At 48.0% G+C, this 115,561-nt stretch overlaps 4 protein-coding genes across 10 annotated transcripts; 1 reads left to right on the forward strand and 3 right to left on the reverse strand.

Annotated features, from left to right (window-relative positions):
* Nucleotides 1–10,009: 10,009 nt before the first annotated feature.
* On the reverse strand, nt 10,010–18,996 carry DYRK1B (dual specificity tyrosine phosphorylation regulated kinase 1B). 6 transcript variants are annotated; one of them, XM_071220019.1, is made up of 12 exons: nt 18,820–18,964; nt 16,655–16,818; nt 15,529–15,648; nt 15,238–15,426; nt 14,716–14,863; nt 13,078–13,364; nt 12,172–12,318; nt 11,951–12,091; nt 11,611–11,646; nt 11,331–11,526; nt 10,839–10,945; nt 10,010–10,744 (listed from the first exon to the last, which is right to left on the reverse strand). In XM_071220019.1, exons 2-12 carry the CDS (start codon nt 16,715–16,717, stop codon nt 10,373–10,375), a joined length of 1,806 nt encoding a protein of 601 aa, XP_071076120.1. In that variant the 5' UTR covers nt 16,718–16,818; nt 18,820–18,964; the 3' UTR covers nt 10,010–10,372. The 6 variants fall into 6 exon arrangements, with proteins under 6 accessions (XP_071076120.1, XP_053771102.1, XP_053771104.1 ...); XM_053915127.2 differs by lacking the exon at nt 18,820–18,964 and adding an exon at nt 18,076–18,284; XM_053915129.2 differs by having other exon boundaries at nt 11,331–11,646; nt 18,820–18,996.
* A 270-nt stretch (nt 18,997–19,266) lies between these two features.
* On the reverse strand, nt 19,267–29,513 carry FBL (fibrillarin). 2 transcript variants are annotated; one of them, XM_024577704.3, is made up of 9 exons: nt 29,394–29,513; nt 24,270–24,440; nt 24,072–24,173; nt 23,877–23,971; nt 22,630–22,800; nt 21,586–21,718; nt 20,412–20,524; nt 19,478–19,623; nt 19,267–19,356 (listed from the first exon to the last, which is right to left on the reverse strand). In XM_024577704.3, the coding sequence occupies exons 1-9, from the start codon at nt 29,401–29,403 to the stop codon at nt 19,332–19,334; spliced, it is 966 nt and encodes a 321-aa protein (XP_024433472.1). In that variant the 5' UTR covers nt 29,404–29,513; the 3' UTR covers nt 19,267–19,331. The 2 variants fall into 2 exon arrangements, with proteins under 2 accessions (XP_024433472.1, XP_053771924.1); XM_053915949.1 differs by lacking the exon at nt 22,630–22,800 and having other exon boundaries at nt 29,394–29,495.
* Nucleotides 29,514–37,682: 8,169 nt separating this feature from the next.
* FCGBP (Fc gamma binding protein) lies at nt 37,683–76,941 on the reverse strand. Its single transcript, XM_024577452.4, has 20 exons — nt 76,853–76,941; nt 76,466–76,522; nt 71,994–72,343; nt 68,080–68,650; nt 65,398–66,002; nt 62,396–62,963; nt 59,801–60,393; nt 57,028–57,616; nt 56,701–56,900; nt 55,434–55,572; nt 53,176–53,513; nt 51,611–52,184; nt 50,644–51,260; nt 49,686–50,229; nt 48,268–48,839; nt 47,519–48,092; nt 46,338–46,537; nt 41,186–41,569; nt 37,953–38,224; nt 37,683–37,852 (listed from the first exon to the last, which is right to left on the reverse strand). Exons 2-20 carry the CDS (start codon nt 76,518–76,520, stop codon nt 37,843–37,845), a joined length of 7,755 nt encoding a protein of 2,584 aa, XP_024433220.2. The 5' UTR covers nt 76,521–76,522; nt 76,853–76,941; the 3' UTR covers nt 37,683–37,842.
* Nucleotides 76,942–104,919: 27,978 nt separating this feature from the next.
* PSMC4 (proteasome 26S subunit, ATPase 4) lies at nt 104,920–112,655 on the forward strand. Its single transcript, XM_024577677.3, has 11 exons — nt 104,920–105,064; nt 105,951–106,049; nt 106,174–106,360; nt 107,781–107,927; nt 108,010–108,119; nt 108,221–108,314; nt 111,373–111,540; nt 111,625–111,701; nt 111,835–112,003; nt 112,211–112,266; nt 112,419–112,655. Exons 1-11 carry the CDS (start codon nt 105,029–105,031, stop codon nt 112,530–112,532), a joined length of 1,257 nt encoding a protein of 418 aa, XP_024433445.1. The 5' UTR covers nt 104,920–105,028; the 3' UTR covers nt 112,533–112,655.
* The last annotated feature ends 2,906 nt before the right edge of the window (nt 112,656–115,561 follow it).

Genomic DNA, 115,561 nt, shown 5'->3' on the forward strand with positions numbered 1-115,561 from the left:
GGGCCTGCCAAGCAACACTGGCCTGTCCACAGTCAGTGAGAAGGATCATTTTCAGGCTTCAGAGCAATGGGGTAAGCGCCTGGAGGATAGGGTTCCCAGAAGCCAGCCAGGGACAGAGCCAGGTGATGGTATCACACACATCATGCACAGCTCTGTCTGCATTTGGAAAAGGAGCAGGCGGAGAGCAGAGGGCTAGGAAGGGAGTCAATTTGCCAGCAAAGGGAGGACTCGGGGCAAGCAACTGTAGGTTCCATTTTCTTTAAAGAAAATATCTTTTAATAAAACGTATGTGGAGTTGCATGAAAATATTTGAGCAGGGGAGAAAAATGTGCAGGACATGGATGGAACGAGCATGACCACATGCTGGTGACTGTTGGAACTAGGTGACGGGGACATGGGACTTCGTTAGACATTTCTCTCTGCTTTTGAAGTTTTCCCTTAAAAAAAAAAAAAGAAAAATTTTGAAGTTTTTCTTTACAAATAATTGGGGGTGCCGACAAAAGATTTGTAGTAGCTGGAAAAGTAGTCAGTCCTTCTTCCAAAAAGAAGAAACTGCCATGTCAGAAAGGTGAACATCTTAAAGAAAGGAATCCAGTCCCAGTCAGTGGAACCAACCGGTCCTCGCGCTGCTGCGCCCCAGCTGTGGAACCCGAAGCACTTGACTGAAACTCTAAATGCCCCTCACTGAAACAGTGGAAGAAGAGCAGTAGCTCTCTGAATTAGTGAATTAATCCATGGAAGGGACTTAGAACGGGCCTAGCGTGAGGAAGGTACCGGTAAATGCTGGCAGTTGTCACTGAAGCACATGCCAGCCAGGTTTAAAACCACAAAATGCCTCGAAGGAGCTGTACTCACCAACTCAATGTCCCCATAGTCACTGATACCACAGCAGTCTCCCCCTGCCGTAGAGTTTAGTAACCTTCCTCCACACACACCAAATCCTTTCATACATCTGGTTGTCCCAAATGCTAGTAAGACACCACTTAGACAAATTACATAAGTCACATTTACAATGATAATTGTGAAAATCCATGGTTGAAAATTCCCTCTGTTGATGTGACTCAAAAGGAAGCTTACAAGCGCTCCTTCAAAGTGCGTTCTGGCAGTTTTACCTCCCGGCACTTTGTCCCAGTGTGCAGAGAAATACACCTCTATGCTCTCCTTGCTGCTATAGAAATTTTTAAAGTAATAAAATGATTCCTACAAGTTTTTTTCTCTTAAACTCAAACACAATGTGATTTTTTTTCTTATTTAAATTTTTCTCTCTCAACAGCTATGGTGTTATGTTAGTATTCAATGAAAACATGTTTGTTGCAAAAACTGTTTTAAAGTAAAGCCCCACCCCCCTCCCACTTCCAACACTCGGCAATAACCACTGGTGACACTGTATTCAGCATCCTTACAGATGACAGATGATGACTGGGACTGTTTCAAAATAATATGAGCGGGAAGAAAGTGGAGGTGGGGCACGGATGGAGGGCTGGCTTGGGTGAAGATTGTTGGGGCTGGGTGAAGATCTAGGTACCGGCCCAGGTGAGCGCATTGGCCACATTCAAAGAAACAGAAGTTCGGTGTCTCTGGAGCTCAGGCAGTTGGGGAGATGGGCTGAGGTGATGGTCAGGGGCCAGGTCACGCCAACCAAGCCTTCAGTCCTAGGAGAAGGCTTTAGGACCTTATTCTAAGGACACTGGAGAAACATGGAAAGCCTGAAGGAAGAAAGCCTAAAGCAGGAGGACATGATCAGATTTGTGCTTCACAAATGTCCCTCTCCCTGCCAGGTGGGGTGGGTTAAAGGAAGAGATGGGAGGCCAGAGGCCCAGGAGGAGGCCAGGAAGAAACAAGGTGAGAGAGGACAGGGTTGGACCAAGGCAGGGCCATGAAGGTCAGTAGGGGGTAGATGGGAGACATCTAGGAGTCCCAGTGGACAAGCTGTGGAGGTTGACAGGGTGGGCTGGGGCTGGGGAAGGAGGCATCAAAGATGAATCCCAGTGCTATCTGAGAGCCTGGGGCAACCCCTGAGATAGAGATGGAGAGGAACAGGTTTGCAATTTGGGACACAGTGTGGGCTAGGGACCCAGGGATTACCCAAGGCTGGGGGAGGGGGTGGAGGGTGGTAGCCTTCATGAGGCTTCAGGACCCCAGTCGGGGGCCCAGGGCAGAGTAGGCTCATCAGCACAGAGACAGCAAACAAACCATAAAAGAGGATAAACGGCCCACGGTGGGGGGTGGGGGGAGCTAAGTCTCCCCACCCCCTCATTTAAAGGATCACTGGAAACAGGAACTTCTTGCAAAGAGGCAAGACAAGAGTTAAATTGGGGGCAGCAGCATCAGAGAAACCAAAGGGCAAGGGTTTTATTTTTAGAAGGGAATGGCCAACACTGGTAATTTTTGCCAAAATGATCAAGATGAGCCCTAAAAAGTGCCCACTGAGCCAGGTTTCTCACTTTGAGAGAAGGAACTTATAAAGAAAGCAAGGGGGGAAGGTGAGAAGGAACCTCCTGGGGCTGGGTTAGTTAGAAAAATCAGTACGGACACAAATTTCTGTATCTATATGCACACACACACACACACAAATGCAGGTATGTGTGCATACCTGGGTTTGTACACATACGTACATTTCCTAGCTCTGTCAGCCGAGAAGGACCAGAAACAGTGGACACCCCAGTAGCAATGAACACACTCAGTGCCCAGAGCTTGGTTTCTAATACCTTTCTCTAACAAAAGGAACCAGGGCTCTCTGGAGAAATGGCTGATTCCAGGGCTGGGTCAGGGAAAATGCCAGATAAGCCTGGAGCATCTTATAATGCCAGGGAGTGAGGAGATGCTCAAGAAAAACTAAAAAACAGAAGCAAACACCATATTTTGCCGTGTATAATGTATACCTTTTTGTCCAAATTTTTGAGGAAAAAGGATGCGCATTATACGTGGGTATAATGACTACATACCATGGATATAATAATCCCATGTATAATGCGTACAAAAATGTGGGTGTGTGTTACACGTGGGAACACATTATACGTGGCACAATATGGTAACACAAGAACCCAAATGGGAATAATTGGAGTGAAAAAATCACGATAATACTGGATTACACCCCTGAAATAAAATAGCCATGAGTTCATATTGACATAAACTAGTGATTATTCAAATAAAATAAATGGGTAGAAGAGACAAAAAATCTTACAGAAGAATACCAAATAATAAATACAGAATAAATGAGGGAAGTTGAAAATCAACTCTAGACCACCACAGGAAGAAACGTTGCAGGCGAGACACATGATGGATGTTAAAACTTGTGGGTGGCACTCTGAGGAGAAACAGGACATCTCACAGCCTCAAAGTACCTTTCCATATTTATTAACTACTGTGGTGATTTTCACATGTGAAGACAAATTCTTTGATATTTTTCCCTATAGGAACTGGAGCTTAATTCTCCTCCCTTTGTATGTGGGCTGGATTTTGTGACTTGCTTCTAACAGAGTGAGGGAAGGGAAAAACAACATTAGAGCTGAGAAACCTGGTAGACACCACCTTAATGTAGAGATCCAGGTTAGTATCACCTGAGTGGGATTCTTCCCCAAACCTACAATCCCAGCCTAACCATGAGAAAAATATTAGACAGACCCAGACTGAGCGGCATTCTACAAAATACCTGACCAGTACGCCTCAAAACTGTCAACGTCATGAAAAACAAGGAAAGACCAGAAACTGTCACAGACTGGAGACCAAGGAGACATGACGTTAAATGCAACATGGTGCCCTGGGCCGGACCCTGGAACAGAAAAAGAACATTAGTGGAAAGACGGGTAGAATGGGGATAAAGTCTGGAGGTTGGTTAGAATACGAATTAACATTAATTTCCTACTTTTGAAAAATGTACCATAAACATGTAAGATGTTAACTTTAGGGGAAGCTGGGTGTAGGCTATATAGGAAGTCTCTTGTACTGTCTTTGCAACTTTGTTGTAAATCTAAAATTATTAAATAAAATTTTTTTTAAGAATCTGCTGGCCTGGCTTCAAGTAGTCACCTGCCGAGTCCCTAACTCCCTACACCTGACACTTCAGGTCACACTTCACACGTTCCCCACTCCAGAAGTCCTTCCTGATACCTGCCCCCAATACACCAACTGTCAGGCACACTTGGTGACTGTGTGAGGTGCCCAGGCCACAGCCCTTCCCAGCAGACAGACGTCTCTGCAGGACCACCTGCAGGGCTCCAGCTACAGCCCGTGGAGCTGAGCTCAACACCCAGCCCAGCAACCCAGCTCCTGTCTGGGGAATCTGGAATGTGGACAGAGGAGCTGTGGGGCACTGTACTGGAAGGTTGCATGGAGTCGGGGCATGAGTGACCCAGGACCAGCCCGGCTGCTTGCAAACAGAGGAAGCAGCACATGTGGAGAGGCAAGACCACAATGTCCAGGGGGAGGAGGAAAGCAGAGCCGCTGTCCCCAGTTCTCACTCCTGTTCGCATGAGGCCCTGGTCCATTTCTTTCTGTCATCACCGACAACCCATTCTTTGCCGGTTCCACCTTCAGAATGTATCCAGACACCTGCTCACTACTGCCCCTGCCTGCGTCCATGCCACATTCATCTCTCACCTAGATTATGGTGCACCCTCCTCATGGGCCTCCCTGCCCATGCTCCCAGGCCTCCGTTTCCATCTGTACTTCTGGCCTCAGTGATCTCACCCTGGGCCTTCATCCCACCGAAATGCAAACGACTCCCCAATTTATATCTCCAGCCAGATCTCAGCCCTGAATGCCAGACTCCCATACCCCCCTGCTTGCTCAGCAAGTTCACTGGGATGCTTCACATGTCCACATGTACAGCTTCTCCTAGTCTTTCCCACATAGTTACTGGCCCTCCCTCCTTCTGCTCGGGCTAAAACCCTTAAGAGTTGTTGACTCCTTTTTCTTGCCCCACACGTATACCCCAAATCCTGCCCACTCTTCCTCCAATTATATCCGAAATCCGACCTCATCTCCCTGCTTCCACTTCTACTGCTGAGGCCAAGCCCCACTGTCTCTGGCTGGATTAGTGCAGTAGCCTCCTCACTGGAGTCCTGCTTCCGCCCTGGTGTCCACAGGGTGGCCAGAGGAATCCCATTGACCTGTTACATCACATCGCTCTTCACAGAAAATGCTCTGATACTTTTCCATTCACCGAGAACCAAATTCAGGTCCTCACCACAGCCCCTCCAGGCCTGCCTGCCCAACTAATCACAATTACCATCCCTGCCATACAGCAAGTATGGGTCACCCTTGAACAACATGGGGGTTAAGGGTGCCAACCGCCCTCAGTCGAAAACCTGCATGCTATCACACCTGGCCCCCTGCAGACGCGGAGCCCCAGCTGCGGAGGCGACCCTTGAACAGCTTGGATTTGAACTGTGTGGGTCAACTGGAAAAACTGCACATAAGCGCACCTGCACAGCTCAAACCCACACTGTACAAGGGCTGCCTGCACAGACACTGTGCTCCTCACAGCAACCCCGTCAGGGAGGGGTTGTCACAACCTCCATTTTGCTGTGAAGAAACTGGAACCTCGAAGAGGTGAAATGACTTATCTAAAATCATACCAGGAGTGAGAGAATGATGCTTTTACTCATCTTACACCACTTCTCTAACAATTATGGAAGTTTTAATGGTGAACTTGTTGCTAATTAAAACAGCTATCACATAGCGCTTACTATGTGCCAGCTATCTTGCTAATACTTCATTAACTCCTCTGTGCCCTTGTTTCCTCATCTGCATAATGGGATTAATAATATATTACCACACAGTATAACTGTGAGGATTAAATAAACTAATACACTAAAAATGTTAAGATCTCAAAAAATATTAGCTTGTTTCAGTAAGCTCTTGCTAGGTAACAAATCATCCCAAAACACAGTGGCTTAAAATAGCAACCATTTATTTGCTCACGATTCTGTAATTTCAGCAAGGCTGAGAGGGTGAGGTGAGTCAGGATGGCTCACCTCCACTCCACAGGGTGACAGCGGGGGGCTGGCCTAGATGGCATCACTCATGTCTGGCACATGAGCTGAAACAGTGAAACAGCTAGAGGACGGCTGGCCCTCTTTCCACACCTCTCTCCAGCAGGGGAGCTGGGTGTCTTTATACAGAAGCCCAGAGCTCCAAGAGAGTGAAAGCACAAGCTGCCAGGCCTCTTAAAGCCCAGCCCCCGCCCCCTTCCCTACAGCACAGCATCACTTCCACTGCATTCCATTGGTCAAAACAAGTCACAGGTCAGCCCACGTGAAAAGGGAGGAGACTTCACCTCCTGACTGGAGAAACAGTGAAGAATGTGTGGCCTTCATTAGCAGCAGCTATTTTAATCTCACAGTAACAGCCTTATCACGGATCTCTACTTCAGTCCTTCATCCCCCGCAGTCGATTCCCTACACAGCAGCATAACTGACCATGCCTCCTTCCACTGTTTAATCTTTTTTAATTGCTTTTAGAGAGAGGGAGGAAGGGGAGAGATAGAGGAGAAAAAACATCAATTTGTTGTTCCACTTAGTTATGCATTCACTGGTTGATTCTTTTATGTGCCCTGATCGGGGTCCAACCCGCAACCTTGGCACATGGGGTGATGCTCTAACCAACTGAGCTACCCAGCCAGGGCTCCTTCCACAGTTTAAAATTCTAGTTTCCCACCACACATGGGGCACGCACCCCTTAAGGATCTACAGGGTCTGACCTCTTGCTCTCTCTCGTCCTCTAGGTTCCATCAAACACACACACACACACACACACACACACACACACACACACACCATTTAGTGGAGGTAATGGCTACTCCTTCATTACCTCAAACCTCACTTCCAGATTAGATTTCCTGTCAAATGCTCTCACAGCACTTCCTACCTTTCTCTGTCATTTTTTATTTGTGTGATGAGTTGATGTCAGTGGAACTCCCGCCCCTGAGACTGTGAGCAATTCGGAGGCAGGAAAACTATTATGTTCTCTGCTGTGTTCCCAATGCTGAGCACAAAGCTGAGGTGAGATGAAAACACTTGCTGAATGTCTGAGACCTCAGACAACATTAAGGCAGGACCTTAAAGTTCTGGGGAAAGGGGACTGACAAGTGTCTAGGATGCTGGCGTCAGGATCTGTGCTCTGAAATCATCCGCCCGCCCATTCATCTAGTAAAGAATCGCTGAATCCCTACTGTCTGCTAAGAACTCTTCTAAGTGTTAGAGACAAAGCACGAAGTAGACAAAAACTCCTGCCCTCATGAGCGTGTGGTCTGATGGGGGTGGGGGCGCGGGGGAGAGCGGCCAACAAGATAGATAAATTACATAGTGTGTTAAATAGTGATGATTAACGCTAAGGAAAAGTTCAAGGGACGTTAACCTATGAATGTTCACGGTACAGTTCTAGAAGGGAGGTCAGGGAAGATCTCAGGGAGAAGGTGACTTCTAAATAAAGACCTAAAGGAGGTGAGAGTAGCCTTGACTATCCCGGGAGATGTCCCAGGTAAAGAGAACAGCACGTACAAGGGCTCTGAGGCCAGTGTGGCTGGAGCAGAGTGAGCAAGGAGAGATGAGTAGATGACGTCAGACCAGTAACATCAATAGGTCACGCAGGGCCTTGCAGATCATGGAGAAAACTTTGGCATTTACTCTGTGTGAGATGGAGGCACAGGGGCTACTGAGCAGGGGAAGGATGTGACCTGAGGTAGGTGGTCACGGCGTCCCTCTGGCTGTGTGTGAGAAGCAGACTGTGGGGAGCTGGGAGTCCATTGAGGAGGTTGCCATGACAATCTGGGCAGGCGACGAGACTGGACAGGACTAGCGTGACGGCAGAGGAGGAGGAAGAAATGGTCAGGTTCTGGATATACTTTGAAGAACTTACTGGTGGACCACACATGGATGTAAGACAAAAGGGAAACTCAAGAGAAACTCTGAAGCTTGTGGTCTGAGCAACTACAAGGGTGGACGTGGCATTTACTGAGAAGAACCTGGGAAGAACAAGTTTGGGGGGAAACAGGAGTTCAATCTGGCCAAGAGTACTTCTAAGATATCTGTAGATATCCAAGAGGAGAGAGCATGTAGACACTCAGTCACCGGGTCCCAGGAGACGGTCTGGGCTGGAAACAGACATTTCAGATACACAGTTCCATGCTTACCCACTCCGAATTCCTTACAGAACCCACACGATGTGGCTCCTGCTGATGACTCAAGGCGCACCCTTCACCTGGCTAAGTCAATGGTTCGTGTTCGTTCTCTCTCTCTCTCTCTCTCTCTCTCTCACACACACACACACACACACACACACACACACAGACCCGAGCCTCTACTTCCCAGTTGAGTGACCTTGGGCAAGTAATTTTCTCTGTCCTCAATAACCTCATTTGCAAAAGGGAGATCATGATAGTACTGGCCTCCTAGGACTATTTGTTCAAACAAGCAATTTTTTTTTTAAATGAAGCATCTGAAATATGCCAGCTGCTGTCCTTACATGCTGGCGATATTCTTTTCCCGTCCCTCTCTGCAGTCTGTAGGCCATACATAAAGCCTGTCGACTCAACCTGCTGGACTCTCTCCAACCCACACCCTTCCTCCCCTCCCAACCAATACCCTTTCCCTGGTTCATCCCCGGCATTTCATGCTTAGGACCCTGCCATAGAGGCCACCCTGGGCTCCCAGGCTCAAGTCTCTTTTTCATCTATTGCCAGATGGCAGAAAATCGGGTCTTTCCTCTGAGACATCCTCTTGTGGCTCCTCACTGCCCTCAGGACAAAGCCCCAAATCCCTAAATAGCCAACAAAATCTTCCACAACCTAATTCATACAGAACTTTCAGTAAGATCCCCACCAACACCATATCGCCTGGCTGTCTCTCATGGCTGCCTTTGAGCAAGCCATTCCACCGCACCTAGAACCTGCCGTCTCAGGCAGCTCCTCCTCCGCCCGCAGAAGCTTCCCAACCTGTGCCTCATCTGGGTTCCCTCGCATTCAACGTTGCCACCATTAGCGAACACATGCAGGTCCGTAAAGGAGCACCGGCCTCTCCCCCCTACCGACTGAGTCATTCCCGCCAGCTAGGCCAGGCACAGCCGGTAGCAACGCGGCTCCCTCCGGCCTCAGCACCTGCCTCCAGCTCAGTAAATGCAAACGCCTTACCTGCGCTCTGCGAAAAGCCGTCGCACCTCTAAAGAAATCAACTGCACAGCACGGCCCCAAACACCCAACCACAGCCTTCTCCTCTACAACCAGCCTCAAACATCCGGCCGACCGCCTGTTGATTGGCCGCCTGACATCCCGCCCCTAAACACGTGAGTGAAAAGAACTCTGGTCTTTGGAGTTCCCCAACGAAAAGAGGTAAAAGATTGCTAAGCAGAGCTCCATTTCCCAGGAGGCACAGCGCTCCAGTGGTGGAAGATGATAACCTTTGAACCGGGGGGATCTTGATTGGCCATTTGGGAGACAGAGGTTTCCAAATTGCCAGGGAAACAGGCCCACTTACCTGGAACCCTCGGGGATTTTTTTTTTTTTGCCTGAGAATCTCAAAACACCTTGCTCCACAATTGTTCCAAAGGGTGAGACCAGACGTGGGGGAAAAAGGGGTGTAAGTTTGTACCCTTTGCCTGCCTGCCATTCCCCAGGTGGCACCAGTAAGTCCTGTTACACATATTCAGCACCTACTGTTTGCTTGCGGGGCAAAAGGAACCCCTCCTGTGCACTCTGTGGAATCCCTGGCTTATTAGGGCAGAAACTGTTGTTTCCCAGAAACAGGCCAGAGGTGGGCTTCTACCCTTTCAGGGCCCAGTTTACCCTGGAAAAGGCAAATGTGGCCTAGGATACTATCCAGGGTCTCTGTCCAGGGTTCCTCAGGCCCAGACCCCCCTGCAGCCCTGTGTCTGTGCCAACAGCCTTGATTTCCCTCGGGCCATATCCCACAGGACAAAGCTCCTCCAGCACCGCCCCCCAAACACTGCTCTGCACCATGCCTCAGTGGGCCGGGTGAAGGGAGCCAGGGCCCTGCAAACGCTCAGGCGGGCATGTGAGAAAGCTCTTTACTGGGGGTACAACAAGGAGGAGCAAGGCCATCTCCCCCTACCTACCCCCACCCTTTCCTAGGGCCACAGGGTAAGGGGGGGTCTCCCCTTCACTGGGCCACCACTGTCTTTGGTACAATAAATAGAAAACAAGGGGGAGAGAAAGGGCCAAGGGTGCAGTCCTTTGTGAGGAGGGTACGCCCAAACCCCTCTCCTTGACCCCCTGCCCCAGGCCCCAATCAGTGCAGGCCTCACCCACCCCAGCTGGGTAGCAGCAATTCCAGTCAAGGGGAGAGATGAGGATGGGAGCCTAGGGCCCCCACATGGGGGGTATGGCTTCAGGAGGGGCCCCAGGGAAGGGGCAGGGTCATGAGCTGGCTGCTGTGCTCTGGGGTACACCACGGAGGCCCAAGCGAGGCCCCAGAGTGGTAGGGTCATCAGGGGGTGGGAGGGGTGGACGACCTCCTGTCATCCGAGTCCGGAGGGCTGAGGCAGCCGGATGCTGGGTGGCAGGCGCAGGGTGGAGTGGGGAGCAGTCCGGAGGGCCGCCCACCAGGCTCACATCCATCAGCTCCGGGGGTGGTGGTGAGGTTGGTGATGGAGGACGGCCAAGGCATCGGGGTGGCGGGGGTAACTGGGCCCCAGCCCCTGGCAGTGATGAGGCAGAGGCAGGGACCTGATGTGTCTTGTGGGGCACATCACCCCCTGCCCAGGGACGCATCGGCTGGGAGGGTGGGACCTAAAGGAGCAAAGAACAGTAGGTGATGGAGACCCAGGTCCTGGAGTCCCAGACACCCTGCCACCCACCTCTAAAGATCCCAAGGCCCCAGTACCTGGGGGCTGTTCATCTCACAGTCAGTGATGGGGGGCCCAGGGCCCCCACAATATCGGTTGCTATAGCGGTAGGTCCGGTTGTCACTGGAGGAGCCGCTGGAGCCTCCTGGAAGTGCCGGGGAGGAGAGAAAAGGCCTTAGGTGAGAAGAGGTGGTAGCTGGGTTTTCGAGTGGCTGAGTGTGGTTTATGGGCCAGGCCTGGGTTTGGGCTTTGGGTTCTGTATTCATTTGAAGAATCAGGCCCAATTTTGAGATTAGGGGTCAGAGTTCAGTTTTGGGTACTGGAGTCAGAACCAGTTAGAGGTCTGAGCACAGGCTCAGCCTCAGACATCAGGTCAGGGCCAGATGGAGCTCTCCTGTTCCAACCTTTGGAGTTTAGGACCATGCAGTTTCAAAGCTCTATGTGAGGGCCAATGGCAAGGTACCCCAGGGAAGGCCAAACCACAGCTGCCCCCCACCCCTGTGCTACCCTATTGGGCACTGGGCACCCACCGGAACTGGAGATGGAGCTGGCGGTGCTGGAGGAGGGGCAGGTGTCAAGAGGCGCGGGCGAGGTGGAGGCACTGCTGCCTGCCGGGCCCGTGTTGGTGGCCTCATCAGCCGTGCGGCGGAAGAAGCCATGCTGCAGAGCCCCCAGTGGGCTGATGCGGGCGGCGGGCTCATACTCCAGCATGCGCAGCACCAGGTCCTGGAAGCGGAGGTAGTCGGCGGGGCTGTGGCCCGGCTCCCCCGCCCGCCGGCCCCCGGGCCCGCCCGTCTGCACGCCCAGCACCTCCTGCAGCCGCCGTGTCCCGGGGCCCTGGTAATCCTGGCAGGGAGGGGGTGGGAGGGGGGGCAAGAGAGTGGCCGTCAGTGGGCAGGAGGGGCAGGGAGACACACACGGGGGAAACAGAGGCACGAGAAAGAAAGTGGAAAAAGAGAAGCTAAGAAGAGTTTTGGGGTGGGTAGGAGAGAGAGGGTGGATTGGGGAGGAAGGAAAAGACAGACCAGGGGGAGAGGAAGGAAGGGAAAGACACCAGGGAGAGGAAGCAGGGAGGGAGAGAGGGAGCCCCAAGTGTGAGAGAGTGAGGGGCCACCAGGATAGAAGGAGCGGCAAAGGGCAGGGGCCGCACCTTCCTGAGTTCCTTTGTCCTTCGTAGGGTCCAGCCACCCCCAGGCAGCCGTTCAAAGTACTTGCGAGCCTTGGGTGCCTGGTCTAGCATGGGGGCTGGTGGGATGCCCAGCACCTCCACAATCCGGTTCATCTGGTCCACCTGCAAGCACGTGGGCAGTCAGGGTCATCAGACCAGCCAGTCTCCACCCTGCCCAGCACACCCCCTCCCCAGGAGCACACCTCATTGGAGCCACTGAAGAGGGGCTCGCCGGTGTGCATCTCCACCAGGATGCAGCCCAGGGACCACATGTCGATGGCCAGGTCATAGGGTGTGCCCAGGAGCACTTCAGGTGACCGGTAGAAGCGGCTCTGGATGTACTGGTAAATCTGAGGGAGGAGAGAGCAATAGTCAGAGGTTTAAGCCTCCCCTACTGGTGCCACTGACACCCCCAAAGATAGGACAAGCTTCCTGCTCCCCAAACTGGCGATGGAGCCACGAACCCTGATGTTATCAGCACCAGCTGTACAGGAGCCACTACCTCCACTTTACTCATCAGCCTCAGGAGCCTACAGACCTAGTCTCACCCTGATCTCCAGCCACAGGCCTAACTCTGGGTCCCTCTTACTCACCAGTCACAGGTTGGCAGTCTGCAAACCCAGGCCCTGCCCACCATTCCAGTCCAGACCCTTTCATGCCACCACCATCTTAAGTGACTGCTTACAGGAAGCTGCAAAGCTGAACTCCCTCCCCGCGTCCATCCCCAGCGTTAAGAGCACAGGGTAAACGGAACTTAGCAAAGTGCCACCTAGACTCAAAGCCAACCCAGTTTCCCCGGCCCACATCTGGCAGCCTCGAAACTGGCCCTGCCCTCAGGCTTCACTCTTCCCTTTGCTACTGGGCAGTATAGATACCCTGTGGCCCTCTCCTTTAGCCCCTTCACCCACGGGCTCCACCCTATATACCCTCTGACACCCTATCCTAAGCACTATCCCTCAGGCATCACCCACTGCAGGATATACCCCGACAACCCCATCCCTGCCTACCCGGGCCCTTGCTCTCAGCTCTCAGGCCACCAGTTGGCCCCACCCTTGCCCTGGCCACACCCACACCACTAGTCCTCCCCCTGGGGTCAGACCAGGCCCTACCCGCTGGCCAAGCTGACAGGAGCTGCCAAAGTCCACAATCTTGATGGCACTGCGCTTGGGGTTGCAGAGCAGGATGTTCTCGGGCTTGAGGTCGCAGTGAATGATGCTAAGCTCCGGCGTGGCCAGGAAGAGCAGCGCCGTGCAGAGCTGCTGCGCCAGCTTCCGCGTCAAGTTCAGTGAGACACCACGGAAGTGTGTGTTGCGCAGGAGGTCATACAGGTTGTAGGAAAGCAGCTCAAACACCAGGCACAGGTGGTTCCGGAACATGAAGTGCCGCTTCAGGTGCACTGAAGGAAAGGGGACCGATGGGTGGATGGAGGAGAAGGTGAAGCTCAGACAGGGCCAGTGGTGGCCTGGGATGCACAGTAACCAAGGAGAGAGGCCAGAAGCCAATCTCTGCCTCTGCTTCTGAGCACTTGCCAAAGTGTCATGCAGTGTGCCCACGGGTACCAGCTGCCAGTCAGGACATTTTTATATGGTCTGTAACTTGAATCCCACCATGAAAAAGACTGATTTTCTTGATTAAGAAAAACAAATTATTTTCAAGTCTGTGTCAAACTGTCAACTAAACCAAAGAGAGCCCTAGCTGGTGTGGCTCAGTGGATTGAGTGCGGGCCTGTGAACCGAAAGGTCGCTGGTTCGATTCCCCGTCAGGGCATATGCCTGGGTTGTGGGCCAGGTCCCTGGTTGAGGGTGTGCCAGAGGCAACAGATGGATATTTCTCTCTCACACATTGATGTTCCTCTCCCTCTCTTTCTCTCTCCCTTCCCCTCTAAAAATAAATAAAATCTAAAAAAATGAATAAATAAACTAAAGAGGAAGTTCCCATTTGCTGCTGACAGGTCTTTAACACCATTCTACACTGCTTCATTTAACTTTCAAAAAAACTTTATTTATTTTTAGAGAGAGGAGAAGAGAGGGAGATAGAGGAACACAGATCAGTTCCCTCCTGCACGCCCCCAACCAGGGACCTGGCCAGGAATCTAACCAGTGACCTTTAGATCTGCAGGACACTGCCCAACCCATTAAGCCACACCCACCACAGCCTGCCTCATTTAATTTTACAACATTGTTTTAAGGTCTCAGCCCTGTTTTGGTTTTTTTTTTGTGGCAAAGGATGCTCATTTTCCATTTACTATAAGAATTTATATTTAAAAAAAAAGAATTTATATTTAAAGAAACATACTCTTTAAAACCTGCTGCTTTTTCTATGAGCAATCGGTATAGGGAAGAGGGAAAAGACTGGCATAGATGTTAAGAGTAAAGGCTCTGGAATCCACTGCCTCATCCAAATCAGTTTACTGAGTACGAGCTCTGTGATTTTATGCAAGTGCTAGCACCTGAATGCCTAGTTTCTTCGCCTCCAAGCTGTGGGCAATGATGCCCTTTCCATGGGGCTGTGGTGAGGCATACGTGAGCTAATTTATGTGAAGTGCTTACAACAGAGCCTGACCTCCAGCACCCAGTAAGCTCTGACCAGCATTATCTCGTGAACAGGACAAAAATCATGAAAGTGGAAGAAGCAGCACTGATGTTAGGGAATTACAGACCAAACCCTGCCCCGAGGACACCCAACCCCAGTCCTACAGTAGTAGGGGTGACCCACCCCTAAGTCGCTCACACTGCCTCAGGCCTCACCTATATAGTACTTCATCTCCGTGTCATGCTGGTTCATCAGCTCCAGCAGCCGCAGCTCAATCTGGGCCTGGTTCAGGAAGGCCTTTTTGTTCTTGATGATCTTGATGGCCACCAGCTCCTGGGTCTGGTGATCATAAGCTTTCACCACCTGTAGGGGCAGGTGTGTCACAAAGTGAGGGAACTGGCGGGGGAAGGGGGTGTATAGAGATGGAGCCACGCACTACTGTTGTCCCTCCAGCCAAGGGGGCTCACAACATCACCATCAATATTACTAACAGTAATTCAAAACCGAGTGCTCACCAACAGTCAGGTATAAACACTTGACATGAAATAACACAACCACCTCACACGGAGAGTGCTGTTAATTGCAGGTTTTTTACAGAAAAGAAAACTGAGGCACGGGGAACCCAAGTGACTGGGCTGGGATGAGTGGCCACTGAACCACTGACGGTGTGAATCGGTACCAGTGGATGCCCATGACCCCCGATCTCTGGATCAGGACGGGGTGGGGGCGTCCCATACCTGGCCAAAGGAACCTTTGCCAATGAGGGAGTCAATCTCGTAACGCTCCAGCCAGCGTTCGCCACTGCGCACTATGTAGTCATGGTTGTCATCGTCATAACCGTGGTTCAGGACCTTCTTCTCCTTCTTGGTGCTTGAGTCCTGAGGAGGTGCCTGCTGAGCTCGCCGCTTCTTCTTCGCATAGTAGACCTGCCCAGACGGCCAGCCAGGAGATGAGAGGACTGGTGAGTGACCTGTGCCAGCAGCCAGGACCCCTTAGCACTCAGCCCAGGTTCCCCAGCCCCTACCTACCTCATTGATGTGCTTGTAGGTCTTGATGAGGTCCACGGAGAGTTTACGCAGTGGGGCCGTGGTCGCGTCCCGGAAGGCCAGGGGAAGCCTCCGAGGCAAGAGCCGCACATCAGGCAATACCTGCTGGGCAGGGTGAGAGGTGGGCACCAAGGACAGGCCTTTGTCTCCAACCTCAAGAGGGAGAACTAAGGTGGCCGGCTTATCATTACCACATGCATATTTATTTGGTCACTGTCTGATAACCCCACTAGAAGAGGAAGTCCCAGGGGCAGAGGCTATGTCTTGTTCTTGCTGTATATCTCCAGTGCCCGGAGCGGGGCCTGGCATAGAGCGGGCGATCATGAGAGACTGGCTGAGTGAATGCATGGTGAACTATTTTCCCTGACCTTTCACCTCATAGCTTTACTCCTTTCTGAACCTCAGGGGGAGAGATCTTACATAAAACCTTGGCTCTGCCCCTTCTAACTCTTCCTGAGATGGATGCCTGAGACCATCCATCTGGGTATCCCATCTTGAGGGTCCCTGTCTTGCTTTACCCTCATTCCTTGGGGTGTTCACAATGCTCCACCCTGACTCTGAGCATCTTTGCCCAGTTATTTCACCCCAAGGGTCCTGGATCTGGATGCAGCACCGTGGACCTCTCATTTCAAGCTCTGTATTTCAGAACCTTAACAGTCTCTACCTTTGGAGATCTTTACCCTGTACTCCTAGGCCCTGCTGGCTGCAAGACCCCTGAGGCTCAACTTTCTTCCCCTTTCACCCCTTCACAATATTTCACCCTGGACTCTTTTTTCTTAGTGAACATTTGTTTACCACGTGCTAGCCGCTGCCCTCAACATTTTACATTCATGTCATTAACTGGTTTCATCCTGCTGTGAGATATGCATTATTAGCCCCATTTTACAGAATAGAAAACTGAAGCACGCAGAACCTAAGTTAATTTTACCTGGATTTGAACCCAGGCCCTCCAAACCCTGACTCTGCCAGCAACTCCTCTATGATCTTCAACTCCCTTCACGCCCCTGGGAGACTGCCCTAGGCAACCACACTATCTTTTGGCCCCAAGACTCTTCTATCCCCATCCTCTCCCTACCCCAGGCAGGTGAGAAGCCAGTTGAACACATACCTGTGTGTGCTCCTGGGGCCCTGGGAAGCCAGAGAAGGGACCATGGCCCGGTGGGACGGCCATGGTGGGCTCAGAGGGCCGCAGGGGAGTGAGGCCTGGAGCGGGAGCCCGGCCGGGGGGCGCCTTCTCGCATCCTGCACCTCGGCTGCCACCGCCGCTGAGACCTGAGAGCAGGTAGCCGGCAGGGGAACAACATAGAAGAAGAGGATGTGTGGGACAGTGCCAGGCAGGAAGAGGTGGGCATCGGAGAGAAGGCAGAGCACAGAGGGTGGATGAAAAGGGTGCAGAAGAGCAACAGGTGGGAATGAAGAGAGGGGACAGAGAAGTTTCGGGGTGGGGGTGGGGGGAAGGCACAGCAGAGTCCCTCAACGAATGATTACCAAATCAATGAGGTGGGCAGCACAAAGTGGGACATGTGTGATAGGGAGTGATTGGGAGTCAGACAGGAATATGGGCCAGGACGGGAAAGGACAGAAAGACAGCAGTAATTGGGGGGAGAGGAGAAAATAAAAACCACAAACAGCATAATAGGGAGTAGGGCTCACTCTTTTCTTCCCATTCCCCTCATGGCCCTCCCCAGGGCCCCTCGCACAGGGTCCTGCAGTCTTCTCTGAACCTCAGGATCTCATCTTATGGAAGAAAGGTGCCTCTGCTTCAAAATCTACCCTTCCCAGCAGATCCCCCAATCCACAGAAGTCTAGGATGCCCCTTCCAAACCACGTTAGAGTCCTCTGGGCTCCCACCAAACCACAGCAAAGTCCTCTAAAACCCCACCAGGCTCCTTGGGGACCTCTTGATCACACTGTTATCTGAGAACTCCCACATAACAGAGTCCTACCCCCATGGCATGCTGGTCTTACCAGGGCACACCCTTCCCGGCGGACTTTCCCCACACTATGCCAAGACCTCTCCCCTCTATCATTTCCTCCCAAGTCAGGGACCACTCCTCCAGCTAGTTCCTCCATACCAATTCCAGTTTCCCGTGCAAATCTGAGCTCTTCCCAATATTAGACCAAGGTGCCCCTCCCAATCAAGGCCCACTCCTCCTGAGGGGAGCAAAGGGGAGGTGTCTCTTCCCACGGTTTATAGTGATCAATCTTGTCTTCCTACACTGGCGTCTATCAGCCTCCTCCCAACCTCCCTTCTCCAGTCACTCCTCTGTCCACCGGGGTGGATCCACAACTGTGCCCATTCCTAGAAGGCTCCCACAGCCAAATCCCCCAAATATCGCGGAGTTCTTTCAGAGTATGTCACACCAAAACCCTCTCCGCACCGGGCCTTCCCTCATGTCAGTCCTTTTCTCCTATGCCAAGCCTTGCCACTCCACGACCTCTCCCCTCTTGTGGCTCCTAGTCTCCCCCAACCTCTCTCCCAGAGACCCTCCCACACCAGGACAGTCTCTCCCTGCCCCTACCCCCTACCCGGGTCAGGGCTGGCGCTGGGCCCACGGGGGGCTGGGGCGCGGTGGGGCCCCCAGTGGGGTGGGCGAGCAGCCAGCATGGCGGCGGTGAGGAGACGGCCGCCTGTCCCGGCCCGGCAAGCCCCGCGGCGGGGAGGGCAAGCGGGACAGGCGGCCTGGTGGGTGACCAGAACAGCCACCACAGGCGGGGAGGGGAGAGGAGGGTCAACCCAGGGCACCAGAGAAGGGAAAAGCAGGTGGAGGGGGGGAGGGGCGGGCTAACCCTCCTCCCGCCAGCCCCGCCCCACAAAGCCACCCGCCCCCAGGCCCTAAGGACACCGGCGTCCCGCCCCCCCCCCCCCCCCCGCCCGGGAGGACCCCCCCCTACAGCAGGGGCCGCCCTGAACTTGGCAGTCCACACCTGCCATGGCAACAACCATGCCATTGGTCGTTGGGGCCAAGAGCTCAACGAATCACAACCCAGGGCAGCTGTTGCTAGGCGACGACGATGCAGCCAGTAGAGCCGAGCCCAAACAAAGGGCGGGAGCGGGGTCCCAGTAACCCCTCCCAGGACAGCTTTCCTAGGGCTCATACCCTCCCAGCAATCCCACTACGAATAGCCAGGCTCGGTGGCCTGAACCTGCTCGCTGCCCCACTCCTCTCCTCCCTTGGCCTCCTAAGTATCCCCAGGATAGGGGCAGGGCGGGTCCGGTACCACCCCCGCTCATTCGAGTAGGAGCCGCCCAGTCCATAGCCGCTTCATTACCTGAGAGCGCAGGCAAGGGAACTCAAACTGCTCGGGAAGCCCGAGCTGGGACCTGCCCACTGGCTGAGGGTATCCTGCGGAGGCTGCGAGCCAGGGCCCTGATTACCCAGTAATGCAACCAGCAAAATGGCGACCACAACAAACCGCACCCCCACCCCACCCCAGGCTCCGCCCCCACACACCCCCTCAAGCTGCTCCCCCTCACGTGACCCAGGGTAACACTGCGCCTGCGCTCAGGGGAGCTTACCAACACACATGCGCAGTGAGCTACCAACCCCGCCCAAGCACCGATAGGCGGGTTGGGGCAGCACAAAAGGCAGCTAAGAAAGGAGCTTGCCCTGCGTGGGGGTGCTTGCACCCCCACCACCACGCAAGTTAACCAAGGACGCATACGCCCTGTTGTCAACAGAAGTCGCCAAGCAATCAGCAGCAGAAATAGACCAGAAGGAAGGATGAGTCCTTTAATAGAAAAACACACGTGTAACAGTAGCAACACAGTCTGGTGCTGGACTTCAGTTCTTCACCTTGGGGGGCGGCCTGTGAGAGGAAGGAGATCGTCACCACTTTAGGAGCACGCCTAACAAGTAATGACCCGTGTGGCTCTGGGGGCAGGGGGCAGAGATACCAGTCCTGATGGAGTACCGGGTCCCTGGCTCACCTGTACACACCCACGACTACAGCGTGGTCTCTTTCATACGGCTCTAAAGTCAACTGCTCCTGGGGCTTCATGTTCTCCTGTTGCATCTTTTTCACTTCAGAGGCGAACACCGCCTCCGCAGAGGCTGTGGAGTCAATGCAGTTGGCCTGCAGAGGGGAGAGGATTGGCAGTCTGCAGCAAGGCTTTGGGCTATTTAACTTTTTCTGTGCTCTTTAAATCAGTACTTATTTTTATTGGAAAGGGCAAAGCTCAGATTTTGGGAACTTTCAGTTTGGTCTAGGTTTGGAACAGGTACCCTTCAACAGAGTCCTATCTAAAAGCTAGTGCTAAATTTTACGCTTGGGTTTTTTTTTCTCTTCTGTTTCCTCAACAATAATGCAGCTGAGAATAGGAAAACAAATGTAGCAAAAGACTAACAAAATGGTGAATCTGGTTGAATGGCACACAGCAGAGATCTCAGTGTTTCAAAATAAAACATTTTTAAAAATGCACCTAGCATTTATCTAGTATTTATTCTCCACCAGGCTCTGTTCTAAACATGTCACGTATATCAATAAATTTAATCTTTACACAGATAATAAAAAAAAAACAGGACTAACATTTCTATTTTACAAGTGAAGAAAACAAGCACACAACTGCTCAAAGTCACACAGATGGAATTCAAACTCAAATTGTCAGACTCTGCGATCACGAACCTGACCACTACATTCTATTGCCTCTTTAAATCCAAAGCTGCTAGTTTTGCACATTTTTCATCACGTGCTATTTGACTTGGGCCAGGGGATGGCTTGTAGGAAGCCGAGTAGGGATAAAGGCTGAGAATAGATTGACTGGATTAGGGGGGATGAAGGCTCCCTTGTTTTGACTGGCTACTAAGCAGTTAATGATACAGAAGATACGAGCACCCCATCTTGGACTCCCCCAAGCCCCGTACCTTAATGGAAATCACAAAGTGCCCCCCATTCCGTAGGAAGGTGTGGGCATTCAGGGCTACAATCCGGGTCTGGTCTGGCTGGGCCACATCAGCAAAGATCACATCCACCATTGCTAAGGAGAAAGAAGTGCCAGTTAGAAGCTGGGTCCACTGGATCTTCCCATCTCCTCTTTCCCACGGGGCCTGCGAATTCCTGGCAAAGGAGTCTTCCCTGCCTCCAGTCTCACTCCGCCACCACTGATCCCTCACCCTCCACTGTGACCCCAAGAAATCCACAGTCACACCATTCACTCACACCTCTTGTAAACCACGGTTGCAACCTACTCTGTGGCCAGCCCCGGGCCAGGAGTGGAGGAATGAAGGACGAGTCAGACTTGGACCCTGCCCTCCAGACACTCCCAGGTCTGGGGAGGAGAGAGAAGGGGTGGCAAGGGTCAGGGGTGTCTGTAAGACTGTCAGATAAAAATAAGTGGCATGACAAAGGGTGTAAGTGTATGGGAAACACTCACAGAAAGAAAAACCAGCAGAATGCAAAGGAGTATTTTTAAGGCAGTGTGATTAAAAAAAATCATACTGCCTTAAAAAGGAAGTGAACGATACATAGTGAAGGAAACTTAAAAAGATAGAAAGATGGTGTAATGGAACTGACTTTTTTAAATCGGGAAAACCAGACATCAAATTGTTCATGTACGTTACTTCAGAGGGTGATTTATAAAGCATTCCATTTTTACATTTTGCTTCTGAATTTTTTAAAAAAATCAAAGTCATTGATATTCACAATGGACTCCCCTAGTCCAGGCCACACTCTTTGTGCTCTCTGGGTTACGATCTCACTGGATGATGGTGAGGACCTCGGAAGGAGGTTTTTTTTTTATACATAAGCCAGGACCCATGTAAAAGTTCCATATTTTACAGGGAGACAGGGAGTGGGGGCGGCCTAGGGAGAGGGGCCCGAGATCAGAGGAGAGGAGGCTGGCCCTCTGAAGGTGCCAGATATCCGAGATCCTGAAGCAGGACCACTATCTATACCTGGCTCACCCCACCGTTTTCATTCCTGCAGACTCAAGAGGCCTGCTCATCCATTCCAAGTCCACCTGAATCAGAGCTCTGGCCTCTTCTAAGAAACCTGGAGAGGTCTGTCCTACCCCACTGGGGTGACCCTTGAATCCCTCACCAATGAGCATGCGGTATTTGTGTGGGTGCCGGGCATCTTCAATGACAGGAATAATGTTGGTCCTCTTCTTGGCCAAATTAATGAGGTCACGGCCAGAGCGGTGGGAGAACTCAACTGCATAGACCAGACCGTCCTAAGAAAAAAAAAAAAAAAATCAAATTAACAATGACAATGATACTAGTTCTCACATATGGAGCACCTACTTGGGGCCCACACATTACAGGAAGCATTTCTGTAAACCCCCAAATCGAAACCCAACCTGTTAACACCTGCTGCTATTATGTCCATTTTACAGAGGAATAAACCGAGGCCCAGAGACATGACGCCACTGGCCGAGGGTTCTTAGCTCCCACTCTGCCTGATTTGAAAGCCCTGGCCCCCAATATAGGCTTAAAACCAGGAAGGTAGGGCAGAGAAATGAAATCTTAACAGCTAAGAGTATTTGCAGGGCTAGGCATTGGTCTAGGCACTTTACAGGAACTAAATCATTTACCTTCACAACAACTCTATCTTCCAGAGGAGTAAACTGAGAGATTAAATACCTTGCTGAGCGCCAAGTCACCGTTAAAGACCTTCACCACAGCCTGGGGTTTACAGTCTATAGTTATGTAGATGAGCTATAGGTCATAAAATCAGACCCACAGGTTCCCTCTATGCCGGGAGCCTGTAGAGCCACGCAGAAATGCAGGCCCAGAAACTGAGATCTCCTGTTCTTTCAAGAAAAACCAGAAGATCAGATTATGGGGGCATACATTTTTTAAAGAGGGCAACCACATCAGGTAGTCTGGTATCTATACACTCAATTCTGCACCTGGCTCACTGGTTACCCCGATGCCCAGGCCCCTTTCCCTATGGGCCAAGGACTCAGAAGTGAAGCTGAATGAGGTTTTGGATTCAAGCTGCTCCTTTTTCTCACAGGCACTCTGAGAGAAAGGGGCCTGGCTCCAGTCACGCAGTACAGGGCAGAGGAGGTGACCTTTCTCTTCCTCCCACCTCCCCACCAGTCTTTACTCATATCCAGCCCCCACACCTCCCTCCACTCACCGGGCCTACAATGTCAGAGACGTGGGAGACGGTGGTGCCTGAGGCAGCCCCCAGGTAGAGCACCTTGGCCCCTGGCTTGATGTGGATCTGGTCCACACCGCCCAGGATCGCTGCTGCCAGCTTAGAGCGGAAAGGGTTCCAGGCACGGTACTCAACTTTGTCATCTCCCTCCTGGGCCGGAGAGATGGGGATGGCAGTCAGTGCCAGACTCTTCTGCGAGTCCCCAGCACCCTCCACCCTAGGGCCCTCAAAGGGACTCAGTCATTGTACAAGGATCAGATGTGGGTACATATAAATGGCCACGACAGATGCAGTGTCTGCCCTCTCATGGAAGTTACTGACTCAAGGAAAAGGGGCAGCGACAGACAATAAACACAGAGAAGATCCTGCCAGATAATGGCAAGATCTATGCATTCATTCCAAAGCATCTGCGGTGCCAGCACATACTGTGTGCAGACCCTACAGTAGCTCTGGGGATATGCGGTGAACGAGACAAAGACCCCTCCCCTGAAAGAGTAAGGACACACTGAACTGACGGACACACACATAGACAGAGAGCGGTGACAGGTGCTAAGGAGAAAGGATCAAGCCAGGAAGGTAGCTGTGAAGTACAGGGAGCAGGGCAAGAGACAGGTGCAAACGAGAAAGGGCAGCCAGGGAAGAGCCAAGTGGAGACCTGAAGGAGGTGAGGGGCCATTCAAGTTATCTGGGGGGAAGCTCATTCCAGGCGGCAAGAAAGGCAGCAGAATGGCCCCGAGGCAGGAGTGTGCCTCGTCATAAAGAAAATGACTTGGGATAACAGGACAGGGGATCGGTGGTGAGGGCTGTTTTTGACAGATAGGGTGGTGTAAGGTAGCCTTTGAGAAAGGCAAGGTGACGCCTAACCAGAGAGGCTGGTGATACGAGGGAACCAGCCCCACACAGAGCTGGGAGAATAGCACAGCAGGCAAGAGAGAACGACAAGGGCTGGAAGACACTCGATCAGGACAATAGGAGGAGGTGAGGCCAAGGAGTGGGAAGGGGAAGCTAGAATGTGCAGGGTCTCCCGGGTCACACTTGGAACATTAAGTTCCTCCTGAAGGCGACAGGAGTCACAGAAGGCTTGGGGACAGGAGTGCAGATCTGACTTATGTATTACGATGCCCTGGCTGTCCTGCGTAGGGCACACGTTGGAGGCAGGGAGACCAGACTGCTGGTCACAACATCAGCTGGGGCCCTGGCGGCTTTGAGAGGGGCCCGGGTCTCACCGAAATCGAGACTCTCTTCTCTCCATACACTGATTCTCCAGGGACCAGATTCTTGGTGACCAGTGCATCTTCCTTTCCTCGACAAATGAAAACTCCTGGGTGAAGGGATCAGAGCAGCAGTGAGGACTCCGGGCCGGGCCCCACACCACCCCACTCCACCCCAACCCCAGCAGGTTCCCCGCTTTTCTCACTCACCCTCATGCCGATGAGGTTCCACCATCACATTTTTCCCTGACTGATTTCCTCTTTTTCCTCCCCGACCACGACCCCGGCTGCCACCAGATTGGAATCCGCCACCTACAAGGGAGAGATGCAGTGAGAGAGGGAGACCCCAGATCTCTTCCCTCTCTGCTCCTCAAGCCCAGGGAAAGCCTCCTCCCCAATCTCACTCACCTCTTCCTCCTCCTCCTCCTCCTCGTCCACGGCCTCTGAAGCCTCCGCCACGACCTCGGCCCCCACCAAAGCCCCCTCGGCCCCCACCAAAGCCCCCTCGGCCTCCACCTCGACCTCCACGGTCACCAAAGCCCCCTCGGCCACCGAAGCCACCCCCACGGGGGCTGAAACCTATGGTGGAAACAGAAACAGGAATCAGAGCAATGAAGCTTGAAAAGTTACTCCCACACCTCACAATTCTACTCAGGAGAGAAAACGGAGAAACACGCACCAGGAGGCACGCCCACGAATGTCCACAGCTGCAGAAAAATGGGGACTAACACAAATGTCCACTCTCACAATGTACAAAAAAGGGGTGGGGGGTGCGTGACAGTCACGACCAAAATGAAAAGGACCTATAGTTACCTGCCAAAGATAGATAAATCTTCGTGTCAAAGTGTTAAGTGACAAAGCAAGTCCAAGGAAACCACGTCCAACATAGTATCTTTTTTATGAAGTTAGATATGTAACAATGCCATGCTGCAGTGGCGCCTGTGGTAACCCACGTTCCACCCTCACCCCAAAAGAGGCAAGAGAATGATAAATGCCAAACTTACGATACTGGGTCATGGCAGGGAGAAATTATGGGGCTAGGATAGGGGAGGGGCCCACAGGTAGATGTAGGTCACTGTCAATATTCTGTTTGTCTTGGATGGTTGGCAGATTGATAAAATTCATTCTATTTTCAACAGTAACTAGTCCGCCAAACGCTGAATGTGCGTGTCCGCCGTGGCAGCAGGTTCCCGAGACCCTGGAAACATCTTCCTGTCTCCCTACGCCTGACCTTGTGCCTGGAACAGAAGTGCCAACACCCAAACAGAGAGGAACTCAGCGCGAGGTCTTTCCCACTAACTGATCTCCTGCTTCTGAAACTGCAGAAGTCTTTGCCAGCTCAGGGAAAAAAAAAGAAGGGAAAAATAAAGCAAATTGTGCTTTATGGATGGGCAACAGTTTGTGAGGAATTTAGGGCTTGTCAAAGATTGAAAGTTTAAGGGAAAAAAAAAGATTCAGAGACTTCATTTTTATCACTTCAGGACAGTGCGAACTTTCCTCACTGAGCGCCCAACAGTGTCTGAAGCGAAGGGAATTCTCCTGGTGCCAACAGATTCAGTATCTGACTTCTGACAGTTTCCAAAGCTCTTGAAACTGTCAAACGGTAACAGTGAGAGAAAACTGCCCGCTATAAAACGGCTGATTTAAAATGACCCGACCTGATCATTGTAAACTACTCAACAGCAAACGTGCTCAAGCTTTTGTACAGAAGTGTTATACTTACATCCGACCTATGAACGCTTCATGCATCTCAACAGTGTTAAAGATGAATGAATGTGTGCAACTTTTTAATGGCCATTCCTAATTTGATCCTTAACAATGAACAATTTCAAAACTCCTGTACATAACCGAGAGTTGCTTACCTTTTCTCCTCACCTCCCTCTACATACTACTGTGTGGCGGCCAGTGATGCCTTATTTATTTTACTTACTTAGTTTATTTATTTTGTTTATTTACATTGATTTTGAGAGAGAGAAGGGAGAGGGAAACATCGACTTATTGTTCCACTTATTTATGCATTCATTGGTTGATTCTTATATGTGCCCCAGCCGGGAACAAACCCACAACTTTGGTGTATCGGGAGGACACTCTACCCCGCTGAACCACCAGGCCAGGGCCCAGCGATGTCCTTTTTAAAACAGCGCACCAGATCCCCTCAGCCCCCTCCCCAAACCCCTTCAGTAATTCCCCATCATATTCAAATGAAACAAAAATCCCTTTTTCTGGCTCCCAAAGCCCTAAAGCAGTGGGTCTCACCTTTGGCTAATCTCTGGAACCCAGACATCCTTATGCAATTGTCTGGGGTGGGGGAGCCTTTTCCAAGTTGCCCAGGTTATCCCAATGCGCAGCCCAGACTGACTCCCGCCATCACAGGGCCCTGCCTTCTGCCAGTATTTCTGACCTCACTCTCTATGCTGTGCACTGTGCTCTTCCTCCCCAAGAACAAACTCGCTCTCCAGTTTCTTAACCTTTAACATCTTCTGTTCCCATGGCCTGGGCCCTGTGGATACCTGCTTGGCTCGCCCACTCCTTCACTGCGCTCGGGTCTCTCATAGATCTTCCTTCCTCAAAAGGGCCTTCTCTGGCTACCTGGCCTTTACCCCACTCTCTTTTCCTTCTTACCAATTACCAGCCATGGAGTTCTTAACATTAGTACTGCCTGCCTCTCCAAAAGGACATTAGAATCGAACTCTGAAAGGACAAGGATGTTTAGTTGTTTTAGTCACCATGGCATCCCCAGCACCCTGCACTACACCTGGCACAAGGTATTGAGAACACTGTCTGCTGATGACTCTCAAACCTCTGGGTTCCGCCTCATGGAGAAAGCAGCCACTCTATTCATTCAAGAAGCAGGTGATTAGATGGTGACCGGAGCCCTGGTTCCTCCCCTCACGCAGTCCATTTAGTCCGCACAGGGAAATGACCACACCATTTGCAACTCTAGAGAGAGGGAAGGTTCTTGGAAGTCTTGAAAACATCTCAAAGACAGAGATATGGAGACAACACAGTGCCCACCTCATAGACTTGAAAAGATTAAATGACTTAATACACACAAAGCACTTAATACATTGCCTAGTGCAGTTTGAATAGCAGTCTGAATAGGCAACGAGTGCTCCCTCCTACTGAGGGGACAAACCACTAGGCCTAAGACTCTTAGCGCTGGCCTGACAGAACAGAGACCTGGAAAGTAGGGGCGTAGCATGGGGTACAGTGGGCACAAGAGTAAACTTTCAGTCCCAGATACTCAAAACCTATCTTAATCCATTTCAAGTCCTGGGGCTCTTAGAAAGTACCCATTCCTCACAAAAACACAGGTTCGCATGCACTTCTAGAAGTTTTGGGTGGAGGGACCCACGGACCTGCTGGTTGAAAACTGCTCCCCTCCCACAGCCTTCCTCATCTCAAAAATGGCAACTCCATCCTTCCAGCCACACACACCAGAACCCTTAGTTGCACTTGACTCCTCTCTCTCACACCCACACACAAGCTGTTGGCTCTGCCTTGAAAATCTATTCCCAAATCGTAATTTGTCAGCCAGGTTGACTGCTACCACCCTGGCCCAAGCCACGTCATCTCCTGGTAGATTATAGCAACAGACCTCCTTCGGATGTGCCTGCTTCCGCTCTTGCTCCCCTAAAGTCTCTCACATACAGAAGAGGATCTATTTAAAAAGTGTCAATCAAGTCTGACCGACACCACGCCCCTGTTGAGTATCTCCCGAAGGCTTCCTCTCTCATTCAGACTAAAATCCCCGCTGAAGAGCTGACTCCTGACAACTTCTCAAACTTCTCATCCTAACACAGTTCGGGGAAGGGCTGGGAGGACCGTGCATGGGAGAATCAGACCACAGGACACCTGGAGGCTGCCAGGGCCTCAGTGGGAGACACAGTCTAGCACCTCCCACCCCCTCCATCCACAGATCCCCAGGTAAAGAGGAGAAAGAGAACTTGGGCAGGGCCTTGGATCCACAAATCCCCCTCACCTGATGGCCCCATCTCTCCACGGGCTGAAAGAAAAACAAAAACAAACAAAACGTGCACTAGACAACAGATGCTGCTCTGGCCAGGTGGCTCAGTTGCTTGGAGCATTGTGCCACACACCAAAAGGCTGCAGGTTCGATTCCCTGGCAGGGCACGTGTGGGAGGCAACCAATGGATGTTTCTCTCTCACACTGATGTTTCCTTCTCTCTCTCTCTCTCTCTTTCTCTCTCTCAAATCAATTTAAAAAACATTTCCTCAGGAGAGGAGTAAAAAAATTTTTAAAAGAAAAACCAGATGCTGTTGGTCACAGTGGGAGATTTCCCCAACTCCAGTGGAGCAAGTTGGAGGGAGGGAGGCAGCCTGGTTTAGGAAACGCCGAGACCCCGGGGGATAAGGATCCTAATCTGTCCCCCTTGAGAAGAAATATAAAAATAACACTTAGAGCCAATATTATTATTTTTCAAGCACTGTGTAATTTCTTCAACTTTATTGAGATATAATTGGCACATAACATTGTGTAAGTTTTAAAGTGTACCACCTGTTAATTTGATACACTTCTTTACTGCAAAATGATTACCACCCAGTGCTATTTTTTCTTAACATTATCTTACTAAATTGTAACTGGAGACCATTTTATTGAAAAGAAAACTGAGGCTCAGAGAGGTAAAACCACTTGCCCAAGGTCACGAAGTAAGTTAAGAGGCAGGGCCAGGATGAAAACTTTGAACTGAGGCCCGTCTGCTGCCAAAGCCAGGGCTCTCAGCATTCCACCATGAGGGAGATCGGATGGGTTCATCAAGCTCTGGAGGAAAATCGAGTAGAAGCACTCTTGCCCTGTGACTACCTCCCTCCTCCACCTCACGCGAATCCTGTCCTGGGCTTGTGAAGTTTCCCCTCACCCGGGATGTGAGAATAACTAGGCCTCAGACCTCCACTCCATCCTCAGGGACCCGCCCCCTTGGGAGAGTAGAGAGCGGGAAGGTGGACCAGAGGGCCACGTACAATCAAGGCAGGAGTCCTCATCCTCTCCAGCCCTCTAGAGAAGATACCTGGTTGGGGGAGGGGGAGCGTCAAGGGCCGCGGGAGCCGGGGAGGCAAACGGGGGACTTCCTAGACTCAGCTCCTGGAGATTCTACACCTCCAAACCAAAAGAGATTCCCCAAAACCCACGCCCAGACAGCCACGAACCCAAATGCCTGGGCCCAAACTCTGTGTCAGTAACGCCGACTGCAGCCCCGATCTAATCTCCAAGAGCCTAATGAAAACCTCAATGAGACGAATCCCAGTTCAGGACCCCCCAATCCCAGGACAAAGACTAGACACGTGACCGTGATCTCCGACGCCAGTTACAAACCTCTAGATCCAACCCTAGGCTCAGGATCCATCAAAGGGCGGAACCAAGACCCGCTCCCAAACGACACCGAACCAGGACCCCTTCCCCACACCCGACCCGGGTCTCGTCTCGGAAACCCTGCCTCCAGGCCAAGGCCCCGGACCCCAATTCCCGCCGAGCCCCAGTCCCTGACAACCGACCCCAGCCCCGTTCTGCACCTGGCTTCATGGCGAGCGCGGAGCTGCGCGGCTCGGGATTCAGCGGCGTCCCGGGTCCCCAGAGTCCAGAGCTTTCGCACGTGGAAAGAAACGCACGCGCGCGGCGACGTACAGCGTGAGACGCAATCACGTAGCCCCGCCTCTTGGAGCCCCAGCTCAGCCCTGGATCCTGGTCTCTCAGGGCTGCGGCTCGCAAGCTCCTATCGTTTTCGACTCGCTCGGCGCTACTTTTGCTTGTGCAGCGATCCCTACGCTGTGCTCCCTGCTTCCCCCTTCACCGATGTGGGTGCCCTGTAAAACCTCCCCCTCCTTTGTTACACCTAGCTGATGACCTTGCATCCTACTTGAATGAGGAGGTAGAACTTCACGATCCTCTATCTACCAGCCAACTGCACCTGTTACGTCATATGCTGTAAAAGAAAACTTTCTATAGTCACACATTTCACTGTGACACCAACAGTATGGTTTTTCCACATAAAGCAGATCTGCAAGTCTCTGAAGACTCCAAATGGTGTCCTACAATTCAGTTGAATTGGGACACTAACTCCCTGGAGTTAGCCTGAGACCTCACGGGTTAAGTGCTCTCAGTCCCTCAAGACTGCCGCGCTTCAGACGTTAATGGCAAGTCTAGCTCCGCCCCCATACTTTTGACCGACTGGCTGTAATTCAGTTTTCGCGAACTTCTCCTCTGTTCAGAAATGTGCTAGAGCAGCTCATAAGGAAAATGCATTAGGTACTTTTACTGGTATATTATAAAGGATGCAACTCAGGAACAGCTAAATGAAAGAGATGCACAGAGCAAGTTGTGCAGGAAGCAGCACGGAGCTTCCATGCCTTTCTAGGAGTGCGACCCTTCAAGCACCTCAGTGTGGTCACCAACCCAGAAGCTCTCCGAACCTTGTTGTTTAGAGTTTTTATAGAGGTTTCATGACGTAGGAACAATTCATTAAGTCATTGACCATTAGTGATAAAATCGACCTTCGTCCCCCTCCCTTTCCCAGAAGTGGGAGGCAAAGGAAGTTCTAGCCCTCTTAATCACATGGTTGGTCTTTCTGGAGAAAATTTCAGCCAAACCCAAGACATCTCAAATTGAACACATAGTAGACGCTCAGACATATTTGTTGAATAAAGAATGGGCACAGCAAAGTCCTAAGGGTTAGTGTCGTATACATGTTTCAGTGAAAAATTAAATTAGGACCAAGTATTCAGAACTCTTCGGAAGCTGTTATGACTGGGACATTCACAACTTGATTAATTAAAAATGTATTTTTAAAGATTTTATTTATTTATTTTTAGACAGAGAGGAAGGGAGGGAGAAAGAGAGGGAGAGAAACATCAGTGTGTGGTTGCCTCTCATGTGTCCCCTACTAGGGACCTGGCCCGCAACCCAGGCATGTGCCCTGACTTGGAATGGAACCAGTGACCTTTTGGTTCACAGGCTGGCACTCAATCCACTGAGCCACACCAGCCAGGGCTAATTAAAAATATTTTAAACAAAATTTTAAATCCTACATTAAAGTAGAGAATATCAGAAACCTCCATTTATTATCACACAACCCCAGCAATTATCAACAATCTGTCAGCCTTGCATATTGCACCACCTGTTTTTTGCTGTAGTATTCTAAAGCAAATCCCAATATGATGCCTGTTTACCCCATATGCGTAAGTATGCATCTCTTAAAAAAGGAAAAAAAACATTTTCATACATTATCACACTTAATAAAATTAACAAGAAATCCTTTTGATAATCTAGTAACATATCTGTATTCATATTTCCACAATGGTCTAAAAATGTAATTTAAAAAAACTGCTGCTTGTTGAAATCAGGGTCCTAACACATTCCCATCATTTGGTTGTTTTCTCATTCCGTGTGTCTCTCTCTCTCTCTCTCTCTCTCTCTCACACACACACACACACACACACACACACACACACACACATCCATTTCTTTGGCCAAAAATCTTCAGAGATTAAAATTAAGATAAAAATTTATCGATTTTAAAACTGTGTTTTTTTTTTTTGAAGTACAACATGCTTACAGAAAAGTGCATGTAACTCTGCAGCTTTATAAATTATCACAAAGGAAACAACTCACATAACCACCACGCAGGTCAATAAATAGGACATCACCAGTACTCCAAGAGGCCCCTTTCCCTTCTCTTAGGTCTCTTCTATTAAGTTCTAACCTTGCTTATTTACCTCACAGCATATCCTACGGATGACTCCAGAATAGTGTGTCTAGAGATCCTTTATATTTTTCATTCATCTGTGTAGTTGTCCATCATGTAGATGAAGTGTAGTTTATCCAACCAGTCCTCCACTGATGGACATATGAATTGTTTCAGTCTTTTTCCATTGGAAAGAGCAATGCAAAGAACAGCCCTGGGCGTGTACATCCTTTTATTGCCATTCTATCTTTGGGTTAGAGTCTTAGTGATAAGAATGCTGGGTCAAGAGAAAAATGCACCTGTCATTTTGTCAGATTCTGCCAAATTTCCCTGCACTGGACTTAGACACTTTGCATTCTCACTGGCAACATGAAAGTATTCTTTTCCCCATACCCTTCTCAATAAAAATAATGTTGAGTTTTTGTGTTTTTGCCTATCTGATAGGTAGAAGTGGTGTCTTGGGATAATTTTTTAAAATTATTTTTAGCACAATCAATAAATATATTTTTAAAAATATTATAATGCTAAAAGAATAAGATAAAATAAGAAAAATAGAAAAGTTTTAATATTACAATGATGCACATTTCTTTCAAATGGGTAATTTAACCTTAGGAAAAAATCACTCAGTGGCCCTTATTTTTCTCCATTTCAATAGACTAATGACTAGTTGTCATGGGCTGTGAGGCTTTAAAGTTTATTGTTGTGTTTTCTCCTGAAGTTTGTGCTACTTGCTGTGTACAGAAGCTAGGAGAAAGCCCAACAGGCCCTTCTCGTGAGTATTTCAAGGCCACGTTGATTCCATCCTCTGAAAACTAAACAATTCACCCACTGCTCCATGGGTATGGCCACACTTTGGGAAGCACCGTAATTCTGGCTGCACTTGAAACAGGTCACAGGATGTCAGCAAGGAGGAAACCTGGAAGTCATGTACCATGTATGGCCAGAGCATGACCCTGCCATGGAATCCAAGGTCAGTCGGTCTCTGCTCACATAGTCCCTGGATAGAGACTTGGAAAAGCAGATTTTAATGCATAAGTGCTCTGCCACCTGTCACCTGAATGTCCCATCCTTGTTCTGTCTTCCAGGTTACATAGAAATCTTCATACTCATCCATAATAGCTACTTAAATATTTTTAAAAGTTGTTATGCTGCTCGCTAATTTTTCATCTTCTAAAGACACGTGCAGTGAAGAAGAGATGATCCTGAGTCAGGACATTCCATTCGTACATGCCCACCTCAGCTTCTCAGAAGGTTTTGGTATTTGGAGGGATATTTTGTCTCTCTCTGTAAAGCCTAGATTTTTATTTACTTATTTATTTTTGATATATTTATTGATTATGCTATTACAGTTGTCCCATTTCCCCCCCTGCACTCAACTCCACCCTGCCCACCCCCTCCCTCCCACACTCCCCCCCTATATTTCATGTCCATGGGTCATACTTATAAGTTCTTTGGCTTCTACATTTCCTACACTATTCTTACCCTCCCCCTGTCTATTTTCCACCTATCATTTATGCCACTTATTCTCTGCACCTTTCCCCCCTCTCTCCCCCTCCCACTCCCTATTGATAACCTTCCATGTGATCTCCATTTCTGTGGTTCTGTTTCTGTTCTAGTTGTTTGCTTAGTTTGCTTTTTTGTTTTAGGTTAGGTTGTTAATAACTGTGAGTTTGCTGTCACTTCTACTGTTCATATTTTTTATCTTCTTTTTCTTAGGTAACTCCCTTTAACATTTCATATAATAATGGCTTGGTGATGATGAACTCCTTGAACTTGACCTTATCTGAGAAGCACTTTATCTTCCCTTCCATTCTAAATGATAGCTTTGCTGGATACAGTAATCTTGGATGTAGGCTCTTGCCTTTCATGACTTGGAATACTTCTTGCCAGTCCCTTCTTGCCTGTAAGGTCTCTTTGGGGAAATCAGCTGACAGTCTTATGGGAAATCCTTTGTAGGTAACTGTTGCCTTTTCTCTTGCTGGTTCTTAGATTCTCTCCTTCTGTGTAATCTTGGGGAATGTAATTATGATGTGCCTTGGTGTGTTCCTCCTTGGGTCCAGCTTCTTTGGGACTCTCTGAGCTTCCTGGACTTCCTGGAAGTCTATTTCCTTTGCCAGACTGGGAAGTTCTCCTTCATTATTTGTTCAAATAAGTTTTCAATTTTTTGTTCTTCCTCTTCTCCTTCTGGCACCCCTATAATTTGAATGTTGGAACGTTTCAAGATGTCCTGGAGGTTCCCAAGCCTCTCCTCATTTTTCCGAATTCTTGTTTCTTCATTCTTTTCTGGTTGGATGTTTCTTTCTTCCTTCTGGTCCACACCATTGATTTGAGTCCCAGCTTCCTTTGCATCACTATTGGTTCCCTGTACATTTTCCTTTGTCTCTCTTAGCATAGGCTTCATTTTTTCATCTAGTTGTCGACCCAATTCAACCAATTCTGTGAGCGTCTTAACAACCAGTGTTTTGAACTGTGCATCCGATAGGTTGGCTATCTCTTCTTTGCTTAGTTGTATTTTTTCTGGAGCTTTGAAGTGTTCTGTCATTTGGGCCTTTTTTTTTTTTTTTTTTGTCTTGGCGTGTCTGTTACTTTAAGGGGTGGAGCCTTAGGTGTTCACTGGGGCGGGGTAATGCTGGTTGCTGCGCTGTGACGCTACACTGTGACGCTATACGTGGGGGAGGGGCCGAGAGGGAGCAATGGCGCCTGCTCCACTCTCCACCAGATTTTAGTCACTCCCTCTGCTACCCACAATCAAATTGGGCCCCTCTGGTGCTGGTTCCCGAGTGAGTGGGCTTGTGCACACTCTAGGCCCCTGTGGGTCTCTCCAACGACCTCTCCTGTGAGGCTGGGAGTCTCTCCTGCTGCCGCCCCAACCCCCACAAGCGTTTTCAATCAGAGGTTTGAGGCTTTATTTCCCTGCGCTGGAGCCCTGGGTTATGTGGTCTGCTTCACTCCCCGCTGTTCATCCTGGTTTATCTGTGCGTGAATGTGGGGCCGCAGGGTCTGCTAGTGGTCAGAATGCCTGCCCCATTCATCCCACACTCCACCAGTCTCGGTCCCACCACGGCCACGCCAGTCCTCTCCGCCCCGGTGCCCATCTCCGCCCCTCCTACCGGTCTGGATGTATGTTTCTTTTTTATCTCCTTGGTGTCGGACTTCCTTGCTGTTCCATTTTCTGTCAGTTCTGGTTGTGTGAGGAGGCGCAGTGTGTCTGCCTACGCCACCATCTTGGTTCTCTGGGATAATTTAAATTGCATTTCTCTTAACATGAGCAAGATTGAACATTTCTTATTTTTAAGGACCCTTTGAATTTTTTTTAATGAACTGTTTAGATCCTTTGTCCACTTTTCTATTGTATTGTTGCTTATTCTTCTCTATATTTTAGGACTTCTCAATTATTTTTCTTGAAAGGAAATTGAGTCTGGGTGAGACTCAACAGCAAGAGTCACTGGCAAGGACTATCTTCAGTGAAATACGTGGGTTCAAATCCAGGCTCCATCATTATCAGGTGTTTGCCCTCTGGCAAGTTATTTAACCTCACTATGCCTATGTATTCATATTTATACTCATTTTGCAGGGTTGTTGTGAAGCTCAGCATAACCTGGCATATTAAATGCATTCAACATCTTTTTCTGTTACTTGCTTGTTCATAAACTGAACCATTTTTTTTTCTAATTGGGCTGTTGTGTTTTTCTTTTTGACTTGAAGGAGCTCTTTTAAAAAAAAATTATTTATTTATTTTTAGAGAGGAGAAGGGACGGATAATGGTAGAGAAACAGCAGTGTGTGTTTGCCTGTAGAGCGCCCCCTACTGGGCACCTCGCCTGAAACCCAGGCACACTCAGGAATCAAACCGGCGACCCTTTGGCTGGCAGGCTGGTGCTCAATCCATTGAGCCACAGTAGCCAAGGCTGAAGGAGCTCTTTGCATATTGTAGATAATAATCCTTTAGTAGGTGTGTTGAAAATCTTTCCTCCATGTTTGTTATTGGTCACTTATTCATTCAATAAATATGTCCTGGGCACCTACTATATGCTAGGTTCTGGGGATAAAGTGGTGAATGAGAGAGTTTCTGCCCTTGAGTTACTTCTAATTAGGCAGAAAGTCAAATAAAGTAAATTTTAAGTAAAGAAAGGAAGCAAGCAAGCATCTGGGACTGAGGGTAATGGAGGGAATCTACTGCAAGTGAGGTGGTCATGGAAGGCCTCTCTACGCAGCAAGAAGCTGACATCTGAAGGAGGAGAAGCAGTTAGTCCTGTGATGACTGAAAGGAACAGCATATTGCAAAGGGAAGTTGGGAAATTATTGAAGTGAGAAAATTAGGCATGTTCAATACTTTAAAAGATCAGTGTCCCAAATCATAATTGACAAGGAGGACAGTGATAGGAGGTGAGTCACAAGAGATTGACAGGGGTATTTTAGGACAAAGTAAAGGAACTTGCTTTTATTGTAAGAATTTATAGTAAATGGTTCTATTTATGTGTTAAGAAGAGTCCTCCAGTGGCTGTGAGAATGGAATGCAGGCAGGGAAGAGCAGATGGTAGGCTCCGGGTGCTATCCCCATGAGTCAGGATGGTGGCTGCACCCAGTGGTGATGGTGATGACGGTGGTGACAGTGGGCATGATCAGAAAGACAGGCAGGTTTCAGGTATGTGTTGATATAATCCAGCAGGACTTGTTGATGAACTGAGTGGAGGGCAAGGGGAAAGGAGAAATAAAAAATAATTGCCCATTTTCTAGCTGCTAGACTGAGTAGTGCTATTCACTGAGGTGGGAAGGCCATCACAGGAAGGGTGGGAATGGGTCTGGGAGGGAAGGGAAACCTCAATTGTTGCCTAGTGGATTGTATGAATATAAATCCTCACTCCAACTCTGTGTGACAGGTACTAGTTTCAATATGATGCTATTGACTGTTTGTGTCCCCTCAAGAATTTTTTTGAAATTCTAGTTACATTTTTAATAAGAAACTAAAATAAACTATGAAAAAAACCAAAAATCTTGAACGAAGTAAAGTAGCTCTGTGTTTATAAATTCCTGAGTTATATTTCAAATGAATAACAAACCACACTGAAGGGAAAAAAGGAACTAACTCAAGTAACTTGTGAACACAGAACTTTGAAGTACTGTATACGCGTAGTCTAAAGATGAAAAGAATGGCAAACATACTGAACTCTACCTAAGAGGCTTGTTTTTCACAGTGGCATGGATTAGCAGTTCTGAAATACTTTCCATGTATTGGAGAGTCAAGTACAAAAGTGTGTTGAGGATGTTGAGAGCCAGTTCTTTCCCTGTTACGAAGGAGATGCATATGGGAAATGGGGGATGGCCGATAACACTGCAGTACTGGGCTGGAACTAGAGGGATCAGCAAGAACTCCCGGACTTGTATTTATATGTATATGTCTTTCCTACTTCTGTCCACCGAAAGGACTCAGAAATAATAGACTCCAGAAACAATTCAAAATTCTTACGTGGGAGCCCAATACCCAGTGAGATGGTATTTGGAAATGAGGCCTTTGGGAGGCAGTAGGGCGGCGCCTTCGTGAACAAGATTAGTGTTGTTGTAAAAGAGAGCCCAGAAAATTCCCTTGCCCTTCTGCCATGCGAGGACCCATGAGAAGACAGCCATCGGAGAACCAGGAAGCAGGCTCTAGTCAGACGCTGAATCTGCTGGTGCCTTGATCTTGACTTCCCAGCCTCCAGAGCTCTGAGAAACAAATTCCTGCTGTTTACAAGCCTCCCATTCTATGGTATTTTGTTATAGCTGCCTGAATGAACTAAGACATCTGAGGAAACTGAGAGAAAGAGAAATTAACTTGCTAGGGTTACAAATGATAAAGCTAGAATCTATTGATCTGTCTGACCATTTTCTACTCCTCTCTCCATCTAATCATTCACCTTTTTATCTACCCATTCTTCCAATCATATATTTCCCTATCTCCCCATTTTCTCACCCATCCCTTTCCCAGTCCACACATCCACGTCTCCATCCATCCATCCATCCATCCATCCATCCATCCATCCTCTCATTGCCCAATAAATACTCATCATATGCCAGATTCCCCAGGCATCTGACCCCTACTGTGTGGGCAGGAAAGTCAGGGATAAGACACACAGGCATGCAGCTTAGCTTAAGATATTTATTCAATGCTCCCACAGTCAGCCCCAGTGGCTCAGCAGAGGGGGACTGCAGGGAAGGAACACACAGTGACACAGTTCATCCTTCAATTATTCCAACCTCCAGGGGGATCAGGTCCTGAAGTCCTCTTTTCCGGTGGATGACCGATCACTTATGACTGCAAGAGACAGACACTTAGCACCTCTGCTTACAGACTGCAACCCACCCCAAGTACCTCCTTCGCATGAGGACCCGGGGCCCCCATGCTACATCCTCACCATGGGGAGAAGTCCTGAGCTCGCCAGTGTTCCACTGCTGTATTCCCCTGGGAGGCATGCCCATCGTTGGTCTTGTCCCCGTCAAAGTTTCCGCAGGCGCCACACAGTATCCCAGCATGGTCACTGCTGACCATCACGACCAGCTGCCCATTGCTGCCCAGCTGCACCCGGACCCCTGCCTTCTGCTGAACTAGCAGGGTACCATCACGATTCTGACTCACAGACACAGATGTCAACACTTCAGCTGGGAGATCCACTCGGAGGCCATTCACCTGGTGTGGGGTGGGTGGGGCACACAAGTGAGACTCGAGCCAGAGAAGAGCCATGGTGTTACCAGGATGGAGACCCCAAGCAAGATAACACGTTCAAGGAGCAAAAGCAGAGAGGCAGATGCTGAAAGAGGTGAAAACCTGGAAGGATGGAGAGATGGACACATAAGCTATTTGGAGTTTTGGACAGATGAATAGAAGATTAGAGAGAGTAGATAAATGGAGAGAGGGATCAATGGATAAATGGGCATACACGCAACATTCCAAGGGAGGATGGGGAAGAGCGGGTACTTTGTACCAGACAGACTAATAATCAGATAAATCCCAGTGTCATCCCATGTGGTTCTAGTTTCCAAAGTCAAAGAACTCTTGAGCATGTTGTCTAAGTTACCGGTTCCCTAACAAAAATAACTTCATCCTTTTTTTTTTTTTCAATATTGATGTCTGAAGCCAAGTGACCTAGCAAGTATAATGATCATGTAAAAAAATTACTGTTTCTCTATCATAGGCTGGGGGCTCAGGTATCCTTGGTAACTTGGTATCCTTGTGAGTTTTTTCTTTTAAATAACTGTTGTTTGTTTTCATTAATGAGTTAATCACTCTAAAGTTAGACTCCCTAGAGAATCTTGTTTGAAAGAAAAGGTTTTTTTTTTTTTTTTTTTCTAAGTGCTTTGATATCTAAGTCTTCCTCTGCCAGATGACTGAAGAGCAAGGTAGACAGAAAAGATAAGTAAATGGATCTGCAAAGGATGGATGGATAAATGGGTTGATGGGTGGAAAAGAGGAAGGAAGGAAGGAATGGAGAGAAGGAGGGAGGGAGGGAGGAAGAGAGAGAGGAAAAAATGAAAAGAGAGATGGGAAAATAGATGGCCAGAAAGAGGAAGAGAAGGAGTAGGGATGGATGCAGTGAAGGAGAGCTGGAGGTGAATAGGAAATTTAAGCAGTGTGCAAGTTTCACAAGTCTGAACACTGGGTCTGAGTCATCCTTGTTACCCAGCACATGGACAGTGCAGAGGGAACAGGGCTGAATGTATTCAAAAAACCAAACTTTTCCTGGGTACCTGCGAGGTCCCAGGCCTTGATCTGGGTACTGGGGACAAAGTAATGACTGAGATGGACAGGACTCATGCTCATCTGAGGACCATATTCTAGTGATGAAGGAAGGCAACAAACACAAAGAAATAATGGATAACTTCAGATAGTGATAAGAGACTTGAAGGGAAGGAAAGAGAGAGTAATAGCATCGAGACTGGGACAAAGAGTAAGAGCATTGCAGGTAGTCAGGAAAGGCCTCTCTGTAGACGCAATGCTGGTACCAAGTGAGACCGGCAGGATGAGAAGGAGCCAACTCTGAGAGGATCTGGGAAAAATGCACTGCTGTAGTGGGAACAGCAAATGCAAAGGCCCTGAGGTAGGAACAAGCTTGGTCTGCTGTACAAATAGCATAAAGGTCAGCTTGGCCTGTTATTAGCATAATGAGGGAGGGAGTGATAGGAAACGAGGTTGGACAAGCAGTTGATCACACAAGGCTTGTAGGCCATGGAAGGGAGGTGGCTTCAGTTTGGCACGCTGTTCTGGGGAAGTCACTGTAGTTTTTAACAGCAGAATGACCTGATCTGTTATTACAATCTTAGAACCTCTACTGGCTTTGTGGAGGATCGTTTTTTGATAGAGGAGCTGACTGTTAACTGAATTATGGATCAAGCAGATGACCAGAGAAAAGGAGTGATTGGTCTAGAGCACACTAAAGAGAACTTCAGCCCCTGCTTCCACCAGGGCTGAGTGCTGGACCATTGCCGTGCTTGCTGGGAGGATGTAGACCATCCACTGGGGGAGGGGTGTGTGGGGCATTGGCTGTCTCTCCCCAGTGGACCCAAAGACACCACTGGCTGTGTCTGCAATCAATAAACAGATCGTGGAAATAGAGATATGCTCATCTGGGAACTTTAGTGTGGCCTGACATCCGTGTTTGGGTCTTGGGCTCTATCACACAAGCCATGAGAGATGAGACTATGAGTCAGCGTCAGCCCTCACTTAAGCCAGACAGATTCCCTCTCCCAGAAATTTGGAATTGAGGTGATGAGAACCACCTCAGTTGGGGGTTTGGCAAATAAAAGGCAGTTATAAGTGACAGGAATTCAAGGGGCAGGATGGAGGGGGCACTGGGGCTGGAATGGAGTCATGATGCAAACAATGGGCCTGAGGGACCTTTAAGAGAAAGCAGAAGGGCAGTTGAGGGAAGGGTCAAGTGGCCTGTAATTGACAGTGGCCAGGGGAAGTTCCCACTGAGCACTGTACTTGGAATCTACCTTGGTCCCTTGTACCCACACAGTTACCACCAGCACCCATTCCCACCAAAGTGGTCAGGAGCATGGGTGCTGGTGGGCTCAAGCCCGGATCTCCCAGGCATTCTCTGAGTGACTTGAGTAAATGACTTCACCTTCTTGGGCCCTAGGTTCCCCTCTGTGTAAAATGAGGAGAATAACAGTTCCTGTGTCGTGGGAATGTTGTAGAGTGTCAGAGAATGGAGCTGATTTGGAAAACAGCAAGTCTAAAAGATGAAGGTACAAATCCAGACAATACTGCCAGGACACATGGATCCAGCCAGGACACCTGGATCCAGCCACTCCTGAGGCTCTCTCCCTGCATTTACTAGTTATGTGGGCCAATGAATTCATTTTTCTTAAGGCAGTTTGAATCTGGTTGTCCATCACTTGCAATGAAGAGTCTTGATTAACACTGACATCAAAACTAGTAAGCTACTTGAGTGTATTTTTGCTCAAGAACTCAGCTGCAACAGAGGGAATAAGTTTGAAATATTGAGACAAACACAAATTTAGAGACCAAACTGCAGAGATCTGGATAAAGGAAACAGATAGCAAGACAGATGGGCAGGCAGGAATGGAGGGACACTGCAACAGGAAGACCAAGCCCAGGCGAGACATGCCCCGTGCCCAAGCTTACCCATACACCCCTGTTTGGGGTCAGAGTCACCAGCCCGCCCTGGAAGAAGATGTGAGCCTGGCTCACAGCTTCAACTTTGCCATGGCAGAAGTGGACATCAGCAAGCACACGGTACCAGGGGATGTTCTTCTGTATTCCTGGGCAGCGGAAAGAGAGCTCATAGATGCCAGGGATGCTGACAGCACTGTGGACCCCATCAAAGGTGGTGAGATTGGTGCTCCTAGAGAGGGAACAGAGACCAGCGGGGACCCAGCAGTCCCGGGTCCCAGCCTCGACCTCGCATACTCGACCTAGAGGGCAGCCCACTGCCTGGCACGACAGGCCGGTGCTTGAGGAACAGGAACAGCGCTCATTGCAGTCTGAGCTCAGCAGGGATGAGTTCACCTGTGCACAGAAAAGGGCCAGGTTACAGTGGTGTGGTGGATTGCAACAATGGCCACAACCCTTCAGCCCTCAGGATCCATGCAGATCACTTTGCAACAATGCCCATTAAAAAATGGAGTTTATTTCCCCTTCCCCATGGATCTAGGTCAGCCTTAAAACTCTGCTTTGGTTATCACAATGCAGCAGAAGCAGTGCTGTGCCAGGTTCAAGCCTAGACCTCAAACAACATGATAGCTTCTCTCTCTCTCTCTCTCTCTCTCTCTCTCTCTCTCTCTCTCCCTCTCTCTCTCCCCCACCCTCACTCTCTCCCCTTCCTGGCCATGAGAACAAGCATGGGCCTGACAGAGGACAAGAGACCCCATGCAAGAGAGACAACAATCCTCACTGACTTCACTCTAAACCAGCCCCAGCTAGACTGTTATGCTAAGTGAAATAAACCAGTATGTCAAAGACAAATACCAAAGACAAAAAGACAAAGACAAAAGACAAATACCATATGATCTCATTTATAAGAGGAATCTAATGAACAAAATAAACTAATGAGCAAAATAGAACCAGAGACATGGAAACAGGGAACAGACAGACAGCTGCCAGAGGAAAGGGGGAAAGGGGGAATGGTGGAAAGAAGGGGAAGGGAGTAGTTAAAGAACATGTAGAGTGACCCATTAACATAGGCAATGGTGTGAGGATGGACTGTGGGAGCGGGGGAGAGGGGGTAGGATGGAGGAGGGCAAAGGGCAAAAAATTGGGACAGTTATAACAGAATAAACAAGAATGAACAAGTAAAATTTTAAAAATTAAAAAAGCAACAACAAAATAAACCAGCCCCAGCTGGCCCACTGGGGAACTAGAGATAGGTGAATGAGTGAGACCAGAGAACAACAGAAGAACCACCCAGGTGAGCCCAACCCAAACATGAGGGTTGCAGAATTGTGAACTAAACAAACAGTTGTTTTAAGCCACTAAGCTCTGGGGTGGTTTGTAGCCCAGCAAAAGCTAGTGGACACAGGTCGGGGTGGGCAGGAGACATGTCCCGGTCCTGGCACCCACGGCGCGGGTCACAGGGGCCCTGGAAACCCAATTCTGGGAACATTTCTCCTGTTTTTTTTTTTTTTTTCCTATTTAACCAGTTGCTCTTTCTTCACCATGTTTTCAAGTTCCTCCTAAATTCTTAATGCTTCCTTGACCAGGGCTCAGCCCTTAGACCGTCTTTTTCCATTTATATTTACTACCTGGTGATCTCAACAAATCTCATGAGAACAGAAAGTGTCTGATCCTCAAATGGACCCTGACTCTGGGAGGGGTGATTGTTACAGAGGTCATTATAGGGACAAGTGGTGAAATTAGAATAGAATGTTCAGATTATATAATAGTATTGAATCAGCGTTAATTCCTTGAGTTTGATTTGTACTGTGGTCACACCCAACGAGTTTCCTTATTCTTAGAAAATTCATGCTAAAGTATTGAAAGGTAAAGGGGCACTGTGTCTGTAACATATTCTGAAATGGGTCAGAAAAATATGTACATATGTTTACATAGAGAGGATGATGAATGGTAAAGCCCACATGTTGGAAAGTCAACAGCTGAGTTCTTTGTTCTATTCTTGCAAATTTGAAGCCTGAAGGAAGAAGTTGGACACCTCCTTCCCCAGAAGTCCTGCACTTCCAGACCCTCTAGCCTCTATTTCTGCCACTAGCAAAACTGGGATGAATGAGGACAGATGTGGTAACCCACCTTTCTTTTATTTAATCAAAGAAAGTAGGAGGCCCAGTGGCTCAGAGGGTGAGCCCAGGCTGCTGGGGGTGCACCCCAGCATCACTACTTGTTGATGGTTAGCCTTGGGCTGACATCTCTTTATCTCAATTTCTTTATCTGTAAAATGGGAAAATAACAATGGTGCCTGTCTCCCAGGATTCTTGTGATTATTAAGCGAATTAACATCTGTAACAAACTTGGTACATAGTAATCAGACAGGTTAGTAAGAAACAGAAAATTCCCTGGCAAGTGGAATGAGGAAACTGAGACCTATGGTTGAACAAAGGGCCAGAATGGCTGAGCAATTAACAGCAACTAATAAATCACGAGACCCTATACTCCCTAACTGAAGATGCCTAAGAGCAGATGGTTTCAATAACCCTCAGTCAGGAAGGTAGATAACAAAAACCAATTAGAGCCAGACTAACTCAAGACAGAGGCAAAACTGACTAGAAAATGACCGCAGACCCCATTTTATGTTATTTTAATATATGAGCATACTAAATGACACGCTGCAAATCTAACGAATACTATTGAGATCCTCCTCTTGGAGCAGGGTGCAGCCAAGAGGAGGGCCCCAAGAAGGGATTTGTAATGGGGTCCAGAACTCAAGGTGTCCAGGAAATATTAGAAAAATATACATAGGATGTCCTCACCCCCACAAGCCTGGGCCGGGGGAAGGGACACATGGAACAGGGCCATTCAGAGCTGTTTGGGTAGCAACAGCTTTGCAGCTAACCCCTGGCATGGTCATTTAACATATCTATAACCTTTAGCTGGTTTCATGGATGTGTTAATAGCTGTGAGCATGCTTTGAGCCAAGGGGGTGGGAGCGAATTCCACCCAAGATGGGGCTGGGAAGCAACTCCCCCTGGTTATAGGGCCTGCGTGAGAGCTTGGAGATGATTGGCTCCATGCCATGGGGTCACACCTGTCCGGACTTACTATGGCAGCCCAGTAAAGCTGGAAGAATACAGGGATGCTGGCAGGTGTAACTGATTGTAGGAGGAGTTGGAAATGGGGCAAAGGAAGATGGGCGCTGGGATTTAAACCTAGGCGCGGCAGCCATAGGGAGAGAGGACCACGCAGTTCCGGAGTGAATGAGGGATGGCCACGCGGTTCTGGAGGAAAGGAGAGAGGACCATGACGTTCTGAAGGAGAAGAGAGAGGACCATGAGGTTTTAGGGAAGAAGGGAGAGGATCATGCAGCTTTGGTGGAGTGAATAGGAGAGGACCATGTGGTTTTGGAGTGCTTCTTTTTGCCACGCAGCTTAGGCAGCAGGAGAGACTTTGCCGGGAAGAAAAGGGGAGAAAGGACTTGCTGGTGGGCCACGAGAAGGTGCCATATGGCTTTAGATTAACTGGAGATTGCGGCAGCCACACAGTTGATGGTGCCGGGAGCCTGAACCACGGACTTCTACTTCTTTTCCTGAGATATGGTACCCCAGACTGGGCAGAGGGAGAGGGAAGGACTGTGCATCTGTGGGTATTCTAGAGGACTTTAGTATCTTAATGAAGACATTAAGTCATTACTCTAAGTCTGTGTAACTTTTAAACAAATAATTTCTTTCCTTTTCACCAGTCTCTGGCATTGAGAGACGTCTTTCCTCTGGCAGCAGGCATTGAGAACCTAGTAGGTGTGTGTGTGTGTGGGGGGGAACCTCCAGAGACAGAAAGGGGGAATCCTTTCTGTAATAATTTATCGTGAACCACCCCCCGCCTGTTCTGTAACACTCTGGGACATCCCCTAAAATTCCTGTCTATGGAAAACAGATAAAACCCCTCAGGACAGAGAATGCCAGCTAGTGCTTTTCTTTGAACAAGCAGACGCCCCCCCTTCCTCGGGTACATACTTTTGCTTTTCTTATCCTAAGCTCTAAAGGTTTCCATGAGACTTGTAACCAGGGGAGCAGCGGTGGGCAGTGGCAGCTCGCCCCAGGTTCAGCCCCTGATCCTGTGTCCCAGGGCCCTTCTTTGGCCTTACTGCCCTAAGCTTTAATGAGCTCACTGTCACTTTCACTTGGACTTGCATCTTGAATTTTTTCCTGCATGAGTCAAGAACCTAGAAGTCACCTGACACGCAAAAGTCCCCAGACCATGCCAGGGCAGGGCCAGCCCCTGGTGAGGGAACAGTCCAGGAACAGTAAGAGCTCAAAAAACATGAATAATAAAAACAAATCAATTGTAACAGAAATGAAAGAACTTTCAACACACATTATTAAACTATTGTTAGCCGTGCTGCCCACTGTGCTGTTGTAAGTTTTATCGAGTGCGGAGGACAAGGCTCGTGCTCAGTGGGAGCCTGTCATGTGCACCTGCCCCCAGTCCTCAAACACCTGTGGTGCAAGGAGGGTAAATCCCATTTTACAGATGAAAAACTGAGGCTTAGGGAAGGTACTGTAGTAGGTGAATAACAGCCCCCCAAAAATATCAAGTCCTAATGCCTGGAACTAGTAAATGTGACCTCACGTGGGGAATTTGCAGATGTGATTAAATTGAGGGTCTTGAGATGAAGAGATTACCCTGGATTGTTTGTCTGGGCCTTAAACGCAACCATGTGTATCCTACGAGGGAGGCAGAGGGAGATTTCCTGTTACACACAGAAGAGGAAGGGGAATATGACACAGAAGCAGAACCTGCAGTGGTATAACCATAAACCAAAGAACACCTGCAGCCACCAAAAGCTGGGGGAGGCAAGGAATGCATTCCCTTCTAGAGCCTCTGGAGGGAGTGCCATCCTGGGGACACCTGGATTTTGACCCAGTAATATGCTTTCTGTTTTATGGCTTCCAGAATGGTGGGAGGATAAATTTCTCTTGTTTTAAGCCACCAGATTTATGGTCATTTGTCCCAGCAGCCAAAGGAAACTAATACAGTGATGTCATCAGCACTGAGTCACACAGCTGAGAGATGCTGGCAGCTCCACTGTCCCCATCCTTAATGGGGTCAGCACAGAAGCTCTGAATCTCCCTCAAGCCCCTCCACCCTCTGCCCACCTCAGGTTCCTGCTCACCGGCAAGTATCGGCCATCATGGGTGCAGCCACAGTCTTGGACAGGGATGCAGACGCCCTGGGAGAGCAGGAAGCGGTCATCACACTCACAGCCCTCAAAGCATCGGGAGGTGCAGCCGGTGAGGCCGGAGAGAGCTGCACAGGAACCCTTGCAGGAGTGCGTGCAGATGGAGTAGTGGCTGTTGGCAGGGCACTGGAGCGCTGCAGAGAGAGGAGGCACAGCGGGGTCACATCTGCACACCCAGCCCTGGCGACAGGAGGTGAAGACAGCCCTGGGCTCTTCTCGGGACCTCCTATCAGTGGGATAAATAGTGCCGGCCCAACGTGATCAGGGTTGCACTGAGGAGTAGAGAGAGAGAGTGGTCAGGGCCAGGATGGGGCAAAAACAGGGAGTTGAGGGCCCAAGGGAAGCATCCAGGGTGGGGTGCTGGGTTCTGGCTGAGCAGCTGGTGGATGGTATGGCTGCTCTGAGATGGGGGATAAGAGGATCGAGTTTGAGATGAAATGCTAATGTCACAGGGGAGCACAGCAGGTGTGAAGGACCCTAAAGACACCCAGGGGGAAGTGTCCAGGAGGCTGCTGGACCCCTGAGGCTAGCAGTCAGGAGAGAGGCCGGGTCTAGAGACAGTGTCCACACTTAGCACTGAAGACAAATCTGCGGCCGTGGAGGTGGATAATGATCCCGAATATAGGTCCTGCCCTGAAGAGAATGAAGGAGACATGGCCCTGCCCTGGGGGTTTGAAGGAAACAGATACCCACTGGCTGGGGGGATCTGAGAGGCAGAGTTCTGGGGGGCTGCAGTCTTGACTTGGGGGATATGAGGTGATACGTTCCCATGCTTTGGGGTCTGGGTTAGTCACAGATTCAGGCTGTATTGTGTGAACTGGAGACCTGCGAGTCCACCCTCCCAGGTTACCACAGAAAGGGTCCAGGAAGAGCCCTAAGGAAGAGGTGCATCTGAGGTTTTGGACAGCGGGCCCCTGAAAGGAGCCTTGAGATGGGCCAGTCAGTGAGCGGACTGGCCAGAGGGAAGCCAGCAGTGTGCTCCGTGGGAGAAACTGGGGCGGGGGTCCTTCAACAGGGAAGAGGCTGCCCCTAAGATGCAGACAGGACTGGGAGCAGATCAGGAGGCATCCCCGAGCCTGGTTTGGAGTCCTCTGGGGGGGGCTATGGGTACTCACAGCAGAAGCTGTTTGTCCTCCAGGGCTTCACAGCCTTGCCGGCTGCCTGGCACGATGCTGTATAGGCAGCCAGGCTACGGCAGAGGAAGGAGCTGTTGCCCTTATGGACGCACAGGTCAAACACACACTGGCGGAAGTACTCAGAGGGGCTCAGCACTGAATGGCAGGCCGCGAAGGGGCCCTGGGGGTCCTGGAGCTGCCCGCAGGCCTTGACGCTCTCATATGGCGCTGTCTCCTCTGCTGAGCACACCGGCCAGCCCTGGGGACCAAAGCCCTCGCCACAGCCCTGAGAGGAGCCCGGCGCCCGCCACGCAGCTCCAAAGGCATCCGCATTGGGGGCCACTGTGCCACTGGGCAGGACGAAGTCATCACTCCAGTTGCCATTGAAGTTCCCACAAAGGCCACAGAGACGGCCATGGAAGGAGCTGGGGATGGATATGAGGATGTGGGCATCACCATCAAAGAGAAGCCGCAGCCTCTTGGTCGTCTGTAGAATCATGTTTCGGCCCTCAGCGGTCACCCGCACATGGCCCACAGCCACAGGCAGGGACACAGCCTCGCCGTCCACAGTGACCTGTGTGGGAGGGTCAGGCGGGTCAGGGACTCATAGGTAAGGCAGTCCCCTTAGACTTCCAGGGTAGAGCAGTGTCCCTTTCAGCCCCTCTGGGGTGGGGCCGTATCCCCCTCAGACTTCCCAGGGCAGGGTTGTGTCCCCTCAGAGTCCCCAGGGCAGGGCCATGCCCACTTACCCTCGGGCCCTGAGCCAGGCCCACAACCTGGCCAGCTACAGTAACTATCAGGCGCTGGGGATCTCCAGCCGCGTTCTTCTCAAGCACAATGGCAAAGTCCTCGTCCCCAGGCTGTGGGTGGCAGACTCGAGCCAAGATATAGGAGCAGGAGCCATGCATATCATAGACACGTCCATCCAGGGTAACATAGTGGGTGCCCCCACTGGCCAGGCAATGGCCACAGCCTTTAGGGTGACAGGCCTGGACACCGTCCTGTATCCGGCACTCTTCATGGGGCTGGCAGGATGTGCCTTCCTGGCAGCTGACTTGGCCGCCCGGCCCACACACACAGCGCCGCTCGCACTCAGGGCCTGGGTAGAAGGTCTCACCCAGAGGGTAGTAGTGGCCCTCGTGGAGGCAGCCACACTGGCCCAGAGGCACGCAGGTGTCACCGCTGAGCACAAAGCCGGCATCACAGACACAGCCTTCACGACAGGCTGGCTCACAGCCCTCGGGCACTGAGAGGCTGGGGCAGCTCACAGGGCAGGAGTCACCGCAGAGCTTGTAGTGGCTGTGGGCAGGGCACTGGAGGGCTGTGGGGACAAGAGGGAAGTGAGCCAGGGGGGAGGTGCGGAGTGGAGGAAGCTGCCCAGGTGGATCTGTGTACTCCACCTAAGCGTGATGCATGGGTGAATCTGTCCAGGGATCTGAGAGGGGTGTGAGACCCAGCAAACCTAACTGGGGCATTCAGCGTGGGGCTCTGGGAACCAGGGCTCTTTGACCAGGTTGTGGGTCAACCTGATCAACTTGACCATGTGTGACTGACTAAACTGTGTGGGTCTAAACCAGCTGTGGGCACTGAGGGCATGCACCTGACTGAGGCGTGGGGCCAGACGTATCCTGGGGTGTGAGTCCCTGTGACTAGGGTACGTAACTGCATAGGGCTACGTCAGGGTCATGATTTCTCCTGGGTGTGTCTCCCCAGTGTCTCTAACCAGAGCCCCTGTCCGATGTTATTGGGCCAGTTCCTGTGTATTTGTGTCTGTAACAGTCCAGCGGCATCTGAGCAGGCGGAATTTTCTAGGTCTCTCTGAAGGGATACCTGAGAGAATCTACTTGACCAGGTGAATCTCACTGTGTTGCTCTGACAGGGTCTGCCACAACCCACTTCATCTGGCTAGGATTCCGAGTGCGTGCTCCCTGATGGTCTACTGGACCCAGCGTTCTGACCAGGTGTACCAGTCTCTCCCACTGCAGTATGTGCCCTGGTGTGTTTAGTGTGTGAATGCCAAGATATTTCTCTGATAGGAGAATCTGGCTCAGGGCAGGCAGGGTGGTGTCTAAGGCACACCTTAAAGAAGTCTCTTGTCTTAGAGTCCTGTGAAAAGACGGGGTGGGGAGACCCCCATTATGTGGCCCATGCATGGGTGAGTACTCACGACAGAAATCCGGCCGCCTCCACTCGCCAAGTTGGGCCCCAGCGGCCTGGCAAGCTGCCACGTAGGCCGCCACAGCTGGGCAGAGGCCTCCGGGATGTCCCTGAGCCTGGCAGGCATCCAGCAAGCAGGCCTGAAAGTACTGTGCGGGTGGCAAGAGGCGGTGGCAGGGTGCCAACGGGCCGTCAGGGGCCGAGATCACACCGCAGGCGTCCGGGCCACCGAAGGGCTCCTGCTGCTCCGGTGTGCAAGGTGCGGGACATGGCCCAGGCACGCACTCACCGCAGCCCTCAGCGCCGCCCACCTGCCAGTGGCCGGGATTCCCGTCCACCGCCTGCAGGTCGTCGGCAGGGTCCCGGTTGTAGTTCCCACATAGGCCACAAAGGGCGCCCGCATATGCCGCCGGCACGCGCAGGCGCACGTTGCTGTCTCCGTCGAAAGCTAGTGAGAGCCCTGTGGCCGCAGTTACCACCACATCGGGGCCACTCAGATACGCGCGCAGGCGCGAGTCCAGCTGGAAGGGTAGAGCCACGAGCTTGCCGTTCACCTGCGGGCGTGGGGCAGAGGTGGAGGTAGTGAATGGCCAGGACACAGGTCCGAATCCCGCCTCTGCTACCTACTGTGTTAGGGGTAGGGTGGAGGTGGCAGGGGAGAGCCGTTGGAGCCCTGAGCACGTGACTTCCCCCCTTTAAATAATAATAATCTTTAGACACGATTTCACTGGCTCTTCGCACTACCCTCGGAAGCAGACGCTTTTCTTAGGCCCATTTTACAGAAGAAAAAACAAAAGCTCAAAGGTGGGGAAGTCACTGCTCTAAGCCATCTGGCTCCAAGACCTACACTCTGAACCCCTCCCTCATGCTCTGCTAACCTGTGAAAGGTGATCAGGGGAATGGCACACCACTAATTCCCAGGCAACTCAGGGCTGGCAGTACTCCTGCTGGGTCCACAGACCCCTCACCTGCAGCTGTCGGGGCCAGCGGGCACTGAGGGACAGATTGTGGTTGTAGATGTGCAGTGTGACGCTGTGGGTGTAGCTGACGGCCTGGCTGCCCCGGTGCTCATTGGCTACAGTGACGGTGAAGTTCTCAACTCCCACAGGTGGTTCATTGCAGGGTGCGCTCAACAGGTACTCACAGGTACCTTGGAAGTCGAATCGGTGCCCATCCAGGGTGATGTAATGGGGGTCACCCCAGGCTTGACATTCAGCTGTACTGACAGGTTGGCAGCCATATTGGCCTGAGGGAAGCAGGGCACACACTTCGCCTAGCCCACACTTGGCAGGTTTGCAGACCAGAGAGCCACCCCCAGGTCCGCAATGGCACCTCTGGGAGCAGGTGGCACCAGCCCAAAACTCGCTGCCTGCCTCATGGTAGGTGTTGTTGGTCCAGCAGCCGCAGCCGCCATCCAGAGGAACACAGCGGTCCACACTCAGTGCAAAGCCCGAGTCACACTGGCAGCCCTCGGCGCAGGGGCCCTCACATGGGGCTGGGGTCGTGGGGGGCGCAGGGGATGGGCAGCTGGCAGGGCAGAGTGGGCCACAGAGCTCGTAGTGGCTGTTGCTGGGGCAGGAGATCTCTGCAGGTGGATGAAAGAGTGGGAGGGGGAGAGAGAGAGAATGGTGTCAGAGGGTGGGATCTGAGGACAGAGTGGGAGGAGACAGAGGCAGGGACAAAGAGGGACAGACAGAGAGACCAAGAGAGACAGAACAAAAGAGAGAGAAACAAAGACCCAAACAGTGACAGGAGAGAGTGAATGAGAAATAGACAGAGAAACAATCATAGGGAGACAGAGATAAACACCAAGAGAAAAACAAAGAGACATAGAAAGAAACAAAAAGGCCCAGAAGAACTGGAGTGAAACCAAACCAGCCCTGCAGAGACAGGACCCCCACCCCCAACTCCTGCCCTGTTCACCCCAACGCTCACCACAGCCAGCCTGTGCCCTCCAGTCCTCGATGACAATGCCAGCAGCCTGGCAGGCAGCAGCATAGGTCGCCAGAGCCTGGCAAAGTATGTCGTGGGCCCCACCGCCCAGGCAGACATCCAGAACGCAGCCCTTGAAGAAGCTATCAGGTGCCACTTGGGCATGGCAGGCAGCAAAGGGGCCTCCTGTGCCGGCAGCCAGGGGTCCACAGAACCCAGGGCCCTTGTACTCTTCCAGTCGGTCCTCAGGACATGTTGGGCAGGACCCCTGACATTCATCCCAGCACAGTGGGTCCCAGCCTGGGGCTCTCCAGCTGCCGCCCCAGATGGGTATTGAGGGAGCCAGGGTGCCATTAGGGAAGGCTTGGTCATTGCTGAGGTTGCGGTCCATGTTCCCACAGAGCCCACACACTAGGCTGTGATAGCTGCTGGGCAGTGTCACTTCCACTTGCCAATTCCAGTCATAGCTGACCCGCAGCCCGAAGTCGGTTGCCAGCATTGCTTTTGATGAGCCCTGGGTCACTGAAAGCCTCCCACCGGCCACAGAGACAGGCAACGCTGTCAGCACACCATTCACCTGGAGGAAAGTGGGGGGGTGCACAAACAGAGGTCACTCGAGGTGTGGAGGCTCAGCTCTGGCCTCTGCCTCCCTCACTCAGCCTGCCAAGGCCTTCCTCAAAACTGACAGCTGTAGAGTCACTTAATTAACCTGGATAGCGGCTGCAGTCCAGGCCCCCGGGAATGCAACCTATCTCTGCTGCTTTTTCTGAGTTTCTCTCTTGATCTCCATCTCCCTCCCTTCCTCTCCCCATTGTCTCTCCCTCTGTTTACATCGACATCTATCTCTCTTTCAGATTTCTCTTTCTCTGAGTCTCTCTCTCCCCTCCACCCCCACACTGTGTGTGTGTGTGCGCGTGCTCTCTCTGGGTCTTTCACCTGCTCGCTCCCTCCCTCCTCATTCCTTGAGCACCTCTGCGTGTCTGGGCATCTCTCCTACTCACCGTCATTTATGGAGTCCCTGCCTTGTTCCGCGCTTCCCTCTCCCCCTGTGGGCTGCCCTTCATCTGCATCTCCATTACCCTGGGCAGAAAGGGCGTCCAGTCTCTCTCTCTCTCTAGTTCCCTGAATGTTGCTCCACACCAGAGTCTCAAAGCCTCTCACTTGTTTCTTCACAAACATTCACACATGGTGGCTTCCTGAGGTCAGACCCGCAGCGGATCATTTGATGAGCACCACCTCACTGTGGGGCAGAGCCTGCTACGATCCCTGTTCCTAAAATGAGGAAACTGAGGCCCGCCAAGTAGTCGCTTGCCCAGTGTCACATAGCTGATATGGAGAACCTGGATTCAAACCCAGTTCTCTAAAAAGGCAAAATGCTGAAGTCCTAGGTGAAAGCCCTTTGCAAAGAGGTGAGCTCATTTAATTCCCAACAGAGGTTTTTGCTGTAATTATTGCCGCCACTTTGTTTAAGGTCTGGGTGAAGAGAGAGAGCACTGAGTTCCTAACTGTGGCTGGCAGGACCCCTCCCGCCCAACCGGGAGCTCAGGGGACCCTCCTGTGGGACTTACCCGGACTTTGCCGACCTCGCCTTTGTGGATGGAGATGTTGGTGTTGAGGGTAGTCACAGTGACAAGCCTTGCGTAGGACACGGCAGGGTTGCCCCGGTTCTCATTCTTGGTGGTGATGGTGAAGGGTGTCAGGCCCTGGGTGTTGACCCTTGGGCAGCTGGTTGTTGCAAGCACATAGTTACAGGTGCCCTGGAAGTCAAAGTTCCAGCCATCGAAGGAGTGGTAGTGGGGGTCGCCCCACAGTGAGCACGTGGCCTCGTAGTTGGGCACACACACACCCTGGCCATTCTTCTCTTGGCATGTCTCCTGTGGCCGACACGTCACACCAAAGCATGGTTCTGGGGGCAGAGGAGACAGCACCTTGAGGGGTTGCCTTGACCTGAGGCCTGCTGCTCTCCAGCATCTGCCCCTAGGCTCTGGGGTCCCCTTGCTTGAGATCGCAGCCTCAGAGGACTCAGGTTTGAGACCAGAACCCCAGGGGTCCCTGTGTCTGTGCGGCCAGCCCTGAGGGTGTCCACAAGGGCATCCATAGCCCCACAGTTCTCTGTATTCAAGACCCAGGCCCAGGTCCTCCCAATCCAGCTACCTGGACAACCACATCCAAGACCCCAGTCCTGGGGGTCTCTGTGCCCAAGACCAAGGTATTGAAGGAACTTTCTGGTGATAATCTAACTCCAGAGTTCCCCACATTTGAGACCCTGGTCCCCATGGTCCCCATATCTAAGTTTCATGGCCTGGGGATCCTTTTGTGCAAGACCCTGTCTCCCTGGGGTTGCTGCGTCTGAGACCCTAGCCATGGGGATCTCATTTATGAGGCCCTACCTCTGAGGGTCTCTTTGTCCAAGACTCTGTCCCTAGGGCCATTATATCTGTGACCGCAGTTTTTGGAACCCCTATGCCCAAAACCCCAGCCTTGAAACTTCCTCGCCTCTCCCCCTGTGCCAATTTTCAATTTATAGCCTTTTAGCTGGAAACCCACTGATAGAGTTAGGCTTTGTCAGTAGAGGGCACTGGAGGGTCCCAGCAGGAGGAAAGGGACCCCTCTTGCTTCCAGTGGCTCTGCTCTCCTTGGCTCCTGCTGGCACGGGGGGCTAGCAGCATGTGGGACACCCACTCAGCAATGGGGCTTTTCCTGCTTGCCAGCTCCAGCCTGCACAACCTCTTTGCCATCCAGTGGGCTACAGTCGCACCTTCTAATGAGACCTGCCTCTCAGCCTTGGGGTGTGGGGGGCCTCTTCCCAATTCCTCCTTTCCTTGCTTGGGTGCTGTGCTTTCGCTTTAGGGGCAGGGGCTGCTCCATGTATCTGCTTTGTGTTCTGTGTCATTCTTTGTGCCCCTTAGTGTCCATCCCCTATTCAAGTAAAGAATTCTTTCTCTCCAGCTTGCCCTGTTCATGCTGCTGTGTAGTTTCTGTCTCCTGACTGGACCCTGACCAGTATACCACTATCCCCAGGAGTCCCTGTTATCCTGTCCACCAGCCCTGGGGGTCTCAGTTAGTTCTGGAGGTCCCATTTCCTTATCCTCAGAAACAAGGAAATTATTTTCTGCCCTTCACCCTAAGAAACCAATCTTGGGGTGGCTCTGTGTCTTAGACTTAATCTGGGGGTCCCCATGTCTGAGACTGTATTCATATAAATCTTGGTCTTCCACTTGAGGGGTGCCCTGTATCCAAGACCCAAGACTTCATCAGGTATCAGCTTGAGACCTCAGGACTCTGTCCCTGTCCCCGTGGATCCCAGTCTCTCAAACCCCTTGGGGATGGTGCCCAAAGCCCCAAGACTAATCCCACATACCAATGGTCAGAAAACTATGGCACCACCAGCTGTTTTTATAAATAATGTTTTGATGGAGCTATGCCCCCTACTTAATCTATTTTATGGCTGATTTCATGCCATGATGGCAGAGTTGAGTAGTTGTGACCAAAGCCGTGTGGCCTGAAAGTCTAAATACTTACCATCAGGCCCTTTAGAGAAAATGTTTGCCTGTCCCTGCCTTATGCTGAGGGTCTCTGACATCTGCCCAGGAAACTCAGCCCTGAGGGCCCCCAGAGCCTGGACTCCACCCTGAAGGTCACTGCCTCCCTGACTGGAGGGCCCTGTGTCTGGCCCTGGGAATCCCAGCCCAGGGGTCCCCAGGTTGGAGACCTCAGTCCTCAGTCCTCTGTGCCTCCCACCATAAAGATCCAGGTCACACCACCCTCAGCTCCAAAGTCGCTGTCCTCTGTCCGCAGCCACACCAGCCCCAACCTAGCCCAGCACCTTTGACGCAGCTCAGGATGCCTGCAGAGGAGTGGCACACTTGCCCCGGTTTACAGGTGTGGCTCTGGCACACCAGGCCTTTCCCAGCGTGGCACACGCACTGCTGCCGGCAGTTGTCAATGAGTACCGTCTGCTCCGGCTGTGGGGACAGAGGGCACAGCCATCAGGGTGGGAGTTCACTCCAGGACCTGTGGGGTCTGGAGGACAGGGAGGGGACATCTTTCATCAGGGGGGTGTGAAACTAAAGCACAGCATGGCCTTGGGGTTCCATTCATTCATTCACTCACTTGCATTCATTGCTCATTTGTTTATTCCGAAATACCTACTACATGCCTGCTGTTATAGGATAAACAGCGTAACAGAGTAATTAAGAGCAAAGGCTCTGGAGCAGATTACCTGAGTCTGAAGCGTTTTCCTGCTATTTGCCAATCACATCATTCTGTGCAAATTACTTAATCTCTTTATGCCTCAGTTTCCACATAAATTGCAGATAACAATAGCACCTACCTATGACAGTGTAACTGAGTTACTAATACATATGAAATACAGATGAAATGAAAAGGGATTTTCTTTCGATCATCCAGATTGAAGAGAAAACGGGGATAGAGATGAAACAAGATTGGGAAAGTGTTGATTTTTTTTTGAAGCTGAGTGCTGGGTACATGAAGATTGATTACATTGCTCTCTTTTGCATATCTGAAAATTTTCGTAATAAAGAGTTTATATATCATATCATAGCACAGAATAACACTTAAAGCAGAAACCCGAACATAGTAAGCACCATCTGCCTGTTTGTTATTATTACTATTATTATTCATATGAGACCAACAGAGAGCCCCCCACCGCCCGCCACAGAGCTTGCAGTGCTTTGAGAGAGACAGACTTCAGACAAACACGTGCGAATTAAAGGGAAAGGAGTAACTGTGAGAGCAGGAGAGGGGAGCAGGGGAGTTAGCCGCTGGCATGACAGAGCCAAAACTTGACCTGAGGAGTCAGGGGAGGGTTTAAAGTTGCAGGAGCCACAGTTATATTTACAAAGGTCTTTCCCACTGCCATGGAGACAGCGATCAAAGGGAGCAAAAGAGAGGGCTGGGAGGGAGCCAGGTAGGAGGGGACAAGCTGGACCACAGTGGGGCCATGGGTTGTGGAGGAGAAGTGGGTGGGAGGGACGTTCAGGAGGCCAAGTGCACAGGCTGTGGGACTGATGGGCATTGGGAAGGGGTCCAGGATGAGGCTGAAGACCTGTTGGGGATGACCAGGTTCCTACCTCATAGTAGATACCATCATGGTAGCAGCCGCACTTCTGGATGGGCACGCAGGCTTGGCCGTCGCTGAGGAAGCCGGAGTCACACTGGCAGCCCTCGGCACAGGTATCCGGGCATTGAGGGGCAGTGCTGAGTGCAGAGCAGGTCAGGGTGCAGGTGTCTGCGCAGAGCTCATAGTGACTGTTGGGGGCGCACTTCATCGCTGCAAAGAGGGGTGTGGGTCAGAGCCCTTGGGAAGGAGGGGCTGCAGGGTCCAGGGTCTGCCCCTTCTGTGCCTCAACCTCCCCCCCTCTGCTCCTTGGTGTCCCCCATCTCTTCCCCTTACTCACGACAGAAAGATTCGGTCCTCCAGGGTTCCACGTGGCCTCCAGCTGCCTGGCAAGCACTCACATAGGCATGAATGTTGCTGCAGAGAATGCTCTGGTTTCCACCACCGATGCAGAGATCAAAGACACAATCTTGTAAGGGCCCCTGAGGATCGAGCAGCTTGTGGCAGGCGGCCAGTGGCCCAGTGGGGCTGGTGAGGAACCCACAGAACTGCTCCTGCTCGTACTTCTCCTGCAGCTCAGGCCCGCACTCCTGAGGGTGGCAGTCTTCGCCAGGCTTGCAGGTGGGCGGCGGCAGGCAGGGAGAGCCGGGCACTGCCTCCTCCCAGGAGTTGCCAAACTCATTGGGGCTGCCTGCTTGCGAACCGTCGGGCTTCCGGAAGTCATCCTTGGGGTCACCATTGTAGTCCCCACACAGGCCACACAACTGCTTGTAGTAGTTACCTGGGACTGTGACCCGCACATTATACACGAGGTCGTAGACCACACGCAATCCAAAGTCAGTCTTGATCACCATATCTGAGCCTTCCTGGAAGGCTCGGACCTGGCCCTGGGCCAGCACCACGGGGGGCTTTATGTCCACGCCATTTACCTGGGAGGCAGGAGATGCCATGCTCAGAGGGTACACTGAGAGGGCAGGCCCCAGTCAAGGCCCTGCCTGACACTGAAGATCTGCAGGGCCTTAGTTTCTATATTTGTAAAACGGGTATAATAATAGGGTCTTCTAGTGGGTTGAGTGGTGGTCCCCAGAAGATATGTCCACTCAGGACCTCAGAATATGACCTTATTCATAATAAGGGTCTTTGTAAATGCAAGAGGACAATGACCTGGGGACACGATCATCCTGGGTTAGGGTGAGCTCTCTGACCTGTGTCAAATGTCTGCGTAAGAGCCAGGAGAGGGGAAGACACAGAGATACCAGAGCAGCCACGTGAAGACAAAGACAAAGGTGGAGTGAGGCAGCCCTGGCCGAGGAGCACCTGGAGCCACCCGAAGCTGGGTGGGGCGAGGAAGGGTTCTCCCCTAGAGCCTTTGAAGGGGGTGCAGCCCTTGCCAACACTTTGATTTGGACTTCCTGCATGCACAACTCTGAGGAAACAAATGCCTGTTGTTTTAAGCCACCAAGTTAGTGGCAACTTATCACAGCAGCCACAGGAAATTGATCCAGGTCTCAGTGGAGTAACAGCCTTACCAGTGGCCGTTTAATCAGCACTTGCTGCAATGACTGGTAATGCGGTAACAGACTTTACAGGCACCTGCGTGGGTTCAAACACAGCTCCGCCCCTTACTCCTTCTGTGACCTTGGGCCGGCCAGTCACCTCTCATTTCATGTTTCCTCATCTACTGAGTGGGAACGTGGTGCCTACCCCACGGTGTTGTCGTAAGGATTCGATAAATTAGTATTTGCAAAGTGCTGACACGTTATCTGGCATAGAATGGGTGTTCTGGGAGCGCTTGTTATTATCATTAGCTATGACTGGGTGTTTTCATTTTGAAGAGTAAATGGGTGTGAAGGGTTTTTGCCTTAAGTATCCATCAGTGGGTGGAAAGTCAGGCTAATTTTCTGGAGAAGTGAACTTCAAGTTCATGAGCCAAGAACCCATGGCTTCAGTTTAACGTACCAACGAAGCCTTGTAAATCCACCCCCTGGATAACACGCTCGCTAGGCCTTCCTTAATACAGACACAATGAGCATTCGATTGTTTTGGAAGCGTGAGGAATCAGAGGAGAAGGCAGGAGAAGGATATGCTCCTGGATGAGTCTCCTAAAAACAGTCTACCACCATACTTCCCCGAGCAGGGATGGATAGCGGTTAAGGCCAAGTGACTCAGCCCCTGTGCCTCAGTTTCCTCATCTGTAAAGTGGGGATATTGATAGTTTCTACCTCACAACAAAAACCCAACAACTCTTATGTATTTATAGCCAAGTATATGCCAGCTGCTATTCTAGGAGCATGGCTGCATCAGGTAGTATATTTAAACATCAAATGCATGAGCACTTGAAAAAGTCAGCCGTTCAACAGCATCCTCATCAATTTCGCTACTAGCACAACAGTCAGGTGCCTGGTTTTTAGTGGGATCTCTGCAGAAAACCCTCCAGGGTAAGAGAAATGCCCATTCCCATGTGAGAGCAAACCCGTCTCAGTCTGAAAGCACCTGAAGCCCCAGGGTCCAGCATGCTGTCTCCTGCTACACCATCTGGGGTTCAAGGCCTGCCTTTGCTGGGGGAATTTGGCCAGTGATGGGACATCCCCCTTTAAAGAGGAAAGCAAATCAAGGCATTTGAGCTACTACTGTGAGGATAAAATGACACTTGGGTTTGAAGTGCTCGGCAGCCAAGGTCTGGGGTCAGCCATGCAGAAGGCACAGCTGCAGTTACTGTGGTTGTGGCTGTTCAGCAACGGTGGAGCTTCCCTCAGATTGTCCTCTGTCCTTGAGCCGTTCCCATTCCTGAACTTTACCAACCTGTGGTTGCATCACGTGCTGCCACTGGCTGGGAGACCAGGGAGGTGGCTGGGGCAGGGACAAGGATGGAGGGGGGATGGAGGGGCAGGGAGAGGGGAGACTGAGGCCACGTGGGAACAGATCTCAGCTCCCGGGGTCTTCTTGGCTCCCCACTGTGGGTTATGATCAGCAGCCCCTCTCCTTTGCGACCCCATGCCTCTAGCATCCACTCTGAACCCTGTGTCTCCTGCCCCTGGGCTGAGCACTGCCCGGATCCCACCCACAGATGGCCCTCTATCCCAGCCCTACCCAGGGTCAGCCCCTGCTCTCACCGTGACCTTCCACTTATTCTGTTCCAGCCGCAGGGTGAAGTTAGCCACCTGGACAGTGATCACCCTGGTCACACTGACTTTCTTATTGTTCCATTCCACATTCTCCTGCAGGACGGTGAACTGCTCCAGGCCAGGCCGGGTCCCACAGGTGCGAGCCAGCACGTACACACAGGTGCCCATGAAGTCGAAGCGGTGGCCGTCAAAGGTGGTATAATGAGGGTCTCCTGACGCCTGGCAGGTGACAGAGCCCACAGCCACGCAGCCCAGCATGCCATTGGATGGCTGACAGGCCTCGTGCGGGCCGCAGGTAGAGGGCTCACAGGACACCAGGCCGCCCTCCCGGCAGTGGCAAAGGGACTCGCACCCCGGTCCAGGATAGAAGGTCTGGCCCGGCGGATGGTAGACGCCCTGGTACAAGCAGCCACAGGAGGAGAGGGGAACGCAGGACTCACCACTGAGCGCAAAGCCTTCGTCACACACACAGCCCTCGCGGCACTCAGAGCCACAGCCACCGGGCACCGGGAGGTCCCCGCAGGACAGCGGGCAGCCATAGGAGCAGGCCTCGTAGTGACTGTGGGGCGGGCAGGTCAGCGCTGCAGAGAGAGCGGCCACAAGGGTTGAGAATCCCTGACCACAGTGAAACAGTTGACCTCCTGACACACATGCACGTGCTCACTCATGCTCACTCACGCTCACACACGCTCACACAGTCACGTAGAAGTGGTCCAGCTGCGAGGAGCTCCTCTGTTGAGTGGGGCCTGGGGAACAGGTTACATCACAGTTAATCTGATCCTGATCATTTTCAGCCGTGCTTTGGGTTACCTGGAATGTCTTCAGTGAGCTTGGTGACGTTGTGAATAAGGTGTGGCTGTGTGGTATGTATTTTAAACATATGTTTGTGGAGTGAGAGTGTGTGTGTAATCTCTGCAGTGTGTTTATGAGTGCAGTACTCTCAGCTTCTTCATTCTGGAATAGGAGTAATGGTTCTATAGATGAAAATATTTGTCTATGTTGTAAAGAAGAAAATAAAGAATCCCTGTTCCTCTCTCCAAACCCCACTCACTCCAGATTATAAGACAGACAGTTTTGCCCTGGCCAGGTGGCTAAGTTGGTTGGACCGTCATCCCATACACCAAAAGTTTGAGGGTTCAGTTCCCAGTCAGGGCTTATACCTAGGCTGCAGGTTTGATCCCTGGTCAGGGCACATACAAGAGGCAACCAACTGATGTTTCTTTCTCACATTGATGTCTCTCTCTCTCTCTCTTTCTCTCCCCCTTCCTCTCTCTCTAAAAATTTATAAACATATCTTTGGGTGAGGATTCATAAAAAAAGACAAATAGTTTCCTCAAAAACAAAACAAAACAAAAAAAACAGCCAAATCAATCCTCTATCTGTGTGGTCCAAAATGACAGTCAGTTGTGGCCATTTAAATGTAAATTTAATTAAAATGAAATAAAATCGAAGACTTCGTTTTTTGGCCACAATAGCCCCATTTCAAATGCTCAATAGCCACATTTGATTAGTGGCAACCATATGATACAGCTCAAATATAGAACATTTCCATTATCACTGAAGTTCTACTGAACAGCACTGTTCTAGATCTAATATTCTGTTTAAAAGAGAATCTGGCTGGACAGAGGTACAAGTTAAATAACATTATAAAGAAGCAATTATCCCTGGCTGTTGTGGCTCAGTGGATTGAGCACTGGCCTGTGAACCAAAAGGTCACTGGTTCGATTCCCAGTCAGGGCACACACCTGTGTTGGGGATCAGGTCCCCAGTAGGGGGCGCGTGAGAGGCAACCACACATTGATGTTTCTCTCCCTCTCTTTCTCCCTCCCTTCTCTCTCTAAAAATAAATAAATAAAATCTTTAGAAAAAGAGAAACTTTAGAAGTCAGAATAGTGGGTCAGAATAGTCACTCATACTTGGGGTACAGTGCTGGGAAAAGGGCACGAAAGGGCTTCCAAAGTGATGGGGAGCCTAGTTTGAACTTTGTCATGATTCTTGGGACAGGTTATGCAAATTTGTTCTCTTCATGAGAATTAAACAGGCTTCTACTTATTATATGTACATATTTTTGAACATGTGTATTATATTTTAACAATACATTTTAAAATGTAAAAATCAGGCGAAAGGATGCATGGCTTTCTAAACTTCTTTTATAGGAAAGCAAAGACGTTTGAAGAGCATTCCTGTACCCGCATCTAATGCAAGGGTCTCAGAGTGACTGCCCGACGGGCTCTGCAGGTGTTATACGTCAGTGAAGTAGACCAGGTGGAGACCAAGAAGACCTGGAGAGGGTCCTGGGCTCCCTCTAACAGCAACACCACTGCTCATCTCCGAATGACAACTGCCATGGGGAAATCAGACCCAGGGCCACCAGATGTATTACTGAGTCTGTCATTTCCTAGCTGAAAGGATCCCAGACATGTAACTGATCCTTTCTGAGCCTCAGGTTTCTCATCTGTTAAATGGGCAAAGCCACAGTCCCTACCTCATAAGGCTGTTATAAGAATTAAATGAATTAGTGATATTTATATGTTAATGAATATACATAAGGCTGAGACCCCAGTTTTCACTACTGATACTCACGGCAAAGTTCCTTGCTTCTCCAGGGGTGCACGGTGGCCCCAGCGGCCTGGCAAGCCTCAGCGTAGGCGGCCAGTGCGTCACACAGAGGCCCAGACTGGCCTGGCAGCAGGCAGAGGTCGTAGACGCAGTCTCGTACAGCGCCCTGTGGGTCCAGCCTGTGGTGGCACTCCCGGAAGGGCCCGTCAGGGTCAGCAAGGATCCCGCACTCCTTCTTACTCTGAAGCTGCTGGGCTACCAGGGAGTCCAGTTTGGGACAGTCACCTGGCTCCGTTGCTCCACAGCCTGGCCTTGTCTCCTCCTGCCAGCTCTTCCCAAAGGCCAGTGCATTGGCAGCTTGGCCCCCACCCTGCAGAGCCAGATCGTCATCTGGGTTCTCGTTGAAGTTTCCACAGAGCCCACACAGGGCCCCAGCATAGCTTCCGGGCACCTTCGCAGTTACATGGGCATCCCAGTTGTAGGTGACGGTCAGGCCAAAGTCCGTGCGCACCACAGCGTTTTGGCCCTGGCGGAACACCTGCACCTGCCCATCTGCCGCCTGGAAGGGCAGGTACTGCAGGATGCCATCAACCTGGGCAGAGATGCAGGAGGGCCAAGGAGTCAGGGTGTATTCATGGCTCTGAGACCTACCCCTCCTTCACTCAGCTCCACCTATTCTCAGCTCCTTGCTATTCTCTGGAGCACACTATTCTTGGTCCCACCTGAGACTCTGCACTTGCAGATCCCTCCGCCTGGCACATCCTCCACCTCTCTTCATACTTCAAGTATCAACTTAAATCCAAATCCCTAACTCATAGCCTTCAAAGCCTACAGTGTCTGCCTCCCTGACCTCCCTGACCTCGCCTCTTCACACCCTCCCCTCACTCATTTTCTTCCCGCCACACTGGCTTTCTTGATATTCCTGTAACTCTCCCAGTTTACTCTAACTCTTAGGGCCTTTTGCCTTTGCCAAGAACAGCATCTAGCACTTTTCTCCTGGCTGTTTTCCCTGCACTTGGCTTAAATCCAAGCAAGTCCCCACTGTAGAAAGGAACTGCTTAACCTTGGCTCTCTTCACCTTTGTGCCCTATCACCCACCACATTACTCACTTAGCCTCCTTGCTAAGAACATCTCAAATGCACTCCCACCTCAAGGCCTTTGCACTTGCTTTGCACTCTTCCCTTGGCTACCTCTACTTCACCTGTCAGGTGTCAGCTTTGATCCGAACTCCTTACAATAGCCTAAAAAGCCCTAAATGATGTGAGCCCCACTACTCTGCAATTCAACTCTCCAGTACCACCCCATTCCCCGCTCCCGAAACTCTAGCCATACAGGTCTTCTGATATTTCCCCAAACTCACCCAGCTCAGTCCAGCATCAGGGCCTTTGCACTTGTCGCACCCTCTGCTTGTGACCTTTCTACCCTCTTCCACATCCCTATTCTTTGCCTGGCTTCCTCCCCCTCATCCTTCACCTCTTAGCTTAAAATTGAACCCCGCTACCCACCAGGCCCTGCTTGTCCCCACTTTCTGATCTCATCTCCTACCAACCTTTCTATTCCGTCTTCCCAATCTCATCTCTCAGGGGCAGCCTCACTAGCCCCATGCTGTTCTGCACTCTTCAAGCTCAGCTCAGCCTCAGGCTTTGCACCTGTTGTGTCCCCCGCCCCTCCCGCCTAGGAATAATCACTCTTCACCTTGTGGTCTCTTCCTCATCCTTTAGGTTTCAGCTTAAATCAAAAGCTTCTGTTATAGCCATCCTCCACATCATCCCCACCTCGCTCGTTCCTCTCTCCCTCCATCCCAGTCCCACTGGCCTCCATGCTGTTCCTCTGCCCTTCATGTTTGTTCCTGCCTCCAAGCCTTTGCACTTGCTGTTCCTTCAAGCAGGAACACCCTTCCATCCACTTATTTCCCTGCCTGTTCCATCCCTGTTTTCAGGAGAGGCAATAGAAGATAGTGGTTGAGAGTATGGGCTCTGGAGACAGACTGCCTGGCTTCAAATCCTGTGTCTGCCACTCATTGGCCATCTGCCCTTGAACAAGTGACAACCTCTTTGGGCCTCGGTGTCCTCATCTAACAAGATTAGCTGTTTCACAAAGTTGTTGTAGAAATTAAATGAGTTACTATAGGTCAAGCATTTTATACATAGAAATAACTTAATATATGTTGGCTATTATTATTCAAACCTCAGCTTTAATGTCATCCCAAAGAGGTGGGGATGTCAATATTAACAGTTATGTCCCCTCTTTATCAGGGAGCTTCTCTATGTCAAACACGAGGCTTTATGGGCAGAATTTCCCTTACTCCAAGGTCGTTCTGAGGATGAAGAGTTAAGGACTGCAAAGGGTTTAGCACAGTGCCTGGCATATGCAAAGTTCTCTCTGTTTTCCATTTCCAATTCATCTTCCCCCTGAAAGCAAGGGCCACTGTCCCAAACTGCTCAGTAATAATTCTTAACTAACGCTGTGAATCTTACAACAACCCCACGGTTTTTATTTTTAAAGAGTAAATCAGTGGTTCTTGACTTCTGCTGGGTGGTGGGACATCTGAGAACCCTCTGCCCAGAAACCTGCCATTGTTTGGGCTCTCCCCCACCCACTCCCCCAAAACAAGCACCTCTAGTTTCTGACCTTTTACAGGTCACCTTACTATCTGAAAATCAATCATCTTTCAGAAAATGCACAAATCTATAACTTTAGAGGGTTCATATCAATACAATATTAAGTCAACATTTACTGGGTATCAAGGGTTTTTTAAAACACCCTACAAATATTAACTGGTCAAATTCCCACAACCACCCTGTGAAGTGGCTTCCACTTTAGGCACCCTCTTGTTATCACATTTGACAGAGGACAAACTAAGGACCCCCTGAGAGCCGGTCACACAGCCAGGGACGGGCAGCGGGGCCCTGCTTGCTGACCCTGGCTTCAATCACCTGCCTCGCGTCTTCTAACAGCCCCACCCACTCTTTTGGAGGGATACTCTGCTCCTCCGCTCCACCCGGCCGTGGGTACTGCTCCTCACCAGCACTTGCCCAGGATGCTCCCTGCGCACCGCCACCGTCACGCCACGGGCCTCCACGCGCACGGCGCGCGTGTAGCTCACAGTCGCGCTGCCCCGATGCTCATTTTCCACCAGTACCCGAAAGGAGGGCAGAGCCGCGTTCTGGCCGCAGGAGCCAGACAGCAGGTAGGTGCAGGTGCCCATGAAGTCGAAGCGCCGGCCATCGAAGGTCACGTAGTGCGGGTCCCCAGACGCCTGGCAGCTCCCGAAGCGGTCAGGGTAGCAACCCAGGAGGCCGTTCTGGACGCGGCAGCGCTCGCCGGCGGGACAGCCCTGAGTGTCACTGCAGCTCACCTGATGGGTCCCGCCGTTGCAGGTGCAGCGACGCCGGCACTGCTCGTCCTCCCACACCTGCTGGCCTGGCGCCAGGGGGCGGCCCTCGTAGGTGCAGCCGCAGGATGAGGCTGCTACACAGGCGCCGCCACTGGCCACGAAGCCCGGGAGGCAAGTGCAGCCCTCCACGCACTGGCGCTCGGAACAGTTGGCCGGCGCAGCCGTAGGATTGCAGGAGGCAGGGCAGGCGGGGCCGCAGAGCTCGTAGCGGCTGTTGGCCGGGCAGGACAGGGCTGCAGGGAGACAGGGACCGGGTCAGGCCAGCACAGTGGGTCCCTCGAGGCAGGCTCCGTGGGAAACGTGCCAAGACTTCCTTCCCCGAACCCTGCTCCTCCTTCAGAGACCCCCTTCTAGTTCAAGGCACTTCTATTCTTTAGGCACTCAGGCCCCCAGCCTCTGAGACACAGTTGACCCCTCCTCCCTTCATTCCCTGGACAACAGATCTGTCAGTAAATCCTGTGGGCTCCATATTCGAAATCTACCCAGAATCTGCCCCCTTCTCTCACCACCATCCGCACCCTGGTCCTCTCCATCCTAGCAGCCTCCTGCCTGCTCTCCTCCGGTGCCCCCTCCTCTCCAACCTACCATCTGTTCCTCACTCGCAGCCAGAGGGGCCCTGTGAACACCTGAATCAGATGACATCCCTCTCCTGCTCAGAGCCCCCTTGTGGCTCCTTCTTGCTCAGAGTAAGAGCCAGAGTCCTCCTGGTGGCCTGTGAGGCCCCACACCACCTGCCCTCATGACCTCTCCATCCTCCTCTCTTTCTCCCTCTGGCTCACTCTGCTGCAGCCACAGCGGCATCCTTGCTGGTGCCCACACTCCCAGCTCAGGGCCTTGGCTCTGACTGTTCCCTCTGCCTGTGTTGACCTTTCCTAGGAAGGCAGTGCAGCTTGTGGTTAAGAGAAGGCTACAGAAACCCAGATGGCATGGGTTCACATGCTGGCTCTCCCTTCTTAGCTGTGTGGTCATGAGCAAATGATTCCAACCACCCCGTGCCTCAGTTTCCCCACCAGTAAAGTGGCATAATAATAGTACTGACCTCACAGGGTTGTTCTGAGGAGTAAATGAGTTCATCTGTGTAGAGACACCAACTAAGCACCTTTATTATTATTATTATTATTATTATTATTATTATTATGAGCTGACTCTGTTGCCTTATTCCCAGTCTCTGCCCCAATGTCACCTCCTCAGAACGGTGTTCCCTGAGCACCTTCTTCATGAGCATCCCATTGCTCTTACTACATGAACTTTATTTTTTTTTCTCTCTGAAGATACTCCACGGTTTACTGCTTACTATCTGTCTTCCAAATAGTTTATAAGTTCTGTGAGAGAGGGTACCAGGTCTGCCTCAATTGTAGCTCAGTCCTCAGCACCAAGGACAGGGCCTGGACCAGTGGATAAATGAACTTGTTGGCTGGTTTCTCCTTCTGCATCAGGCATTAGGAACTCTGGTGAAAGGGGTGAGAACTGGGCAGTGAGACCACAGCAGTGACCAAGACAAACTTCAAATGGCTCAGTGTCTCCTCCAGATGTATTCCCCCTCTAGGGTCTGTCTCAAGCCTTGGGCCTGAGCCTGAGCCTGGATGCCTCTCCTCCCTCCCTTCTGGCCTTTCTGCCTCCTGAACATTTCTCTGGGAGCCTCACAGGGGCAGGGACAGGTGGGTGTCCATCACCAGCATGGGGATGGGACCAGATAAGGGCTCAGGAAATGCCTGTTGAATGAATGAATAAATGGGTGAAAGAATGATTAAGGGAATGGACACCTGCCTGGGGAGCTTAGACTTTATCCAGAGGACATCAGGGAGTCATGGAAGGGCTATAGATGAAGAAATGGTCACATATCTGCTGCGGGACTCTGAAGATGACCTCTCAGGCCAAACTTAGCACCTGTCCTTCTTTCAGCCTGGAACTTGTTTCCTGCTCCCCTTTTCCTGTCGAGTTCCTAGTCCTCTTATGAATTGCAGATTGAGCATCCCTTTCTCTAATAATTCCTTCTTAATCCCGGAGGCTGAGTCTGGAAGCTTCTTTAGTGTCCCACAGGCTTTTTTGACTTCTCCCATCTTGGCTGTGACCACTCTGCCTGTGCCTCCCCCAGCCCAGCTGTGGCCCCTCCAGACTGTCGCTGTCAGATGATGTCTGCCTCAACCTCGGGCTCACTGTGAGCACAGCCTGGCCATCTCAGCCATCCCCCTGTCCCTGACATGATCTAGCTCCAGGCTGTACCACAGTAAGGGTTCAGATGTTGAGCAGAGGTAAGGTGTCCCCTGCCTCCCTCCATGTGCTCCCAGCTCCGACCAGGGCATCACTCACGGCAGTTGGATGGTGACCTCCAGTCCTCAATAGAGATGCCGAGCTCCAGACAGGCCTGGGCATAGGCGCTGAGGCCACGGCACAGGCTGGACCGATCCCCGTTGACTGCACACAGGTCGTACACACAATCCTCCAGGAAGGGCTGGGGGTTCAGGGCATCATGGCAGGCAGCAAAGGAGCCATTGGGCTTGGTCAGCATGCCACAGAGACGGTCACCCTCATAGTGCTGGGCCTGGTCTGGGGTGCATGAGGGACAGTTGCTCTGGCAGCCATCGTCACACAGGTAGTCCCCATCATCCAGCTTCCAGCTACTGGCAAACTCCTCAATGTTAGGAGCCTGCTCCCCATCAGGTGTGAGGAAGTCGTCAGTGGCGTTGCCATTATAGTTGCCACATAGTCCGTACACCTGGTCTTGGAAGTGAGCAGGCAGGCTCAGTGCCAGCTGGCTATCCCAGTCGTAGGTGACCACCAGCCCGAAGTCCAGCTCCACTATGGCCCGCATCCCGCTCTGGTACACACTCAGGCGACCGTTGGCCAGTGAGGCAGGCAGGAGCGAGCGCTGGTTGTCGATCTGCAGAGGGGTAAGGAGGGAGGGGAGTGGTCAGAACCTGTGTGGTCTGGCGTTCAGCTCCTCATCTCCTCCTACTCACTTCCCTGCTCTAGCTGCAGTAGGTTCCTCCCTCCTGTTATTGCCACCAGCCAAGCCTCGAGATCTTCGCTGTTGCTGTCCCTGTGGCCACGTGGCTCACTTACTTCCTCGCCTCTTACAAAAGCTTTGCTCAGAGGTCACCATCTCAGGGAGGCCATCCCTGACCACCTTATTTTATATGGCTTCTCATTCCCCTCACTCCTACTTCTCACTCCTTTTCTGTTCCATTTTGTTCCTACAGCTTCTCACTTTCTAAAATATCATTTGCATGTACGGTCTATCTAGCTCCATAGACTGTGAGCTCCATGAAAACAGGGATCTTTGCCTGCTCTGATCCCTGCTTCACCCCCAGTGCCTTGAACAGTGCCTTGTGCAACAGCAAGTGCTCAGTGAGGGAATGAAGGCACTGTTGTGTTAAATAAACACTCACTGGGCACTCACCCTCCTGGCCTGGGCGGGGAGATCACGGAGATCTGGGGATGATTAAGACAACCCTGACCCTGCTCTCACGGGTCTCCTGTCCAATAATAGAGACAGACCTGTCACTAGACAGTGACACATCAGAATGGGCAAGGCTGGAGTAGTAGAGGCACAGGAGGCTGCGGGAGCCTAAAAAATGGGCTAGACCCAAACTTGCAGGTCAGGGGAGGCTTCCTGGAGGAAGTGACAGCTGAGCTGAGCTGTAAAAGATCAGTAACAAAGAATCATGAAAATAGGGACAGGGAAGGGTGTTCCTTTGCAAATGTCCCAGAGGAGAGAGGGTTCAGCCAGAAGATAAAGAGTATGTCTCTGTCCCCTGGACCCATTTCCTCTTCTTGAGCATCTCTTTCTTATTCTTTCTCTACACAAGTTCATCTTAGCCAAGAGGATGGAGTATGAAAATGGAGTAATAGATAGAGTAAACAGCATGAGCGATGGTTTGAAGTTATGCTAGATCAGTCCATCTGTCAGTCAGCAAGGCATCCATGAGCCCTACTGTGTGTCCAGGTCTGTGCCAGGCAGTGCTGTGGACACAACAGTGACTAAGACAGCCTGAGGCCCCACACTTGTAGGCTCCCAGTCCAGGGACCATTCTTCAAGTCTATCTCTCCCCGGGAGTAGTGATCTCCATTTTTAAATGGTACAAGTAATATTTGTCCACTACAGAAAACTTACAAAATGTGTATAAGCTGAGAAAAGATGAACCACCCAAATTGCTGTAGACACACACTCATGCACATTTATAAATCTTGCCAGATTTTTCTTCTACCTTTAAATACATTTATATTTAAAAAGATAATAAGACCACGCTGATGTCATCATTTCATGAAGTCCTCTGCTCTCCTTACAACATCCTGTGGACATCCTGCCACGATTCTACCAGAAGCTCTAAACCTTTGTCAAGTCACTGACAAAAGTGATGGACCCTCTCCCTGAATAACTGCACAGCATGTACAAAATTCTGCATGTAATCTCAAGGATTTGAAGTCCCCTGATTTTGTGCTCAATCCCTCTGGATCTCAAGAACACCAACTCTAATGCACTTGGCTGTGAAGCTCACAGATCCACCTGCACACTCACAAAATGAGGGAAGTGTCAGAATATTCATTGCAGTCTTGTTTGCCTTCAAGAACAAAGTGTCCATCTACAGGGGACTCAGTTAAATGAACTGCAACGCACCCATACAATGGAGAGGGATGCAGCTATAAGAAAGAAGGCCAGGCTCCCTACCCATTGATTTGGAAACAGCTCTAGAATGTATGGTTCAGTGCAGAATGCAAAGTGCAAAAGACAGCATACAGTACCATGCGCTTTGCTATGAAAAGGGAGAGGTGAAGGTGTATGTTTCTGGTTGCTCGTATTGGCATAAAGAAACCCTTCATGGACACCCAAGGCATCACTAAAAGTCCTGCCTCGTGGGGGGTGGAGAAAGGTTAGAGGAAGAGAGGCTAGAAACAAGACCCCTCTCTCACAACGTGCCTTCTTTGTTTTGAGCTATGTGAAGACTTATTTAAAAAAATCAATTGCAGCAACATGGAAAAACCTCCAAAGTATTATGCTGAACAAACGAAGCCTTATACAAAAAGATTCTTATACTCGATGATTCCATTAATATGAAGTTCTTGAATAGGCAAACCTAATCTGTGGCGGGAAAAAAATCAGAACTGTGACTGCATCTAGGGTGGGTCGGGGGTTGTTGGGGAAGGGACGTGAGGGAATTATCCACAGTGTATCTTAATGCAGGTTTGGGTTGCAGGTTTGTCAAAAATCAGTGAACTGTACAGTTAAGGCTTGTGGATTTTATTATGTATAAATTTTATTTCAAAAGTAAGCAATAAGAAGTGTAAAATATTGTATTCCAGTTATGATATGGATATTGAAGTCTTCAGGGGTGAAATATACTGGTATCTGCAACTTACTCTGAAGTGCTTAAAAAAATAAGAGTGATTGTTGAATGGGCAGAGGGATGAGCCGATGGTGCGAGTGTGATGAACCAGGAATAGTAAAATGTTTAGAATCTAGGTGATTGGTATAAGGTTGTTCACTGCACAGCGATTTCAACTTTTCAGATGTTTGAACATTTTCATAATAACATGGTGGGGAAAAGGGAATAATTGCTCTAGGCTCTTACTGTACTGACTGAGTAGCAACCCATTTCCCAGAGGCAGAAGGATCTAGAGGTTAAGAATCAGGACTTAGGAGCCACCCTGCCTGTGTTCCCAGCTCTATTGCTCATAGCTTGAGGCCTGTCAGAAGTCACTCATTTTTCTGGACTTCAGTTTCCTCATCTGAAAGTGATAATAATAATAATAATAATAATAATAATAATAATAATAATACCTACCCCACAGATTGCTGTGAAAATTAAGTGCATTGATACCTAAAAAATGCTAAGAAACAAATCTGGCATATAGTAGGTGCTCACTAAACTTAGTGTTTGGTCACTTAAGAAATTCCCCATTTTGGGATAATTTGTTTTCTTTCTTTTTTTCTCCATTTCTTTATTTTGTTGTGTTTTGTTTTTGCTATTACAAACCACATTGGCATAAACTTTTTGCCTAACCATATCTCTGGGCACTTTTAACATTTTTTGAAGCACAGTACAAAAGGGGTTTAAGGTTCTGCCCTGGATTTTCAAATTCCTTTTTTCCAGGCCCCACTCCCTGGGCCCACTTCTTGCACCCTCCACCCATGACAAAGGGCTCAGGTTGGGGGCCTGATACCCAGGCTTTGCATCTTCCTTCTAACTGATGGGCATTAAACTCTGAAGACTCTGGATACTTACCCGGGCGAAGCCAACTTCCCCACGGGCCAGCGACACAGAGTGGCTGTAGGCACGCACGGTGACGAAGCCCACATAAGAGACGCGGCGGCTGCCGCGGTGCTCATTCTTGGCCTCTACACTGAAGGCTGGCAGGGTCTGGTCCTCGCTGTTCAGCTCTGCCATCATGTATGAGCACGTGCCCATCATGTCATAGCGACGGCCATCGAAGGTGGTGTAATGGGGGTCACTGTGGGCTCGGCAGGTGGCCCAGGAGCCTGGCACACACCTGGCCTGCCCATCCACCACCTGGCAGAGCTGGGAGGGAGCACACCGCACACCTTGGCAGGAAGGCTTCTCTGCAGATCTCTGGGCTGAGGAGGGAAGAGGGGTGGTAAGAGAGAAGCAGTTAGGAATGTGTCCATGTGGGTGGGAATCCTGGAACAATGCCACTGCAGAGAGTTTGGGCAGTTTGCTCACAGCTACCCATTTTAGAAGTGGGGAAATTGAGGTCTGGAATCTCATGTGGAGAGAGCTGCTCAGGCCTGACCAAAGCCAAGGCTTCCTGATTCCCCAGTTGAACCCAGCTCAACCCAGAAGGACTGGAAAGTAGTGTGGAAGGACCATCAGGAATAATCATGGCAATCTTAAGTTGTTAATTTTCTCTCCCAGTTTCTCCCTCCCCCCTACCTTCTCACTCAGGTCAAAATGCTGAGGCATCTTAGGGCAGAAGATGGTAGACAGAGATTGTTCAACAGAATGGAAAAGATGGTGGAGTCAGGCTGCTGGGGTTAGAATCCTGGCTCAACCAATTACCTCTGTGACACTGGACAAGGAATGTTAAACTCTCCGTGCCTTGGTTTCTTCATTGGTAACATGGGGGTGACAATAATACCTCCTTCACAGAGATGTTTGGAGAGGAAGTGCTGCCAGGTTTGGAACTCCCCCAATTATTCCCCATTCTACTATTCAAGCCCAAAGTGACCCTCTGAAGTTGAGTGGCTTTTATGCCATTGAGGAGAGCGGTAGAAGGGATACTTTTGCCAGTTCTGGGAACCCCAGTGTCTAGGGGCCTAGCTTGAGGAGGTGGAGGGTTTCCAAATATGGAGAAACAGTTCTTCCTCCTCTGCTTCCTAGTTTTCAGCAGCTCTTGCCTTCTGTCTGTTTATAATAGCAGCTTGGCCCTGCTCATTTGCCAGGTACCCCCTAAGTACTTAACAAATGTTTACTCATTATACCTATGAAGGGGATGAAGCTATTATTCTCATTTTAAAGGAGTGGAGACCAAGGCCCACACAGGTAAAGTCACATGCCTCAGGTCACACAAGCAGAAGCAGGATACGAACCCCAGAAGTCTGGCTTTCACATTCGTGCCCTCAAGCACTGCCCTGCCTGGGACAGCTTCTCAATGCGCTGGGCCTGAGGTTACACGTAAGGCCAGGTCCTAGAGATGAACTATGTTAACATGTACAAGACACATAGAATGGTCTCTGTTGTATTGAGAGATACTCCCCTAGCATGGTAGGCATCATTATTATTATACTTTTAGACATCCTGAGTTTGGGCATAAACATTACAAAATCAGTTGTGAGAGAGCTGCAGTTAGCAACTGGTATAGTTGTGTATCAGTTGCTAAAATATCAAAATATTTCCAAAAAAATGGTAGAAAGCTGCTGACTCAACCCTGCCCAAATATTCCTGCTTTTGGCACATTGGCTCTCCCCTAGGATCCTTCCCCCACATCTCCCCAAAAGTAACAAAGTGCTGATGCCAGATACCACTTCTAGAATGCTGATTCATGCTCTGCTATCTCTTCTGACTAATTGGGACCCTGGATCACACCCATTGGCAAACATTTAGAGTATTGTTCCTGGGGTGGGGAGGGGAGTGAGGGTAGGGAGGGTCTGGGAAGCCTTGAGGAAAGGAAGGATGGATGGGAAGGAGGTTGGAGGTGGTGGTGGGGAAACAGCCAAGCTGAGCCAGAAGCCACAGAGGAGCAGGTGGGTGGGAAGAGGGGAATGGCAAGAGAGCCCACAAAGGGGACACCTGGTAGATAGGGCCAGGTATCATTTTCCATCACTTACTCTGGATGCAGGACACTGCTGTCCCATAGCCCCCAGACTGGACCAGCCCTAAGGTGAGCAGTCTGAAGTCAGTAGTGGCCATGTTCATGTGGATCAAGTTAGTAGTGTTGAGATCCATTTCGGCATACGAGAACTCACTGCCTGGTACTTCTACCCAGGTGAGACTTGCCCCCATCCTGTGCCTGTCCATGGTCAACTGATCAGCAGCCTTCGTCAGTGCCACCACCATGGCCACACCCTTAGAGCCTGGGATGCTACTGACCACATAAGCAAGGCAATAGGCTGCCACATCTGGGATCAGGACCAGGTAGGTGTCATAGGTCACTTTGTCCCTATTGCCACCTGCCCCAAACAGCAGGACTTGGATGCCCACATCTGCACAGGTAGAGTGGCTGGGATGGCCGGACCTCAAACTCAGTCATGTCACCCTCTTGGAGAGCCCTGATGTTGCTGATGTTCCCATGGTAGTAGGTCAGTTTTGTAACCTGGCTGGCCATGACATAGGCCAGATTGAAGCGGATCTGGGAGGCCAGAGGGGGCACCACATAGTGGGTGCCCCAGGCAGATGTGGGTAACAGCTGTTCCACCACCTGGTTGCAGCTTGTGTGTTTCGAGGCACAGGTGTGGCCGGAGAGAACAGCCACAGGGCTACTGGCTGTGACCTTTGACCCTGAGAGATCAGTCTCACTCTGTATGTAAGCCACCTGGTAGGGCTTCAGAGTCACACTAAGGACACTGCCGGCTAGGTAGATCTTGCCCTGGAATGTCACTGCCCCCTTCAACTTTACACTGATGGAGGCACCTGGTGTACCAGCCACCACAGCAAACTCCTTGACATTCTTGGCCGAGTTACTAGAGGCTGTGAACACAAAACACTCAGTTCCCAGGGCCCAGACAGGCTGCAGCAGTGTCACCTCCCCTGTGTTGGGCTTAGAGTGTTTATAGCCTGCACGGAAATGGTGTGGTCAGATTTGACCACCACTGCATGCTGGAATATGTCGCTGCCAATCATCTCAGCCTTGGTGCTGATGTTGACCATGACCGACTGCCCAGGCTTCACTGTGACATCCTGCAAGGTGCCGTCTGCCTGTCTGAGAATGGAGACTGAGACAAGGCTGTTTGACAGACTGGAGAGGAGGAAGTTGAGGTGGAGGTGGTTCTTGTCAAGCCTGTGCTGGTTGTTTTGCAGGAAGGCTGTGAGGAATTCCTCCCCTCCAGTGTGTCTGGGGTCAGCTGAGGCCTCCTGGATCAAACCTTGGGTGGCGGGAAAATGTCCTACTAGTGAGTCCACTTATCCATCAGAGAAGTAACCCCTTGCCCTGGGCCTGGATAAGGTGTTAAATATTAACTTGAGCTTTCCCCCCTCTCTTCTCTTTCATTTCTCCTTTTTTGTATAGCCTTCACCTACCCACCTTTCTGACTTTTGTCTTCCAAAGGCCTGAGTGCTTTGGACAGGGATTTCAAACTCAAATGCCGACAGTGCCAGGCAATAGGAAAGAGTTTGGGTGGTGATTATAAAAACGGAATATTCATACACCATTGAAAGTGGGGTGTTGCTACTAGCTTTAGCCTGTTGTTATTTTGATGTCTTATTGGCTCTTATTCCTTTTTTTGGTGCCAGATCTTACCATTTTTCAATTTCCATGTGAAATCTCCAACCCACTATGCGGCCCAAAGCAGCTGGATTTAGTTGCCAATTTGTGATTTCTGTCTTAGTAGAATTGGGGGAGGGGGACAGTGTGAAGTGGGAAAAGGGAAAGAGGGGATTATGGGAGTGTGGACAAAATGTCTCCAAGAAACAGAGAGCAGTAGGTACTTTTCAACACCCTCAAATGGGAAGAGATTCTCCAGAAGAGAGGGGGGAAGGGGAGGGGAAAAAGGAGGGAGAGAGTGAGAGAGAGAGAAGTCTACAGGCTCTTGGGGAGAGTGTGGGAGTTACAGAAGGAGTGTCTGCTGAACAAGGGGAGCCTTGAAGGGGATCTTAGTGTCCCACGGGGCCAAGGGATCAGGTGTCCCATCCTGGTGTCCCACCCTTTCCCCAGTCTGTTGGCTTTACCTAAGGCCCTAGTCCTGGACATAACCCTGAAGAACTGGGCACCAAACCCTCCAAGAATGACTTTAGTGAAATTTTCCATCAAGTCAGCAGAATGAGGGTTAGGATCTAAACTTTTGTTGAGTTGCAAAAAACCAAGAGAGTGGTAGTTTTGGCATCTTGAATTTGAGGATAAGGTGTTCACCTGAATTCCACCACACTTCTCTGGAGAGCCCAAGGGGCCTCTCTCCAATTGCAGCTAGCCTGGGGTGACATTGGGAGAGGGGTTTGTGGAAGGGGAACAAATAATGGTGCTGACCAAGGTAGGCAGAGCTCTCAGACTGGAACAAGGGAAGAAATGGGATCTCGGTCTTACTTACCCCACAGGAGGGTTGCTCCAGCCCAGAGAGTCCACCAGCTCCGCAGGAAACCCATGTCTGCAGTGGGGAAAGAGAGAGGGTCATAGGAGGCTGGTCTGCACTTCTTGTCGGAGACTGTCCCAGAGAGGACAGAAGGGCCCAGTCCCAGGACAATGGCCACCTGGGCAGCAGGAAGGTGGAGGTGGGCTGGATCCAAGGGCCAGTGTATGTGTGTATAGGGTAGCTGGATATCCAGTGGGCCTGGGGGTGGGGTGGGGAGGGGAGGAAAGGAGCAAAGATGGGAAGTTGGATGCCCATTGGGTCCAGGGGTAGGGTGGGGAGGCCTGGAGTCAGGGACAAGAGTAGGAGATCGGATGTCCCACTTCCAAAGGGAACCCAGTCTCTCACCTGCAGGTCCCTGGAGCTCCAGGGTTAGCCCCTGGGCAGGGCTATATAATGGAGTTTTTTTGGCTCCTTAGGCCACACCCTGGGCCACACGCCAGGCAGATGGTTCCAACTTCCTGGAGGAGGCTGCTGATCTCAGGGCCAGGAGGAATGAGGACCCTGAAGACCTGTGAAGGGTGAAGGGTGGAGGGCAAGCCTGGATGCCTGGGTCCTGAGGGAATGAGAACAGCTGGTGGCTGTGTCCTGGGATCACGCTGGGAACTTCAGCCCTAGAAGGGTGGTGTCCCTGAGGGAGACAGCTGGGGAGCAGGGTCCTCAGACCCTGGGTCCATGGGGGCTGGGGAGTAGGGCGGAAGATGGTACTTGATCTTGTTTGCTGAACAGAAGCTGCCTGCAGATTTTTCCTTTGGCTCCTGCCAGGAACAATTGCAAAGGACCTGCATCCGGGTCCTGGCTGCTCCCCAGTCTCTATAAGCTGATCCCCGGTCCCCAGCCGCTCACATCCTGTTTCCAGGCACCACTAGGGGCAGGGTGCGGTGTCTGAGATAGGGAGGTATCTGAGCGCCTTACTTAGGCCTGTGGAGTGAGATGTAGTATGTTCACCCTCCCCAACCCCCGTCCCATAGGGACTCCTGGGGACCTTGGCTGTGCAATGGAATCATCAAAACTAACCTCACTGGGCTCTTTCAGAGGACGCACTGTAAACTAAAGGACTGTAGGTGGGAGGCAGGCTACTCTGTTTGGAAACTGGGGGCTGGGGCTGTATGCAAAGAAAGTCAGAGGCTTCTATTTCCTGGTTCCACGCAGACACCGGGTTCTACTTCCTGGAGAATTATTTGTTTTCTGGGAGGTTTTTTGGCCCTGAAAAGGGACTGGATGAGCAGATTTTGAGTGACTCTATGCCCCCCATCACCCCAGAACCTTCCTAGGATGGGAGATGGGTCTAGGTCGCACACAGGGAGAAAATACCATTGAAAGGTGGTGTGGGCTTTCTCAGATAGAGTCTGCTTCTCCCAGGGGGCTGGCCTGACCCACGCCCTGCTCCCCTCCTCCTGACTTGGGACTCACTGTTTGCTGGGGAGTCTCCCTTGGAAACAACAGCTGCAAAGCCTGGGAGCACCAAGCAGCTGCTGCCCCAGGACCCCTCCTCTCTTATCACCAAGACCTGGACCTTGGGGCAGCCGTGCTGGGTGGGGGCTCTGATACCCCCTACCCAGGGCAGGTTCCCAGAGAGAGAGATAAAGGCTCAGAGTTGACTGGGACCCAAAGTCAACCAGGAAAATGAAGTTGAGTAAACAGGAGACTGGATAAAAGCCAGAGCTATCAAGAAACAGGCAGGGTTGGGGGATCCACAAGGGGTGAGAACTTGGGGGAGGGGGGCGCCTGGGTCCCTGAGGAGTCTGAGGATGAATAGAGCGGTCATCTGAGTCCCTGAGGGAAAGAAAGGAAGGGAGCTGTTGAGATTTTCAAGATGGAAGCAGCTATTGCAAACCAAGGTGTCAAAATCTATATCAAATACCCCTCTTGTAGTCTGAGACACTCAAAGAAATGAGCGGGAGAAAGAAACAAAAAAATCAGGGTAAGTCTCAGGGGTGATTTTGCCCCCTGATCTCCTTCAAGCCTTGAGGTCTCCCCTCACTGACCCCAGAGAGAAGCCTTGCCCCTTCAAAATCTGTCATTGCTGTCTGCAGCCAGAGTCCTGAGAAGTGAGGAGGTGGTGGGAAATCTTTTTTGTTTTGGCTTTGACACCTCAGGGACCTTCTCAATCTTTTCAGGATGTGTGTGTGGGGGGGAGGGGATATGCTTCACCCTGTGCTTTACTCCACATCATGTCCATTCTCAGAAATCCCACTGATGCGGCATAGATAACCTGTGGGGATACTTCCTTACGGTCAGAGAAACCACATCCATCCCACCCCGGCAGCCTTTCTCAGCCCAGACAGGGGTGGCTGTGTATCTGAGCCTTCTGGCCTCTCCCCGCAGGCAGGATCTGCAGAGGGCAGATCTTCACTGGCCATACCATTTGAGAACCCTGGAACCCTCCGGCTTGTCTAGGCTTTACAACCGGAGTGCACAGCTGGAAGGAAATTTACTCTCCACAGCTAAATTCAGATTTGCCAGCAATTTCTAACTTCATTCTTTCATGCTCCAGATTCCACAAGGGGTCTCTCTCTACTCTCTTGGGGAACTCCCTCATCTTTCGTGATCTGCCACGAATCTTTCTGAGGTTCAACCTTGATCTTGTTCCTCTTTTCAGGGAAGCAAGAGTATTTCATGCTTCCCTGTCCCAGTGAATGTGATTCCACACTCTGGGCAGGATGATCACAAGCCTTGATGCTCCATTTCCTGCACCGTCCACCTTGCCATTGCCCGTGCACTTCTTTCCACTTGGCAAACCCTTCTCCACAACTTATCTGCTAACTCTTTATCTGGAATCTAAATATTACTTTCTGTGTGAGTCATTTGCTGAGGACCCAAGCTGAGGTTAATCTCTTTGATTTATCTTATATAACAATGGCTAACTGCTCTCTCACTTAATGGAAATCCCCCTTGGAACTGAGAGCCCTGCTACAAGTGCTCTGCTCTGTTATCACTGATCTCTCTTCCACCCGCCACGATCTGGCTTCCAGGTGCATTAAAACTGTCTTGCTAAACTCTCCAATGGCCTCTTACTTGTCACTTGGTTCTAGCTCCTTCTCTCTAATATTTGATGTGAACACTTCCTCCTTGAAAATTTCTAATGCCTGACAATTTTTTTTTAAGAATAAATAAATAAATAAGTAAAACAAAAAGAAAATTTCTAATGCCTTGGCTCCCATGACATCGCTTTCTTCTGGATCTTGTGTTACTTTGTTCTGTTTGCTGCAATAACCCCTTTAACATTGTGGTTCTCAGATTCTCTTCTGCTGCTTCTTTCTCTAACTGCCTTTTCTCTAGAATATCTTTTCTATGTCCACCTCTGCTGTGTAATGGAACTTTCTGTGATTATGAAAATTTTCCATATTTGGTTCTGCACAATGTAATAGGAAATAGCTACACGTGGCTATTAGCTCTTGAAATATACTGAAAGAACTGAATTTTTAATTTAATTTAACTCTTTTTTATTGTCTTGTTTTATTTTATTTTTCATATTCCTCTCTCTTTTTTTATTGTTGTTATAGTATAGTTGTCTCCATTGTCTCCCCACCCCAGACATTCCCACCTCCCACCCTCAATCCTACCCCCTTTGGCTTTGTCCCTGTGTCTTTTATAAAAGTTCCTCCCCACTTTCTTTCCCCCATTATCCCCTCCCACCTCTCCTCTCAAAAAACTATGGTGTATTTACACAATGGAATACTACGCAGCAGAAAGAAAGGAACTCCTACCTTTCGCGACAGCATAGATAGATCTGGAGAGAATTATGCTAAATGAAAGAAGCCAGGCAGTGAAAGAGAAATACCATATGATCTCACCTATAAGTGGAACCTAATCAATAAAACAAATAAGCATGCAAAATATAACTAGAGACATTGGAATAAAGAACAAACTGGTAATTTTAATTTTTTTTTTTTTTGTGGCCAAAAAAGTAAAGGTCTATTCATTGAGGAGATGACATCATGCCTGGAGTCACAGGTGAGATAGTAGTGCCTGGAGACCTGGCTCCCGATGGCTTTCAGGGGACAGGTTATCTATATGGGTTATAATCACTAATCCTGGTGACTAAGGGATTTAGGGTCATGGTTGTCAAGGTTGTGGCCTCTTCTGATTGGTTGGTGCTAAAGTAGAAGGTAGCCGATCAGTGCATCTGGTCCTCATGTCAGCCATGGCCTCGCTTAGTAGGGCTTTTTTTCTCTTTCTTTGATCTGAAGTTGAAACACAGCTGAGGCTTAGATGTCATCTATAGTTTCATTGAAAACTCTGTCTCTGTGGTTAATAGGCCCTTTGTTCTTAAGTTTCTTTAATGTTGTACAGGGCCTCATTGTCCTGAGGACTGAATAATTAAGGGAGTGGACACCCAAAGGAGAAAGAGATAGGTAAATCCGGATGCTGGAGACCAGTTTGAATCAAAAGGAAAGAAAGGAAAAAATGTCATATTAAAAAATTAAGTTTCTGCATGGGTACAATTCTCTCCTTTCTTTCAATCGCTCCTCAATCTTGAGGGAAATAGGGCAGCTGGGTCCAGGTTCAGTCAAGAGGGAGGGTTAGCTCATAAGATGGAGTGTCTTTGCCTGCCCATCATGCCCCTCTTTTCTGGCTCTTACAATCTGACATGCTCACCACTTCTGAGATGGTCTCTGAGCCTTAGAGGGGGCATTCCAGGTGTTCAGTTTATAAACAGAAACTACAGCAATGGTAGAAGAAACAGTAGCCCAGGATACCTGTACCCTAAGCAATAATCAGAGCAAACCATAAGTTAGTCTCTGAGTCTTTAAGACTGTCAGTAGAGAGTACCTCTACACAAAAGGCTCAGAGCTTCATTCTTGCTGGAATGAAGGCAGGCCATGACAGTCCGACAGATCCCCCTGGCCCTCAGTCCGAATGTCCCCGATGATGACATCAGGGGCTCAGGCAAGCTCTCTGTGGAGCCTATGCAGTATCAGTCACCAAAAACATCCAAGCATGAGCTGTTGTGATGATATCTCCAAAGGTGACATTATGCCATCTAGCTGGGGTCTAAAATTGCAAGGCTCAGAAAAAAACATAAACACTTTTAGTTTTCAATAATTCAAAGGCAAAGGATGGGAGAAAATGAACACTGAGTCAGAGGGCTACAGCCAAATGCTTTCGTTTAAAAAATGTGCAATCCAGTCCAGTCTACAGGTGGAAAATAACATTTTAAAGACAATTAACTGAACTAGAGACTAATATCTACAACTAGACATTATGGTTTTTATTGATACCATAGTTTTTTTCTCTAAAATCACCCTCATTTTATCAAAGGTTGTTAAATAAAGACTAATTTATTGTGTAAGTCATGTCATATTTGTATGAATATGACAAGAATAGTACTTTGCTGGAACTTCATAAGGAATCTCTAGATTGAACTATAATTAGCCTCTCGGGGCTGAGAAGTCAAGCCAATTGGTTGCCATCAGCACTTGCCTGCAATACCTATTGATTTGGGTGAATTCCTCAGGTTCTTGAGGTTCCTCCAAATGTCTTGAGGTTCTTTCTTTGTTGTCTCCCAGGAAAGCAACCTTCACTCCTTACCTGGAAAGACTGTTATGAACCTTGTAAGTAAGGTATCAGGATGTTTTTCTAAGGGGTTTTTATTGGCCTCCAAAGTCTATCTTAATTCCTTAAAGCTTTCTGTTGACATCCAGAGTCTATGCATGTCTCTCTGAGACGTGCCTTTCTAGTCACAGTCTTGGTAACACACCACTTTCCAATTGTGTCCTGTTATAAAAAATGTTCCTATTGAATTTACACAAACAACCATATTGCCATGATAATAATACCCAGAGCCTCCAAACTTCTAGGGGGATCAGGTAGAGGGAAAAATATAAATGTTTCAATATTGCTTCTAAAGGTATGTTTTACCAGATTTCTCTAAGTCATAGGTAGTTTAAGAAAAAACAAGTTACCTTATTTTGTTTTTATGGTACCTTAAGACATTGTCAATTTCCAGAACCAGAGCAAATTCTAATCCTCAGTCTTTTCCATTCTTTGTTTTTATGCTGCAAACAAAAGCACTGTAGGTCAGGGGCACTCAGTCACAGACCACGGTCCAGCCTCCATGTCAGGGGCAATGGGTCTGGCAGCTGCTAAGCAGGGACACATGGCAATCTCTGGGCCTCAGGTCCCCAAGTCCACAGGCAAAAGTCAGCCTCATGTTAGGCACCAAAATTGTTACCAGTCTAAAGGGGTTGGTTCGTCTGCACACATCAAAGCCCAATAAGACATGATCAGGAGTTCGCTGCCAAGAAAACAGGGTTTATTAGGTGAGGAGATGGTGCCATGCCTGGAGTCACAGGTGAGCTAATGCTCAAAGACCTAGTTCTCTAACTTTTAATTTTAATCAATTTAAGCTTAAATCAATTTCCAGCCCTATTCTTTTCCTTCTCTCCTTTTGTTACTTTTTTTTAAAATTATTTTATTGTTGTTCAGTTACAGTTGTCTGCATTTTCTCCCCCACCCTCCTTTTGTTACTCTTGATACAAGTGTTAACTATTTCATAACTGTCCTGCAGGTTCTCTGAGGCTTTGTTAGTTAGTTTTGTTTTGTTTCTCCAGTCAAATTCTCTCTGATTTTTCTGGACTGAGTTATTTATATTGTGACTATCTCCAGAGTTACTTATGCTTTTCTCTGTCATAGTTACTCTGTTCTTGAGTCCTTTTTATTTCCTTTATTGCAGTTCTCAGTTTTATTATTTACATTTGGCTTTTTTATATTTTCTATTTCTTTGGTGAGATTATCTATTTTTTAAATTTGTTTCAAGGGGACTGATTTAACCAATAGAATATGGCAGACATGATGCTACTTCAGGTACCGGGTCATAAACAACATGCAGTTTTGCCTGGTTCTCTTCCAGACCCTTCCTGCTGGGACACTTCCTCTTGGAACACAGCTTCCATGCCGTGAGGAAAACCAAGCGACACTGAGAGGCAGGTATTCCAGTCAATGGTCCTCTCTGAGCCCAGGTGCCACAAATGTAGTGACCCAAGCTACTTTAGTCTCCCAGGTTAGGCCCCAGATGTCATGGAGCAGAGACAAATCAGTTCTACCGTGCCCTGTCTAAATTCCCAACTCATCAAATCTGTAAGCAGAGTAAGTGTTGCTTTATACCACTAAGTTTGAAGTGGTTTGCTATCTAGCAACAGAAATTAGAACAGTGACCCAATCATTCAAACCATAAAGAAAATACAGGGCTAAAAAAATTTTTTTTTGTTTTAAGGGTGTTTGTAATTGCTTGATGAGGCATTTTTATGATGGCTTCTTTAGATCTTTGTCAGTTAATTCCAACATCTAATTCCTCTCAGTGTTAGCATCTGTTGATTGTCTTTTCTCTTACAGGTTGTGATTCCCCTGGGTTTGGGTCGGATGTGCGATTATTTTATTATATCCTGAAAATTTTGTTAGAAAAGACAAGGGTCTCAAGGTCTGGGCAATCCTAAATATTATTTCTTGCTAAATGTTATAATGTAGCATGGTAATTTTTACATGTAGCTGTAAACAGGATGAACTGACAGGGACACACACTGGAAGAAAGTAGCCAAGAGCAAAGAGTAAATCAATATGGAATTGATCAAATAGTGTATATAAGCAATGGCTAAGCCACCCTTTGGATATGAATCTCATCTCCTTTACTTGATGCAAGTAAATAAAACTACCTTGTAACAACTACATCTCATTTTTGAATAGACCCCCCCTCCCCACTGCAAGTGGTGAACTCCTTGAGTTTGGTAACAATTTTAGATAGTAGGGTAGGAGACTCTGGATCTTACTTAACTCTTCCATTTCCACAGGCAGCTACCCTGTTTAGGTTGAGTGTGCAGGGCTGGGAATAGTTTTGTGTGCAGGGGTTCCAATGACAATTCAGTTCTCAGAGCCCTTGCAGAGCTATTCCTGTCTGCTCAATTCGCTCAGAGCTCATGGAGCTTGCATCCAGCTCCTATTGGTAACACCAAAGGAGGCTGAAGGCATGTAAGGGGGCTCATCTATTACTGCTACAAAGGGGTGGGGAGCACTTTCCTGTGCTGCCTGGTGTCAGTGGGGCTCCTGCTTGATCTGTGCTGGTGTCACCCATGGGGGAGAAAAACACCTACTTTAGTGCCTTCTGCTGCTGCAGGGAAGTGGGGGGCCGCTGGGCCTGGGCCACCTCCTGTCACTGAGTGCAGAGTTGAGAGATGCTGGTTCATTGTGCTGTTTCTCAAGTCCTAAGATCCCTAGCTAGCTGCCTTCTTCTTTGCATCCTTCCAGTGTCCTCTTAGGAATGTCTGTGTACTGTTCCCAGAGTTTTTTGAGACAGCAGAGAGTTGGAAAAAATTACTCTCTTCCGTCTTGTCTGGAACCAGAAGTCACCACCTATTTTCCTAATAATTTATTTGTAGGTTCCTTTGGATTCTCCACATACACAAACATATTATTTAAGAACAGTAAGTTTAATTCCCCCCTTTCTCATCCTTATATCTTTCCTTTGGTCTCTTCAATACATCACTGAATACAAGGCATGGCAGGGACATCCTGGTTTTACTCCTGATCACAAGGCAAACACCTTCAACATTTTGCTCTTGTGTATACACCTGTATAATATTTTTGTAAGTGCACATTATTGTATTAAAGAAGTTTCCTTCTATTTTCATTTTTAATCATCAATAGATATTTAATTTTATTAAATGATTCTTCTGCATCTATCTCAGTGATGTTAACATCCATTGGTGATCACTAAGTAGATCTAGAGTTACCATATCAAACACAGGGTGTTCAGTTAAATTTGAATTCAGATGAACAAAATTAATTTCTAGTATAAGTATGTCCTATACAATTTTAGTATAATTTTGTAAGTATGTTCCATGCAATTTTTAAAAAGATTTATTTATTTATTTTTAGAGAGAGGGGAGGAGAAAGAGAGGGAGAGAAACATCACTGTGTGGTTGCCTCTTGCATGCCCCCCACTGGGGACCTGGTCTGCAACCCAGGCATGTGCCCTGACTGGGAATTGAACTGGTGACCCTTTAGTTCACAGGCCTGCGCTCAATCCACTGAGCTATACCAGCCAGGGCTGTTCCATGCAATTTATTTGCTAAATCTGGCAAGCTACCTAGATTCATTATTTCATTAGGGGCTCTGCAAATTGGGGATTTCTAATTTATCATTCTTTTTCATTTGTTAGCTACTATACAGAGAAACATCTGTATACTACCATATACCTACACTACTATATGGAGAAGCATCCCTTTACTAATTTTTTGGTGATCCTGTGTTACAGTTATTACAGAAAAAGCAACTTTAGTCCTTCAATTTTCAGATTTAGCCAGCTCTCTCTGGACATAAACAAGGATTGTGTTTTTGAATATCATTATGAATTCGTGGATTTTAAACGTATTTGGTGTTTCAGTTCCTTGCAGTTCCACCGTAGCCCAGTGGGAGCCTCCTTAACTCTGGTAGGACAGGATGTGCCAGACTCACCCCATTTCCTGCCCAGATGCAGAATCAGCCATTTCTCAAGAGCCTTGATTCCTATCATTACCAAGTTGTATTTAGAAACCATAATTTGAGTACTAGAAGAAGAAATGTCTTTTTGTTTAACTTTTTAAAATTTTATAAAACACTTGCCTGGTTTCAAAGGCACCAACTTTATGGTGAGGCATTTCCACAGAGGTTTAGCTCCATCCCTGAGCCCTCCCGTGAGCTCCCTCTCTTCCCTGTAAGTAACCATTTTTATGGTTTTTTAAATTCACCTTTCCATCATTTCTTTTTGAAAATATATGCAAATACACACAGAAGTGTCTGTATTTACATTTTCCTTCTTTCTTACAAAAGATAGCACATTATCATATTATATCCACCATCTTAATTTTTTTACAGAACACGTTGTCACGGCGATGATGCCACAGCATTATCTAGATATCATTTCCGCTGCTCTTCAGAGTTGCAAAGTACTCTACTGCACAAATATACCATACCTTGGGTTTATTCAATCAGTCTACTACTGATGGATATCTGGGTTTCAAATATTTTTCTGTTACAAAAAGTGCTACCACTAATAGCCTTGTGCACACATTATTTTACATTTTTTAAATCCTCACCTAAGGGTATGTTTTTGATTTTAGAGAGAGAAGAAGGAAGAGAGAGAGAAACATGGATCAGTTGCCTCCCATACGTGCCCTGACCGGGAATTGAACCCACAACCTTTTGGTGTATGGGACAATGCTCCAACCAAATGAGCCACCTGGTCAGGGCCATTATTTTGTATTTTTTGTCAATGTATCTCTGTGATACATTCCTAGAAATGAGATTGCTGGGTCAAAGGGCATATAAATTTTGTTAGAAGTGAGATTGCTAGGTAAAAAGGCATATGTATGTGACTCCCTTTTCGCTGAAGTCAAGTTTAATGAAAGAGATATGTATCTTGATGCTAAATTCTTAAATACCTAAAACAGAACTATGAAGCAGAAAACCAACCATTTATCTATATTCTTAATCACTTTGAAGATGCATGGATTGAACTCAGCTGCTTTGTTTACATATCTTACATAGCCAGGGCTCTCTGGAAGCCAAAGGTCCCACTGTTATCTTTGCTCACTCTTTTCTTAAAATGTGAATGAATATTTCCTGGAAGTCCAACTTGTTGAGCCTGTAATACTTTAGAGTATTTTTATCTAGATACAGTACTTTCTTCCTTAATAAGGCTATCCTTGGAGCCCTTACAAGTGGGAAAAGGGGAAGAAGTTGAAAAGTGGTCATTGGAATAGCAAACAAACTTCATTTGTTCATAATATTTTTCATGGGGATTTGACCAGCTGTGGAAAAACTCAGGCTAGTAAGCATCTCTTTGTTAAAGTTCTACAAAACAATTTTTAAGTAATTCATTGTTCTTACCAAATTTCTAAGTACACTTCTTCTTACCAAGCCTAATATAATTGGGGAAACTGGCTGGATACAAATAAAGCATTCTTTGGATCATTATTGAAAGCCTTATTAATATTGGACCTGAAATAAGAGGTCATTTTGCCTCATTTACTTGCCAAAATAGCCATTTCTGGCTTAAAGAATTTTGAGGTGGATTTACTGCATCCTCATTGTACTTCATTTTAGATTGTAAGTTCAGGGATACTGTATTGATAATTATGTTTTTATACAGCAACAATTAAATGGAACTTAGTAAGTGTTCATAATTATTGTAAAAGGAAAGAGTTATGTACATGTAATGACTCAATTTTCTATATTCTTCCAGATTCTACATTCATTTTTTCTACGTTCTTCATTCCTCTGAAGTCTAGCCTTCAGTCCACCACTGCACTGGATTTATGTCAGCATGGTTGACAATGACATCCTTGTAACTGAAGGCAGAGAACATTTTCCTGCACTTCTGTGCTCTCTCACAAGCACCTCTTTTTAAAACTTCCTCCTTCCATTGGCTTCTTTGAGAGCACATACTCATGTACACACACACACACACACACACCTGGTTTCCCCCAATCCTTCTAACTACAACTTTCAAGTGTCTTATCCTCTGTCATTTCTCATCTTTGAGCCTCTGTTACTGCTGCTTCTTACATTCCATGCTCTTCCAATGTCTTCTGAAACCCTTTCCTGGCTTCAGCTACCACCATAAGGTGACTCATGCCCTATGACTATTGTAAATGACCTTTTTGTTTTGTTATATTTATTATTGTAGATAAGACAAACACCCCTCACACAGAAGTTACCAGTAGTCATTATTTACCACCACATAATGGCTTTGATAGAAGGACTAAGTCTGCTGGTGCCAGGCCAGTGTAAATAACAGTGAAAGGGAACATGAAATGGTAACTCTTGATAAGCTGGGTACAAGTTCAGGAGAAAAACCCTGAATTTGATTCTATACCAAGTGAGGATTCTGAAAAGTTTAAGAACAGATATAGCTCTTCTTTGAGTTCCAAATGGCAAGTCTGTCTACTGGAGGCATCTATTGGATATCGCCAATGCACCCAAACTCAGTATATCTCAAACCTCATCTCCCCTCACCCAATCCAGGTCACTTTCTTGTGCTGAATTTCACTGAATGATGTTATCACTGGCACCAATTCTCTAAGCCAGAAACCCAAGAGTAGTTTGCCTGTTTTATTTTTTAAATTAAAACGGTAACATTGTATGGATTTTGTTACCACTACCACAATCAGGATACAAAAGAGTTCCATCACCCCCCAAACTTCCCTCATGCAAACCTTCTATAGTCACAGCCTTCCTCTCTCCCTAACCCCTGGTGGCCACTGATCTGTTCTTGGTTCTTATAGTTTTGTTTTTTCAGGAATGTCTTATAAATGGAATCAGACAGTAAGTAATCTGTGGTCCCATACATCCATCGGACTATGGGGCATTTCCACTAGAATGTCTCACAGGAGCCTTAACACAATGTCATCACCCTGCTCCCGAATCTGCCTCTCCCTCTGTGTCTTCTCAGTGAAAAACGTGCCATCGTCCAGCAGCCCAAGCTAGCTGCATCATACTCAGCTCGTCTCTCTTCCTCTCATCCCCACTTCTAATTAGTCACTGAATCTTATTACTTAGACTTCCTTTATATTTTTTACTTCATCCATTTATTTCCAAGTCCACTGCCATTTTACCAAGGGAATCAAGCAACCATCTCTCATCTGAATTATTACAACAGGTTTCTGGGTTTTTTCCTCAATCTTATTCCCTTTGAATTCACATCTACATTTCAGTGAGAATGATCATCCTAAACAGACATCTTGTCAAGTCTTTTCCCTGCTTAAAACCCTTCAGTAGTTGTCCCTTTCCCTTAGAATAAATTTTAAACTCTTTGGATGACATTCAAGACTTCCTACAATATGTCCCCAGCTCTCCTCTCCTATCTCAACCCACCTGCTTTCACCCTACTTGTCTCCCACCCATACTCTCACTTGTACCTGCTTCTTCTTTTAGTCTGGCATGCCCTCCTCCTTCCCTTACCTGGCTAATTCCCACTTGTCCTTCAGGTCTCAGTTTGCTTATTCCTGTGGGAGAACCCCAGACATTTTTCCCTATCTTTGCCCTTAGTGGCAAGGTTCTCAAAGTAGAAGATGTAAATCCCTGCATGTTTCTAATTCTTTCAAAGGGTCCCTGAGGTGAAAATTATTTTAAACATTGAACTTAGATGTTATTCAGGATTTTTCATTGTGCTGAAATTTGCACAGATAATGCAAAAAACAATGGTAGGTGGGTAAATCTGCTGGCCCTTGCCCCACATATCCTAGAAGTCATTATATTCCTCACTGTTACTCACAGAAAACAAAAAAAATGACAATAACAAAACAACAAAAACGGTTTTACTTAAGAAGTTTTTTGATGAAGCAGTAAAAATTATTAATTTCATTAAATCTCTACCCTTGAGTACACATCATTTTAATATCTGTGTGACAAGATGTAAGGTCTATATACGCTTCATGTTGACATATGATGACTGTCTCAAGAAAAAGCACTGTTTGTACTAGCTCTTTTTTATTATATAACTTTGTTTACATTGAAAGAACAGTTTTAAAACTATAGTTATACAGATGAGTATCTGGCAGGTATTTTCTCAAAAATAAACAGTGTGAGCCTGTCCCATCAAGGAAATAACTGACAGAACTTGTTACAATTGATAAAATCTGACCCTGCAAGGGGGAAAAAGCTTGTATCTGCCACCACAAGCTTTCCAAATACAGCTTTTCTAACAAGATCAATATAACTGCAAAAAGTTCATTGAGATGGTTTCAGATTCCACATTGCAACTAATGTTTAAGAAACTACCATTTGTAGAGTTTTGGGGTAGTATAAAAAAAGTCTACATTTATCTGAAAAGGCTTAAATATACCTCTACATTACAACTACTCACATGAGTGAGGCCAGATTTTCTTCATATACTTCGATCACAACACATTGAATGCAGAAGCAGATATCAGAATCTAGTTGTTTCCTATTAAACTGGATATTTAGGAGATTTGCAAGTCCTGGCCAGGTGGCTCAGTTGGTTGGAGCATCATCCCATACGTCTAAAGGTTGAGAGTTTGATCCCCAGTCAAGGAACACATGGGAGGCAACAGATCAATGTTTCTCTCTCACGTGGATGTTTCTCTCCCTCCCCACAACTCTTTCCTCTCTCTCTAAAAATTAATAAACATGTCCTTGGGTGAGGGTTAAAAAAGTAAATAAAGATATTTGCAAAAACTCAAAACAATGTCACTCTCTCAATAGATTTGTGTGTGTGCTTATGGTTCTCATTAAGGTTACTTAAGCCTACTATATGTAATCTTTCATTGATTACAACTAAAAACTTTAACCAGCATACATAAAGCGATTGCCTGAGCACACTGAAAGTAGTTGAGAGCAAGCAAATTAGGGGAGGGGGAGTCCAATTTTGAAGTTTGACTGATATAGTGGTGAGGTTTCTGTGGTTTTTTTCCACTTCCTATATCCCCCTGTTTTTGCCAGAGGGAGATCTGAATCCCAGAACTGGGCAGAAGATAGAGGCAGAAAAAATCTGAGAAACACTCACTTTCTGGTCAGAGAACTGGGAAGGGTCATCTATAAAAAAAAGAATGTGTGTACAGGGAAAGACAATGGAGAAATTAAATGAAAAATTCAAATAATCCAAAAGAAGGAAGAAAGAGAGAAACAAAACACAGAGCAGACGAACAAAAAACTGGTAATAAAATGGTAGACCTAAATTCAACTTATCAATAAATACATCACATGCAAATGACCTAAACATACCAATTAAAAGACAGAGATTTTCAGGTTAGATTAAAAAGAAGAGAGACTCGTGATTGTCTAATCACTAAGCTGCATACCTGAAAACAATACATAATAAAATAAATAAATAAAATTTATGCTACTAAATGCTACTAAAGATGCAATTATGAATATTCACAAAAGAAAAAAGAGACTCCACTGTACACTGTCTACAAGATCTTCCTTTAAATATAATGATATAGACAGGTTAAAAGTAAAAGGATGGAAAAAGATATATCACTCAAATACCAACTTAAAAAGCAAGAGTCATCCACTATCAGACAAAATAGATTTCAGAACAAGGAAAATTACTAGGAACATTACATAAATAATACAAAAGTGAGTTTACCAAGAAGATTTAACAATCCCAAAATCCCAAATGTATATGCACCTAACAACAGAGCTCAAAATAAATCAAGCCAAACACCCCCCAACAAAACCCAAAAAACAAAACATGATAGAACTGAAAGGAGAAATAGAAAAATCCACAATTAAGCTGGAGACTTTAACACTTCCTTCTCAGTAATCAACAAGTAGACAGGAAATCAGCAAGAATGGAGAAAATTCTAAGAATACTATCAATCAACTTGACCTAACTGATATTTCCACCCAATAGTAGCAGAAAACACATTCTTTTCAAGTGTACATAAAACATACACTAAGATACACTATATTTGAGTCATAAAACAAGTACTTTAACAAGTGTATAAGATTGAAATCGTACAAAACATGCATACACAATTTTCTCTGACCACATGGAATTGAAGAGAAATCAACAATTGAAAGATATCTGGGATATCCTCAAATATTTGGAAATTAATCACCTGCTTCTAGAAAACCCATGAGTCAAAGAAGTCCTAAGAAAAATAGAAAACATTTTTTACTGAGTGAAAATGAAACATTAAAATCTGTGGGAACAATTAAAACAATTTTAGAGGTAAATTCATAGCAGTAAACACATGTATTGTAAATGAAATTCTTGATCTAACCCTCTACATTAAGATCCTTGAAAGAGGACTTCTGGCCAAGATGGAGGAGTAGGTAGGCACACTGTGCCTCCTCACACAACCAAACAAAGGACAACAACAATTTAAAAACAAAAAACAACCAGAACTGACAGAAAATCAAACTGTATGGAAGTCCGACAACCAAGGAGATAAAGAAGAAACATTTATCCAGACTGGTAGGAGGGGTGGAGACCGGCAGCGGGGTGCAGAGGACTTGTGGCAAGGCGGCAGCTGGCAGACCCAGTGAGGTGGTGGATTGTGGAGCACAGTGGGCAAAGCTGCAGCTGGCCAGCGAGGCAGCAGCTGGTGGACCAGGTGACAGACCACACAACCCAGAGTTCCAGCGTGGGGAAATAAAGCCTCAAACCACTGATTGAAAGCACCTGTGGGGGTTGAGGTGGCAGTAGGAGAAACTCCCAGCCTCACAGGAGAGGTCGTCGGAGAGACCCACAGGGTCCTAGAACATACACAAACCCACCCACTCAGGAAGCAGCTCCAGAAGGGCCCAATTTGATTGTGGGTAGTGGAGGGAGTGACTGAAAACCAGCAGAGAGTGGAGCAAGTGCCATTGCTCCCTCTCAGACCCCTCCCCCACATACAGCATCACAGTGCAGCAACCAGTGTTACCCCACCCTGGTGAATACCTAAAGCTTGCCCCTTACTATGTAACAGGTGCGCCAAGACAAAAAAAATGGCCCAAATGACAGAACAGATCAAAGCTACAGAAAAAATACAACTAAGCAACCAAGAGATAGCCAACCTATCAGATGCACAGTTCAAAACACTGGTAATCAGGAAGCTCACAGAATTGGTTGAATTTGGTCACAAATTAGATGAAAAAATGAAGGCTATGCTGAGAGAAGCAAAGGAAAATGTACAGGGAACCAATAGTGATGGGAAGGAAACTGGAACTCAAATCAATGGTGTGGACCAGAAGGAAGAAAGAAACATTCAACCAGAAAAGAATGAAGAAACAAGAATTCAAAAAAATGAGGAGAGGCTTAGGAACCTCCAGGACATCTTGAAACGTTCCAACATCCAAATTATAGGGGTACCAGAAGGAGAAGAGGAAGACCAAGAAATTGAAAACTTATTTGAACAAATAATGAAGGAGAACTTCCCCAATCTGGCAAAGGAAATAGATTTCCAGGAAGTCCAGGAAGCTCAGAGTCCCAAAGAAGCTGGACCGAAGGAGGAACACACCAAGGCACATCATAATTACATTACTCAAGATTACACAGAAGGAGAGAATCTTAGAAGCAGCAAGAGAAAAGGACCCAGTTACCTAGAAAGGAGTTCCCATAAGACTGTCAGCTGATTTCTCAAAAGAGACCTTACAGGCAAGAAGGGGCTGGAAAGAAGTATTCCAAGTCATGAAAGGCAAGGACCTATATCCAAGATTACTGTATCTAGCAAAGCTATCATTTAGAATGGAAGAGTAGAGAAAGTGCTTCTCAGATAAGGTCAAGTTCAAGAAGTTCATCATCACCAAGCCCTTATTATATGAAATGTTAAAGGGATTTATCTAAGAAGAAGAAGATAAAAAATATGAACAGTAAAAATGAAAGCAAACTCACAGTTATTAACAACCACACCTAAAACAAAAACAAAAACTAACTAAGCAAACAACTAGAACAGGAACAGAACCACAGAAATGGAAATCACATGGAGGGTTATCAACAGGGGAGCGGGAGGGAGAGAGAGGGGGAAAGGTACAGAGAATAAGTAGCATAAATGGTAGGTAGAAAATAGACAGGGGGAGGGTAAAAATAGTATAGGAAATGTAGAAGCCAAAGAACTTATATGTATGACCCATGAACATGAACTATGGGGGGGGGTGTGGGAAGGGAGGGGGTGGGCAGGATGGAGTGGAGTGAAAGGGTGGGGGAATGGGACAACTGTAATAGCATAATCAATAAAATATATATTTAAAAAAAGATCCTAGAAAGAGAAGAGCAAATGTAATCCAAAGCACTGAAGGAAAAAACAATAAAGAGCAAAAATCAATGAAATTGAGAAGGGAAAAACAATAGAGAAAACCTAATGACACCAAAAACTGGTTCTTTGAAAGATCAATGCAATTAATAAGCCTCTAACTGGACTGACCGAGAAAAAAGAGAGAAGACAAAAATTACCTATACTATGAATGAAAGAGAAAACATCACTATAGAAACTAGAGGTGTTAAAAGGAAAATTAGATAATACTACAAAAAACTTAAAGCCCATAGATTTGACAATTTCCATAAAATGGACCCATTCCTTGAAACACACAAACTACCAAAATACACCAAAAAAATAACCTGCGAGGTCCTATAGCTATTAAAGAAATTGAATTTATAGTTAAATATCTTCCAAAAATAAATCTCCAGGCCAATGGTTTTACTGGAGAATTCTATAAAACATTTAAAGAAGAAATACCATGAATTCTAATTTTTTCCCCAGAAAATAGAAGAGGAAACTTCTATTTCCAACTCACTTTGTGAGACTAGCCTTGCCTTGATACCAGAAACCAGACAAAGGCATTACAAAAAAGAAAACTATAAGCTAGTATCGCCCAGGAACGTAGACCCAGAAATCCTTAACAAAATATCAACAAAGTAAATCCAACACTATGTAAAAAGGGTAATATATCACAGCCAAGTAGGTTTATCCTGGGAATACACGGTTCATTTAATATTCAAAAAGCAATCAACTAAATCCATCATATTAACAGAATAAAGATTAAACACTGCATGATCATCTCAATAGATGTAGAAAACATTCGACATACAGATGGCCAACAGACACGTGAAAAGATGCTTAACATCACTAATCATCAGGAAAACATGAATCAAAACTATAATGAGATATCACTTTACATTTGTCAGAATGGCTATTATCAAAAAAGATAAAAAAGAAAAAGTGTTGGTGAGGATGAGGAGAAAAGGGAACAATTGTGCACAGGTGATGGGACTGCAAATTAGTACAGCCACTATGGAAAACATTATGGAGGTTCCTCAAAAATTTAAAAATAAAACTACCATATGACCAAGCCATTCCACTTCTGGGTATTTATCTGAATAAATGGAACACTAATTTTAAAAGATATATGTATATCTGTGTTCACTGCAGCATTATTTACAATAGCCAAGATATGGAAGCAACCTAGGTGTCCATAGGTAAGTGAATGGATAAATAAGATGATAAATATACACGCATGTACATACACACATGTCACACACATATATACACATGTGTGTATATAAATGTATATATGTATTACTTGGCCATAAAAAAGAATAAAATCTTGCCATTTGTGATAACATTGATGGACCTAGAGGGTATTATGCTAAGTGAAGTAAGTCAGACAGAGAAAGACAAATACTGTATAGTTTCACTTATATGTGAAATCTAAAAAATAAAACAGCCCTGGCTGGTGTAGCTCAGTCGGGCCTGCAAACCAAAGGGTCACTGGTTCGATTCCCAGTCAGGGCACATGCCTGGGTTGTGGGCCAGGTCCCCAGCTAGGGACATGTGAGCAACCGCACACTGATGTTTCTCTCCCTCTCTTTCTCCTTCCCTTCCCCTTTCTCGAAAAAGATAAATAAATAAAATCTTTAAAATAAAAATAAAAAACAAAACAAATGAGCAAACAAAACAAAACAGAAACAAACAGACTTAGAGAAGAAACTGATGGTTGCCAGATAGGATGGTTGGGGAGATAGATAAAAAAGGCAAAGAGGACTAAGAAGTACAAGATATAAAATAAGTCACAGGGATGTAATGTATAGCATATGGGATATATAGTACATAATATTATAATAACTATGTACAGGGTCAGACGGATCCTAGATTCACTTTGTAAGGTATAAAAATGTTTAATCATTGTGTTTGTTGTATACCTCAAACTAATATAACATTACATGTCAACTGTAATTTAAAAACATTTAAAGTAGATGCTCAATAAGCATTTAATAAATAAAAACAGTGAATAAATGAATTCTACAAAAAGTGATTTTTTTTAATGTTGTTCAAGTATAGTTCTCTCCATTTCCCCCCCACCCCAGCCATCCCCACCTCCCACCTTTGATCCTACCCCTGTTTGGCTTTGTCCACATGTCCTTTATTATTTTAAAGATTTATTTATTCATTAATTTTAGAGAGGAGAAGGGAGGGAGAAAGAGAGGGGTTGGAACATCAATATATGGTGGCCTCTTGTGCACCCCGTACTGGGGACCTAGCCTGCAACTCAGGCACGTGCACTGACTGGCAATTGAACTGATGACCCTTTGGTTTGAAGGCCAGCGCTCAACCCACTGAGCCACATCAGCCAGGGCCCATGTGTCCTTTATACATGTCCCTAACAACCCTTCCCCCTATTCCACCCATTATCTCCTCCTACCTTCCCTCTGGAAAAAAATGAATTCTTAAGGGTAATAGATATGTTTATTATCTTGACCCTGGTGATGGTTTCATGTTTGTGTACTTATGCCAAAATGCATCAAATTGTATACTTTAAATATGTGCAGTTTATTGTATATCAATTATCCTTGTTTTTATAAAGTGACAAAACACTAAAGAAGAACTAAATAAATGAAGGGACAGCCCTGGCTGGTGTGGCTCAGTGAATTGAGTTCTGGCCTGTGAACCAAAGGGTCGCTGGTTCTATTCCCAGTCAGGACGCAAGCCTGGGTTGCAGGCCAGGTCCCCAATAGGGGGTACGTGAGAGGCAAACACACATTGATGTTTCTCTCCCTCTCTTTCTCCTTCCCTTCCCTTCTGTCTAAAAATAAAATCTTTTAAAAAAAGAATTAGAGTACATGGGGGAGTTCTGGCCAATATGGAGGCATAGGTAGAAATGCTTCGCTTCCTTGCACAACCAAAAGAAGATAACAACCAATTTATTTTATTTTATTTTATTTATTTTTAGAGAGAGGGGAAGGGAAGGAGAAAGAGAGGGAGAGAAATATCAATGTGTGGTTTCCTTTCATGTGCCCCCTACTGGGGACCTGGCCTGCAACCCAGGCATGTACCCTGACTGGGAATCGAACCTGCGACCCTTTGTTTCGCAGCCCGTGCTCAGTCCATTGAGCTACACCAGCCAGGGTGATAACAACCAATTTTAAAGCAATAAACAACCAGAAATGCCAGAAAATCAAACTGCATGGAACTCTGACAACCAAGGAGTTAAAGAAACATTCACCCAGACCAGTAGGAGGGTCGGAGACCGGAGACAGTCAACTGAGCAGAGGGGATGTGCGGCAAGATGTCAGACCATGTGGGCGAGGCAGGGCTGGATGAAAAGGAAACTAAAGACTCAAAACTAGCTGTAAAATACTGCAGGGGTTGCAACAGTGGGAAAAACTCCCAGTTTCACAGGAGAGTCCATTGGAAAGTGAGGCTAGAGCAGTGCAAACAAGCGGCATTGTTCCCTCTCTGACCCCTTCCCCACAGACAGTGCCACAAAGCAGCAAAGATGGTTGTCCCACCCTGGTGAATACCTAAGGTTCCACCCGCTTACAACATAACAGGTGTACTGAGACAAAGAAATATGGCCAAAATAAAAGAACTGATAAAAACTCCAGAAAAAGAGCTAAGCGACAATGAGATAGACAACCTATCTGATGCAGAGTTCAAAACACTGGTAATCAGGATGCTCACAGAACTGACTGAGCTCAGTCACAAAATGAAGGAAGAAATGAAGGCTACCCAAAGTGAAATAAAGCAAAATATACAGGGAACCAACAGTGAAAGGAAGGAAACTGGGAGTCAAATCAATAATTTGGAACAAAATAAAGAAATAAGGAAGAAATAAACATCCCACTAGAACAGAATGAAAAAACAAGAATTAAAAAAAAAATAGGAGAGGCTTAGGAACCATTGGGACAACTTTAAGTGCTATAACATCTGAGTCATATGGGTGCCAGAAGAAGAAGAAGAAGAGCAAGAAATCGAAAACTTATTTGAACAAATAATGAAGGAGAACTTCCCTCATCTGGCAAAGGAAATAGACTTCCAGGAAGTCCAGGAAGCCCAGAGAGTCCCAAAGAAGTTGAATCCAAAGGGGAACATGATTAAAGATAAAGAGAGAATCTTAAAAGCAGCAAGTGGAAAGGAGAGAGTTGCCTACAAAGGAGTGCCCATAAGACTGTCGCTGATTTCTCAAAAGAAACCTTGCAGGCAAGAAGGGGCTGGAAAGAAGTATTCAAAGTAATGAAAGGCAAGGACCTACATCCAAGATTGCTCTATCCAGCAAAGCTATCATTGCAAATAGAAGGGCAGATAAAGTGCTTCCCAGATAAGGTAAAGTTAAAGAAGTTCATCATTACTAAGCCCTTATTATATGAAATGTTAAAGGGACTTACCTAAGAAATAGAAGATCAAAAACTATGAACAGTAAAATGACAACAAACTCATAACTATCAACAACTGGATCTAAAAAACAAAAACAAAAACTAAGCAAACAACTAGAACAGGAACAGAACCAGAGAAATGGAGATCACATGGAGGGTTTTCAGTGGGGAAGGGGAGGGGAAGAATGTGGGAAAAGGTACAGGGAATAAGAAGCATAATTGGTAGGCATAAAATAGATGGGGGGACATTAAGAATAGTATAGGAAACAGAGAAGGCAAAGAACTTATATGTACAAGCCATGGACATGAACTAAATGGGGGGGGATGCTGGAGGGTGGAGGGGGAATATAAGGGAGAAAAATTGGGAAAATTGTAATAACAATCAATAAAATATACTTAAATAAAAATAAAATAAAATAATTTGGAAAAAAAAGAATTTAAAAAATGGAGAGACATATCACATTCATGGATTAGAAGACTCAATATTGTTAAGATGCCATTCTCCCCAACTTGATTTATAGATTTAATGCAATCCAATGAAAATCCCAGTAGTGTTTTTTTCTTATATATACAGGGTCTGGTGGAAGTTATGCCTGCTTGAGTGTGATTGGTAGGGTAATAATATGGGTGTAACAATTTATAGTTTTAATTTGAACATTTAATGTAAAATGTCATATGGTATGCTTGAGTGTGATATTGTTATGTTACAGAATTACATGCTTATGATTTTGTAATAAAGGATTTTGTAATAAGTCCTGGATGGTGTGGCTCAATGGTTGAGCACTGGCTTGCGAACCAAAGGTTGCCAGTTCAATTCCCAGTCTAGGGCATATGCCTGGGTTGCAGGCCAGGTCCCTGATAGGAGGCATGTGAGAGGCAACCACACATTGATGTTTCTCTCCCTCTCTTTCTCTCTCCCTTCCCCTCTCTAAAAAATAAAATGAAATAAATCTTTAAAAAAAAAAGACTTGGTAATGAAAAAGGGTGTTATGTATGTCAGACCCTGTATTTAGATAGATATATGTGTAATATGTATGTGTATGTATACACACATGCACACATATATACAAGTATACATATGTAGAAAAAAGAGAATGATGAAGTAAATGTGTTAAAACATTGACATTTGGGGAATCTGGGCAAAGAGCATGTACCATTCTTAAAAGTTCCCTGTAACTGAGACTTCAAAAAAAAAAAATTCTACAAAGTGTTTATACTTTATTGTTTTGTCATCTATTTCTTCTTTTATATGTTGCCTATATCATTAAACACTCTACATCACTTTTTAAAACCATGTCATAGTCAATAAGGGATGGGTGGCTCAAAGTTCATTGACCCAATCAGCTATTGTTAGACATTTACATTTGCTTTTCCCTGAATTTAACCCTTTACCTCATGCTCTTGCTACCTTCTGAATGGCTCAGACTCCTCCCTACACTTCCACCCTGGGACTGAGTAAAACTATTTATTCCTGGGCCTTTGATAACAATACTGGGGAGACAGAGGTCATCTATCTGCTGTATGAAACCCACAGGTAGATTCTGTTTGGTCTGCATGGTGTTTTATAAGTACTTGAATTTATTGTCAACATTAGATTTCACTTGAAAATCTGGATTTTTGACTTCTCTTGAACATGAGATGTGGCAACAATGGGCCCATATTCTGGTATACTGGTATGACTATGATGGCTGGAGTTGAGCCACTCTCTGTAGATATGGAATAGGTTGTCTGTCAGCCCAGCTGTCTAATTTACTTGTCTGCTGGCTTCTGTATGCCTCACTCAGGGCTTTGAAGACCCAGATCTGGGAGCATCCTTAGTCAAAACAAGAGCTGCACGGGACTTCTTTTAGCAGTCAGTGTAGTTGAGAGGAAGAAAGCCTTGGGCTTAACCAGGAGAAATTTTAGTCAACCTGGCTGGTCCTGGCTCTGGTTAAATGACCATATAGTCAAATGCCCACTTGTTAAGTGACCTAGATGGCTAGTTCGTAACTGGAGGATGAGAGAGAAGGTAAAAATGATTGGGTGCAAGTAAAGGTGGGTCCAGCATGACAAGACTCCATAAGTGATTTGATCTCCACTTCCTTGAGAATGACTAGCTTATCTGTTGATGATCATCATGAAATCCAAATAACTATCACATCAAGAGCTCAGGCTCTGAATTTGAATACCAGCTCTACCATTTACTTGCTCTGTGATCTTGGGCATGTGACTTCCTCTCTCTGAGCCTTGTTTCTCATGTAGGACCTAAAAAAGTAGGAAGTAAGACAAGAGATCCCACTACAAATCCCATGCATCTGAGATTAAGTTAGGATTCCCTGTCATAAAGTAAGGATTCTATATAAATGGTGATTACTTTTACTATCCACTTCCTAAGGCTGTTGTATTAAATGAGGTCATGAGGTAAAGTACTTAGTAAAGAACCAGGTACATAGTCAGTGTTTAGGGATGGTTATTTATTATTATTTCCCATAAAAATTCCAAAGGGACGCGTTGATCAGTCGTTGCTAAGGGGGGAAGAAAGAACTTAGTGATGATTTGACTGGGCTTGGGGGATAAGGGCAAACCTCTCACATAGGTTTGAGTCTGAAGCCTGGAAACTGGGAGGATGGGGAACACGAGGAAGGAAGGAAAATGATGGATTCCATTTGAAGTAGTAGGTTCTAAGCTTCAAGTAAAATCTGTGATGTCTTTTGGTGTTAGGTGGAAACCTGGAAGACAGAACTAAGAGTTGTCAGAGCAAAGAAAAAAGGAAGCATTTGTTTTCATTGTTGTTTTCCTCTTTTGTGGAAATAAAAACACTTAAACCATAAAGGCAGGGACCAGATCTGACTAATCTTTTGGTTCCCCCAGCATAGGGCTGGCATTGAGTAGGAGCCACCATTTTTCTTTGTGACTTTTTGAAGTGATTTTCCTCCATCTTAGCCTTAGTTTCCTCATCTGTAAAGTGAGGAAAAGCAAACCTCCCTCTGAGAGTGTTTTAAGAATTCAGAGGTCATGGTTTGGGAATTGCCCGGCTAAAAGTAAATGCACAAAAGGTGTCTGGTGCGACAACCAATAACACACTGCCAAGAATGGGAAAAAAATGTAAAGACAGACAATATTAAATGTATGGACAACTGATAAAAGTGTAAGTATAGTTTGACACTGTCCACTAAAGCTAAACCCATACCTGCCCTATGACCAGCAATCCCACTTTCGAGTGTATCCTCTCATACTCATATGTTCATCGAAGAAACGTACTAGAATGTTTATAGCATGCTTATAGCCCCAAACTGGAAACTATTCAGTTTGAGGCATATTCTGAATGGAAACCAGACAGAAATGAAAATGAAAGAACTATTTCTATACAGCACATGAATCTTGCAAACATACATTAAGTAAAATAAGCCACATATACAATTTACACTGTATGGGTTCAAAGAGAGTTCAAAACACACAAAAGTAATCTGTGCTGTTAGTAATCAGGTGAGTGATAACTTGCAGAGGGGATGGGCGGCAGAAAGAGAGCATGTGCAGGGATGCTGGGAGCTGCTAATGTTTGGTATCTTAATTCGAGTACTGGCTGTACAGCTGTGCTCATTTTGTGTAAATTCATTTAACCATAAACTAACAAATAGTATTGGTGCATGTCTCTGTATTTATACTTAAATAAAAAGTTTACAGGTACACTTCATTTTATTGAGCTTTGTTTTACTGTGTTTCACAAATACTGCTTTTTTAAGGATTGCGGCAACCCTTCGTGGACCAAGTCAATTGGTACCATTTTTCCAATAGCATTTGCTCACTCCACGTCTCACATTTTGGTAATTCTCTCAATATTTTAAACTTTTTCATTACTATTATATTTGTTATGGTGATCTGTAATCAGTGACTTTTTTTAATCCTCACCTGAGGACATGTTTATTGATTTCAGGGAGAAAGGAAGGGAGAGAGAGAAGCATTGATATGAGAGAGAAATATCAACTGGTTGCCTCCTGCACGCACCCCAAAAGGGGATGGAACCTGAAACCCTTGGGTGTACAGGATGATGCTCCAACCAGCTGAGTGACCCAACCAGTGCTGTCATCAGTGATTTTGGACTTTAGTATTGTAATTGTCTTCAGGTGCCACCAATTATACCCATATAGATGGTGAACTAAGTGATAAATGTTTTGTGCTGTGATTGCTTCACTGACAAGCTGTTCCCCCATCTCTCTCCCTGTCCTTGGGCCTCCATATACCCTGAGACCCAACATTATTGAAATTAGGCCAATTAATAACCCTACAATGTCTTCTAAATGTTCAAGTAAAGGAAGTCTCATGTCTACTGCTGGTGAAGATGCTGTGAAGATTGTTGAAATGATAACAAAGGATTTAGAATATTACATAAATTTAGTTGTTAAAGCAATGGCAGGATTTGAGGATTGACTCCAATTTTGAAAATTCTGTGGGTAGAATGCTATCCCATGGCATGGCATGCTACAGAGAAATTGTTTGTGCAGAGTCAACTGATGTGGCAAACTGCACTGTTGACTTATTTTAAGAAATTGCCACAGATGCCCCAAACTTCAGCAACTACCACCCTGATCAGCATCAGCCATCAACATAGAGGCCAGACCCCACCACCAGCAAAAAGATGAGGACTGGCCAAAGACTCAGATGATGGTTAGCATTTTTAGTAATATTTTTAAGTTAATTCACATACATATTTTAGACATAACACTACTGTACACTTACTAGACTACAGATTAGTGTAAATATAACTTTTATATGAACTGGGAAACCAAAAAATTCATGTGACTTCTCTTTATTTTGATATTCACTTTATTGTGGTGGTTTGGAACCAAACCTGCAATATCCCCCACATATGCCTGTAGTTAACAAAGACTGTAGCTGGTATGACAGCAGCAGTGTATCCCTGGGGCCAGAAGCATAGGCTTTGGGGATAGACAGATCTGGGCCCTGTGATATGGCCCTTGTGACTGGCAAGTGGCTTCGTGTCTCTGTTTCCTTTTCTGTAAAAGAGCAAACATAATGTCACGATTGAATTCATTGTTGCAAATAAGACTTAAGCACAGGGCCTGGCATAGGACTGCAGGTCCCCTGTGTTGAAGAACAAAATCCAACCAAGTAAACGTTGGTCTATGAATTGGGCAGTGTGCCATCTAGCAAGTAGAAGGGCACTCGGGTGAGCTGTGCAAAATGGAAGGTTTTAATAGGCAGAAAGAGGGTGGGACTAAGAAGTTAAAAGAGTAGATTACTTCAGGCAAGGATACCTTCCCTTAGAGCAGGGGTGTCCAACCCACCGCTAGACGGGGTATGAATGCAGCCCAACACAAAATCATAAATTTACTTAAAACGTTACTTAGTTTTATTATTAGGTTTTATTACTTAGATATGTATATTTTCTATATCCATGGTCACAAACTTGGGACCTGCTCAATGATTTTAAAAGATTATCGAAAGAGCCACTGCATAATTAGGGTTATTATGTAAGGACTTTTTTGCTTACCTGTGGTGGCAGATTATCACGAAAATTATGCATGGACCTTTCTTTTGCTCATCGGTTTTTGTTAGTGTTTGTGTATTTAATATGTGGCCCAGAGAGGCCAAAAGGCTGGACAACCTGCCATAGAGGAAGGGGCGGGGCGGGGTGGAGGGGGGGTGGATCCTGTCGGGCAGATTACCTCAGTAGTGTTGATCCGGAACGGCCAGACTGATTGGTTTAAAATTTCACTCCTGGGAGTGGCAAAAACTGCGATTACTAGGTTAGTTGCCAAGTTTTGGCTTGGTCACTGGTTTAGCAAAAGCAACTCCATTTTGGCCTGTTGTTTCCTCCTTTTCTTCCTTCTTTCCTCTTCAATACCTGTGTGACTCAACTTCTGGCACCACTGCTTATTTTCTCCAGCCCTCACATGCCTGGGTTTCCACTAGATTGTTAACGCTAACCAAGATTTGGGGCTGAGGCCCGGTGTCACTCTGCGGGGTGGCCCGGGCTTTCGGGCACTTCTAGGGACAATCCGCCCACGTGGAGCTCCCATGAAAGGCGCCCCAGGCGTCTCCAGCCTCGCCATTAAATAAGGGCGAAGGGCACTTGGCCGCCAAGCTTCCTAACAGGTTTCTGATAAACTCCTTAACTGAAAGAGAGGCAGGGTAGTGCCTCCTACTGACGAAGAAACCGAGACCGAAGCTGCCGCGCGAGGTGGCGCCACCAAGCGCTACTGCGCAGGCGCACCGCCGGGCCCACCCGCACGCAGTACGAGGTGGGGAGAGCTCCGGAGCATATCTTGGGGGCGGAGCCCAGGGCAAGGGCCTCCTTTCCCTGTGTCCTACCCTTCCCATTCCGCTCGCTCAGCGACGTCTTAAACTACGTTTCCCACAATCCACCCAGCCCCTCGCCTTCCGGTGGCGGCAGCGGAAGCAGTGACTGGCGCAGGCCGGGCCACACACAAGCGGGCTTGGTCACTATGGAGGAGATAGGTATCCTGGTGGAGAAAGCTCAGGTCCGGTGGGGCCTGGCTCGCGGGGACAGGACATGACTGATCTGAGTGGGGAGCTGAGTGACAGCAGGGATCCGGTCCGGGTCGGGGTGATTTTGGAGCCCTCAATGGAAAGCTTTGTGCAATATCAGGGCCTGGGCTGAGGAGCTGAGTGGTGTTAGAATGGCAGTAAGGCTCGGAACGCTGGCATGGGGGAATGAGTGACGTTAGAGGTTCTTTGGGTCTGAATGATTTAGAGGTCTCTCTGGGAGTGCTTAGTGACATCCGGGACCTGACGAGGCTGTGGGGAAGTGGTAGGGTGATGAGTGATGTGTGGGACTCGGCCTTGGGGCTGAATGGTGTCGGAGGCTGGGCTGGGTTGCTGACTGATGTTCGGGTCTTGGCTGGAGTTGGAGGGCTAAGTAATAACTGGTCTGGCCGAGTAATGTTTGGGGCCTAGCCGGGAAACTGGATGACATAAAGGCCTAATGTGAATTGGGGGTTCTGTGACATGAGGAATCTTTTTGTTGGGGGTGTGTGTAACTGGGTAATTCCATGACTGTTTGAAGGCATGGTGACTTTAACAGCCTATATGTGAGCCATATGACATTAGGAACCCGCTGAGGGGGCTAGAAGGCATTGGGGTCTGGTATGGAGTTGATGAGACATTTAGGCCCTAGTTAGGTGACATTGGGGAGATGTTACAAGTGGCGTATGATAGCAAAAGATCTATTTGGGAGGCTAATTGACATCAGGGTCCTATTAAGGCACTGCAAGGTTTCCAGGGTCTATTTAGAGGGTCTGAAGGATGGCAGGAGCCTGTTAGGGGATGAGTGACTCCATGGTTAAGTCAGAGTCTTTCATGAGGGGGACCCTCTTCCTCCAACCTGCATTTCCCACCTTGGTCTAGGACGAGATCCCAGCGTTGTCAGTGTCTCGGCCCCAGACTGGCCTGTCCTTCCTGGGACCTGAGCCTGAGGACTTGGAGGACCTGTACAGCCGCTACAAGGTACATTTATCCCCAATCCAGACCCTGCACAGGGTCCAACATCCCACACTCCCACTACCTTCCACTATTCCCTGGCTTAGCAAGGCCTGGAGCCATCCCGTACGTCTCCCCTCTCTGCTCACAGAAGCTGCAGCAAGAGCTGGAGTTCCTGGAGGTCCAGGAGGAATACATCAAGGATGAGCAAAAGAACCTGAAGAAGGAATTCCTCCATGCCCAGGAGGAGGTGAAGCGAATCCAGAGCATCCCACTGGTTATAGGGCAGTTTCTGGAGGCTGTGGATCAGAATACAGCCATTGTGGGCTCCACCACAGGTGTGTGTGGGGGGCGTGGGGAGCACCTCATTTACTCATCTGTTCATTGAACAACCCAAATGTTTCCTGGCATGTGCCAGGAACTGTGCTGGGGTCTTGTGAGGCACACAAGGCAAGACAGTGTAGTGGTGTTTTTCCAAGTATTTTGAGTCTGATGCACAAGTGGAAATATATTTTACATTCTCTCTCTCCCTCTGTGCATGTGTGTGTGTGTGTATAATTTATGTAGTAATAGTCTGACCAAATGTTATTTAGCCTTACAATGTGTGACGTACTCTTAATTGCTTTTTCATTCCGTTCTTGTCTTTTATTTTAAACCTTGTTTTGGTCATGACTCTCTAAATTGATTCCATGACTACTTCTGGGTTGGGACCTGCACTTTGAAACTATGAGGACTGTTAGGAGATCGGGCTCGGGTAAGGACTTGGCGTATGGTAGCTGCTGTTATTAACATGGGTCCAGGCTCTGCCTTCATGAGGGTCATTGTCTCCTATCTTATCTGTCTTTCCTGCTTCTGGCCTGTGCTCCTCTGGACCAAGCCATGTTCTGGTAAAGGCTGTAGGGCAGAGTGTGTGACTGGGCCTAGAATTGGACTGATGCGCTGTCCGTGAGGTAGTGAAGGGAGAGAGAGATCCAGAATGAGGCCTGTATCTTTGACCTGTAGGACACAGGGGGACAGTGGGGCTATCCCTGAGGTGGCAACATGGTCAGAGGAGTAGATTTACAAGGAGGCAGTGAGGGCAGTCTAGGACATCACAGGGAGGTGTCTGGGAGGCTACTGGATGGCCAAGTCTGAAGGTCAGGAGAGGGACTGAGACTGGAAGAAGACGTGTGTGTCACAAGCATAAACGCAGAGAGTGGGTTGGAGAGGTGAGACAGGTCTGAGCGAGCAGGAGAGAGTTGGTGCAGAGACCTAGATGGTAGGACCTGAAGCAGGGCAGGACCCCGGGAGAGGGGCGGAGAGATTGGTTGGAGTGACACTCATGAGGCTGGGTGGAAGGTCATAGTGACGAATGGGTCGTAGTGACTGAAGAACTGTGAAGGGAAGAGGAGAGAAGTCCAGGATGAGGCTTGGGACTCTTGCTAGTGACTAGGGACCATGGGCCTGCCTGAGACAGATCCAGGAGGAGCAGCATAATTTGGGGGAAAATACGGAGAACATGTAGGGACACATTGCTGAGAGATAGCCAGGGGAAAGTCAGGTGGAAGCCTTCCAGGAGGCTGCTGGACCCCGGGGTGTGTGTGTGAACATGAGGGACAGATAAGAAGGCCCGCTAGAGGTGAGGTGGGGCCGGCTAGAGGATTGTGGGTTTGAGTGAGAGATAATGGTGGCCTGGAGGGCACAACTGTGAGGTCACAGGGAGAGGACAGTTCTACCGCTTCTCATTTTCCCCTCTCCCTTTCTTTCCCCTTCGCAAAGGCTCCAACTACTATGTGCGCATCCTGAGCACCATCGACCGGGAGCTGCTCAAGCCCAATGCCTCCGTGGCCCTCCACAAGCACAGCAATGCACTGGTGGATGTGCTGCCTCCTGAAGCAGACAGCAGTATTATGATGCTCACTTCAGGTGAGGGGGAAGCCTGGGGCCAGAGGGGCCTGAGAGGACCCGGTGGGCTAGGCTGGGAGTCCCAGCTCTGCTCTCCCACCAGACCAGAAGCCAGATGTGATGTATGCAGACATTGGTGGCATGGACATCCAGAAGCAGGAGGTGCGGGAGGCTGTGGAGCTCCCGCTTACACACTTTGAGCTCTACAAGCAGGTGAGGAGTTGCAGTGGCAGTGAAGGGAAGGGCCCTGCTGAGTTTTGGGTTGGTGACAGGGCTCCCTGGCTCATCCTTCTTTCTCTACTTCTGCATTTCAGATAGGCATCGATCCTCCCCGAGGCGTCCTCATGTACGGCCCGCCTGGCTGTGGGAAGACCATGTTGGCAAAGGCCGTGGCTCATCACACCACTGGTGAGCCACTCAGTCTCTGGCCTGCGCTTTTCCAACCTTGCTCCCTGCTCTCTCACCCTCCCCAGGAAGTGGCACAGCACGGTGATTAAGAACACTGGCTCTGGGGTCAAAAGCCCCATTTTGCCTCTTACGCATTGGCTGTGTAGTCTTGGATAGGTGGCTTTACTTCATGTCTCAATTTCCTTATCTCATAGAAGACTCACTTCACAGGATGATTGTGAGAATTAACAAAATAGTTCAGTGTTTTACTACAGTGGGTTGTGACCCATTAGTAATTAGGAATTCCAGTTCAGGGGTTGTAACCAGCATTTTATTATTTTATGTTTTTTTAGTATATTTTATTGATTATATTATTATAGTTGTCCCATTTTTTTCTCCCCTTTATCCTCCTCCACCCTGCACCCCTCCTCCCTCCAGCATCCGCACCCCCACCCCTGCTTAGTTCATGTCCATGGGTCATACATAGAAATTCTTTGGCTTCTCCATTTCCTATACTATTCCTAACCTCCCGATCTATTTTGTGTCTACCAGTTATTCTTCTTATTCACTCTACCTTTTCCCCCATTCTTCCCTCCCCCTCCCCACTCATAACTGTCCATGTGATCTCCATTTCTGTGATTCTGTTCCTGTTCTAGTTGTTTGCTTAGTTCATTTTTTTAGGTTCAGTTGTTGATAGTTGTGAATTTATTGTCATTTTGCTGTTCATAGTTTTGATCTTTCTCTTTTTCTTAGATAAGTTCCTTCAACATTTCATATAATAAGGGCTTGGTGATGATGAACATCTTTAACTTGATTTAATCTGGGAAGCACTTTATCTGCCCTTCCATTCTAAATGAAAGCTTTGCTGGATAGAGTAATCTTGGATGTAGGTACTTGCTTTCCATGACTTCAAATACTTCTTTCCAGCCCCTTGTTGTCTGTAAGATTTCTTTTGAGGAATCAGCTGATAGTCTTATGGGCACTCCTTTGTAGGTAACTATCGCCTTTTCTCTTGCTACTTTTAAGATTCTCTCCTATCTTTGATCTTGGGTAATGTAATTATGATGTGTCTTGGTGTGTTTCTCCTTGGATCCAACTTCTTTGGGAGTCTCTGGGCTTCCTGGACTTCCTGGAAATCTATTTCCTTGGCCAGATTGGGGGAAGTTCTCCTTCATTATATTTTCAAATATGTTTTCTATTTCTTGCTCTTCCTCTTCTCCTTCTGGCATACCTATGATTTGGATATTGGAACATATAAAATTGTCCAGGAGGTTCCTAAGCCTGTCCTCATTTTTTTGAATTCTTGTTTCTTCATTCTGTTCCAGTTGAATGTTTCTTTCTTCCTTCTGCTCCAAATTGTTGATTTGAGTCCCTGTTTCCTTCCCTTCACTATTGGTTCCTTGTATATTTTCTTTATTTCACCTCGTATAACCTTCACTTTTTCCTCTATTTTGCAACCATACTCCCATCATTTCTGTGAGTATCCTGATTACCAGTGTTTTGAACTCTGTATCTGAATGGTTGGCGATCTCCTCATTGCTCAGTTCTTTTTCTGGAGTTTTGATATATTTTTTTCATTTGGGCCCTATTTGTATGTTGTAGGGGGTGGAGCCTTAGGTATTTGCCAGGGCGGGGCAACGCACTTTGCTGCATCATGATGCAGCATTTGGGGAAGGGGTCAGAGATAGAACAACACCACAACCAGCATTTTAAATAACGAAAGAGAAGATGTAAGAGTCCATCCCACGTAGTGAGATGTCATGCTGTCTTGATTGCTTCACACACCTATATATTGTGGTTGTTTATAAAAGTATTCTGGTAGGTTCCAGTCAAAATGTCAGGAAGTCAATGTATTACTATTTATAAAGCATAAAGCCAAGGCTCAGCCCATCTTAAAATCTTAATACATGTGAGGCAGGGAGTAGAAGGCAGTGGTTTAGCAGTGGGTTTTCTGGACCAGACTGCCAGGTTTAAAATCTGGCTCCCCTATGACCATTTATGTAAGTTAGTACTCTTATGTAAGTTAGTTTATGTGACTACTCAGTAAGTTAGCCTCTCTGTGATTTCTGTTTCCTATATTTCTGGGTTCAGAGGATTAACTCAATATAAAGCTTTTAGGAGTATACCTGACACATAGTAAATAGACAGTGAATGTTAGCCATTGTCATTATTATTCATTTGCTTAGCAGCTCATTAGACTTCTGCTCCCCCAGGCCCTGTGCTGAGATACAATGAACCAGAATTGTCCCCTGGTCCCCGGCCTTGGAGAAGCTCCCAGCATGGCTGAGGAAAGAGAACTAAACACTTGGAACATAGCCATTAGGTTAATATATACCGAATGCCTAAGACATGACAGTGAGCAGAACAAGTCTCCATTCCTCATGGAGTCACGGGGGTGGTATCTTAGCTGGGGAAGCTCTTGAACAGATAAGTGAATATATTATATGTCACACAGTGCTGAATTCATGAAGAGAACAGCTACGCAGAATAAGGGGATAGAGAATAATAGCTACAACTTTACATGTTACACTTTAAGAAATAAGCCAAAAAGGAGGGAACCAGTACCTGTCTTCATCCACATTACCAGTTGTCAGTTATGTCAGATGTGCTTGTGGTCCCTGATTGTTGCAAGATATTCAGAAGCAGGCCCTTATAGCAAAGGGGAAGTTGGAGCCCTGGTGAGGTAATATGATGCCTTTATATATGGCAACCTATTTTCTTATTAATTTTTCAAGTGCCTGGAAATCCAGAGGTTTTCTGTATCTGGACTCCATGAATGTCTCTAGCTCTTCTCTGTACAGGCATGTTGAAGCACATACGCATTTTTCCTAAATGTCCTGATTGTTAAAGACCCATCTGTGGGATAGGGTTCGTGATTTGTTTTGCTGGGTTGCTGTAGGATGCGAGCAGATGGCTGGTCCTCAATGCTGTATCTAGAGTCAGTCCAGGGTATTAGAGAATGACCTGGCTACTTGGAGTGGGCATTCAAAGGAAGGGATGTCCTCAGGGAATTCCTAGTTTCAGTTACAGCAGAAGGGGCCCTACAGGAGTCTAACCCTTAATGTCATCTTGCCATCAGCTGCGTTTATCCGGGTGGTGGGCTCGGAGTTTGTACAGAAGTACCTGGGTGAGGGCCCCCGCATGGTCCGGGATGTGTTCCGTCTGGCCAAGGAGAATGCACCTGCCATCATCTTCATAGATGAGATCGATGCCATAGCCACCAAGAGATTTGATGCCCAGACAGGGGGTAAGTGGTGCCCAAACAGGGACTGGGGTCTTGGGCAGGCCTGTCGTACATAATACCTTGGACTGACTATGTTGCATACTCCAGCTGACAGAGAGGTTCAAAGAATCCTGCTGGAGTTGCTAAATCAAATGGATGGATTCGACCAGAATGTCAATGTCAAGGTTCGGGGTTTGTGATGGGCAGGTGTGGTATGGGAATTGGGAAGGTGGGGCTGGCATGTGAGGGGGCAGGTATAAGGTGGGAAGGAGGATATAGTAGGGACAGAGGTCTGAGCCACCCTGTCCCCAATGCCAGGTGATCATGGCAACGAACAGAGCAGACACCCTAGATCCTGCCCTGCTGCGGCCAGGACGTCTGGACCGTAAAATTGAATTTCCACTCCCTGACCGCCGCCAGAAGAGACTGATTTTCTCCACTATCACCAGCAAGATGAATCTCTCTGAGGAGGTTGACTTGGAAGATTGTATCCTGCTCTAGAAGTGAGGGGAGGGTCACATTTGGGAATGGGGATTGGCTCTTCACCTCTTCCATCACCATGACCCACATTGTGGAGGCGGGACACCAAAGTCCAGGGAGGGGAATGGTGACAAAGACGGCCCAAGGATGACTTCCAGCTCCAGGCATTCACCCCATCATGCCGGGAATGGTTTCCTTAACTCGCCGACCGCAGATGTGGCCCGACCAGATAAGATTTCAGGAGCGGATATCAATTCCATCTGTCAGGAGGTGAGTGAAGACCCTTCCTCTTTGAGAGCACTACTGCAATCCTTCCATCCGTCATTGCCTCCCTGTGGTATTGGGCCCTGTCTGTCTCTTTCTTCACCCTCACTAGCGGTGGGGGGTGCCGGGGGCAGATTTTAACTCTCATCCTTTAACAGAGTGGAATGTTGGCTGTCCGAGAGAACCGTTACATTGTTCTGGCAAAGGACTTCGAGAAAGCTTACAAGACAGTCATCAAGAAGGATGAACAGGAGCATGAGTTTTACAAGTGACCCCACCCCTACACTCAGGACCCAGGGACTTCCCTCACTTCCCCCACCTCTGTCCTCAAACCTAGTTCTTTTTTCTCTTTACCTAGGATTGATTTATTCAATAAACATACAAGATTGAATCCATTTAATTTCTTCTTGGAAGTTTTAAATTCTTTGGTATCCTAGGCTTTGAATAGGATCGTCTGTGCCCCTCCTGTTCTGGGCTACAGCTTGAGAAGCAAAGAATTCGAACAAAGTGACTTCAGAAACTTGGGGAAAGGGATGGAAAATGAACCTCAGACCATGGCCCCTGACCACAAAATAAAGCCCCCATACATCTCCCACCCCCGTTTCCTATAGGTAGAAGACCATTTAAGTCTTTGGTGAGTCCTGCCTTCCTCACACTCAGGGCATATCAATGAAAGCAACAGCCCTACAGAATCCTTCCGAGCAGGGATGGGGGGATGTGAGGGGTTGGGTTGGATGCCCTGGTTTTGTGGCTGTCTCTGGCTCTTCTCCATATGGTTTTATCGGCATAGATGCTTTTGGTTGGACCAATTCCCACTCTTAAGGTCTCTGCTTAGACACCTCTCCCTCTGGGCAGCCTTCCCTCGTGCTCCAGTTTGGGAAGGAGCCCTTCCTCTGTACATCCCTGGCACCACTGTGTGGCTAGACTTTCTCACTGTGCTTGCTCCAGACTGAAACCTCCTGCACAGTAGTCAGGGATTATAGCTTGACCACAGTTCAAGTCTCGGCTATTTCTACACATGGTAGACATTCGGTCTCTTGAACAAACCTGTGGATGTTATTATACACTTCGGAGTGAGATGGGAAGAAGGTATAAGGAAAAACATTTGGGGAATCACAGATCTTGAAGGAACAGGGGTGATTCCTCCATTGATGGGCTTGGCAGGTTGAGCACAGAAAACCTCCTCCTTCCTGGAACCTCACTAAAAGAGTAAAGTAAACTCACAAGGATACAGGAGGAGAGGAGATGGCAGCAGTGCAATGTTGGAAAGAGGCAGATACCTTCTCATGGATGTAGCAGACCTGAGCAAACATGAACCTGAACTAAAGGGAAGCACAGGAACATCCCCATCTCACAAATCAGAGGTGCCAGTACTGAAGGCGAGAGATGGACTACCTGAAAGGTTATATAAAAATCAGCTCATACATCCAGTGTGATTAGAACCTGGCATGCACTAAATAAACAAGGTATGTTATTCCAGGCCCATGACCCTTCTCCGGCCTGGCTGAAGACCGCAGGGTTACTCTGGAAAGGCTGCAGTTACCCTGGAAAGCCTGAACCAGCGGTCTCTGGGCTGGTGGGCCTGGAGCATGGATGAGAAAGGGGGGTTCCATGAGGAAGGTGAGGTTAAGTGACAGCCCCAGGCAGGCAATCGAAGGATTCCTTCTGAGGAGACAGCAGGAGAGAAAAGAGAAAACTGGGCTGGTAAGGCACCTAGAGTCCTCATCTTTCACATTCAGTAGCTGGTAACACCTAAGACTGATGAGTTCACAAAAGCATATAATTTGGAAATACGGAAGTAAATTTCAAAAGAAACAAAAGAGGATGAGAAGTCGTTGCCTCTTAGAAGCGGGCAGGGAAATATGGGGTGAGGGTGCCATGGGAATGCTTTCTGTTGTTTCGCTGTACACTTTCTACAATATTTGACCTTTTAAATTAGGTACTTAAAAGTGACAATAACAAAATCACAGAAAAATAAAATAAGAGGAAGAGGCTCTTACAAGCCAGTTAGATATGTGGAAGGAGGAGAGTAAAGGAGGGGAATTGCCCAAGTGACAAAAACCTCTAAACCAGTGAAGGGTAAAGAGATTGGGAAAAGAACAAAGCCACGTGCGCCAGAAATGACAGCAAAGAAAATAGCGCAGGGAAAGGGTATTGCCACAACCTGAACAGAACCTCCTTTTCGGAGTTAGGACGGTGGTGCAACTTGAAGCATGTGCCTTCGACTGTCACTCCGTCAGTCAGACTCATCAGTTGAATGGGCACAGTGCCCAAGTCCCAAGGGACAGTGAGAGGAGAATGTGAAATAACAAACAGCATAAAGCACTAGAGATATGAGAAAAACCCAAGGCCTTCCCCAAAACTGAAGGGCTCTCCTCTTGCAAGGTATTCTCTGCTTGTGTCTGCATGACAAATTGTTCCTTGGGCAGGAATGTTATCTGGTGCTTTGCAGTATTTTGGCGCTGTTGAGAAGTGTTCACTCAACACCCCATTTCCTGGCAATCTGGAGGGAGTGACCAATTTTTCAGAGATGAATCAGACTTAGCCCCTGTTGTCAATGACCTCAGTGAAGATGGGAGGCCAATTAAGGAAGTCCCACAGTTGATATTTTAATAATGGGGTCTATTTTTTCTGCTTCAGAGAGTTGGCATTTAATTGGGGTCTCTGAAAAATAAGGAATCTGAAAGATGATTAGGACAGTCTTCTCAAGTCGTTTTTACTTTTGTCCTGATCATTCATGCAACGAAAAGCTCTTGGAGAATCTCTGAGAAGATGCAGAGACTCCAGAGGTGGAGACCATGCTTTTTTTTTTTTCCATCTATCCACACGACACTTCACAGGACCTTTCTCCATTTCATTTAGGTGAAAACGTTCCAAACCACCAGTCAAGAGTGACCTTAGTTAACACAGTTCCTCTAGGGGTCCAAGGCCTCCTGAGCATGCTGGATATTTAAAATTACTTTCTACATTCCGAAAGTAAGCATGAGCCAAGGCCAATAAGAGCAAAAGCTTCCATAATAATAATGTTATAGTTAGCTACACCTCCAGCCAGAGACACCCCAGGAACACCCCTGTGGTTGAACAAGTTGAGTTTAGTACTCATTACAATGAGGGAGAACGCACACCACGGGGAACTGCGCAGCGTCTTAGGAAGGATTTGGGCTTGTGTAAGGTGATTTTAGGGAGGGGTTCAGGAAGCAGGACTTTGCTCTGTACTGGATGCTGCCAGGAAGCAAGAGGAATTTTATTACCACTAGGCATTGTAATAAATCTTACCTTTTAAGATACAGCAGAGTGTGGA

Source organism: Desmodus rotundus, chromosome 12, assembly GCF_022682495.2.
Source record: "Desmodus rotundus isolate HL8 chromosome 12, HLdesRot8A.1, whole genome shotgun sequence".
Lineage (NCBI taxonomy): Eukaryota > Metazoa > Chordata > Mammalia > Chiroptera > Phyllostomidae > Desmodus > Desmodus rotundus.

Excerpts from the sequence above, each read along its gene's own strand:
- PSMC4 (XM_024577677.3), top strand. The coding sequence starts at position 105,029 with ATGGAGGAGATAGGTATCCTGGTGGAGAAAGCTCAG. Across the intron at positions 106,050-106,173 it reads ACCTGTACAGCCGCTACAAG|AAGCTGCAGCAAGAGCTGGA; the intron begins GTACATTTATCC and ends CTCTGCTCACAG. Across the intron at positions 112,004-112,210 it reads GGAGGTTGACTTGGAAGATT|ATGTGGCCCGACCAGATAAG; the intron begins GTATCCTGCTCT and ends CGCCGACCGCAG.
- FCGBP (XM_024577452.4), bottom strand. The coding sequence starts at position 76,520 with ATGGGTTTCCTGCGGAGCTGGTGGACTCTCTGGGCTGGAGCAACCCTC. Across the intron at positions 62,964-65,397 it reads AGCATCCTGGGCAAGTGCTG|GTTGATGGCATCCTGCAGTA; the intron begins GTGAGGAGCAGT and ends ATCTCTGCCCAG. Across the intron at positions 52,185-53,175 it reads GCGAGGTCGGCAAAGTCCGG|GTGAATGGTGTGCTGACAGC; the intron begins GTAAGTCCCACA and ends ACTTTCCTCCAG.
- FBL (XM_024577704.3), bottom strand. Across the intron at positions 24,174-24,269 it reads AGGAGGAGGAGGAGGAAGAG|GTGGCGGATTCCAATCTGGT; the intron begins GTGAGTGAGATT and ends TCTCCCTTGTAG. Across the intron at positions 21,719-22,629 it reads TCTCTGACATTGTAGGCCCG|GACGGTCTGGTCTATGCAGT; the intron begins GTGAGTGGAGGG and ends TTTTTTTCTTAG.
- DYRK1B (XM_053915126.1), bottom strand. The coding sequence starts at position 18,154 with ATGCTGGCTGCTCGCCCACCCCACTGGGGGCCCCACCGCGCCCCAGCC. Across the intron at positions 15,427-15,528 it reads CCTACAAGCACATCAATGAG|GTCTACTATGCGAAGAAGAA; the intron begins GTAGGTAGGGGC and ends CCGTCTGGGCAG. Across the intron at positions 11,647-11,950 it reads GGACAAAGGAACTCAGGAAG|GATTACCAGGGCCCCGGGAC; the intron begins GTGCGGCCCCTG and ends CCTCCCTGCCAG.